Source organism: Pan troglodytes, chromosome 7, assembly GCF_028858775.2.
Source record: "Pan troglodytes isolate AG18354 chromosome 7, NHGRI_mPanTro3-v2.0_pri, whole genome shotgun sequence".
Lineage (NCBI taxonomy): Eukaryota > Metazoa > Chordata > Mammalia > Primates > Hominidae > Pan > Pan troglodytes.
In genome coordinates, this window is record NC_072405.2 from 113,154,150 (window position 1) to 113,275,813 (window position 121,664).

Sequence of the window (121,664 nt, forward strand, 5' to 3'; positions counted from 1 at the left end):
TAGCAATAACAACAAAGTGAACACTCCCGGTTTTGTTCTTTTCTTATTTTTTTTGTTTTGTGGCTCTCATGCACACATGGAAAAACAACACAAAACAAAACCAGATGAACTGAAACCATTTCTCTATCCAAGGCTCCCATATGTAAGAAAAGGAAAGATTTTTTCCTTCTTGGGCAGGGTTAGATGGTTTTGGTGGGGGGGGAGTTGGGAGGGAATGGTTCCACCATCCTGTTCCAAAGCTCCAATTCCCCTCCAGTACCAAAGCTGAGTTATCCAAGAGAAGCCCCAGGGAAATTTGCTCCCTGTATACCAAGGGGATTCGTGAATCTCTCCTCAAGGTAGAGATCATCAAGGATGTGCCCAGCCACTCCATGGAGAGAAGCTGCTGCTCGCAAAGAACATGCATGGTGGATTTCCAACTTGGAACTTACATGTGGGGAGGCTCTGGGACTCCTTCCTTTATTCCTTTTCCAGTCCTATTAGTCTCAGATGCATGTTTCCTGGTCACTGAGGGAGCTGCAGGCCCAAGGACCATATCTGCTTACACTTACCCACAGTGTTTTACCTGCTCTAGCCTGAATGTCAGCATTCCAGGACCACTGAGGGAGGGACAGAGCAGAGAGGGCTGGGTCAAGTGGGCAGCTTCCAGGAACACCCCGGGAGGCCTGTGGAGAGCTGGGTTGCACTAGAGTCTGGGCACAGCAGCTCTTCCGAACTGCAGACCCACTCCCTCCCTTTAGTATTGTCCTGTCTCTGTAGGCTTGAGGATTAAAGGCATGAAAAGAGTTCACAAGCCAGTGGCTTAAGACTTCTCTTGATGTTCCCAGACAGCTCTGTTCAGAGGCATTAGCTGTCAGAGAGAATACTCTGCAAGATTTGAAGCTGTGGCATGGTTTGCTTGTCCAACCTTCTTTACTCCCATATTTGGCCTTTGCAGTTGACAAGTAGAGCTGGTTTGCCTTCCTCCAAAAATGTCCATGGAGAGGAGCAAAGAAGACCTAGGAACAATGAAGGGAAAGGGAAATAAAAAAGGGGAAAGCCAATACCAAAGAAACGGGTTAGGAAGTTTTCCAAGGAAGGTTGATCTGAATGAAAAAAAAATCACAAGTTTTGTTTTTAGAGCAGATAATGTATCTCTGTGTGTGTATATATTACAGCCTCACTTAGAAATGCCACAGGGGGCTGGGTGCGGTGGCTCATGCCTGTAATCCCAGTACTTTGGGAGGCTGAGGAGGGTGGATCAACTGAGGTCAGGAGATCCAGACCAACCTGGCCTACATGGTGAAACCCCGTCTCTACTAAGAATACAAAAATTAGCCAGGCGTGGTGGTGTGTGCCTGTAGTCTCAGCTACTCGGGAGGCTGAGGCAGGAGAATCACTTGAACCCAAGAGGCGGAAGTTGCAGTGAGCTGAGATCGCACCATTGCGCTTAACCCTGGGCGACACATCAACTTTCATAAAGCCAGGCAGGTGGAACTTAACACTTCCTGGTGAAAAGGACTTTGTGGGGTGAGGTTCTTGGACAGCTGTCCCAGGGAACTCCTGGGAGAAAGATCTGGTTCACCCGAGACTGGTGGAAAGCAACCTGTGCTAAAAACTTGCTTTCAGCCAAGAAAGCCAGGATTTGGCTAAGAGATAAGCATGGGCACGTTTGACCCTTTTGTGTCTTTCATTTGATATTAACATAGCTAGACAAGAGGGAGAAGGGTGACCTCAAAGTGATAAGGTCTGTTTCCTTTAGAACTAGAGGACCCAAAGATCTCTTTGTTTTGTTTCTGCCTGGAAGACAAGTAGAGCTCATTCCAGTTCTGTAAAAGGTCACCAAATACCCTGCAGTCTTGTTGTAGTAACTGTTTCTGTGAACTTGCTTCAAAGGAAGCAAACATACTATTTAATACTGACCAAAGACACCTGGGGTTGTTTTCTGCTTCTTGTTGTTTGTTGTTTTATTTTGCAAGAGCAGATAATGATCAGTTTAGAGTCTGGTTTCCCTGGTGCCAAAAACAAACCCTAGTACCTCCTGTTTCTGGCTCAACTGTCCCCAGCCTTCTCAAGTGATCCAGTTGGAACACGGAGAACAGAGAACAACTGACTTCCCCTTCCCCTGGGTGGTGCGTTAGAGTTCTTTCCCAGATCACACACAGTATCTGAGACTCTGCCATGGAGGAATCCACTCTGTGGGGACCTTCTCCTTTCCAGTCCCCAACCCGAATTTCTTCACAAAGTAGCAATAATTAGTTCCTAGGGCACATGGTGCTTTGCAGTCTGCACAGCTGAAATGGCTAGTCACAAGATGGTTTGTAATTTTAAATATACCTGTGCCCCACCTAGATTTCAACACATTAGTAATTATTCCACTCCTACAACCTGGTGACTGGGAGGAAGGAGAGAAGAGGGGTCAGGATTCAAAAGAGCAGCTGCAGGGCTCAGATCTGCTGTCCCCTGCCTGCTAATAATAGCTCCCATTTTAGCCAGCGCTCACTCTGCCAGGTATGTGCTAAGCACTTCTTTGTTGCCTCTGATCCCCGAGACAGCTCTGGAAGATGCAGGTGATTCCTATTTCGATTATGGGGAAACTAAGGCTTTGAGAGATGGAGGAATTTGCCTAAACTCGCAAAGCCAGTAAAAACTGGAAGCGGGTCTGAACTTCCTTCTGGTTCTCAAGCACTGCGCTTTTCATTCTCACACTGTACTGCTGCTTCAAGCTGATGAATTTAGCAAGAGTGGGTACCAGGAAATGCCATTGAGACAGGAAGGGAACAACTGCCAAAATGCCAAACCAAAAGGGGTTTGAAACCTGAGAGTTTGCAGTTCACCACTGCAAAACCACGGGGCTGCGTGGAGATATTCATGGGACACCGAGTGGTATCACTAGCAGTGGACTCTGCATGCTTACTTAGAGCATAAAAGGATAGCACCCTTGGCCATTGCCTGACATGAACTCAGTTTGGAAATTGCAGAGGTGTGGAGAGCCATGGATGGGTTTTATAATTTATTCTAATGTAATCTCTGTGCTAAAGGCTGTTTGAAAAAAATGATGAAGTTGATGTTGCTTAAGTTATATGCAAATGTAAACTGGTCTTCCTTCAAGATGTTTGGAATGGAATGAATGCCCTTCCCCTGGGTACCTCCCAATACCTACCCTCAAAAGAGCTCCAGTAAGGCTTCCTTATCTTTCCTTGCCCTGCTTCCTACACTGCTGCTGCAGGTGTCTCTGGGTGATTGTGGGGGAAACCACTGTGGTTAAGCACCAACACCAAGACATGGCACCAAGCTATCTTCTCCCTCACCGTACAGCCAGGCGGGCGGCTTGGTGGATTTGGGGTCACCCTCTCCATCTGTCTCTCCCTGATAGTTACATTTCTCTTCCATCACTGTGTGTTTGGCAGTGGATGAACCTAGAGCATTACATACATTTTTTAAAATTTATTTTTTTCTCTTACTGATCTGAATGGGTAGATGAAAATTACATACATTTTTAAGAGAGCACTTACTATATGCCAGGCATTGTTCTAAGTCCTGTACACATCTTAACTCTTATCCTCATAAAATGGCACAAAGTGGGTAGCACTATTATCTCCATTTTATAGATGATAAAAATTGGGGCCCACAGAAATTAAGTAACTTGCCCATGTTACGCAGCTGATGAGTAGGAATCTGGGCTGCTTAATCCTTTGCTTCTCTTCCATAGTGGTTCTAGCGTGAGTCAGAGCGTTCATTCAGACATCTCTTCCTGGGCATGCTAGTCCCATCCATGGTTGGGTTGCTGCTGCTATAACTGGCTCTTGGTGGCAACACTGAAATTATATCAGGTTCCCAGGTGAGCGTGTTGCTATTTTAGGTGGTCAAGGATAATATCGCAGAGTGCTGTTGATATTCTCCACAGGGTGGCTCTGAACGATTCATCTTCCTCTGGGACACCCTCTTCACTTGCTTTGTATCTGGGCACTGTGACTCAGTTTCTAAGGTTATCAACTACGAGTGCTAGATACATTTGGTGGCGTCATTGCCTATTCGTAGAACATGCCGTCAGCCATCCTGGAAAGGCATACAGCAGAACACCATAAGAGGAGCAGTATTTGGGGTCACTCCCCAAATGACCCTGCAGGAACATGCCAATTCCAGAGCTTAAGAGGGAACTTGGAGGGAGTGAGGATAATAATAGCTAATGCTTATTAAGCCCTTACAATATGCCATCTCTGATCTAAGCACATTCTGGGAACTACCTCATTTAATCCTCACCTCAACCAGCTAATGCAGATCCTATTACTATCCCCCACTGGCAGATGAAGAAAATGAGGCACAAAGAGGGGACCTGATTTCCCACAATCACCAGGCTCATAAACAGAGGATCCAGGATTCCAACACAGCCAGCAGCTTCAAAGATTGGGCTCAAACATGGTGCTACAACTGGCCCCTGAACCCATGTCCTTCCCTGTGCTTTATTTTGGGGAGATGAGGACTTTCAGCTATCTTATTGCCATCTCATTTTCAGCCTTGAAGGAGCCCTTAGAAATAAAGTGAAAAGAAAACCTGGCCTGAAACAACTGCCAAATCCCAATTAGGGAACAAGGTTGGGAGGAGAGAGGAGGGGGCAGGATCTGACCAGGTTGTAATTCAGTAACTGATGTCTCTAATTGATCACTGAGAGGAAGAAGCAGGAATGGCCTTCTCAGTCAGCATTCATGGTGGCAGGAGAATCCGGGATCTGTTCCTTGACCTTCTTGTTCTGGAAATGAGACTTCAGCCCTGTTCATCCTTTGGCTCCCACACTACCTACTGGACTCTCCTTGCCACCTGTTGCTGCTGATTGCTCACCCCCATTTCTAAGACACTGACAGGAAGGAAGGGTGTCTCCCAGCTGGCAGCATAGGTTTCATTTTAGCATCCGAAAAGCTGAGCATCACCACTCCGATTGCTGTTAATTATAACATTAGTACTTTATTTTGGATGACGTTTAAAAAGTTATGCAAAGGCCAGGCATGGCCAGGCATGGTGGCTCATGCCTGTAATCTCAGCACTTTGGGAGGCCGAGGCAGGCAGATCACCTGAGGTCAGGAGTTAGATACCAGCCTGGCCAACGTGGCGAAACCCGTCTCTACTAAAAATACAAAAATTAGCTGGGTATGCTGGCACACACCTGTAATCCCAGCTACTTGGGAGGCTGAGGCAGGAGAATTGCTTGAACCTGGGAGGCGGAGGTTGCAGTGAGCCAAGATTATGCCACTGCACTCCAGCTTGGGCAACAGAGTGAGGCTCCATCTCAAAAAAACGTTATGCAAAGATATTTGCAAATATTATATCTGATAAGGGATTAATATCCATAATACATAAGGAACTACAACTCAACAACAACAAAAAATCGTATTAAAAAATGGGCAAAGTATCCTGCACATGTACCGCTGAACTTGAAGTAAAAGTTGGAAATTTTTCAAAAAAGGGCAAAGTAGTTGGGTGTGGTGGTGCATGCCTGTAGTCCCAGCTACTCGGGAGGCCAAGGTGGGAGGATCACTTGAGCCCAGGAATTCAAGGTTGTAGCGATCTATGATCATGCCATTGCACTCCAGCCTGGGTGACAGAGTAAGACCCCATCTCTGAAAAAAACAATGGGCAAATAATTTGAATAGACATTTCTTCAAAGAAGATATACAAATGGCCAATAAGCATATGAAAAGATGTTTAACTTCACTAGTCACCAGGGAAGTTCAAATCAAAACTACAAAACCCATTAGGATGACTGTTACCAAAAAATGAAAAATAACAAGTATTGGCAAGGATGTAGAGAAATCGAAAGCCTTGTACATTGCTGGTGAAAACGCCACCTGGTTACAGCCACTGTGGGAAACAGTTTGGCTATTCTTCAAAAAGGTAAACAGAATTACCATAAGATTCAGCAATTCCACTTCTAGATATATATCCAAAAGAATTGAAAGCAGGTATTCAGAAATTGTACATCCATGTTCATAGCAACATTATTCACAATAGCTTAAAGGTTATTGAGAAACAACCCAAATGTCCATCAATAGATAAATGGGTTGACCAAGTGTGCTATACACATAGAACAGAATATTACTTGGCCGTAAACAAGAATGAAGTCCTGATACATGCGACAACATGGATGAACATTGAAAACATGCTCAGTGAAATAAGACGGACACAGAAACACAAGTTTTGTATGATTCCACTTGTATGAGATACCTAGAATAGGCACATTCATAAAGAGAGAAAGTAGAACAGACACCCGGGACCAGAGGGAAAGGAGAAATGGGAAGGTATTGTTTAATGGGCATAGAGTCTGTCTGAGATAATGAACAAGTTTTGGAAATGGATAATGGTTGCACAACATTGTGATGTAGTTAATGCCAATGGATTGTACACTTTAAAATGGTTAAAGTGGTACATTATGAACATTTCACTATAGTTTTTAAAAATCAACAAAAAATTTTATGTAAAAAGTTCTGTGGGGTTTAATCTTTTAGCAGTTCATAAATCCATTAACATTTGCCACAGCTACCCTACAGAGAGGCATACTATGTGAACACCACACTTGGCTTTCTGAGCTGGAACTAAAAACACCATTACTCTACTCCTTGGAGTTTCCCCAGAGTGAGTCTGTCCACACGTGGTTGCTATTGGACCCTACCTGTTGCTACTGTATCACTGTGCTGTGTTACTAAGGAGTGTGACACGTTCTGACTTTCAAAGCATTTACACAGTGAATAATACCACTTTTGTGCTCCTTGGTATAAGGCCACATCTTCAAGTACTTCAGCATTTAAAAAAAAAAAAGTGAGCAAAGGATTTATCTGGCTAGAGTTTAAACTCCAATCATTATTTAGTCAGGGACAGAGCCAATTGTAGTGTTTAAACAGCATTATTATTTAGACAGGGACAGAGCCAAGTTTACGGAATTCTGGAAGGCAAGCTTAACCTCGGGGTACCTTAGCAGTGTTCTATGTGCTGGTCTGAGCATTTAATCCAGAGCAAACTGGTCATCCATTTATAACCCAAGTTTTCTCTGTAAACTGGAAATAAAAAGATGGATAAGGCATAACTCCTGCTGTCTGTCATGAGGCTGAAAGTCTAACAGAGGCGTAGAAATAATGCGACTAGGGTACAATAAGTGTTAATCAGCACATATTCAAAGTGTGTTGGGTGACTGGGGTCAGGGTCCAGGGCAAGGTCACAGAGATGAGATGGCATTTGAGCCACATCCTGAAGGAAGAATGGAGTTTTCCAGGATGACAAAACACAAAACGAAGGAATATGCATATTCCTTTTGCATATGCAGAAGGAACTGCATATGCAAAACCTCAAAGCATGGCAGGATGGGACACCCAGAAAACCACAAGCAGCCGTGTGTGGGTAGAGCAAAGGCGAGTAGGAGAGTGGCAGATCCTGAAAGGACATAGAAAGAACTGAGATTTTGTCGTAGCTCAATGGGCAACATGGGCAACTGTTGAAGGGTTTTAAGCGTGGAAGGGGCCTGGAGGGGCATGATCAGGTTTTCATTTCAAAAAAGAAATTGAAGTCTGGCGGATGGATTTGAAGCTTGGGACAAGGAGACTAGTTTGAAGATTGTCAGAGGAATCCAGGTGAGAGGTGAAGAAAGCCCAGGTTCCAGAGCTATTTCAGAGGCAGCAGAGACAAGAATTGTAACTATTTCACTAGATTGAAGTTCAAAATGAGGTCACCGTTCCTTTCATCTTGGAATTATAGCAAGGTGAAGCCCGCAGAGCTGAAGGGCAGCTGGTTCCTCCTGTACCCGCTTCTTGTGGCCAAGCCGCAGGAGCCTCAGCCTTGCCATGGGAATGGGGCCTGTAGCTGCTTTTTGTCTCTCCTTCCTCTTCTCTAGGGCACCCTTACTCAGCCTTCCTAAACTATTTGAAGACATGGCCTTTAAATTTCCTGTTGTCTTAATTTTTTTTTTTTTTTGACTCAGTTTTATGGATACTTCAAAAATCAAGAAAGAATAAGAAGATAGTAAAGAATGTTCCTCTCAGCCACCCTGCATCCATCCATTTCCCACCCCAACCTGCAAAAGGTAACCACTGGCTGGGCCCGGTGGCTCACACCTGTAATCCCAGCAACTTGGGAGGCCAAGGTGAGCAGATCACTTGAGCCCAGGAGTTCAAGACCAGCCTGGGTAACATGGGGAAACCCCATCTCTACAAAAACACCAAAATTAGCTGGATGTGGTGGCGCATGCCTGTAGTCTCAGCTACTCGGGAGGCCGCGGTGGGCGGATCTGTTACTAGTCTCTTATGTATCCTTCCAGGGATTTTTGTAAACCTATAGTCAAGCAAATATGATTTTATGTTCTTCCTTCCCCCTTTTATTTCCATTCTTTCTTGGGGGCAGGGGTCCTTCTTAGGATAAAGTTAGGAAGCCCCAGGGGAACTCATTCAGACCTAAGGAGTCAGTCCTAGTTGCCGTTGTCTATTAGTAAGCCCTTTTCCTCTGCAATACCTTACAGTATAAGGGCCCCAAACAAAAAGCCTTCCAGTGGGGCAAGGCCTGATTGCCTTAGGAGGCCCCACAATGGCCGAGGCCTCCATCTATCCCTGGACCTACTGAAGTAACTGAGGCACCCATGCTGGCCTGCACCAGACAGTGTGTGTGAGACCCTTGAACACAGTGGAAATGCAGGCATCACTGAGGCACCCAGCCTCAGGCTGAGGACAGAGTGCCTGTGCTGTAATTAGATGTGACTCCTCCACAGCCAAGAGGGCCTACACTCTCAGTGACGATTCTTCCATGACATTCAGGCACTTTCCCCAGGTACAGCCATGGCGGAAGATGGCTGGGCACAAGGGACCAGCTGCACGCTGCTCCTGGAGTCAGCTCTCCAGGACAGGCCTCAACCTTGGGCCTCTTCAGAAGCACTGCTCCTATTTCTTGCCAGCCGATCTCAGCCCAAGCCACCCAAGTCTGCACCCCCCTGAGTACAGTGGAGATATTACATTAACTTTGAAATAAAAGGAGAGACTCTAGGTCTCACTGCTCCCTTCCAGAAGCTTCTTTTGCCTCTTGCAAACATGGGTGGCTTTGGGAGGAGTGCCAGCACACTTCATATACCAGAAGCACCTCAGCCCTGAGGTCTTGGGGACATAGATAGGTTCTTCATCTCACATGATGGGGACTGAGCTCTTTTTGGTGGGTAAAGTGGATTGAAATAAAGGAGGAGGGCTGACAGGAATTTGAGACTAGTCTGGGCAACAAAGCAAGACCGCATCTCTACAAAAAATAAAATAAGGTTGGGTGTGGTGGCTCATGCCTGTAATCCCACCACTTTGGGAGGCCAAGGCAGGAGGATTGCTTGAGCCCAGGAGTTCAAGACTAGCCTGAGCAACATGGCAATACCCCATCTCTACAAAAAATACAAAAATTAGCCGGGCATGGTGGCGCGTGCCTGTAGTCTTAGCTACTCAGGAGACTGAGGCAGGAGGATCACCTGGACCTGGGAGGTCCAGGTTGCAGTGAGTAAAAGAAAAGAAAACTGAGACCCATGGAGGTTAAGTAACTTACTTTTAATCACTGTTACTTATTTTTTTCTCTTTTTTTGAGATGGAGTCTCACTCTGTCGCCAGGCTGGAATGCAGTGGCGCGATCTCTGCTCACTGCAACCTCAGCCTCCTGGGTTCCAGCGATTCTCCTGCCTCAGCTTCCCAAGTAGCTGGGACTACAGGCGTGCACCACCAAACCCAGCTATTTTTTGTATTCTTAGTAGAGACGGGGTTTCACCATGTTGGCCAGCATGGTCTCAATCTCTTGACCTCGTGATCTGCCCACCTCGGCCTCCCAAAGTGCTGGGATTACAGGCATGAGCCACTGCGCCCGGCCCAATCACTGTTACTTTTAAGGAAATCCATTTGACTACTAAGGCATAATATCACAATGGCTTAGACAAAATAGGAGTTTCTCTCTCATGTTAGTCTCATCATGAGCAGTCCAGGGCTGATAAGACAGCTGAGTCTTGTTGGGGACCCAGCTTTCTTCTTTCTTGTTGCTCTGCCTTCTCTAGGGAATACCCTATTCCACCTTGTCAAAGATGGAGCAATGCCACCTCTGCATTCCAATGGAAGAAATGGGAGGAAGTGGAAGACACAACCTTCCCTTTTAAGGGCATAACCTGGAAGTTGGGCTCATATTTCAATGGCCAGAATGTGGTCCAATGGCCATACCCAGTTGCAAAAGAATCTGGGAAATGTAGTCTGACTGGAAGGTGACTCATACAGCTAAAATTCAGGGACGAAGGCAAGAATGGATAATGGAAAACAAATAGGAATCTCTGTCACAGTCAGAAGTAGAACTGGGATTCAAACCCAACAGTTTGACTTCAAAGCCAGAACTCTTAACCATAATCTTCATTATGCTGTTGTTTTAGAAGAATTAAATGAGGTCCACAGTTTGTAAGGTCTTTCTCTACAGTTTGAGACTTTCTTTTAATAGTCTTTGAGTACATTAACACATGTATGCACATACATTTTTGCTAAATGGATAGATTATAGCTGCTCTTGCCATAATATTATAACGCTTACTGTGAAAGTTGTTCAACATTGATGGGGAATCAAGCAATGTTTCCTTTTTTTTTCTTTTTTTGTTTTTTTTGCCTTGAGACAGGTTTTTACTCTATCACCTAGGCTGGAGTGCAGTGGTGCAATCTTGGCTCATTGCAGCCTTGACCTGCTGGGCTCAAGGGATCCTCCCACCCCAGCCTCCCAAGTAGTTGGGACTACAGGTGTACGCCACTTGTAGTCAAAAAATAAAAATCAATTTTTAAAAACTGATTTGTAGAGGCAGGGTCTCTCACTGTGTTGCCCAGGCTGGTCTCAAACTCCTGAGCTCAGGTGATCCTCCTGCTTCCCTTCCCAAAATGCTAAGAATACAGACATAAGCCACTGCCTTTTATCCTCTTCTCATAGACTTTCAATTTTTAGTATTTTTTTGTGAGTCTTTCTTCTTTTTCTTCTCTTTTTTCTCCTCTCCCTCCTTTTCATGCCTCATACTTTATGATGCTTGGTATATGAGGCCATCATCAGTTTTATAATTTTTTTCTGCATCGGATTGTAGGATTGGGCTTGGAAATAACTGCCCCACCAATGAACTTTCTAACCTTTCACAAGCAAGTGGGGCAAACCAGGGTAACTTCTTTTTTTTTTTTTTTTTTTTTTTGGCACAGTCTCGCCTTGTTGCCCAGGCTGGAGTGCAGTGGTGTGATCTCGGCTCATTGCAACCCCTGCCTCCAGGGTTCAAGCAACTCTCCTGCCTTAGCCTCCTGAGTAGCTGGGATTACAGGAGTGCGCTACCATGCCTGGCTAATTTTTGTATTTTTAGTAAGACATGGTCTCTCCATGTTGGCCAGGCTGGTCCTGAACTCCTGACCTCGTGATCTACCTCTTTGGCCTCCCAAAGTGCTGGGATTACAGGTGTGAGCCACTGTGCCCGGCCAGATAACCTTTAAGAATTCTTAGAAGCCCAGAAATAAAGCCAAACCTATATGGTCAACTAATTTTTGGCAAGAGTAACAAGAAGACACCTGGGAAAAGAACAGTGTCTTCAATAAATGGTACTGAGAAAACTTGATTTCCACAGGTAAAAGAATAAAATTAGACTCTTATCTTACACCACATGCAAAAATCAACTCAAAATGCATGCAAGACCTAAGCATAAGACTGGAAACAATAAAACTCCTAGAAAAAAACACAGGAGAAAAGCTCCTTGACATTGGCCTTGGCAATGATTATTTTACATATCATAGCAAAAGCTGAGGCTACAAAAGTAAAAATAAGTGAGACTGCATCAAACTAAAAAGCTTCTGCACAGCAAAGGAAACAATCACCACAATGAAAAGGCAACCTACAGATTGGGAAAAAAATATTTGCAAACCATATATCTGGTAAGTTGTTAGTATCCAAAGCTTACAAAGAACTCATACAACTCAATAACAAGAAAACATATAACCCAATTTTTAAAATGGGCAAAGGACCTGAATAGATATTTCTTCAAAGAAGACATAAAAATGGCCAACAGGTATATAAAAATAAAACATCAAAACCACTATGAAATGTCACCTCACATCCATGGATAGCTATTATCAAAAAGACAAAAGATAAGTGTTGGCCAGAGTGTAGAGACAAGGGAACCCTTATGTGCTGTTGGTGGGAGTGTAGTTTGGTGCAGCCATTATGGAGAACAATATGGAGGTTCCCAAAGAAATTAAAAATAGAACCACCGTAGGATCCAGCAATCTCAGTTTATACCCAAAGGAAATGAAATCACCACCTTGTAGGCTGGGCGGAGTGGCTCACGCCTGTAATCCCAGCACTTTGGGAGGCCGAGGCAGACAGATCACCTGAGGTTGGGAGTTAGAGACCACCCTAACCAACATGGAGAAACCCCGTCTCTACTAAAAATACAAAATTAGCCGGGCATGGTGGGTAATCCCAGCTACTCTGGAGGCTGAGGCAGGAGAATTGCTTGAACCCGGGAGGCAGGCTGAGATGGTGCCATTGCACTCTAGCCTGGGCAACAAGAGTGAAACTCCATCTCAAAAAAACAAACAAACAAAAAAAAACACCTTGTAAAGATATCTGAACTCCTATGTTCTTTGTGACATTATTCACAATAGCCAAGATATGGAAGCTACCTAGGTGCCCATCAGTGGATGAATGGATAAAGAAACTGTGGTGCATCTATACAATAATATGTTATTCAGCCTCAAAAAAGGAGGAGATTCTGCCATTTGCTACAAAATGGATGAATCTGGGGGACATTATGCTAAGTGAAACTAGCCATACACAGAAAGAAAAATATTATAGGATCTCACTTATATGTGGACTCTAAAGAAAAAAGTCAAATTACAGTGAAAGAGAGTAAAACAGTGGTTACCAGGGACAGGTAGAGGGGAGAACAAGGGAGATGTAGGTCAAAGAATGCAAGTAGCAGACATGTAGGATGAACAAGTCTGGAAATCTAATGTGCAACATGAGTTAATAATAGTGTATGGCATTTGGGATTTTTGCTAAATGAATAGATTATAGCTGCTCTTGCCACAAAAAGGGGGGGTAACTTTGTGATGATGGATATGTTAATTTGCCTCACTATAGTAACCATTTTACTGTTTATATGTATCTCATAACATCATGCTGTATACCTTAAATACACAAAATAACATTTAAAAAAATACTTAGAAAATATGAGAATATTTAAAATTAGGATACATCAAACATCATGATTTTGCCACAATTTGATGATTTTCATTAAAAGAAAAATTCATGTAATTTGTAACCATTTTACTGTTTATATGTATCTCATAACATCATGCTGTATACTTTAAATACACAAAATAACATTTTTTAAAAAAATACTTAGAAAATATGAGAATATTTAAAATTAGGATACATCAAACATCATGATTTTGCCACAATTTGATGATTTTCATTAAAAGAAAAATTCATGTAATTTGTTCCCACGTGTTGTATTTTAGGGTTGACATAATAGAACGCTAACAAAATTAGGAAGTTTCATAATGATCCATGTATGTACAACTGCACTCGGATACCTCTGTCTTCTCTCACCTCTGTAAGAGCAATTTTGTTTGCATCTCTCAAGACTCTGGAGACATGTTTTACAAAAGCAGTTTGAAGTGAGTATTCATTCATTTGGGTTTTCCTGGTGTGGCCCTTTCAGCTCTGCAGAATGCCACAGCAATGAGGAAACTGTTTGTTTCCAAGCAGGAGATGCCAATGTGATGACAGACTTTTTGAAAGCATGTAGCTGGTGGCTGTTAAATCTGCATTTCCTGCCATGCATAATGGTCCATAAGCTGCTGGATGTGAGCAGAGAGTTGGTTAATAATCAAGCCTTCTTTTTCATAGTGTTTAACAATGCAAAGTGCTTTTAAATAATTATTTTAGCTAATCTTAACAATAACCCTATGAGATCGGTAGGGATATCCTGGCAACATAAGAACATATTAAACGTCATTCTCATAAGACAAAGGTCTATTTTCCCCAGTTTAGAACCTAGGTACTCTCTGATAAGTAGAATGCACACTTAAATTATATTATTTTCAACAAATGTCCATTGAGCCCCACCTATGGGCCAGTGGGCACTGCAAGATGTTGGAGAGCTACAGATGAACAAGACACAGCTGCTTTTCTCAACTCCGTCTCTCAGGAGAGAGACATGAACACCACTATCATCAGATACTAAAAGTGCCATAATCAATGTCTTCTGGGAAAATGAGGGAGAGGAGAGAAGGTTTCAGAGAGCTGCAGAGGATGTTTGTGCTGATAGGATTCTGTCTGGCAGTGAAGTGAAGGGAGGACATTCCAGGGAATGGGTGCAGCATATAAGGGGGCAGAGGCATGGACTACATGATTTCTTCAGAGAATGAGAGGGGAAGGAAGGATGCATTCGATTAGCAGATGGTGGAGAGCCTTGTTTGCTGTGCCAAAAGGCTTGAATTAGTCCCACAAACCACGGAGGCAGTAAAGAGCAGATCTAGTTAGGTGTGAATCCAAATTCCAAGAACTTGCTGACTTGGGGGAGTTGCTTAATCATCATCTGTAAAATAGGGGTTATACTCAACCTTCTGGGTTAGTTTTGATAAGCACTTTATAAGCTGGTGTATATAAAGTGCTTGGCACAGTGCCTAGCACACAGTAAGTGTTGACTATTAACTGCTATCCAGTAATATTTCCTAATCTTTTTTGAATCAGGTTCCTTTGAGAATGAATGAGTCCTCTCCTCATATACGGTATTTTGTATATAATTTAAGGGGATTCACATTATCTCCTGAAACTGGAGTCCAAGATAAGAGTCCTGCTGTGTCTTCTCAAAATTATTTTAACTTTATTTTTTTTTAGAGCAGATTTAGGTTCACAGCAAAATTAAGAAGATACAGAGATTTACCTTATATTCCCCACCCCTATGCATGTATAACTTCCCTGATGATATCAACATCCCTTACCAGAGTGGTACACTTGTTACAACTGATGAACCCACATTGATGCATCATAATAACCCCAAGTCCATGGTTTACCTTAGGGTTTGTCCTTGGTATTATATATTCTGTGGGTTTAGACAAATCCATAATGACACATACCCATCATTATAGTATCATACAGAGTAGTTTCACTGTCCTAAAACTCTGCGCTCTCATCTGAAGTTTTCTTTCTTTCTTTCTTTCTTTCTTTCTTTCTTTCTTTCTTTCTTTCTTTCTTTCTCTCTCGCTTTCTTTCTTTCTCTCTCTCTCTCTTTCTATCTTTCTTCCTCTCTTTTTTAGAGTCTCACTCTGTTGCCCAGGCTGGAGTGCAGTGGCATGATCTTGGCTCACTGTAACCTCCGTCTCCCAGGTTCAAGTGATTCTCCTGCCTCAGCCTCCTGAGTAGCTGGGATTACAGGAACGCACCATCATACCCAGCTAATTTTTGTATTTTTAGTAGAGACGGGATTTCGCCACGTTGGCCAGGCTGGTCTTGAACTCCTGACCTCAGGTGATCTGCCCACCTCGGCCTCCCAAAGTTCTGGGATTACAGGTGTGAGCCACCATGCCTGACCTGAAGCTTTCTTTTTCTTTTTTTCTTTCTTTTTTTTTTTTTTTTTGAGACAGAGTCTTGCTCTGTTGTCCAGGCTGGAGTGCAGTGGTGTGATCTCAACTCACTGCAACCTCCACCTCCAGGGCTCAAGCAATTCTACTGCCTCAGCCTCCTGAGTAGCTGGGATTACAGGCACCCACCACCACGCCCGGCTAATTTTTGTATTTTTCATAGAGACAGGGTTTCACTATATTGGCCAGGCTGGTCTTGAACTCCTGACCTCAGGTGATCTGCCTTCCTTGGCCTCCCAAAGGGTGGGGATTACAGGGGTAAGCCAATGCATTCGTCTTTGTGTGAAATTTTAAAGCAGGAGAGTGCTAATATCAGGTTTTATTTTTTATTTTTGTGGGGAGAAATACTGGGTATTGGAGAAGGACACCAACTTTGGTTCTCAAATTTTTTTTTTTTGAGATGGAGTTTCACACTTGTTGCCCAGGCTGGAGTGCAGTGGTGTGATCTCAGCTCACTGCAACCTCCCCTTCCTGGGTTCAAGTGATTCTCCTGCCTCAGCCTCCTAAGTAGCTGGGACTACAGGCGCCCACCACCATGGCCAGCTAATTTTTGTATTTTTAGTAGAGACGGGGTTTCATCATGTTGGCCAGGCTGGTCTTGAACTCCTGACTTCAGGCAATCCGCCTGCCTCGGACTCCCAAAGTGCTGGGATTACAGGCATGAGCCACCGCACCTGGCTGGTTCTCAAATCTGACTGTACATTATAATTACCTGTAGTGATTCTTAGAAACCTTGGTGCACCCAGCGTCACTCTTAGATATTCTGATTCAGTTGGTCGGGGTCAGGCAGAGCATCAGGATTTTTTACATCTTCCAGGGAATTCCAATGTATAGCCAGTTTTAAGAACCATTTGGCTGTCTCCAATGTTAGACAGCCAGAGAGAGGAGAAGAGCAGAAGAGGAATGGAAAGAAGAATAAAGGAGAGGAAAGATTCAGAACACTTTGGAGATGGAATCAATCAGACCAAGCACCCAATTACATGCAGTGAGGGAAAACGGTGTGAGGTGGTCCAAAAGGGGAGGAGGTATTTGTGTTTTGTTTATTGTTTACTACTTTTTCTTCACTATGTAAAAAGGAGGAGTGGGCAAGAAGAAAATAATTCATTCAACAAACATATACTTAAAATACATGTATTGGCCAGGCACGGTGGCTCACACCTGAAATCCCAGCACTTTGGGAGGCTGAGGTGGGCAGATCACCTGAGGTCAGGAGTTTGGGACCAGCCTGACCAACACGATGAAACGCCGTCTCTACTAAAAATACAAAAATTAGCCTGGTGTGGTGGTGCATGCCTGTAATCCCAGCTACCAGGAGGCTGAGGCAGGAGAATTGCTGGAACCTGGGAGGCGGAGGCTGCAGTGAGCTGAGATCGTGCCACTGCACTCCAGCCTGGGTGACAGGAGCAAGACCCCATCTCAAAAAATAAAAATAAAAATAAAAATAAATAAATAAAATAAAATACACATATTAAGGGCAAACTGTGGGTCGAGATTTTGTTTTGGGCATCTTTAACATGCCTGTGGAACATGGACACGGCACATAGGCACCTGAAAATACCAGAGCAATTGGAAGTCACCAATTCATAACTGGGTGATCGTGAAAGAGTGTGGATGAGATCACCAGGAGAGAGTCGAGGAGAGTCAAGAGGGTGATGAACATGGGGAATCATGGACCACGGACCCCGGGGGATTGGGGAGGAAAGCCTTTGTGTGGGATGGTGAGGGCGTGAGAGAAGGAGGCAAGAGTTTCCAGAAGGAGTGGGTGGCCAGTGTGTGAAATGCAGTAGAGAGATGGCCAGAGGTGAAGGCCAACAGGAGCAGGCCCCTCACTTGATGATTAGGAGAGGGCTGTGGCTTTTGAGACAGTGGCAGGGATGGAAGCCAAATTCCAGTGGCTGCAGATGAAAAAGAAAGTGAGGAAGCACAAGCATTGACATAGGAAGTTTGGGGAAAAAGCAATGAAAGCAGTAGCACAGGGAAGGAAGGGTGGAGGACAGAGCTTTATTTTAGACTGGAGTGGCATTATTGTAGTCTGAGGGGAAGGAGCCAGGCTAGAGGAAGCCATGAAAAATACAGAAGAGGGAGGAGACGGGCAGTGGAGCCAGGGCTCCGCTGCGGCAGGCGGCCCGGGGCTCACAAACACTGGGTGAGGAATTGCTCTTGGATGGGACTAGGGATGCTTGTTTCTTGGAGGCTAAAGTGAAGAAGTTTCCAGAATGATGCAGGCCTGTCCGAGAAGCCACCCAGAGTCATTTCTGATTCCCATGACAGCCTCCTGCCTATATTCTCCCACTTCCCAGGACTCAATCTATTTTGTGCTCCCCTTGAATGCTGCCTCCACCCCAGGACTTGAGGCTGGCTGGAGAGTGAGATGGGATAGCTGAGGTTTCCATCTCTTTCACTGTCCCAGAAGAAAAGCATGGGGCCTCTTTCTGTTTCTAGTTTATGGCTAATCACAATGCATGAAGAATCCAGCTGCAGCTACAAAGATTTGTGGATTCTCAAAAGGTCTTCAGTCATTCTTACTCATTCTTTCTTCCCCTTCTCAGAGGGTTCTCTCCTCTGCTCCCTGGCTCTCTTGTATTGACCTTGCTTCCAGTTATTATACATTGCTGGACATCCCCTCTTCCTGAAAGTCTTTCTCCTCTGAGCATTAGTGACATTCTTCTCCAGGTTGTCCTCTTGTCCACTGTCTCCCCTCCTGTTTCTGACCTCTAGATGTGGAATGCCAGGATTCTGTCCCATGCTCCTTCTCTTCCCCAGGTACACGCTCTCAGAAGGCCATTGTGTCTAGTCCATCACTTTAAATTTCATCTCTACACTGAGATGTCCTGACCTCCTGCTCCAATACCAGCACCCCCCACTGTGTGACTGAAATTTCCATTTGGATTTCTCACAGGGATCTCAAATTTAACATGCCCAAAACAGAACTCTTGATATTTTCCCCCCCTCAATCTGCACCTTCTTCTGGTTTTCCACTCTCAGTATATACTGGCATTTGTTCCCTCAGTTGCTGAACTGGAAACTCAAGATCAACTTTGATTCTTCTCCCTTGCAAATGCAATCTGTCAGTAAATCCTATTGACTCTACCTCCAAAATGATTTGAAATCAGTCCACTTCTTGCATCTCCAGTCTGGTCCAATGTTACTCAAAGTGGGGTTTACAGACCAGCCACATCAGCGTCACCAGGGAACTTGTTAGCAATGTAAAATGTTGAGGTCCTTTCCATCCAGAATCAGACACTCTGGGGATGGCACCTTTCAGAGAATTCTGATGCCTGCCCAGGTTTGAGAAGCACTACTCTGGTAGTGCCCTCATAATCTCCAGTCCAAGCCACTGCAATAGCCTCCAACTGCTCCCCTTACTCACTTACCCACTAGAATCTGCTCTCCCCCTACAGCCAGAGTGATTGTTTTTAAAAACAGTATCAGATTATATCACACGTACGCCCTCTATCCCCCAGTTTAAGATCTCCCATGGCCTCCCTTGGACATAACACAATCCAAGTTCTCTTTCCTGACCCATAGAGTCCTGAGGTGAGATCTGACTACACCTACCACTCCAGTGTCTGCCAAAACCTCCCTTCCCCCTTCCTCTGGGCTGCAGCTCAGCGGGCTTTCTCCCACAGTGCATCAGCTTGTTCCTGACTTGGGACTTCTGCACTGGCTGTTCCCTCTGCCTAAAATGCTCTTCCCTTGAACTTCAGTTGCTGGTTCCCTCATGTCATTTTCTGCTCAGTGTAACTGGCACCCCCTTTAGAGGGGCCTTATGCCAATGAACAAATCCAAAGCAGCTCCTTTTTACAAAATATGCAGTTTTAACCTGTATAGCACTTACTACTATCAATTTTTACAAATTTTCTTATTTATTATCTAATGTAACATTTTTGGTCTTAAGTTTTTTTTTTTTTTCTTTTTTTGAGACAGTGTCTCACTCTGTCGCTCAGGCTGAAGTGCAGTGCGTGATGATGGCTCATAGCAGCCTCAGCTTCTCTGATCCTCCCACCTTACCCTCCTGAGTAGCTGGGACCACAGGTGCACACTGCCACGCCTGGCTAATTTTTGTAATTTTTTTTGGTAGAGACGAGGTTTTGCCATGTTGCCCAGGCTGGTCTTGAACTCCTGGCCTCAAGCAATCTGTTCATGTCGGCCTCCTAAAGTGCTGGGATCATGTGCGTGAGCCACCACACCTGGCCATTAATGTACGTTTTATGAGACCTGATTTATCTTGCTCATTGCTGTGTCCAAGTGCCTGAACAGTGCCTAGCACATAGATGCTCCCTAAATATTTGTTGAATGAATGAACTTCACTTCTTCCTTACTTGTAGGCCTGAAGTTGCTATTAAGAAATAATAATTCAGGCTGGGCGCAGTGGCTCATGCCTGTAATCCTAGCACTTTCAGAGGCTGAGGAGGATGGATTGCCCGAGTTCAGGAGTTTGAGACCAGCCTGGGCAACATGGCAAAACCCCATCTCTACTAAAAATACAAAAAAATTAGCTGGGCGTGGTGGGGCGTGCCTGTAATCCCAGCTACTCAGGAGGCTGAGACATGAGAATTGCTTGAACCCAGGAGGCAGAGGTTGCAGTGAGCCGAGATCGTGCCATTGCACTCCAGCCTGGGTGACAGAGCAAGACCCTCAAAAAAAAATAATAATAATAATAATAATAATTCATAAACTAGTGTTTGCTCAAATGGTTACTCACTCCTCTCATGTGGCTGCACTTCTGGAAGCCTCCAGCCAGTGTCAGTCTCATCTCGGAGGCCGGGGTCCACATATTAGTGTAGTCCCCTTACAGCACATCTCGAAAGGAGGCAGGAACGTGAGAAGACATTACCCTGAAAAGATGGCAGGAGTGCGAAAGGACACTAGTGGGCTACTTTCTTAGAACTTTAGGGAGAAAATCCGTGAATGATACCTGAGGGCCTCTATTTTTGTTGTTGTTGAGTGGTAGGCAAAGTTGCCTAATTTTTTTTTTTTTTTTTTTTGAGATGGAGTTTCACTCTGTCGCCCAAGCTGGAGGGCAGTGGTGCAATCTCGGCTCACTACAACCTCTGCCTCCCAGGTTCAAATAATTCTCCTGCCTCAGCCTCCTGAGTAGCTGGGATTACTGGCGCTTGCCACCATGCCTGGCTAATTTTTGTATTTTTAGTAGAGGCAAGGTTTCACTATGTCGGCCAAGCTTGTCTTGAACTCCTGATCTCAAGTGATCCACCCACCGCAGCCTCCCAAAGGGATTACAGGTGTGAGCCATTGCGCCTGGCCAAAGTTGCCTAATTTTTAAGAAAATTGTCTTTATGGTCATAGAAGCCTGGGTTTAAGTCCTGGCTTTGCCACTTATTGCTGTGAAACCTTGGGCAAATCACTTAAACACCGTAAGTCTCAATGTCCTCATTTGTACACCAGGGGTGAGAATAGTACCTACAACACAGGACCGTTGACAGGCTAAATGAGACACCTACAACGTATCTGGCAATGGCAAGCCACCGCCTGAGTGTCAGCTATTATTGTTATTATTTTATAATGAGAGAGAGAGAAGGGTGACTAGCACCGAGGGCTCAAAAAAACAAAAAACGAAAAAAAGGCTGGGTGCGGTGGCTAACGCCTGTGATCCTAGCCTTTTTTGAGACCGTGGAGGCAGGTGAATTGCTTGAGCTCAGAAGTTCGAGACCAGCTGGGCGAGATAGTGAAATCCCATCTCTACAAAAAGCACAAAAATTAGCCAGGCATAGTGGTATGCACCTGTAGTCCCAGCTACTTGGAAGGCTGAGGTGAGGTGAGAGGATGGCTTGGGCCTGGGAGGCGGAGGTTACAATGAGCCAAGATCATGCCACTGCACTCTGGCCTGGGTGATAGAGCCAGACCTTATCTCGGGGGGTGGGGGGTGGGGAAGGCACAGCTATACACAATAATAACAGAAACACAAGCTAGAAGTGCATAAAAATGTCATTCTTCATCTTCCAAATTGGCAGAGCCTAGAAGTTGGCTGACACTGTTGGTGGAACACAGGGAAGCTGGTGGGAGGGTAAATTGGTACAACCAGCTCCACGGAGAGAACTTTGGCAACTGCTAAGAAAATTACAAATAAACATGTCCTTTGGCCCAGTCAGTCCACTTCCAGGAATTTATGCCACAGATATCCTGGCACATATGCAAAATAAGGTAGGTTCAGGTTATTTATTTCAGCACTGTTTGCTTAACAAAATATTGGAAGCAACCTAAATGTCCATGAGTAGGGAAAGGTTAAATAAATCATGGTCTATTTATACAATGCAACAAATAAAATGAAAAACTTCCTGTATATACTGATGTGGAACACTTTCCCAAATTGATTGTTACATGAAAAATGCAAGGTGCAGGATTGTATGTATAGCAGGATATAACAGAAAGCAGGTTGTGGAAAAAATATATATACCTGTATGCATGTGTCTTTTTTTTGTTTTGTTTTGTTTTGTTTTGTCTGAGATGGAGTCTTGCTATTGTCCGCCCAGGCTGGAGTGCAATGACGCGATCTCGGCTCATTGCAACCTCCACCTCCCAGGTTCCAGCAATTCTCCTGCCTCAGCCTCCCGAGTAGCTAGGATTACAGGCACCCCGCCACCACACCCAGCTAATTTTTGTATTTTTTAGTAGAGACGGGGTTTCACCATGTTGGCCAGGCTGGTCTCGAACTCCTGACCTTGTGATCCGCCCGCCTTGGCTGCCCAAAGTGCTGGGATTACAGGTGTGAGCCACCGCGCCCGGCCATGTATCTTTTTATATAACCAGAAGACCTCTGAAAGGGCAGAGTAGAGGAAAAGTTTTTTTGTACACTCTTTTGTAGTTCTTGAAATTTGAGCCATGTGAATGTATTATCTGTTTAAAAAAAAAAGGTGAAGATTTTAATTTTTTAAAACTTGTGAGTACTAATGCTCAATGCTTCTTACCTGTTAGGTGATGATTGGTTCTAGGAATGGTGGATGGTAAATCTCTCTCAATGACAGCAAATGTCAAATACAAAAGCAATGATAACAAAGGTACTAAAGACCCAGACATTCTTTGGGTTCTGTGCTTGATGATGTAATTGTTGGCTTGCAAGGGAATTGTTCACGAGGAGATAATAACCTGATTATGCCCAACAGAATCTATATCAATCGGCAGAGAATGTTCTGTATTTCTCCCAAGTTTTTGAAAACAATTATTTTCTTTTTCATTTCTTCCAGCATAAAAATGCATAGTTAACATGCATTTGGATGTTAACTGTGAGCCATATGGATTTAACTGTGCTTTTTTTGGAAAGAATCAAGAGGGAGAGTGGATATACATTTTCTTCACGTTTCTTCTGCCTTCTATTTAGCTAGCAATTTTGTGAGAGAACCTAAGCACAGCTTAGAGGAATGTGAAGTTGGCCTCCCAGTGGGCACTACTTCTCTGTTTTGAGAGTTTCTCTGCATGGCAAGCCCTCCTATACTCCTGCCAAACACTACCAGTCTCCAACTTCCTTACTACACATTGCAAAATTTTATGCAGGTTTTTTCCCCCTTCCTTCTGATTTGTTTCTAATCCCCTAACTCCCTGCAAGTCTAGTTGCCCTGGGTCCTTCTAAGACTCCATGGAAGTAAATGGGTATTAATATTATTAATTGAGTACTTCATTCCATAAACATTTACTAAGTCCCTAGTATGTGTCTGGCACCATGTCAATGCTGGAAACTTGAAAAAGAATAAGAAATGATTCTGAATTTAAGGCACTTACAGTTGTTTTGGAGAGACAGAAATACAGTACAGCGTGGGAAGTACGTGGGTGCTATGTGAGCACCAGAAAGGGGCACCTAACCCAGCTTTCGTGGGAGAGTGGGATAGGAAGGGATTCCTGGGGAAGCAAGGCGTGAGGAAAGGCTTAAAGGATAAGTGGAAGTTAACCAGGGAAGGTGGGGTGAGGAGGATGAGCGGGGTTGGATATTGGAGGTAAGGACTACCTGTGTGAGAGTGAGAAGGAGCCTTCTGTGTGATAGGAGGGGTACGGTTTCAGCAAGAGCGAAGGCTTAGAGGTGAGAAAACACCCCAGGGGTATGTGTGTTCACGCAGTTTAACTAGGACGTGATGTGTGCAGCAGGAAATGGCAGTAAATGAGGAAAGGAGGACGTTATTGAGAACATCAAGTGCAACAGAGGGGCAGAAACACAGGGCTGAAGATACTGACAAGTAATAGGTCATGGGTGACCTTGATGAAGTGGTTTCTCAGGAGTGGTAGGGCCTGAGACAGGATCTGGTATATTGAGGAGTGAAAGGGAGGTGAGCCTGCACTCAGATAATAGTTAACATTTACAAACCACTTTCTATATGACAAGGCTCTAATGCATTCATTTCTCACAACAGCCTGAGAGGTAGACATTATCCACAGCCTTATTTTACAGATGAGGAAACTGAGGCACAGAAAGGTTAAGCAACTTGCCAAAGGTCATGCAGGTAGAAGTGGCAGAACTGAGACCTTAAGGCTCCAGAAACCAAACTCCTGACCAGTAAGAAACTGGGATTCCAGAAATGCAGCCATTGCTAGAGAGTGACTCAAGGCTACTGGAGATTGTAGCACATTTATAGACACAAAGAAAGGTGCCTGGAGACATGCGGAGAGTGATGTCTGACAGAGCAAGGTCCAGGAGGATAAGGCTGAGCCCTGGATTTGACAACGAGAAAATCACTGGTGACTTCTCAGATAGCAGTTTCAGCAGCAGCTGGGGACAAGCCAGATGAACCAGAATGAGGGGGAAAAGGGCTTAAGAGCCACCATTCAAGCACAAGGGGTGTCAATGCCCGAGGGTCGGATGGAGACAGCCCCATCCAGAGGCAGCAGAAAGGGAGTGCATTAGTCAGGGTTCCCCAGAAAAAATATAGGAGTGTGTGTGTGTGTGTGTGTGTGTGTGTGTGTGTGTGTGTTTATGGAGAGAGGGAGAGACAGAGAGAGAGATTTATTATAAGGAATTGGCTCAAGTGGTTATAGAGGCTGACAAGTTCTAAGGTCTGCAGTTGGCAAGCTGGAGACCTGGGAGAACTGATGATGTAGCTCCAGTCTCAATGTTAGCAGGCTTGAGACCTAAGAAGAGTTGATGTTTCAGAATGAGTTCAAAGGCAGGAAAAAAATCCAGCATCCAAGTTGGAAGACAGGCAGGAGGAGTTCCCATTTACTTGCCGTAGGGAGTTCCATGCAGGCCTTCAATTGATTGGATGAGGCCAACCCATATTAGGGAGGACAATTGGCTGTACTCAGTCTACCAATTCCAAGACTATTTTCTTTTTTTCCCTTTTTTTCCTCTGCATTTTTGCTCTGCTTTATCAAATGTTGATTTCATCCAGAAACATACTCACAAACACACCCAGAATGATGTTTGATCAAATATCTTGTCGCCCTATGGCCCAGTTAAGTTTATATCTAAAATGAATCATCACAGGGAGATAAGGCCAAGTATGACTGCAGATAAATCTGTTTTGGAACACAGAAAGTTCAGAAGAGGACAGACTTTTGCCCTCTCCTAATAACATATATGCATCAAACTAGAAACGATCTTTCTTTTTTTCTTTCTTTCTTTTCCTTCCCTCCCTTCCTCCCTTCCTTCCCTCCCTCCCTCCCTCCTTCCTTCCTTCCTTCTTTCCTTCCTTCCTTCCTCCCTCCCTCCTTCCTTCCCTTCTTTTTGACAGGGTCTCATTCTGTTGCCCAGGCTGGAGTGCAGTGGCATGATCTCGGCTCACTGCCAACTCCACCTCCCAGGTTCAAGTGATTCTCCTGCCTCAGCCTCTTGAGTAGCTGGGATTACAGGCGTGCACCACCACGGCCAGTTAATTTGTGTATTTTTAGTAGAGACGGGGTTTCACCATGTTAGCCAGGCTGGTCTTGAACTCCTGACCTCAAGTGATCCACCCGTCTCAGCCTCCCAAAGAGCTGGGATTACAAGCATGAGCCACTGCACCCAGCCTAGAAACAATTTCTTAAACCAACTTCAGCTGGATCCCTGAGGTCAAGGTGACGTTTTCCATTTCTCAAATGTCTTTGAAAGGGTGGAGGCTGAGCTTTCAATAGTAATTATTATTTATAACTTTTATTATTATCCAAAAAAGTGCCAGTTTTGTGATTGGCATTTAAAAACACTGAGTTATGTTCTGATGATGACAGACTCTTGCTAACCATATGGTTACCTTGTATCAGTTACCGAGATACACATGTTCAGCCCTGCTAAATGTCCTGGCCCTTGAACCTTTTCACAGACAGTGCGTGAGTGAGGCTGGGCGGTTCAGTGACCTGGGCGGTTCAGGAGTCTGTCGCTCAGCCAGGAAGTTTCACAGCCAGAATTTAAACGTACATCTGTTAGACTCTAAAACCAATAGCCTCACCACTATGCAAGCACACTCGTAATCCAGTATGTCCACCAAATTTCATTCTAAACTATCTTAAAGGAGAAATTTTACTTTGAGACAGGGTCTCGCTCTGTTCCCCAGGCTAGAGTGCAGTGGCGGGATCTTGGCTCACTGCAACCTCCGCCTTCAGGGCTCAAGCAATACTCCCACCTCAGCCTCTCAAGTAGCTGGGACTATAGGTGCACACCACCATGACTAATTTTTTTTTCTTTTTCTTTTTTTTTTTTTTGAGACAGAGTCTCACTCTGTCGCCCAGGCTGAAGTACAATGGTGCGATCTCAGCTCACTGCAACCTCCGCCTCCCAGGTTCAAGCAATTCTCCTGCCTCAGCCTCCCGAGTAGCTGGAATTACAAGCATACGTCACCATGCCCAGCTAATTTTTTTTGTATTTTTAGTAGAGACAGGGTTTCACCATTTTGGCCAGGCTGGCCTCGAACTCCTGTGATCTGCCCACCTCGGCCTCCCAAAGTGCTGGGATTACAGGCATGAGCCACCGTGCCCGGCCCCTGACTCATTTTTTTATTTTTATTTTTGTAGAAACAAGGTCTCACTATATTGCCCAGGCTGAGATATTTATTTATTTATTTATTTATTTATTTATTTATTTATTGAGATAGAGTCTCACTCTGTCACCCAGGCTGGAGTGCAATGGCACAATCTCAGTTCACTGCAACCTCTACCTCCCGGGTTCAAGCGATTCTCCTGCCTCAGCCTCCTCAGTAGTTGGGACTACAGGCGCCTGCCACCACACCCAGGTTATTTTTATTTTTATTTTTATTTTTATTTTTTGTATTTTTAGTAGAGACTGGATTTCACTGTGTTAGCCAGGATGGAGAAATTTTAAATGAAGGGTTTGCAAGGCTCTCCAAGAAAACAGACAGGCATTATTTATTATTTCCCAAAGCTTTTGCTTCAAAATACAACATCTTATTTTTTTAATTTAGGAAACTTTTATTAACAAAATTCAAATTTGAGGGGGTTTTTGTTTTTTGCTGTCAATAAGTTTATTGTCTTTATCTGAAAAATCCTCACAGAAAGTTGTTTGATTTAGCTCTCAGCAGCCAACTCCTGAGCTCTGAGGAATCTTGCCCTCTTTTGAGCTACCCTTTCTTCCAAGCAAGGGACATTTTGGGACGGTTCCACCTCTTCTTTTTAACTTCTTTCTTGGGCTTCTTCTCATAGACCGGATTCTTTCGTATAGTAGCATGACCTTTCTTATACATCTCCTCCATCATGTCTGAAGTTACGCTGTTCTTTATGTATTGAGAGAGCTGTTTCTTGTAAGCATCTTCATCTTCCTCCATTAAGTAGCACATGTACTGCAACATTCTGGCCCTTGATGTACTTCCGGTGTATTTCTGCATTAAATTCCTTGCTTTCAGAATCATAACCAGGGAATCATTTGGTACTGTGAGGGACAGACAAGCCTCCATCCACAGCTCCCTTCAGGGTGCCGAAAACTTTATTGCCAGTGGTAGTTCTGGCAAGGCCTGCATCCAAATAGCAGGTTAAGGTGCCTGGCTGTCCATCAGTGCTTTCCACATTGTATTCATCTCCAGTCACCTCCACTTGGCCTTCATAGATCTTGTCCATGCCAAACCTATTGAGAAGCCTGCAGGCCAATAGCAGGCTAGTACAATATGCTGCAGCATCATTTGTCAGGCCAACCTTCACACCATATTTTGGCAGTTTGTGTACATATGCTCCAGACTATTATATCCCCTTCTATGCAGGCATAAGCAATCTGACAAATGATATATCTGTTACACGAACTATCATCGTGTATTTGGGTGTGTTGTATTTATTTTTATTCTGTATCACCAAGCGTTTGTGAGCATAGTAATCAGTTTTACCCTCTCGTTGTCTTCTGAATTTCACTTGGTATCTCTTAAAGTAGGCCTTATTCTTAACAACTTGAACAACAAACTCCATCCTGTGGAACAGAGACCCTCATCCGCTGCTCAACAGAGACCTTGCAGGCCCAGCAGTGCTGGGGGCAGAAAAGGCACAAAATTCAAATGTTTATTTCAAATAAATTTAAAGAGGGAAAGGAATATCCACCAAAATGTTACCTCCGGAATTAACTGTCACACTTCTCTGTTTCCCCTGAGACTGTCTATAGGCATATACAGTGTGTATGTGTATATATGTTTGTGCAGATATATTTCTTTACATAAAGAACATCACTGGGTACCTATGCACACATAAAAATATAATTTTAACACCATTTTGATGGCTACCTGAAATACTTTTATAACAGACTTGTCTATGCCATAAGTTCTTGGGAAAACAAATAATCATAAGAATAATATCAATTGATATAAGAATATTTGTCAGTTTACTTAATAAATGCTAGGAGGAAGTCTGTTAAACTTTTCTTGTAATTTGTATTGGAGTGCCTTCACTGTTTAATATAGACTGGAGGGTGGTAGAGCATACAGGTGAAGTGTACAGGCTGAGGCGTAAATCTCAGCTCCCAGTTCCCCATTTGCTGTGTGACCTTGAGCAAGTCGCTTATCCTCTCTGTGCCTTGGTTTTCTAATCTATATAAAGGGGAATAATAGAACTTAAATGAGTTAGTCCATGTAAAGTGCTTTAGATCAGTGCCTGGCTCCTGGTAACAATTAGTTTGTGTTACAAGATATATTCATCTGTACTCTATAAACATTCAAGTTGCTGAGTCACTTAGTCCAAGAAAACCCCAAGGCAGTTTGACACAGCTGAGGCGGTTGTAGGGGAATTTTTCAGGCTGATTTCTGGGGTGGGAACTTGGAGTCTGTATTTTTACAGAACTCTTCAGGTAAGTGACTCTTAAGGTCAGCTGGGCTTATGAACCACTGGGTGAGAACACTGGGCACAGTTAGACAGCAGTTGGGTGGTGGGCGAGACTGGAAAGATTCAGAACAGTGAGTTTGAGACGGCCCGCCCAGACACAGTGGCCCTTTGTAAGCAGCAAAGCAGGGTGATATGATATTTAAAACTGGAACTTTGTCAGCTGAGAGTCAGTTGAGATAAAGAAGGCCAAAGCAACAAAAAGGTGGAAGAAACCCACAGATAGAGTAGGTTTCTCTCTGAAGTTACCGAGTAGTTTGTGCGGGAATATTTTTTCTTCTTTTTGTTCCATTTGGTTTTGTGTATCTTATTTTTAAAAGCATGCAGAGATACATTTTTTCCTTCTTGTGATAACAGCTAATGTTTACTTAGTGTGTGTCATGGCTGTGCTAGCAGTTTTTAAGCTTTCTTCATGTAATCTTCCAGACAGCTGTATGAAGCATGTTCTATTGTTCCCACTTTAAAAGGAAAAAACTAAAATTTGGAGACGTTAAATAACTTATATAAGGCCCATATCCATTTTTCCTTTCTTCTTTTGTAATGGAATTTCAGCTTTATTTGGAGTGTTCACATCCAGCGAAAATAAATTTCCCAGTACCTCTGACAGCTATGTGTGGCCATGCAACTAAGTTGTAGCCAAAGAGATGCAAATAAAAGAACTATCTAGGGCCCCGTGGGAAGCTTTCTTATAGGGTATTGATTTGGCTGTGAGGTATGTCCCTATTTACCCTTCTCTCATCCTACTTTCTGGTGCCTACAATGCAGATGTGAGCTTTGGCAGCCATCTTGGACTTTGAGGATATAAAGCATGTATTCAGTGGTGGTAGAGGGGTGGAGGAAGACAGCGCTTCTGCCCCCAGTGACCAAGGAGCTGCTATACCAGCCCTGGGCTGCCTACCTCTGACTTTTTTTATTTGAAAGATATATGAACTTTTTTTTTTTTTTTTTTTTTTTTTTTTTTGAGACAGAGTTTCACTTTTTTGCCCAGGCTGGAGTGCAATGGCTTGATCTTGGCTCACTGCAACCTGTGCCTCCTGGGTTCAAGCGATTCTCCTGCCTCAGCCTTTCAAGTAGCTGGGATTACAGGCACTTGCCACCATGCCCAGCTAATTTTATACTTTTAATAGAGATGGGGTTTCACCATGTTGACCAGGCTGGTCTCTAACTCCTAACCTCAGGTGATCTGCCCATATCTGCCTCCAAAGTGCTGGGATTACAGTGAGCCACTGCACCTGGCCCCTGAAAGGTATATAAACTTTTATCTTGTTGAAGTTGCTCTTATCAACATACAAATATGATCCAAACCATAATACTGGCTTATGCTTATATTACTTATACTTTATCAAAGGTAACTATATGCTAGACACTTTTCTTGTGGTTTCTATATACTGACTCATTCAGTCCTCATAACAACCCTATGTGTACATGCGGTTATTATTCCCATTTTGCAAATGGGAAATTGAAGCAAAGAGAGGTTATGTGGCTTGCCCAAGGTCACACAGCTAGCAGTGACAGAGCCAACAACACACAGCTAATAAGACTTCAGGCCAGGTGCGGTGGCTTACACCTGTAATCCCAGCTTTTTGGGAGGCTGAGGTGGGCGGATCACATGAGGTCAGGAGTTCGAGACCAGCCTGGCCAACACAGCAAAACCCTGTCTCTACTAAAAAATAAACAAATTAGCCGGGCATCGTGGCGCACGCCTGTAATCTCAGCACTTTGGGAAGCTGGGGTGGGTGGATCACTTAAGGTCAGGAGTTCAAGATCAGCCTGGCTAACATAGTGAAACCCCATCTCTTTTTTAGTATTTTTTTGTAAAAAATACAAAGAAATTAGCCGGGTGTAGGGGTGCCTGCCTGTAATCCCAGCTACATGGGAGGCTGAGGCAGGAGAATCACTTGAATCTGGGAGGTGGAGGTTGCAGTGAGCCGAGATCACCCCACTGCACTCCAGCCTGGACTCGGTCTCAAAAAAAGCCAAAATACAAAAAACCAAAAAGTAAAAAATGAAAAATAAACCCATACTCAGTATGAATGTGGTATGTTTTGTGGCTTTCCTTACCTAAACCTTACCTTCTGCTTTAATTTATAAAATAGAGGACTCCTAGCTGGTTGCCATGAGAAGGAAACCATAGTCTCTCCCGAAGATTAAAACAGCCTCATTAGGGTCCACCTTAAAGCCCTAATTCCTTAGTGAAACCTCCAAAATAAATGTCATGGATGCGTTCTAAAGTTAATTATTTTAAAAAGCATCCATGGAATCTCACTTGCCATTGTTTTCATTAGAACATTGTTTTGCTTTTCTTTTATCAAGCAGGACTCTTTAATAAACAGAATTGAGCCATCTAGCTGTCTGTCCATTCAACAAACAGTAAGCACCTGCCAAAGCCAGCCACTCTCCCAGGTGCTGGGATGCAGCAGCAATGAATAGACATCACAGAATTGACATTCCAGACAGGGGAGGCAGGTAATTAACAAATCAACACACAAGAAAAGATCACGTGCAAACAAGTGCTACAAAGAGAAGAGGAATGTGGTAGAGGCTTCCTTAGGAAGGTTTCACTGAGGAGAAGATATCTGAGCTGATGCTTGGAGGCAAGAAGGAAGCATCTTCCAGAGTGAGGGAACGGTGATTCCCTGGGGTCAGAATAAGCATGGCATGCTTAAGGGACAGACAGAAACCCCATGTGACAGAAACATGAGCATGGAAGATTGGCATGAGATGAGGTCAGAAAGTTAGGTGGTGCCAGATCATACCATACATCAAGGCCAGTTTTGGGACTTTTACTCTGAGAGGGGAAGCTATTGGATGGTTTTAGGCAACATACTGGATAATTACCACCCTGGGCATTGAAAAGCCCTTTTCTTATTTTTGGGAATCACAAAACTTGTGGCACATCAGGCATCAGTTCCACTATTGAAGCTACAACTTAGAAATGAATAGAAAAGATGGTTCTCTCCCCCTCCCCCTGGCACTTAGAGCAACGTCAATCAGATGCTCCTACCTGGGACTTTGAATCATGAGGTCATCTTCCAAGACGTAAGGTCAGTTAGAAATTAATAGGGTGGCTCCCCATCCGGGAGGGAGGTGGGGGTCAGCCCCCCGCCAGGCCAGCCGCCCCGTCCGGGAGGGAGGTGGGGGGGTCAGCCCCCTGCCCGGCCAGCTGCCCCGCCCGGGAGGTGAGGGGCACCTCTGCCTGGCCGCCCCTACTGGGAAGTGAGGACCCCCTCTGCCCAGCCACCACCCCGTCTGGGAGGTGTACCCAACAGCTCATTGAGAACGGGCCATGATGACAATGGCGGTTTTGTGGAATAGAAAGGGGGGAAAGGTGGGGAAAAGATTGAGAAATCGGATGGTTGCCATGTCTGTGTAGAAAGAGGTAGACATGGGAGACTTTTCATTTTGTTCTGTACTAAGAAAAATTCTTATCCTGTTGATCTGTGACCTTACCCCCAACCCTGTGCTCTCTGAAACATGTGCTGTGTCCACTCAGGGTTAAATGGATTAAGGGCGGTGCAAGATGTGCTTTGTTAAACAGATGCTTGAAGGCAGCATGCTCCTTAAGAGTCATCACCACTCCCTAATCTCAAGTACCCAGGGACACAAACACTGTGGAAGGCCACAGGGTCCTCTGCCTAGGAAAACCAGAGACCTTTGTTCACTTGTTTATCTGCTGACCTTCCCTCCACTATTGTCCTATGACCCTGCCAAATCCCCCTCTGCGAGAAACACCCAAGAATGATCAATAAAAATAAATAAATAAATAAATAAAAAGAAATTAATAGGGTGGCTGTGGTGGGGTCAGGAGCGCCCAGGAATGAGTGTGCCGTGGCAGCAGAGTCCAGCATATGGCAACCAATGTCCACTGACACCTGGCTGCCCATATGTCTCCTGTGGTATGGTATCAGTGGCACAGCAAGCCGTGCTGGGAGCTTTGCTGTGACAGCCTTACTTGGTACCTTGTTCTCCAGTCTTCCTCTTGATTCTCTGAGCTCCCTAGTCACTTTCAATAAATCCCTCCTCTGTTTAAACATTAGCCAGAAGTTGTTGTTTGAAACCCAGCACCTTGACTAGTACAGCGGGGGAGTGAGCCACATTTTCAAAAGATAACTGGTAAATGGAAAATGGATTTCAAAAGTCTGCTAAATGGAAAATGGTTTAAAAGGGTTATCAGCCATTGGCCAGTCAGAAACAGAAGACACTGTAGGTATTTCAGTAAATATAAAGAATTGGTTTCCCAGGCATTAGAGGGCTGAAAGAGTAAAAGGAAAAAGGAAGAGGCTAGGTAGCCTAGGGATTAATAACTGCAGGAAGCAGCTCTCGCTCCCAAGGCTGACCAACAGGAGGGAACAGGTGGAGTTGCCTGTACTGAGGAGCTTGGAGGAGGGGCCCCACGGGGCTGGTGCTTGGATTTCTGAGGACAGCTCTGCCTGGCTCAGATCTCGGATGAGGGGGTTGCTGTCTGGCTGGTGTTTCCACCAAAGGGGAGTGGCTCTGCTGGTGCTCAGACGTCCCTGGGGTGCAGCCCAGCAGGTGAGGGGGTGTGGCATGGCTGCTGCTGGCACCTGGGGCTTGAGGGGAGGCACAGCAAGGTTGGTACTGAGAATACTCAGAAGCTGGAGCTAGGGCCAGTTATGTGCTGCTACTGAAGTAAAATTGAAAACAGGAAGTGGAAAACAAGGTAGAAGTCCCTTCTTTTCTTCTGCTTTGTGATCTCCTTCTAATGCCTCACATTGGAAAACCTAACAGGAAGCCAGCTAGCTGAGAGGTGGACAGATTTCGTTTGCATCATCCCAACCCCAGGATTACAGAGAAGAGCATAGAAAGATATCTTGGAGATCACAGATAAATCGCCAGCACAGACAGCATCATGTCCAGTTAGGAGGCCATGGCAGTAGCCCAGGAGAGAGAAGATGATGGCCCAGACATTTGGTCAGGTATTCTGGGGGTGCATGGGAGGGTGTTTTGGGTGGAAATTAACTTTTTTTTTTTTGAGACAAGGTCTGGCTCTGTCACCCAGACTAGACTGCAGTGGCGTGATCTTGGCTCACTGCAACCTTCGCCTGCTGGTTTCAAGTGATCCTCCTGCCTCAGCCTTCTGAATAGCTGGGATTACAGGTGCACATCACCATGCCTGGCTAATTTTTGTATTTTTTTGTAGAGACAGGGTTTCACCATGTTGACCAGGCTGGTGAAACTCCTGAGCTCAAGCAATCCTCCTGCCTTGGCCTCCCAAAGTGCTGGGATTACAGGAGTGAGCCACCACGCCCGGCCTGAGATGAACATTTGAATTGGTAGATGGAGTAAAGCAGACTCCCCCTTACCAATACGAATGGATGTTATCCAATCAGCTAAGGTCTGAATAGAACAAAAAGGCTGACCCTCCCACGAGCAAGAGAGAACTCCTCCTGCCTGTCTTCAAGCTGGGACATTGGCTTCTTTTTCTTGTTTTCAGACTGGAACTGAAATGCTGGTTTGTCCTGCGTCTCTAGCCTGCCAGTGTTCAGACTCAAACCACACTTTTGGCTCTCTTGGGTCTCCAGCTTGCTGACTACAGATTTGGGGATTCAACAACCTTCATAATCATGTGGGCCAACTCCTTATAACAAATAAATAAATATAGATATGAACATAGATCCTATTGGTTTTGATTCTCTGGAGAATCCTGACTAATATAAGTGCCTTATGAGACAGGCAGGGCAGGTTTATCTCCAGAAAGAAGCAAATACGGCAGTTTGGAAGCCTCCATAAGAGGACAAAAATGAAAATGTAGGACTTCACTCATTCCTTTGCGTCATCATCTGTTTAAACCACATTTTCCTCTGTTTATGTAACTCTCAATAGTGACAGGGTTTCCCATGCTCTTTTTTCTGCTTCTTTCCACAACAGCATCTACCCACTCACCCGGGTAAGACCTTGAAATGCCCTTTCTTTTCTCCCCCATCTAAGTTGTTGCCAAACTTCCAAAATAGCTCTTTAATCTGTTCTTTTCCATATTTCCCCACAATTTGGGCCTTACTCTTTTCTTCCCTGCAGTACACTCATAGTGCGTGATTACACATTTGTGGGACTGTTCATTAAGTTGGTCTCCCACACCAGACTTGAGGTTCCAAAACCTCACTATTGTGACTCCAGCTCTTGTCACACACAGAGGTCTCAAAAAGTCTGTTGTTGAATTAACCAGACTGCCTATCTCTAGTCTCTTACTCCCTCTAATCATACTGCCCAAGAGTGACTTTTAATATGCAAATCTGAACTTTCCATTTCTCTGCCTGAGAGCTCCCTTCAGTCCAGCAGAGGTGGTGAGCTGGAGGCCCTTGACTGCATCTAAAGGTGTTTTGTTTAGCCCCCTCAGTGGTTTTGTTTTTTGTTGTTGTTGTTGTTGTTGTTTTTGGAATAATTGCCAACTTAAAAAATCTGGGCCTGTCTTATAAATATTGGGAATTCCAGCTTTTCTTGACGATTTCGAAGATTTGCTAACCCTGGGTCTGTACCCTTCCATGGCAACAACTGGCAGAAGCTGGTTGACAGTTACTTCCTTTAGTTGGGAATAGACTCAGTTTGACAGATTTGCTTCAATCCCAGCAGGGCCTTCTTCATTCCCTTACTTATCCTTCAGTCCTGAACTCCAGGGTCATGGGAATCAAGTTTACATGTCTGATCATGGCTGCTAGGGCCTTCCATCATCTCATCCTGCTTACAGTGCCTCCTGGGCTCTAGAGCCATGTAGATTATTTACAGGAGACAGTGCTTCTTCTCACCTCTGTGCTTTGGTCCTGAAAAGTCTAGGATGCCCTTCTGATGAATGGCCACACCTCATAATCCCCCTGGGGACTCCTCTTAAGCCTACAGGACTTAGCTTGGTTCATAGCCTCTGGGAAGATTTCCTCCTTGGCAGTAGTCATGCTCTTCTTTTTTTTTTTTTTTTTTTTTTTTGAGAAAGGGTCTCACTATGTTGCTCAGGCTGGAGTGCAGTGGCACAATCATAGCTCGTTGCAGCCTCCAACTCCTGGGCTCAAGCAATCCTCCCATCTCAGCCTCCTGAGTAGCTGGGACCATAGGTATGCACCATTACACCCGGCTAATTTTTAAAAAATTTTTTAGAGACACAGTCTTGCTAGGTTGCCTAGTCTGGTCTTAAAGTCATAGCCTTAAGCAATCCACCTCCCTCAGCCTCCCAAATTGCTAGGATTATAGGCATGAGCCACCGTGCCCAGCCATTCCTCTTCCTAATGTACTATTCACTTTGTTTTGGAATTACTTGTAACCATATGACCCCCTTCACCAGATTAAAGTACCAATAAAATCACATTCTTTTTGAGTGTTAAATAAATTGGTAACAGCCTCCTTTCACCAATTTGTGGAAACTCTAGTGGCTCACATTAGAGAACTAGAACTGGAAATTCTCACCAGTTTCCAGTAGGCCCCTGTTTTCCACTGTGGTTGATTCTGTTACTACTCTACAGTGCTGGTATTAAAAGTTGGTTTTGTAGTCCAGTATGTGCTTGTCTGCTGCTGCTGAGATGACAGTCTTTCAAGTTAATATTCCTCACCGGCCAAGAGGTCCTCGGGGGGAAGGTGATCCCATGCCCTCAGTGTTGTCTTGTTAGAAATCTTTCCCTCTTTGGCTCTTTAACTTACAATCTTATGATCATTCTTTTCCCCAAAGCCCACTTTCACACCAGGATGACTGGGACGTGAGGGGCTTCCCAGGGACTTCTCCTTTGCTCCTAGTGAGTTCTTCTCTAGAGCCTTTTTCTCTTTTCTCACCAGGGGACCTCAGTTGGGACTGCCCCATTTATCAGAGGAGTTATATAAACCTCAAAAGGGAGAGGGTTCCAGGTCTCCATTCCTCCCCTCCCAGGAAGCTTCTTGTCCTCTATGCAAAATTATCCACATTCTCCCCAACAGACCAGCTCTGTACACTGGGACCAGGTTTTCTCACACTGCAAATACTCTGTCCCCTCTTTCTCCCAGGTAATGGGTGCCTCCTTCTCTATATTTATACAATGTAGAGAAGCCATCCTGGTGATTCTTCTCCAAAGACTTCTTCCAAGGTAACTAGTGTTTTCTATTTGGAAAGTAGGCTCTGGCAACTGTGAATAGGACAGCTTTTCCTAATAATAATTTTCTAAGCTGCATCTTGTCTTAGGTGGGGTTCCCTGTAAAATGGACTCAGAGATGGAGATTTATATGCAGACGGGATGTTTTGGAGTGTGTTCTCAGGAACAACACCTATAAGGGAGTGAGAGAAGCAGAACTGGGTAAAGGAAGAGTTGAACTATGGTGCAGTTGCAGCAGAGGCCTCAGCTGACTGGGTAACCTTTCAGTGTTTACTCCAGTTGAGACAAGGAGACTGGCCTTGGTACTCCCTCAATGGCCAGTCATTGGCCAGTCATTGGATGCAGACTGCCCCAATTCCAGGAAGGGGCATTAACCTTGGGGAAGACAGCTCCCTTCAGCCAAGGGCAATTCCTGGGGATGGACTCATCTGAGTCTTTAATGGGCAACTCTGCATAGGGAGGAAGAGTGTCTCCATCTTGAAGTGGTGATCTGGGCAGTGCACCACAGTGTCCACTATAGACCTATCTAGATATAATCTGTTCATAGCTCTGTCTCCTCCACTGTACTCTAAGCACCTTGCTATGGACTGAATGTTTGTATCCTCCCAAAATTCTTATATTGTAGTCCTAATCTCCGGTGTGATGGTATTTGGAGGTGGGGCCTTTGGGAGGTAATTAGGTCATGAGGGTTGTATTAGCCCATTTTCACTCTGCTATAAAGAATTACCTGAGACTGGATAATTTATTTTATTTATTTTTAATAAATAAATGAAATAAAATTTTATTTTCCCTCTATTGCCCAGGCTGGAGTGCAGTGGTATAATCTCGGCTCATTCCAACCTCCGCCTCCCAGGCTCAAGCAATTCTCATGCCTCAGCCTCCCGAGTAGCTGGGATTACAGGTGTGCACCACCATGCCTGGCTAATTTTTTGTGTTTTTAGTAGAGATGGGGTTTCACCATGTTGGCCAGGCTGGTCTTGAACTCCTGGCCTCAAGTTGATTTGCCCACCTCCACCTCCCAGAGTGCTGGGATTACAGGTGTGAGCCACCACCCCCGGCTGAGACTGGGTAATTTATAAAGGAAAGAGGTTTAATTGACTCACAGTTCTGCATGGCTGGGGAGGCATCAGGAAACTTACAATCATGGCAGAAGGAGAAGTAGGCACCTTCTTCACAAGGCAGCAGGAGAGAGAGCTTGCGTGTGAAGTGGGAGGAGCCCCTTATAAAACCATCAGATCTCATGAGAACTCACTCACTGTCACGAGAACAGCATGGGGGAAACCGTCCCCATTATCCAATCACTTCCCTTTCTCGACACGTGGAGATTACAGGTCTCTCCCTTGACATGTGGGGATTTCAATTCGAGATGAGATTTGGGTAGGGACACAGGACCAAACCATATCAAGTGTGGTATCCCCATGATGGGATCAGACACTGAATTTGCCATGATCTCATCCTGCCAGCACCTGGATCTTAGACTTTAGGAAGTGAGAAATGAATGTCTATTGTTTAAAACACCAAATCCATGGTATTTCATTATAGCAGCCTGAGCAAACTAAGACACATCATGAGGGCAGAAGCTAGGAATGTCCAACAGAGTGCCTGGAATAGAGTATCCACTCAGTTGGTAGACAAGAGATGAATGAATAAATGCATGTATGAAAGAGTAAATATAAGCCCAACAACACTGTCATTATTATCGTTTGCATTTATGCAGAGCTTTATATATGCAAATTACTCTGCTAAAATATGTTATAAATATGTAAGTGCTCTAAGCAATAATTCTTAATAAAACCTGCCATCAAAATGAATTAATATTTAGTAGGCACAAACTAGGAGCACGAACCCTGTATTAGTCAACTCTCCAAGAATGCATTTCTCTTCATAATAGAACTATTTGGAGGTTTCAGAGCCGGCATCCTAACTCATCTCTTAAATTGCTTTTTATGCCCCCTACATTGTTAAATAAATCTCCTTTCCTTGTGCCCAAATCCTGTTTTTGTGATATAGTGTTTCCAAAGTCTACAGAGCATTTTATTCTGCTACCAAACTGTTTGATCTTACCTCTTTTTGCATCTCTTCTGATGTTTGTAATTTTCTTGCTGGTAGTCCGATTTCTCATGGACACTTATAGTTTTGACTATTCAGAAGAGCAGCTCCCTTCTGAGAAAGGCTCCATCAAAACCCCATGTGACCCTAGTATGTGGGGAAGGTGACATCATAGAACCTCACCCCCAGGACCACAGTGATTGGCCCATGGTTGAGCACATGACCCAAGCTGGACCAATCATGGTTCTTCCCTCCAAAAGGTTTTACTTGGGAAAAACAGGAAAATAAGTTGAGAAAGAAGAGGGCTTTTTTCCCCCCTCTGTGAAGTTGCTTGCTTGGCTGGAAGTCCAGAGCTATCAGAGGCCATCCCTTACCCTGTGAAGGAGCCATCTTGCAATAGAAGAAGCAGCCCACCCAAGGAGAGAAACTGGGTGAGAAGTGGGAGGGTCCTGAGAGCTTTCAAATTCCTGATTTCAGGAGCTGAAATCTCAGAGATTCTCTGTTCCCTGACCTCCCAAGGCTCAGCTGTCAAATTCACCCTTCATTCTGGAAGCCACCTCAGCCTGCTGCCAAAAATCTCCCTTTTGAGCTGGGTGCAATGGTTCATGCCTGTAATCCCAGCTACATGGGAGACCAAGGTGGGAGGATCTCTTGAACTCAGGGGTTTGAGACCAGCCTGGGCAATATAGTGAGACCTCGATCTCAAAAAATAAAACCAAAAATTCCCTTTTAGCTTAAGTTTAAACTAATGTTTAAGTTGTGTTTCTGTTATTTCTTATCCAGAGAATCCTCCTGTACACCCCCCTCAACTCCACATACATTTGCTAGGATCACTGTAGAATTCATTGGATTTAAGCAGCAATCTGAATACTAAACATGTAAACTTTAAATCATTGAAGCAGGCAACTCTCCATGAGGTGATAAAAGATAGGGTTGAAGATTTTCAGCTCAAGAGCCTTGGGTTCAAATTCTGCCTTCATCACCGACTAGCTAAGCGACCTGCCTTAGCTTCTCATTTGTACAATTTGCAAAATGCTAAGAGGATCATTGTGCACATTTAATGGGATTATATCTTATATCTTTTCTTTTTTTTTGAGACAGAGTTTCGCTCTTGTTGCCCAGGCTGGAGGGCAGTGGTGCAATCTCAGCTCACTGCAACCTCCACCTCCCAGATTCAAGTGATTCTCCTGCCTCAGCCTCCCGAGTAGCTGAGATTACAGGCACGCACCACCACATCCAGCTAATTTTTGTATTTTTAGTAGAGATGGGGTTTCACCATATTGGCCATCCTGGTCTCGAATTCCTGATCTCATGATCCACCCGCCTTGGCCTCCCAAAGTGCTAGGATTACAGGGGTGAGCCACCACGCCTGGCCGGAATTATATCTTTGAAGTCACAGGACAGCACCTGGCACATAGCAAGAACTAATAAATGTAGCTATAATGACCACTACTTTCCTCTCTTGTCATTGGTGTCTCCCATGGCACAATCACCCCATGGGATTCAATGCACATTAATTTACTTAAGAGCCTCAAATTTCTTCATTTTTACTTTTGGATTGTTAAATAAATATTAATTTCTGAATTGAATGGGCTTTCCCTTGGACCACATTCTACTTCTTCTTTTTGCAAATGATTCCATCCTGATTGTTGCTCCTTCCCAATTTCTTATTAGTTATTTTTCATAATACTTTCTATTCCTATCCCCCAACACCATTTTCTTCCTTCCTTAGGAAATGCTTCTTCTTATGCCCATACTCTGGAACTTTCCTACGACAAGGAGCAATTTGCTGTATGTTTATTTTCTTTGGAATCATCTCTCCTTCATGGAAGCAGGGTTATTTATCAACCTGTGATGGAGCTCTTCCTGGTTTGGTTAGGGCATGCTGCATACTGCTCCTGTAATAATGCTTTCTTTGGCCAGGACACAAACCACTGTCAAAAAAGGTCTTCCTGAGTTCTGAAGGTCAAGCAATTAGAATTTTCTCAGGCTTGTAGAAGAGTGGAATTCTGGAAACCAGTCTTTGCCTCAGGGGAGCATCTGTTGGAAGTTCTTAGGTAAGTACTGGACTTAAAATTGGTGAAGTGTAGGTGAAGTTCTCGCTCTGCTACTTCCTGCCAGGTAGCTGCCAGGCTAGTCACCTTACCTCTCTGAGCCTCAATATCCTCATCTATCACATGGGTGTACAGTAGCATTATTCTGATGTTGTGTTGTAAGATCTCAGAAGAAGATACCCAAAAGGAAGGCCTCAGAAGCAAAAGTTTTTCTCTGACCTTATCCTGTTCTGTCCTTGGCACCTCATTCTGCCACTAGGCTAGCCACAGAAACTAGAGTCTCTGGCTAGGCATGGTGGCTCATGCATGCACTTTGGGAGGCCAAGGCTGATGGGTCACTTGAGGTCAGGAGCTTGAAAGCAGCCTGGCCAACATGGTGAAACCCCGTCTCTACTAAAAATGAAAAAATTAGCTGGGCATGGTGGCACATGCCTGTAATCCCAGCTACTCAGGAGCCTGAGGCACGAGAATCACTTGAACCAGGGAGGTGGATGTTGCAGTGAGCCGAGATCATGCCACTACACTCTACCCTGGGCAACAGACTAACAGACTGAGACTTGTCAAAAAAAAAAAAAGAAAGAAAAGAAGGAAGGAAGGAAAGAAGGAAGGGAGGGAGGGAAAGAGAAAAGAAAGAAAAGAGAGAAAGAGAAAGAAGAAAGAAAGAAAGAAAGAGAAAAAGAAAGAAAGAAAGAAAGAAAAAGTTAGAAGCTCTCATCTCCAAGAGAGATCATAGAAACCAGAACCCCTTTTCTCCCAAAGCCCACCATAAAACCTAAAAATATTACTCTAACCTTACCTCTCTACCCTCACCAGCCTTTTTGTGTAAAAACTGGCCTTAAAGAAGTTATCTGACCTGTCTTATTTAATTGTAGGTTATTGGATCCTCATTCCAGAGAGGGCCCTGCTCCATACCCAGAAGGAAGGAATGCTGCACAGAGAGGCCAATAAGAATCTAGACAGGGCTGGCTCAGTTTCCCCAGCCTGTGAGCATTAGATCACCCCTTTTTGTCCAATCACTTTTCTACACAGCTGTCCATACTTCGAACCTGATCATAAAAATGGGCAGCGTCTTCTGTATCTTTGGATCTTCATTCTGAAGTCTCCCATGTCACATACAACTCTGATCAAATACATTTGTATGCCTTTTCTCCTATCAATTTGCCTCTTGTCAGTGATTTTCAGTGACTCTTTAAAGGGCAGAGGGGAATTTCTTCCCCTGGTCCCTACAGTGTGAAAATTAAACTGAAACAATATGATAGTTTGTGAATTGTAAAGTACTACAAAAATGGGAGTTGCTACTAATGCAAACTTTAATAGGAAACCAGTGACAGACATAAAGCAGGAAATAGTTCTTCTTAGTTTGGATCACATAGTGTCATGTGCAGACACACAAGACTAATTCAGGATACTTTGGTGGAGAGCCACATTGAGGATTTTCATAAGTAAAGCAGACAAATGGAGCTAGTTATTCATGGCCACAGTCCCTCTTAATAGTTCCAGAGAATAGGCTCATCAAAGAATAATTTTATGCTGGGCGCAGTGGCTCACACCTGTAATCCTAGCACTTCAGGAGGCTGAGGTGGGTGGATTGCCTGAGTTCAGGAGTTCGAGAACACCCTGGGCCACATGGTGAAACCCTGTCTCTATTAAAATACAAAAAATTAGCCGGGCTTAGTGGCGTGTGCCTGTAGTCCCAGCTACTCGGGAGGCTGAGGCAGGAGAACTGCTTGAACCTAGGAGGCAGAGACTGCAGTGAGCTGAGATCACGCCATTGTACTCCAGCCTGGGCAACAAGAGCAAAACTCCATCTCAAAAAAAAAAAACAATTAATTTTAATTTGTGAATCTCAGTAGGAAAAGGTTTCAGAAGTAGAGTTAAATGACCTACGTAGCCTCTTAAATGGGCCTTCCCTTCTTCTGCCTTCACTGCCATCTTTCCTGGATCCCCTGTCCTCACGAAGTCGGGTCTGCATGGGTCATCAGGAACTCTCTTGCCCCATCTGGCTCTTATGATACAGAATTTTCTAGTGCTCACAGCCAGCCCTACAACTTTTTCTCAAAGTTCAGTTGCTGCTAGGCTCAGATTTTCCCCACCTGAAAAACAGGGGTAGTGAAGTCCTTAACACACGTCTAAACAGAACATTTTGGAAACACAGAAAGATGACTAATACTGCCTGGGAGAGGGGAAGACTTCACAAGGAAGCTAATTTTAGAGCTAAGTCCTAAAAGTGAAGGAGGTGTTGCCAGCAGGTAAAGGGTTGGAAGGAACCCTGCTCCCTGTCCCCCAGTAGAGGTAACAGCCTGTGCCTTGGACAAAGGCCTCAAAGAGCTTGCTGTGCTCATGAAACAGCAGGTAATGGTCCTGCTGGAGTGAGGGCTACGTGGGGGTTGGGGGAGGGGCCTGGTAGTGCTGAAGCAGAAGGGGTTCGGGGGAAAGGGTCCCCTGGAGTCTGGCCATGTGAGCCTGCGACCCCAACCACCTCCTACCCACCATTTCTCCCACAGCTGCAAAGAGGCATCACTTTTTTGTCCCAAATGGAAGGTAATTTTGTTAGATGCATTTTTCAGCCAACCTTTGATAAGAGTTAAAAATAACTTCCAAGGTGAACCCCCTGATCAGTCTCCTCTTTTATCTCCTCCTTTTCTTTAAACCTCGGCATCTATTATGAGCCCTCCCCCATCTTCCTCCCTGGGGACAGAGGGCCTCTCATGCAAATAAGACTCTGGTGGCCAGCTGTGACAGCCCAGAGTCACCAAGGTCAGTATTCCGATCAGGGTTTCAATTCTCCAATACTGTGTGTCGGTGGTAATCTGGAACCAGTTACTTCATTTCTCCTGCCTCAGTTTCCACATTGATTAAAGGTCTGTTAGGGATAAATTAGATGATGTATAGGCTTCTCTGTTCCTAAATCCTGGTTCTTTTTTTTTGAGATGGAGTCTCACTCTGTCGTTCAGGCTGGAGGCAGTGATGTGATCTCGGCTCACTGCAACCTCGGCCCCCCAGGTTCAAGCAATTCTCCTTCCTCAGCCTCCTGAGTATCTGGGATTACAGGTGTACACCACCATGCCTGGCTAATTTTTGTGTTTTTAGTACAGATGGGGTTTCACCATCTTGGCCAGGCTGGTTTTGAACTCCTGACCTCAAGTGATCCGCCCACCTTAGCCTCCCAAAGTGCTGGAATTACAGGCATGAGCCACCATGCAATGCCTGCTTCTTTCATGCCTCAAGACCTTTGCCCTTTCCATTCCCTCTGTCAGAAATACTCTTCTCCTGGCTTTTCATGTATCTGGCTCCTTCTTGGCTGAAATATCCCCTTTTTGGGTTGCCTTTCCTGTCTAATGTAGTTTCCTCCATCGTTCTCTATCACAACACTCCTTTCCTCTTAGACGAATTGCAGCTTATCATTATCTATTTGAGGACTTGCTGTCGTATATCAGGCTTTCTAAGAATGGATCCTGAGATGAGGATACATGGGCAAGTGATTTATTAAGGAGGAGCAGCCAGTAAGGGAGTGGGGGAGCAGGACAGGGGTAGGCAAGGAGGAAAGTGAGGGTGGGATTTGAGGCAGAGTCTCAGCTTAAACCTGATCCCACAGGGGAGCTCTGCAGTATAAATTCTGCCTTGGAGTTTATCCCAACTTGAAGCAAATAAACTGTGTTTTTATTCCTGTAGCAGTCAGTCAGTGGCTAAGGGCCACTGGGGTAGGGTTTAGAGTGGGATAGACTCCCATGCACTTCCATCTTCCTCCAGCTGCCCAAGAACATGTCTCTGGAAAGTTGCAGGTGCAGCCATCGCAGAAAACACACACAGGAGCTGGGGGAGAGGCAGAGAAACAGTGTAGGATCCGGTCAACAGGACCAGGACAGCACTGGCTACACTGGCTTATTGATTACATCCCACAATAGAAAGTAAGCTCCCCAGGGCAGATACCTTATCTTCCTGTTTACTGATATATCCCTAATGCCATTTGCATAGTACCTGCCCCATAGCTGGCAATCAATTACTTTCTTAAATGAATGAAGGAAGCTCTTAGTGCAGTGTGTGGCATATAGGAAGTGTTCAGTTAATGTTGTTGGAAACATGAGTCTGTATACTTTTTCACCCTTCTCATGCTTCTATCCATAACATAGGGATGCTCAGGCATATGGCCTCAGAAACATGGGCTATTGAGACAGAGAAAAAGACAACTCTGGAAGGAAAGAGCCTGGACTTACAGAAGACATCTGAACTATTAATCAACAGAAATCTCACGTATAGTTGAAGGCAAGTCATAAGAGTGGGGTGGGAGATGGATAAGTCAATCCTACAGTTAAAAGAGGGGATGTCTAACCACTAGACAATTGTCCAACTCAGGAAGTAACAGCTTCAGGGTCCTAGACAACATAGGATTTGACCTCATGTGGGAGAAGGCAGGATCTTAGGGCCTCAGAGGAAAGGGCTGGGATTCAGGACAAAGATTTGGTCCTGGCAGGGCTGAGGAGTCCTGAACAAAGATAACATGGCAAAAGCCTAGGCCGATGGAGTGGCTAGCCTACAGTGAGCATTAGGCACTAAAGAAAAACTCTTTTGCCCTTCTCATACAACACTTCTGATACCAAATGTGTGGAGTTTTTCCACACAAGCAATTCTCCAATTCACTGCTGTCACCAACTGGGTGTCCAACAATCCAATCCAATCCCATCCCATCCCATCCCATCCCATCCCATCCCATCCCATCCCATCCCATCCCATCCCGTCCCGTCCCATCCCATCCAATCCCATCCAGACACTATCTACCTGGAGTTAGTGTCAGATCCCAGAAGGTAAAGGGCTCAATCCCACAAGACTGCCCTACTTCAGATGCCCAAATCAAAAGTCTGGGCCACCTGTACTTACTTCTTTTTTTTTTTTTTTTTTGAGATGGAGTCTCCCTCTATCGCCCAGGCTGGAGTTAAGTAGCACAATCTTGGCTCACTGCAACTTCCATCTCCCAGGTTCAAGCCTCAGCCTCCTGAGTAGCTGGGACTACAGGTGTGTGCCACCACACCCAGCTAATTTTTTGTTATTTTTTAGTAGAGACAGGGTTTTACTCTATGTTGGTCAGGCTGGTCTCAAACTCCTGACCTCAGGTTGGCCACCTGTACTTCTAACCAACTAGCTTACAAATTGGGGGCTCCCATGCCTCCCTCCTCAGGTTTGACAATTTGCTAGAATGGCTCACAGAACTCAGGAAGGCACTTTACTTACATTTACTGGTTTATTATAAAGGCTACCAATCAGGAACAGTCAATGGAAGGGATGCACAGGGCAAGACATGGGATGGGGAGGGGACGGGTATTCAGAGCTCCCATGGCCTTCCAGGCACACCATCCTCCCTGCACCTCAATGTGTTCACCAAGCTGGAAGCTCATCACATCTCATGCAGAACTTTTGTAGAGCTCTATCTCCAGCCCCTCTACTCCTTCCAGGAGGTCAGAGGGTAGGGTTGAAAATGACAACCCTCCCTTGGCCAGGCGCTGTGGCTCACGCCTGTAATGCCAGCACTTTGGGAGGCCGAGGAGGGGGAATCACAAGGTCAGAAGTTCGAGACCAGCCTGACCAACATGGTGAAACCCATCTCTACTAAAAATACAAAAAATTAGCTGGGCATAGTGGTGCGTGCCTGTAATCCCAGCTACTCAGGAGGCTGAGGCAGGAGAATCGCTTGAGCCTAAGAGGCAGAGATTGCAGTGAGCAGAGATCATGCCACTGCACTCCAGCCTGGGCGACAGAGTGAGACTCCGTCTCAGAAAAAAAAGAAAATGACAACCCTCCCAACACTTGGTCTTTTTGGTAACCAGCCCCCATCCTGATGCTATCTAGAGGCCCCACCCTAAGTTACCTTGCTAGCATAAACTCAGGTGTTATCAAAAGGAGCTTGTGGCCGGGCACGGTGGCTCACACCTGTAATCCCAGCACTTTGGGAGGCCGAGGCGGGTGGATCACCTGAGGTCAGGGGTTCTAGACCAGCCTGGCCAACATGGTGAAACCCCATCTCTACTAAAAATACAAAAATTAGCTGGGCATGGTGGCAAGTGCCTGTAATCCCAGCTACTCGGGGGGCCAAGGCAGGAGAATTGCTTGAACCCGGGAGGCGGAGGTTGCAATGAGCCAAGATCGTGCCATCGCACTCCAGCCTGGGGAACAAGAGTGAGACTTCATCTCAAAAAAAAAGGAGCTTGTCATGGGTAACAAAAGACATTCCCATCATTCAGGAAATGCCAAAAGTTTTAAAAGCTCTGTGCCAGGCAGTAGGGCAAAGACCAAATATATTTTTATTTATATCACAGACTCCTCAAAGGGTGATAAACAGTGACACTTTTTGGTCACCCAAGCTATTGAGAGTTATATCTCTTAGAATTCTTGGTTGCAAGGTGGGCGATCATCTTATCTCAAAAACTCCCTCAGTCCTGGGCATACCAGGACAGTTGATCACCCTTTTGCAAGGAAGAGAAACTGTCACAGTTTGGATTGCTTGGGAACCAGGCTCTAAAATGGAGAACAGGCCGGGTGTGGTGGCTCATGCCTGTAATCCTAGCACTTTGGGAGGCTGAGGCAGGCAAATCACTTGAGGTCAGGAGTTCTGGACCAACCTGGCCAACATAGTGAGACCCCGTCTCTACTAAAAATACAAATATTAGCCAGGTGTGGTGGCAGGTGCCTGTAATCCCAGCTAGTTGGGAGGCTGAGGCAGGAGAATCGCTTGAACCTGGGAGGTGGAGGTTGCAGTGACCTGAGATGCCGCCACTACACTACAGCCTGGGCGACAGAGTGAGACTCTGTCTCGGGGGAAAAAAAAAGACATAAGAGCTAAGCAGCAGGAATAAAGTCAAACCACAGTCACAATCTGGCTGAGTTGCTGCTGCAGGTACTAGAACCTCTGCTCACCACCCAGTAGACCCTCAGCCTGCTGCTGCCCTATTGAAAAATACCCCTCCCTCCACTATTGCATCAAGAGGCCAAGTCCTGCTGTGAGTATCTGATTGATTGATTTAGCATGACCATCCTCCAGCTTCCGTGGTGGCAGGAAGTGTCCTGCCTCTCATCTAGTCTTCCAAAATGAGAATTCCCCTCAAAGATTAAAAGGGCCTTGTGCTAGGGACAACGTTAGAAACTTGTGATGTCTTTAAAAGCACCTCACTGCACGCTGAATCATGGTCTGATTAATCTTCTTCAACTGGCCTCAAGGAGTGGGATCATGAGACTTGGGAGAGAAAATCATGTGTGATTACAGATCTGATTCTCTTAAATATAGTATAAAAATACCAGTGGGTAACTCCAGGAGCAGGAATGAGTCTAATTATGTAGGTATTTTACCCAAACACAAATGTTACTTTCCAATGCAGAGAAAAGTGACTTTGTCTTGTGGAATTTGATTTCTGTGGTTATAGTGACTAGCATTGCTGTATTTTACATCTGAATCTCTACAGAGAAGGAAGAGTAGGCAGACCACTCCTCCAAATGATAGATGATACCCATCCCACATATAAGAAATGTTCTTAGGTTTGTAGGCTAATATTGTATATCAATAAGAAATATAGATGTTTACTACAATTGTTTAAACAAATTTGAAAACATATCATAGCAAAGGTATATTGGAACTGTTTCACGATAGGTCTCAGTGGGTAGATGTGACATAGTGGAATCACCAGTCTTCATAGATCTTCAGTTCTGTAGGTTCAGAAACTTTTTTTTTTCTCCCTGAGATGAGTCTTGTTCTGTCACCAGGCTGGAGTGCAGTGGTGCAATCTCAGCTCACTGCAACCTCCACCTCCCAGGTTCAAGCAATTCTCCTGCCTCAGCCTCCCAAGTAGCTGGGATTACAGGCACCTGCCACCACACCCGGCTAATTTTTGTATTTTTAGTAGAGATGAGGTTTCACCATGTTGGCCAGGCTGGTCTCGAACTCCTGACCTCGTGATCTGCCTGCCTCTGCCTCCCAAAGTGCTGGAATTACAGGCATGAGCCACTGCTCTCAGCCCAGAAACCTTATTTTTTATCACTTTTCCATCTATTCATCCTTCCATCCATCCATCCTTACATTATCTATGCATCCATCCCACCATCTAGTCAACAAATATTTATTAAGCATCTAATATGTGCTGTGTACTGAGTGTGGGTACTGGGTATACAATGGTGAATAGGAGAGTCATGGCTGTACTTGTATAGCCAATATTCACTGGAGAAACAGACAAAACACAAGTAAACAGACAAATTAATTATAAGTTTCTATCAGCAAAGAAGGAAATAAATAAGAGACTGAAGTAGGAAATAAAGGGTGAGAGAGAAGATACTTGTATTAGTTCTCACACTGCTATAAAGAAATATCTGAAACTGGGTAATTTATAAAGAAAGGAGGTTTAATTGGCTCATGGTTCCACTGGCTGTACAGGAAAAATGGCTTGGGAGGCCTCAGGAAACTTACAACCATGGTGGAAGGCAAAGGGGAGGCAGACATGTCTTACATGGCTGGAGCAGGAGGAAGAGAGTGAGGAGGAGGTGCTACACACTTTTAAATAACCAGTTCTCACAATAATTCACTCACTATCACAAGAACTGCACCAAAGGGAAAATCCCACCCCTCATGACCCAATCACCTCCCAACAGGCCCACCTCCAACTTTGGGGATTACAATTTGACATGAGATTTGGGCAGAGACACAGATCCAAACCATATCAATACTTATTTTAGATAGGATGGTAGAAACTAGTTCTCACTAAATAAAACCAGTTTGTAAACCAATGTGTCTCTCTCCAAGGATAGAGGGGCTTAATTTAAAAAACAAAACGAAACCAAAATCCAGCTTTCAGAAAGGCAAGCCTTCATCATTCTGCATCTTGATAGCCTTATAAACATTTGTGTTACACCTGTCCCATAAAGGCATTTGAATTTTAAATCCTGGACTAGAGTCTTCCAACCAGGCTGCTCCCTTCCTGACTTAGTAAACAGAAGGTTGCTAGATTGGCTGGAAATTAGAACATAAATTGGACATTCCTATAGGATAATATTCTTTAAATTTTGAGTCTCAGTCTACTCATGGATATGAAACCACCCCCAAATTGTTATTTACTATTATTTAAAAAAAATAGAATAGACATATCAGAGTATATGGCACATGGATTGGGTGCTACTACTGCTTTGTGAAAATTTTGCTTGTTTTATTTATATGAGAACATATACTAGGCTGGAATTCAAATCTATTTCTTACTGTGGGACATATAAATTTCTAGAACTCTAATATTTTTTAGAAAAAGAAGATGGAAATATGCAAGAAATATACGAGTGTTATTAAAAGTGCAGCATGTCTATGCATCAGAAATATACATGATTCTGAAAGCCAGAGTGTCATAGAGAGCAAGACATAGAAGTTAAATATACCCATGTTCAAATCCTAGCTCCTTATGAGCTTAGTGGCAAAGTTGGACAAGTTACTAGTAATGATTATAGCTAACATTTATGAACATTTACTCTGTTTCAAGCACTGGGTTGAATGATTTGCAGTATTAAGATATTTAATTCTCAAAATCACCTTTCTGAGTTAGGTATTATCAGGTCCATTTTTTACACGAAGACACTTTGGCCCAGACAGGACAAGAACCTTACCTAAAACCACACTGTTGGGTGTTGAGCTGGGATTGGAACCAGGTAGACTGGCTTTTGCACACACACACTTAACTACTATGCCACACCACTTCTTATACAAAACCTCTCTATGTCGGATTCCTTGTCCATGAAGGAAGACCAGCATTTGCCTCATAGGTTGCTGGTTCTTTCTGCCCCTCTCTTTCCTGCTAGTTGATGACACCCAACTGATCAACAGAATTTGTCCTGAGTTAATGCCCACCTCCACCACACTTCCTGGGCATCACATCTCCATGCCTTTGCTCATGCTTTTCCTTCTACCTGGAATGTTCTCCACATTCCCTCCTTTCCAGCTGCCACCTGCTTTCTCTAGCTAACACCTACTCAAACGTAAAGGTTCAGTTCAGATGTTACTACCTCCATAAAACCCTTGGATTCTCTCATCCCTTTTCCCCTTCCCTGTCTGGCCTGGCACAGGGCCCCATCTGCATGCTACCCTAGCACCAAGGCATATACCTACCACAACATTAGCTACAAGACAGTGAACCCAACTGTTCACCCATCAGTCTCCCCTGAAAGGTACTAATGAAATTCACATCGGCTAGGCCATGTCCTTGTGTCAGTAGCCTAAGCCTTAGCACAAGCAGAACCTGGTACAGAGTAGGAACTCAGTAAGGGCTGGTAAAGTGAATTTAATCAGAGTCACGCATAACCCTGTTTCTTGTGTCTGTAGAATCACCCTAAAATGCTTTAAGCTTCTCTACAGAAAATAACTTCCTGGCTGGGCGCGGTGGCTCACATCCGTAATCCCAGCACTTTGAGAGGCCAACGCAGGCAGATCACCTGAGGTCAGGAGTTTAAGACCAGCCTGACCAACATGGACAAAGTCTGTCTTCTAAAAATACAAAATTAGCTCGGCGTGGTGGTGCATGCCTGTAATCCCAGCTACTCAGGAGGCTGAGGCAGGAGAATTGCTTGAACCTGGGAGGCGGAGGTTGTGGTGAGCCGAGGTTGCACCGTTGCACTCCAGCCTGGGTGACAAGAGAGAAACTCCATCTCAAAAAAAAAAAAAAAAGAAAGAAAGAAAATAACTTCCCTATAAACATAACAAGAAAAAGTCTGTCCCTAATACATGGAATCAAATTTATTCATTCAATGACTTTTTATTGAATAACTACTATGTCGCAAACACTGTTGTAGGCAGTAAAACAAACAAACAAAAAAATCCACGTCCTCAGGGAGCATACATTTTTATAATTGCATGGAGAAGACAGACAAAATAAATAAGCAAACTGTAAACTACACAGTGTATTAGTGTGTATGTGTATATATATGTATATATGTTTGTGTGTGTGTGTGTGTGTGTGTGTGTGTATATATATATACACTTTTTTGTGTGTGTGTGTGACAGAGTCTCACTCTGCTGCCCAGGCTGAAGTGCAGTGGCACGATCTCGGCTCACTGCAACCTCTGCCTCCCAGGTTTAAGCGATTCTCCTGCCTCAGCCCCTCGAGTAGCTGGGACTACAGGTGTGCATCACCACGCCCCGCTAATTTTTGTATTTTTATCAGCGATGGGGTTTCACTGTGTTGGCCAGGCTGGTCTTGAACTCCTGACCTGAAGCGATCTGCCTGCTCCAGCCTACCAAAGTGTTGGCATTACAGGTGTGAGCTACCAAGCTCAGCCTATTGTTTTTTTTTTTTTTTTTTGCCAGTCAAATTTAACATTGTGGGGGTGTTGTATACCAACTTTAGTGACACTAATGTTAATAAGCTGTGATAACCCACCACCATTGGACCAGCCTGTTTTTTTTTTTTTTTTTTGAGACAGGGTCTTGCTATGTTGCTCAGGCTGGAGTGCAGTGGCGCAGTCATAGCTCACTGTAGCCTTGACCTCCTAGGCACAAGCAATCCTCTTGTCTCAGCCTCCTGAGTAACTGGGACTACAGGCACATGCCACAGTGCCAGGCTGATTTTTAATTTTTTTGTAGAGATAGGGTCTTGCTACATTGCCCAGGCTGGTCTTAAAGTCCTGGGTTCAAGCAACCCTCTTGCCTCAGCTTCCCAAGGAACCGGGATCACAGGTATGAGCCACTGCATCTAGCCTGTATTAGTATTTTTGATGGTGTTAAGTGATATAGACAAAAATCAATGAGGGAAAGGGAATAGACTATGCCAGCAATAGGTGGGTCACCATTTAAATAGTACGGTCAGAGAAAGTCTTTCTGAAAAGATGATAGTTGAACAAACACCCCCCCAGAAGTGAAACAGCCACAGTGGGAGCTGGGAGGAAGACCTTCTGAGCAGAAGAACAGCAAGTACAGAAGCCCCAAGTTGAGAGTATGCCCAGCATCCTTACAGAACAGCAAGTGGGCCATTGGGCTGGATAGAAGAGGCTAAAGGTAAAATTAGCTGGGCATGGTTGTGAGCACCTGTAGTCCTAGCTACTCAGGAAACTGAGGCCGGAGGATCACTCGAGCCCAAGATTATGAGGCTGCAGTGAGCTATGATTAACCCACTGAACTTCAGCCTAAGCAACAGAACAAGACACTGTCTCAAAAAAAAAAAAGGTGAGAGTTATAGGTGGCCAGGTTAGAGAGGTAATGGAAATGGAGGCTGAGAGGGGGAGTAAATTGAGGAGGGCCTTGTAGGCCATTAAGGATTTTGGTTTTCAAAATTGAACAGATTAAGAGTTTAGGATAAGGATTAACAATACTTGAGTTTCAAGACAAAACGTTTGGGCATCTAAGTCCTAAAAGGTTATTGCAGTTATTTTTACAAAATCAAACGAGACTCCATTATTTAAAAGACAAGCATAGAAACCTGTCTAGTTTCAATATTAAATATATTAAAGGAGACCTAAGCACATTTTTTTTCTAGAAACATACCCTACATGTATTTCTCTGCTACACTTAATAAACTATCAAGCCTGGCTGTATCCGCATATCAAACAGTGGCAAGTGTTCATCTAGCCAGGATGCTTGGCATGACATGAAGTGAATTAAATACACACAGTCCCCGGCCCTCTCCCTTCCCCTTCCCAATTTAAATTCCAACAGAAAATTCTGATAGGAATCTTGTAGTGACTAAACTGGAAGCACAGCAGTAGTACCTGAACACCACAGGGTGCTCCTGCTTAAGCTTCCAGTTTCTTCTCAATGCCAATGAACTCTGCTAATCATGCACTTCTAGGGTTTCTATCAGTTGGCCACCTTTCTATCCCCTCAAACCTGAATCAGTCATTAAAACCACGCTTGGGCCAGGTGCAGTGGCTCACGCTTATAATCCCAGCACTTTTGGATGCCAAAGTGCTGAGTGGATCACTTGATCCCAGGAGCTCGAGACCAGCCTGGGCAATGTAGTGAGACTTCATCTCTATTTTTATAAAGAAGTTAAAATATATATTTTTTAAAAAACCAGGCTTGGGCTTGGTGCAGTGGCTCTGGCCTGTAATCCCAACATTTTGGGAGGCCAAGGCAGGAGGATCACTTGAGCCCAGGAGTTCAAGACCAGCTTGGGCAACATAGAGGGACTCTGTCTCTTAAAAATAAAATAAATAAAAATTTTAAAATTAACAAGGTGGCACATACCAGTGGTCCTAGCTACTTAGGAGGCTGAGGCAAGAGGATTGCTTGAGTCTGGGAGGTCGAGGCTGCAGTAAGCCATGATTGTGTTATTGCCCTCCAGCCTGAGCAACAGAGCAAGACTCTGTCTCAAAACACAAAGCAAAAGAAAACAAAAACAGGCTTGTATTCGGCCTCCAGGCAAGAAAACCTACTCATCCCTTATCCCACCATTCTCTGGTTTTCGAGTTGCTGTAGAAGTCATCTCTGCTCTTCATCAAGCATCACGTACTTTTACTCTTGCCTTCTGTTCTTCTCTACATGTACTCTGTTCTTGAAGAATCCATCAATTCCTTCTGCTTTTTATAGATAACTCCAAAATCTATACCCTTATCTTGTGTGAGCCAATCCTTCCTTTCCAATGTTCTGATAAACATTTCTGAGTAGATATGGGCTATTAAACTTCGCATTTACTAGTGCTCTTTCTGTTCCTATATTCTATGTATCATGTTCTTCCATTCAACAAAGTTTCAGAAAAGAAATACCGTTTCTTCCTCCCTTCCCTCATATTTCATCAGTCACTAAATTCTAACATGAAGTTACCACTTTTTATTTTCATGGCCCCCACACTCCCTCAGACCCTTATCCCCTTATGCTTGGAGTAACTCAGCGGCCCCCAGTCTCTCCTTCAACCCAGTTGGAGAAACCAGGCTAAAACGTCCCTTTGTTTTGTCACCATCTTTTAAGGAGTACTAAATTAAGACATACCTCATTTTGGATAACCCCACACATTGATCGGATCCTCAAGAGACAAAAGACAATCCAAGTTACCCAAGCCGTTTACTCCCTATTAAATGCTAGGGTTAGAACACCTCGCCTGGCCTCTGATCCTTTTCTTTCTTTCCCTGGAGCAAAAAGTTGATGAAATTTAATTACAAACTTTGCCTGATACAGTTATGACCTCCACACTTAAAATTCCATTATGAACGTCCTGTACAGAATTTCAAATAATTTATATAAATACTCCACCCTAAAGGAAGACTGTACATCATGACTTCCTTCTAATGAGTACAATGTAGAAAGGAGAGGAAAGTAACTGTACAGTGAAGAAACTTGACAAACACTACTTCAGCCAGGTGATCAATATCAACAGTCAGAAATCATGTTGATGGTATGTACCCTTGATATGATGTGATAAAGATGGTGATTTGCCTCTGTGACCTTCCTCCCAAAAATCCATATCCCCAGTATATATGTAAGAATAACATCAAACAAGTTCCAATAGAGGAGTGTCTTACAACCTACCTGACCAGAACTCCTCAAAATTGTCAAGGTCATCAAAAATAAGAAAAGACTGAGAAACTGCCACAGAGGAGCCTGAGGACACATGATGATTAAATGTGAGATCCAGGATGGGATCCTGGAACAGAAAAAAGAAATTGGGTAAAACTAAGGAAATCTGAATAAACTAGGACATACATTAATAATATATATGTATTTCTTTTTTTCTCAGACAGGGTCTTACTCTGTCGCCTAGGCTAGAGTGCAGTGGAGCAATCTTGGCTCACTGCAACCACCACCTCCCAGGCAAGCGATCCTCCCACCTCAGCCTCCCGAGTAGCTGGGACTACAGGCATGTAGCCACTACACCCAGCTAATTTTTGTATTTTTAGTAGAGACGGGGCTTTGCCATGTTGGCAAGGCTGGTCTTGAACTCCTGACCTCAGGTGATCCACCTGCCTCAGCCTCCCAAATTGCTGGGATTACAGGCATGAGCCACCGTGCCCAGCCTCATTTTTTTTTTTTAAGACCAAGTCTTGCTGTGACGTCCAGGCTGGAGTACAACGGCATGATCTTGCCTCACTGCAACCTCCTCTTCCTGGGTTCAAGTGATTCTCCTGCTTCAGCCTCCCGAGTAGCTAGGAAAGACTACAGGCATGCACCACCACACCTGGCTAATTTTTGTATATTTAGGAGAGACAGGGTTTCACCATGTTGGCCAGGCTGGTCTCGAACTCCTGACCTCAAGTGATCTGCCCACCTCGTCCTCCCAAAGTGCTGGGATTACAGGTGTGAGCCACCATGCCCGGCCTCATTTTGGTTTTAATTACACTTCCCTGATGATTAGTGATGTTGAGTGTTTTTTTCATATACCTGTTGGCCATTTGTATGTCTTCTTTTGAGAAATCTCTTTTCAGGTCCTCTGTTCATTTTTAATCAGGTTGTGTTCATGCATTTGAGTTGTTCGAGTTCCTTATATATTTAAGAGATGTTATTAATCTCTTAATATGTACTTAATTAATTATAAAAATTACAAGTTATGGCCAGCCGCAGTGGCTCATGTCTGTAACCTCAGCCCTTTGAGAGGCCGAAGTGGGCGGATCACCTGCGGTCAGGAGTTTGAGACCAGCCTGGCAAACATGGTGAAACCCCATCTCTGCTAATAATACAGCTTTCTCTTTTCACATTCCCATTTCTTGGAGACAGTTTTTGAGGAGCATGTACAAAGAAATCTTCTGTTGGTTAACGGCCTTGAAATTGTGCGTGGATTAACAATTAGTCTGAGTCCAGAGATGGAGGAAATGCTCTCCTGATTGGCTAGCGTTGCACTCCAGGAATTAACTAGAAGAGATAGACTGTCCCTCCAGGTGGACAAGGAATGCTCTGGAATCTGTCAGCCTGAGTCTTTTGAAACCCCTTTTGGGTAAAACTGAAAAGGGAGACACACAACCAGATACTATGCTGACATTTTATCCCTAACTTCACCATTTTTTTTTTTTTTTGAGACGGAGTTTCACTCTGTCACCCAGGCTGGAGTGTAGTAGTGTGATCTCAGCTCACTACAACCTCTGCCTCCAACCTCTGCCTTTTGGGTTCAAGTGATTCTCCTGCCTCAGCCTCCCAAGTAGCTTGGATTACAGGTGTGCGCCACCACACCTGGCTAATTTTTGTATTTTTAGTAGAGACAGGGTTTTGCTATGTTGGCCAGGCTGGTCTTGAACTCCTGACCTCTAGAGATCTGCTCACCTTGGCCTCCCAAAGTGCTGGGATTACAGCTGTGAGCCACTGCACCCAGCCACTTCTCCATCTTTTGCTATAAGATTAAGAATGTCTTCACCTATTTCAGTTAGGATGAAAGATTAAAAATACACTTTACTTTTAAATACTTTTGTCTGCCTGTTACCGGCAGATTGCCAAGTGTTTATCACCCTAAACCTATCTAAGATTTTATATAAGATTAGGAAGATCCCAATAATAAATATAAGATTTATATTGATATATTATGTAATATATTACATAATATATAAGATTGATTATATTCAATCTTATATTGAATACAAATATGCATGAACCTTAAATATGTTAAAATGAGGGGCTGGGCACAGTGGCTCATGGCTGTAATACCAGCACTTTGGAAGGTTGAGGGGGGTGGATCACAAGATCAGGAGCTCAAGACCAGCCTGGCCAACATAGTGAAACCCTGTCTCTACTAAAACTACAAAAATTAGCCAGACATAGTGGTGCACGCCTGTAGTCCCAGCTACTCGGGAGGCTGAGGCAGGAGAATTGCTTGAACCCGGGAGGCGGAGGTTGTGGTGAGCCAAGATTGTGCCACTGCACTCCAGCCTGGGCAACGGAGCGAGACTCCGTCTTAAAAAACAAGAAAAAAAAAAAAAGGCTGGGCGCTGTGGCTCATGCCTGTAATCCCAGCACTTTGGGAGGCTGAGGCGGGTGGATCACGAGGTCAGGAGATTGAGACCATCCTGGCTAACATGGTGAAACCCCGTCTCTACTAAAAACACAAAAAATTAGCCAGGCGTGGTGGGGGGCGCCTGTAGTCCCAGCTACTCGGGAGGCTGAGGCAGGAGAATGGGGTGAACCAGGAAGGCAGAGCTTGCAGTGAGCTGAGATTGAGCCACTGCACTCCAGCCTGGGTGATAGAGCAAGACTCTGTCTCAACAAAAAAAAAAAAAAATGATACTAGTGGGTTCTATGGGGAAAAGTTTTACTTCCTATTTCCTTGTCCCCAGAAATAGAAGGTGAAAAGTCATCTCAAGGAAATTATCTTATTGTAGCCCTAATTTCCATAGGAGAAAAGTCTTCTTCCCCTAAATGTAGGGTGTCTACCTTTGAGATTCGAGTAATCTGACAGTGACTGAAAGCTAATAACTCTACCCCAAATTTCACCCTGCAGCTGAAAGCCCATACAGAATGGAGGTCCCAGGAGGTCATAAAACGATAGTAGTTAATAGTGTATGGAGAGTGGGGTGGCTTTTAAGGGCTAAGGAAACTCAGCTGGAAACACTCCTAGATTAGTCCATATCCAATCAGGTATCAGCCTCTTTTTTCTTTTTTTGAGATGGAGTCTTGCTCTGTCACCCAGGCTGGAGTGCAATGGCATGATCTTCGCTCACTGCAGCCTCTGCCTCCTGGGTTCATGCTTTATGTCTCTATAGAATTGAGGAAGAAGGTTTTTGTGGCCAGAAGCTTGGGTGCTGGTTTCAAAACATGGGACCCTCCCACCCCAGCTAGCCCTTTTACTCTTTCACCTCTCTGAGTCTTGGTTTCCTCATCTGCCAGATGGGTGTTCTCAGTCTTGGCTGCACATAAGAATCAGTCAGGGAACTTTGAACACTGATGCTCAGGCCCTACTTCCAGAGATTCCAATTCACTTGATCTGGGTGGGGCTTAGGCATTGCAAATTTTATTTTATTTTATTTTATTTTTTCGAATTATGAAACAATTTTTATTATTATTATTATACTTTAAGTTCTAGGGTACCGGTGCACAACATGCAGGTTTGTTACATATGTACACATGTGCCATGTTGGTGTGCTGCACCCATTAACTCGTCATTTACATTAGGTATATTTCCTAATGGTTTCCCTCCCCCCACCCCCCACCCCATGACAGGCCCCAGTGTGTGATGTTCCCCATCCTGTGTCCAAGTGTTCTCATTGTTCAATTCCCACCTATGAGTGAGAACATGCAGTGTTTGGTTTTCTGTCCTTGTAATAGTTTGCCCAGAATGTTTCCAGCTTCATCCATTTCCCTACAAAGGACATGAACTCATCCTTTTTTATGGCTGCATAGTATTCCATAGTGTGTATGTGCCACATTTTCTTAATCCAGTCTATCACTGATGGACATTTGGGTTGGTTCCAAGTCTTTGCTATTGTGAATAGTGCCGCAATAAACATACATGTGCATGTGTCTTTATAGCATCATGATTTATAATCCTTTGGGTACATCCCCAGTAATGGGATGGCTGGGTCAAATGGTGTTTCTAGTTCTAGATCCCTGAGGAATCACCACACTGTCTTCCACAATGGTTGAACTAGTTTACAGTCCCACCAACAGTGTAAAAGTGTTCCTGTTTCTCCACATCCTCTCCAGCACCTGTTGTTTCCTGACTTTTTAATGATCGCCATTCTAACTGGTCTAAGATGGTATCTCATTGTGGTTTTGATTTGCATTTCTCTGATGGCCAGTGATGATGAGCATTTTTTCATGTGTCTGTTGGCTGCATATTGTCTTCTTTTGGGAAGTGTCTGTTCACATCCTTTGCCCACTTTAATGGGGTTGTTTGATTTTTTTCTTGTAAATTTGTTTAAGTTCTTTGTAGATTCTGGATATTAGCCCTTTGTCAGATAAGTAGATTGCAAAAATTTTCTCCCATTCTGTAGGTTGCCTGTTCACTCTGATGGTAGTTTCTTTTGCTGTGCAGAAGCTCTTTAGTTTAATTAGATCCCATTTGTCAATTTTGGCTTTTGTTGCCATTGCTTTTGTTGTTTTAGACATGAAGTCCTTGCCTAAGGCATTGCAAATTTTAAAAAGCTGTGTAAGCCAGATTTCTCCAAGGCTTTGCTATCCCAATGTGGTCCCTGGACTGGCAGAATTGGCTCCACCTGGGAGGTTGTTAAAACTGCAGACTCGACCGGGCACGGTGGCTCATGCCTGTGATCCCAGCACTTTGGGAGGCCAAGGCAGGCAGATCACAAGGTCAGGAGTTCGAGACCAGCCTGGCCAATATGGTGAAACCCCTGTCTCTACTAAAAATACAAAAAAAATTAGCTAGGTGTGGTGGCGGGCACCTGTAGTCCCAGCTACTCGGGAGACTGAGGCAGGAGAATTGCTTGAACCCGGGAGGCGGAGGTTGCAGTGAGCCGAGATCGCACCACTGCACTCCAGCCTGGGTGACAGAGCGAGACTCCATCTCAAAACAAACAAACAAACAAACAAAAACAAAATGCAGACTCTCAGGCCCTTCCCCAGACCTACCGAATCAGCATCTGGGTATTAACAAGACCCCTGCCCACCACCACCAGGTGATTCATGTGCACGTTAAAATTTGGAAAGCTCTGCTCCAAGCCTCCCACCATCTCTAACAGACTAGTTTTGTGACCTCTGTTCTTTCCTTCCTGGGCCACCAGGTGATTGAAGTAATCTGTGTCCATGAACCAGGGTTTACCCCACACTGGAAAACTGGCTCTCAGTTTGTGGCTGAACAGGATATTGGAAAATACCGTTGCAAAGTCTTACAAGAAGTTTGTTCAGCGATAATTAATTACACAGTAATTTGGAAGAACGTCAAGTCATTTTAGAGTTGTTTTACCTACTGTCCAGAAGCAAAAAAAAAAAAAAGGTATTTAGGTCTTAACCTACAGCCAAGTCTGAAACATTCTGTACTTTGCAAAAACCACGTCAGGCAAGCCATGCAGTTTACATTTAAAGCAGTCATACTGCAGAGAAGCTGCTCATGAGAATCACCTGGGAAGGTTTTAAAACTCCTGATATGCAGGCCCCCAACACAGGCCAAATCAATCAGCATCTTGGTAGCTTTTTAAGCTCCCCAGGTGATTCTAATAGCCAAAGTTGAGTGTCACTGGTATAGCGATTTTACTATTGTTATCGTGTTTCAGATGTACCAAAAAAAATCCTGTTTTTGGGCCAGGCACGGTGGCTCACGCCTGTAATCCCAACACTTTGGGAGACCAAGGCAGGTGGATCACAAGGTCAGGAGATCAAGACCATCCTGGCTAACACTGAGAAACCCCGTCTATACTAAAAATACAAAAAATTAGCCGGGCTTGGTGGCACGTGCCTGTAGTCCCAGCTACTTGGGAGGCTGAGGCAGGAGAATGGCATGAACCCAGGAGGCGGAGGTTGTAGTGAGTCGAGATTGCACCACTGCACTCCAGCCTGGGCGACAGAGTGAGACTCTGTCTCCTCAAAAAAAAAAAAAAAAAAAAAAAATCCTGTTTTTGTATCTTGTTAAAGTCAGGCAATGTTTCCTATGCATTGTCATTGATAGAGTAGCCCTGTGCTGAGTATCTTAATGTTTCAAGCACCAATAGCAGGATTCAAGAGAAGGTGCCTACCCATGAAAGAAACCTAGACACAGGCCAGGGACAGCATGCCCCTTAATGCTGTGCTTGGCTATGCTCAGGACAGTGGCAAACTTGACACTTGGTATTATTTCTCCAGGGTTCTACATGCGCAGGAAAGCTTACACTGACATTTTATTTTATTATTTATTTATTTTTTCGAGACGGAGTCTTGCTCTGTCACCCAGGCTGGAGTGTAGTGGAGCGATCTCGGCTCACTGCAACCTCAGCCTCCTGGGTTCAAGCAATTCTCCTGCCTCAGCCTCCCAAGTAGCTGGGATTACAGGCACCTCCACCACGCCTGGCTAATTTTTGTATTTTTAGTAGAGATGGGGTGTTGCCATGTTGGCCAGTCTGGTCTCAAACTCCTGACCTCAGGTGATCCACCGGCCTCAGCCTCCCAAAGTGCTGGGATTACAGGCATGAGCCACCACACCCAGCCTACACTAACATTTTAAACAGGACCTTTTTTTCCTGCCGGTAGATTTCAAGAAGTAGGTCATTGGATAGGTAGGTTTGACTTTTTCTCTTGGCCCACAAATCCATGACAATGGCACTAATAAGTTAGGCAACAGATATCTACTGATAGTGGTGCCCAGCAGTTAAGGGAGGAGCTGGAGAAGAAGCCCAAGGCCTCCAGGCTTTGACCAATGAGAAAAGGCATCCATAAATGGGATAGTTAACAAACAGTGCAGGGCAGAGTATAATCAAGGTTCCTGTGGTGGTAAGATCAGCAAGGACTGCAGAAATTCAGAGGAAGGAAAAATCAGTGCCCGCTGGAATAGGACAGAGAAGCTTTGCAACAAAGATGGTGGATGGAGGGGGTAAGGTGGATCTTGGAGGAGGTAAACAATTTATATAATGTTCTTATCACTATTTAATACGTAGAATACTATTTATTACATTTACCAGGCATTGTGCTGATTTCCATGTATTGTCTTATTTACTCCACTCAACAACATAAGGTAAAGACTACAATTATCCCCATTCTGTAGAAGATGATTACTGAGGCACAGAGAAGTTAAATAACTTGCCCAAGGTCACAATGCAGGCAAGTGACAGAGGAGGGGTTTGAACCTGGTCTGTGTGCCTCCCAAGGCCATGCATATACTATACTATACTATACTGTACTGTACTGTGCTGTGCTGTGCTGTGCTGTGCTGTGCTATACTATACTATGCTATGCTGTGCTGTGCTGTGCTGTGCTGTGCTGTGCTGTGCTATACTATACTATACTATACTGTGCTGTGCTGTGCTGTGCTGTACTATACTATACTATACTATACTATACTATACTATACTATACTATACTATACTGAATATCCACCATACTATGTTGAATATCCACTTAACACTTATCAAATGTGTGCCTGCAGGCACTTCCCTAACATTCTACATTATCCCATTTAATCCTCAAGACAACACTTTCAGGTAGGCAGTGCAATTATTTTCAAGTTCTGGATAAGGAAATGTGGGCCTAGAGGGGTAAAGTAAATTGCCTGAGGTCTAGGTTGCCAGATAAAATACTAGACACCCAGATAAATGTAATAAATAATAAATAATCTCTTAGTAGAAATATTGCATGGGATGTACTCATACTAAATTTCATTGTTTATCTGCCATTCAGATTTAAATAGGTATCCAGTTTGCATTTGTTTGTTCTTGCTAAATTTGGCAATCTTACCAAGGTCACCCTGCAAAGCGAGGTTTGAATCAGGTGGTCTGACTGAGGGCCCACACTCATAACCACCGCATTCCAGATTGGCTGGAGAAGAAGGGTCAGCGCTAATACCAGCATGTGTGGGAGGAAGTGAGTGGACCTTTCCTCCTAGGATTTGCGCTTAGATTGAGGAAGCCTGAGAAGGAGCAATGGATTCCTTCCCTCCCCTCCCCTGCTCTCCCCAGCTCCCTTGATACTGTGGCTACACCCACCTGCTGGTGGTGATAGAGTTAAAGGCCCTGGGCTATGCAGTCCCAGCCTTTAGTAACAAGTGCTTGGTTCTGACACCAAGAACAGAAGGAAGAGGAAAACAGGAAAAAATGAGTCAGTATGGGATCTGCAGACACTATCACATGCACATCTTCCTGTATAAATCGCAGGACCTCCCACAGGGGTAGATGCCTGTACCTACAAAACCTGCAGCACAGAAACCTGCAGCAAAACCACAGCAGCTGCACTTATGTGACCATCTTGTGGGCTGCTGTTAGCAAGGGAACTAGAACGAGGTCAGGGAGCCTTTAGACCAGTCAGCTAATGTAGACCCAGGGCCCATCAACCACGTGGCCATGCCGCCAGTGTCAAATACAGAAGCAGGAGACCTGAGAAACTGTGGCACCTCCAAGGTAAATGTTGCACTCAGTTTCAGTGCTTCGGCCATGGAAATCTGGCTTGGCATGTAAGCAGCAGGGCACTGCAGCTGCAGAAACAAACGTTCCTGTGGTTAAAGGGAGTGAGCACTTACATAATTGAACATCAAGCAAATACAGAACAGATCTGAGAGCTTAATAGGACCAGTGTTACACTCAGGAACAAGCAAGAAGAATTAGCAATAAGAAGCAGAAGCGGAGAAATATTCCCTGTTGTGGAGGAACAGGGATTCATAAAAGAATTCACCATATAAAAAGGTACACATACACATTTATGCTTGGTAAAGCTATGCAGTACATTGTATAGTTTATATTTACTGGTATTTTTTAGTTATTTTTATTGTTTCCTTTCTTTGTTTTCTAAAGGCCCGAGTGAAAGAACCCCTTGAGGTGGGATATACACACCCTGTGAAATGCTGAGCTGTGTCCCAAAGATGCCAAACATTGTCAGCCTAGATCTTTATTTTGAAAATTTGTTTATTTATTTTTGAGACAGAGTCTCACTCTGTCACCTAGGCTAGAGTGCAGTGGTGTGATCGCAGTCTCCTGAGTTCAAGCGATTCCCCTTCCTCTGCCTCCGGAGTAGCTGGGATCAGAGCCTACTGATCCACCACGCCTGGCTAATTTTGTAGTTTTTTTTAGTGGAGATGGGGTTTCTCCATGTTGGCTAGGCTGGTCTCGTACTCCTGACCTCAAGTGATCCACCTGCCTCGGCCTCCCAAAGTGTTGGGATTACTGGCATAAGCCACTGTGCCCAGCCTGAAAATTTATTAACTAGTCATTTTACTCCCAGTCTTTCTGCCCTCTGGTTAATCCTCTATACTGCCACTAGAATTATTTCTTATCTTTTGAGAGACAAGGTCTCACTCTGTCACCCAGGCTGGAGTGGAGTGGCAAAACCTTGGCTTACTGCAGCATCAACCTCCCTGGCTCAGGTGATCCACCCGCTTCAGTCTCCCCAGTAGCCGGGACTACAGGTGCGCACCACCATGTCAGGCTAATTTTATATATATATATTTTTCTTTTGTAGAGATAGGGGTTTCACCATGTTGCCTAGGCTGGTCTCAAACTCCTGGGCTCAGGTGATCCTCCCACCTCGGACTCCCAACGTGCTGAGATTACAGGCGTGAGCCACTATGCCTGGCCTAGAGTTATTTCTTTTCGTTTTTCTTTCTTTCTTTCTTTTTTTGGAAACGGAGTCTTGCTCTGTTGCCCAGGCTGGAGTACAGTGGCGTGATCTCAGCTCACTGCAACCTCTGCCTCCTGGGTTCAAGGGATTCTCCTGCCTCAGCCTCCCGAGTAGCTGGGATTACAGGCTCCCACCACCGCGCCTGGCTAATTTTTGTACTTTTAGTAGAGATGGGGTTTCGCCATGTTGCCCAGGCTGGTCTTGAACTCTTGACCTCAAGTGATCCACTCGCCTCAGCCTCCCAAAGTGCTGGGATTACAGGCACATGCCACCATGCCCGGCTAATTTTTGTATTTTTAGTAGAGACAAGGCTTCACCATGTTGGCCAGGCTGGTCTTGAACTCCTGTTCTCGTGATGCCCCCGCCTCGGCCTCCCAAAGTGCTGGGATTACAGGCGTGAGCCACCGTGCCTGGCTGAGTTATTTCTTTAAAACATGGATTGTTTAGATCATGATTAGTTGCATAGAACATAAAATTACAAAAGTTCACTGCGTTTTGTGATCTATTTCTGAACTGTTTTCCAAATTCTTCTTTCATGACCTGTTTCTCCCATCACAGGCTACACCTGCTTTTCTCTTTGCGGATTCTGGTTTAGACTCTGCATGCTTCTCTATTTTCATCTCTCTCCCAGCCCCTCTCTCACACTATGTGGGACAATAGCCAACTCATCACCAGATGTTTTCAGTTCACGGGCTGTTTCTTTCATCTGGTCTCCCTATGGTGTGCTGGAGCTGCTCTAACTAGCTCACACACATCTAGTCCCAACTCAGTGTTCAGTGACATCATGTTGGTAGCTTGAGATTTGCTGCAGGAGGAGTATTTACACCATGGAAATTGGCAAATGATACACATCACGGCTTTTGTCCCCCTCCTGGAATGCCAGTTGAACATTCACCAGCACACCATTGTCATCTCCAGCTCTTTGCTTGGAAGATTTCTACTTATCCTCCAAGACAGAGTGCTTCTCTCTGAAGCTTTCTTGGACTCCCACAGAGGAACAGGGAGAAGAAAGCAATTCCTCTGTGCTAAGCATCTGGGCTGGGTGCTTTACATACATAATTCTCATGCTTCTATTAGAGCAGTTGCATCATATTACAAGTATTTGTGATTGTCTCTCTGCTAAGTTCTAAGGGCAAATATTGCAATCTATATTCACCTTTAAAACCCTATGTGCCTTCAAGATATCTTGTAAATTGTGGGTTCTTAGTGAATGTCACAGTGTTTAAGCAGGAACTAGGAGGAAAAGCTGCATTGCTTTGTTTCATCTGTCTCTAGCCTCCCAGAGAGTACCCCTTACACCATGAGCAATGCTAAATATTTTCCCAAGGTCTTCTGATAGGTGATTTTTAAAAAAATCTACAACAAACCCATTCATACGAGGGTATTACCAGTATAATACTTCTGGAGTTTTTACAGATGTTAAAGGGGCTGTAGGAACAGATGTATAAAGATGGAAATTTTAGGTCTCTGAAAGCCATGGGAGAAAGACATGTTGGTAAAAGGGGCTTTTCAGTGACCACGTTTTTTTTTCCTTTTTTTGAGACAGGGTCTCGCTCTGTCACCCAGGCTGGTATGCAGTGGCATGATCGCGGCTCACTGCAGGCTTGATCTCCCAGCCTCAAGCGATCCTTCCACCTCAGCTACCAAGTAGCTCGAATGACAGGCATGCGCCACGGCATCTAGCTGATTTTTTTTTTACTTTTAGTAGAGATGAGGTCTTGCTATGATGCCCGGACTAGGTGGCCATTCTTAAACCTATGAAGTAGGTGAGGTACTTAACATAGTACTGGTCCTGAAATCTGGAATTTACGTATTTATTTATTTATTTATTTTTGAGGCGGAATCTCCCTCTGTCACCCAGGTTGAAGTGCAGTGGCACGGTCTTGGCTCACTGCAGCCTCCGCCTCCCGGGTTCAAGTGATTCTCCTGCTTCAGCCTCCTGAGTAGCTGGGACTACAGGCGTGCACCACCATGCCTGGCTAATTTTTGTATTTTTAGTAGAGACGGGGTTTCACCATGTTGGCCAGGCTTGTCTTGAACTCCTGGCCTCAGGTGATCCACCTGCCTCAGCCTCCCAAAGTGCTGGTATTACAGGTGTGAGCCACTGCGCCTGGCCTGGAATTTATAAAGGTAGTTGCCTCCTCCTTGTTGTTCTTCTCCTTCATCTCCCTCACCCTCCTTGTTGTTCATCATCATCATCATCATTGAATCCTGGTGTAGAGCAGGGCTAGGCAAAGCTAAGAAACCATTCAACTGACTTAAAGCTGTTTTGGGAAGCGTATAATTGTCCTTGTTTCACCTTCTCACTTTTCCTTAAATGTATTAAAGCATCAAAACATTATGAAAAAAGCTGTTTTCTGTTGTTTGGGATGCTTTGTAAATATGACTCTTTCACCCTCACCTCAGACAGTATTAATTTAACCTGATTTGAATAGATGCTGTGAAATGATTGGCTGAAAGGTCCTTCCATGTAATTTATTCAAGTCAACATCACCAAAAGTTAAGGTAGAGATAAAAAACTGTGTCACACTCATCCTTAAGAAAGCAATAGCAGATACAGAAGCAACAGTAGAGTATGTCTGCTGTATTCTGAACCTCCTGCTGCACTAATACATTTCTGCAGCAACAGTAAAATACTCTGATCTTACTGCTTATTGGCCAAAGAGTTGCAGCAATAAGATGAGAATAGAGATGATTATGGGCTGCAGAGGGGGTTTCCTGGAAGAGAGGAGACCTGGAGGACAGGTGGAATGGAGTACTGAGGCTGTCTTGAGAGAAGAAAGTAACTGGGGTAAATGGTGAGGGCAGCATTTCCCAATCTGTGTTTTGCAAAACAGCATTTGCCAAAAATAGTTCCAAGGCCAAAGAAGTTTGGGAAATACTGTGTATACCCATCATAAATTAGACTGTTACAGACTCTGAGGAGATCTGAAGTGAAGAAACTTGTTTAACTTTGTTTAACCTAAGTTTCCCTAATGTACAGGATCATGGAATCTGCTTTTTGGTAACACGCATTAACATCTTTCAGAATGTTCATGCTCTATGACTGGAACACTGCTGGGAAGCACTAATTTATGATTTTTTTTTTTGAGACAAGGTCTTGCTCTGTCACTCAGGCTGGAGTGTGGTGGTGCCATCACGGCTCACTGAAGCCTTGACTTTGCAGGCTCAGGTGATCCTCCCACCTCAGCCTCCCGAGTAGCTGGGACTAGAGACATGCCACTACGCCTGGCTAATTTTTGTATTTTTTGTAGAGACAATTTTAACCATGTTGTCCAGGCTTATTTGTGCAGTTTTTGAGACTTCAAAAGAGTTAATCATACTACTCAGTTCATGCTACCTTATCATCACATTTTTGGGAAGGTTTCTCTTATTTTATTTTATTTCATCCCTAACCCCTACCCCTGACCATAAGTTACTACTTTCACATGTTTCATATATTTTCTTAAATATGCCTTTGTCTTATAAAGTGTATTGTGTTAGTGTATGTGCTATAAATGTTGTTTCTTGCTATTTTTTCTCAGTACTATATTTTAAAGAACTAAAATTATTGCCATGCATGCATTTCATTTGTTGTTTTTATCACTGCACAAGACTCCATGATATGCAATCCACCCATTTTATTCATCCTTTCCTCCACTACTGGAAACCGAGGTTGATAGCAAATAGTCACATGTACTAGATAATCATTTGAATATTTTACCTCTAGCCAATAAATAATAAACCTGGCCAATTGTGGCAAGCTGACCTGATCAAGTCCTAGCAATGATGAAGAGTGAATTTCAAAAGAAGCAGCCTTCGGATAATTTGCTAGAGCAGAAGCTGAAAATCACTTAGCTCAACCCAAATCTGCCTCTGAAACTGTCATCTTTACGCAGTTTTCAAAATTGTGCTCTTGACATTAAAGTATGACTGTTAAAACATTTTCTTTAAAATGCAGAAAGGAATAGAAATGATTTATTACTGACCTATGGCAAGTGGCCTTGAGCTAAGACTCAGGCAGTCTGTCCAGTTGAGCAGGTCAGGGAAGGAGGTGGGATGGAAATAAGGCCAGATGAGTCTCCTGAGAGGCTCCTAAGGAGACAGGTTGACCTTCTCCCAGTTACCCACCCCCAGGACCATATACTTCCTGTTTATAGGGCTAACCAAAGTATTTAATGCTAGGAATCTCGGACTTCAGGTAGTAACTAGGGAAGAGAATTATGTCAATTTGGAGGAGTCAAGAGGAATGCCAAACTCAGAGGAAACAGCTAATGATGTTGAGCAGGAAGTTTCATAGAGTCCAAGAACTTCTGAGCAAAGAGGAAACTCCTCCAGGTAATGAAAGTACCTGGAACTTGTTCTCAACTTGGAAGTTCTTCACTTCCTTAAGAGTGTGTGATTGTCAAAACCCTCCTAATACTATCCTGCGGTTCAGGTGGATGGTGGTGAGCTGTGTTTCCAGGCAAAGGGGAGGACAGGACGCCTTGTGGCAGCCCGAGCTGTGAAAAATAGGTATTGAAAAAGAAGACATTTTTTACTTTTTTTTTTTTTTTTTTTTTTTTGAGACAGCATCTTGCTTTGTCGCCCAGGCTAGAATGCAATGGCACGATCATGGCTCACTGCAGCCATAACTTCCTGAGCTCAAGCGATCCTCCCATTTCAGCCTCCTGAGTAGCTTGGACTACAGGCCTGTGCCACCACACCATGCTAATTTTTTCTATTTTTCGTAGAGATGAGGTCTCACTATATTGCCCAGGCTGGTCTTGAACTCCTGGGCTCAAGTGATTCTCCCATCTCAGCTTCCCAAAGTGCTGGGATTACAGGCCTGAGCCACCATGCCCAGCTCTTTTCTTATATTCTAGCATTATATGAATTCCCACCATAACCAACATACATGAATATTGACAAAGAGACAGCTGAACTTAGAGAATGAACTTGGTGTATGTATAAATGGAGAGACTTTGAATTTTCTGTAATTGGGGTGGAAAACCAGACAGCACAAACACTTGAGAGGATGAAAAGGGTTGCTGGACAACAGAAGAAAAGCAGCTGAGTTGAACAACAGACAGCCCTCTGGATAACAATGTCTAAGGGTTTTTACCAGTTCACTGGTGACGATTGCATAGAGTTCATTTTATTACTTACATCTAGAAAGCTCTAAGTCAAAAAACCTCTTTAGATACCCATAATGTAGAAGTCACTACACCTACAAATTGTAGCCCAGACTAAAGACCAGAGTGAAAAGGTCAGGTGAGCAGCCAACTTACAGATGGAGGTCTTAACAAAGCTTATTTTTGGTGGGGTCTGTTGCATGTTGGATTATTCTAGGAAGAAAAAGCTAAATGTTGGGCCTAGTACAAATGTTTATTGGATTAGATTTCATTTGGTGTTGCTTAAATCAGAGAAAAAAACATCCCTCTGTCTCAAGTGTGAGATTTCTGTGTTCATGCCTTTGGTTCTGGGTCTTTAGCTCTGTCCCAGAATGATATAGTCAAATGAAGCTGTGCTGAGGCGGGCCTCTGGTATAATGCAGCACCCAGCCACACACATGAATCTAGCCAAACACATCCAGGCTTGCCAGATGTTTCAGCAGAACACACAATCCATCTGTTCATTTGGCACTTTGCTGATGCATGTGGGAAAGCTCACAGATGCCAGGGCCTGGCTTCCAGCACTAGCGACAATAGTAATGACTTAAGAGAGATATTTATTTTGTGTATTTACTCAGATGTTTGGAAATGAGCTTTGGAAAAATCAATAAAGATAACAAACTGCGGGGAAACTTCAAGATAATCAGTTCCTTCTCCTTGGTGTTGAACAATAATTATCCTGTAGTTCTCCCATTTTGAAGGAAAAAAAGTTTTTTCTTAAGCGTTTCTAGTCAGACCTGAGTCTAAAATGCAATCAACCCCTCTCTCTCCTTTCTCACTATATATCTACAAATATGTATCTATATGCATATACCTATATCTATATACATACCTATATACACATACATATATATTAATATACGACACATATGTGCGTGAGTGTATACACATCTTATTGGTTATATGGGGAGGTAGAGAAAATATAAGTTATGATCTTTGTCTATTTCTGAGAAAGATTTTTTTGATCTAAGTTCTTAGGAAGTTCTACTAATTACCCCTTCCTACTAGGGTTTCTTTTTGTTGTTGTTTTTTTGGTTTTTTTTTTTTTTTTTTGAGATGGAGCCTCACTCTGTTGCCCAGGCTGGAGTGAAGTGGCATGATCTCAGCTCACTGCAACCTTCGCCCCTTGGGTTCAAGTGATTCTCCTGCCTCAGCCTCCCGAGTAGCTGGGACTACAGGTGCACGCCACCACGCCCAGCTAATTTTTGTATTTTTAATAGAGACAGGGTTTCACCATGTTGGCCAGGATGGTCTCCATCTCTTGATCTCTTGATCTGCCTACCTCGACCTCCCAAAGTGCTGGGATTACAGGCATGAGCCATGAGCCACTGTGCCCCACCCCTACTAGGGTTTCTTAGTGGAGTGGTCTGCAATGAGGGATCAGGATGCCTGAATCTTTCTCCCCATAGTGCTAGAAAGAAGCTGTAACCTTGCAGAAGTGATTAATTTCTCTGGATTCAGTTTCTTCAGTTACACAATGGACTAGAGGACACTCAAGGATGTGGCTACTGCAGACTTTCTGGGGCTCTGACTCCCTTCTTGATCAATCTCTCTTTTCCCCCCAACCCCCACCGCCTTTCCACTTAGAGCCCTCTGAGTGAAAAATGTGTGAACATTGGTGGTCTTCTTCCCATCTGTCATTCTGTGTGAGGAAGGAGTATAGAGACCACCCAGCAGCCATGCCCCCTTCTAGTGTAGCGGCACTCTGCATTCCTTTAGGGGAATGTACTCTCTGTCCATGTGCTTGGGGTGGGGGAGCTCTGACTCAGACTCCAGGCCAGGACAATCAGTGACCCAAACACCCAGGACCCATAACTGGCCCAATCAAAGTGAATCCCAAAACTTCTGCTCTCCCAAGAAGAGACTGCCTTTCCACCTGCAGCTGGGGGGCTGTGGAGCTAGTGGTGCTATAGTCAGTTTATCACCAAAGGAGAGGGAATGTCTGTCTCAGAAAGGAGCCAACAAAGACAAGAGCTGGAGAAACATAAACAGATTTGATGACATAATTTGAGTGCCTGAAGTCTTGGACTTTTCAGGCTTTTTGGTTTGTTTGTTTTTGAGACAGGGTCCCACTCTGTCGCCCAGGCTGGAGTACAGTGGCTCGATCATGGCTCACTGCAGCATCCTCCTCCCTGGGCTCAGAAGATCCTCCTGCCTCAGCCTCCCGAGTAGCTGGGACTACAAGGTGCACCACCACGCATGGCAAATTTTTAAGTTGTTTGCAGAGACAGGGTTTCATGATGTTGCCCAGGCTGATCTTGAACTCCTGGGCTCAAGCAATCCTCCTGCCTTGACCTCCCAAAGTACTGGGATTACAGGTGTGATACAGGTGTGAGCTACTGCACCTGGCCCAGACTTTTCAGTTATTAAACCATCAGGCTTTCTTCTTGGCTTAACTTAGGTTGGGTTTTCTGTCACATGCAGAAAGAGCCCTAATTTTCCAGATTTTGTTTTAATAGCACCTAATTTTATTAAAAAGGATACAATAATCTCAAATGTTCATATTAATTGTTATATCCTGATGTAACAAGCCAGTTTCTCTTCATTCACTGAGGGTCTATCTGAGCTTCTTCAGGTATTTTGAATCTTTTATCAATGTATGTGTAAGAAGATGGTAAAAAAATACAAAAACGGTAACTCAAAAATCTGTCAAACATCACAATAAAACCTGAAGAAATGAATTAAATCAGTGTTGGCATTGCCCTACAGAACCACTGTAAGGAACAAGCAACCCAGGAGCCCACTGAAAGAACTAGGGAAGTCTTGAAAGCCAAAGAGGAACCAATGATGGCTGCTGTCTTGTGACACTCAGTCGCTTAAGAAGCGTTTCCAAATATTCTTAAGTAAGCAGCATCTCATCTTAATCTTGTTTTGCAGTCATTATTGTAATAAAGGCTAAGTCAAAGAACCTGGGGGAAAAAACCAGTGTTCCTTGGCTGGGCATGGTGGCTTACACCTATAATCTCAACACTTTGGAAAGAGGCCGAGGCAGGCTATCACTTGAGGTCAGGAGTTTGAGACCAGCCTGGCCGACATGGTGAAACCCTGTTTCCACTACAAATCCAAAAATTAGCTGGGCATGGTGGCATGCGCCTATAATCCCACCTGCTTGGGTGGCTGAGGCACGAGAATTGCTTGAACCCAGGAGGCAGAGGTTATAGTGAGCCAAGATCATGCCACTGCACTGCAGCCTGAGCTACAGAGCTGGACTCTGTCTCAAAAACAAAATAAAACAGTGTTCCTCTATTGCTTCTTATTGTTTACTTTTATGTTTAATTGTTTTTTGTAGTGTACTATTTTGATTCTTTTCTTATTTCCTTTTCTGTATTTTGTTAGTTACATTATTATTGGTTATCCTGGAGGTTACAATTCAACTCTTAAACATACAACAATCAATTTTGAATTCACATCACTTAGCTTCAAACATATACAAAAACTCTGCTCCTATAGCTCCATCCCCTTTTTAGGTTATTAGTATTGTCACAATTTTTTTTTTTTTTTTTTTTGAGACAGAGTGTCGCTCTATCCCCCAGGCTGGAGTGCAGTGGCACGATCTTGGCTCACTGCAAGCTCCGCCTCCCGGGTTTATGTCATTCTCCTGCCTCAGCCTCCCAGGTAGCTGGGACTACAGGCGCCCACCACCTCGCCCGGCTAATTTTTTGTATTTTTATTAGAGATGGGGTTTCACCGTGTTAGCCAGAATAGTCTTGATCTCCTGACCTCGTGATCCGCCTGCCTCGGCTTCCCAAAGTGCTGGGATTACAGGCGTGAACCACTACGCCCGGCTATATTGTCACAAATTACATCTTTAGACATTATGTGGCTATTAATATAGACCTATAATTATTATTTATGCACTTGTGTTTGAAATCATACAGGGAAGAAAAGGAATTACAAACTAAAAGTATAATAACACTGGCTTTGTTTTTACCTAGGTAGTTACATTTACCAGTGCTCTTTATTTCCTCACGTGGTTTCAAGTTACTGTCTAGTGCCCTTTCATTTCCACTTAAAGGGCTCCCTTTAGAGTTTCTTGTAGGGTAGGTCTACCAGCTGCACATGTCAGGACAAGGAGGTGGAACCAACTTACGGGTGTCTGGGGAAGACACTTGGCAGCCCTTTCCTAGAAGCCAAAATCAGAGCCAAACTCCACCAAGCACCCCAGTTTGAACTGGACTCACAGGGAAGCTGTCATCTCTTCTGCCTCATTCGGCCTTTGAACTGGGAGTCAAGGCATCTAAAGCAGGCCAGTGTGACTCTAAAACCTTTGCTATGTTTTCTCCATCTCACATCATATATATATATATATATATTTTTTTTTTGAGATGGGATCTTGCTCTGTTGCCCAGGCTGGAGTGCAATGGCACAATCTTGGCTCACTGCAACCTCCACCTCCTTGTTTCAAGCAATTATCCTGCCTCAGCCTCCTGAGTAGCTGGGATCACAGGCACCCACCACCACACCTGGCTAATTTTTGTATTTTTAGTAGAGACAGGGTTTCACCATGTTGGCCAGGCTGGTCTGGAACTGCTGACCTCAGGTGATCCACTCGCCTCCGCCTCCCAAAGTGCTGGGATAACAGGTGTGAGCCACCGTGCCTGGCCTGATTAAAGAATTTTTTAAAAGCACAGTAGAGAATCCAATTGTCTTGACAGGGAGAAAATCAAACCTTAAATACACTAAAGATTAAGTGACAAAAATTCTACACCAAACTTTTTTTTTTTTTTTTTTTTTTTTGAGATGAGGGGCTTACTATGTTTCCTAGGGTAGAGTCAAACTCCTGGGTGTAACAAACTTTCCTCCTCAGTCTCCTGAGGAGCTGGGACTACAAGTACTCCAGGCAGATGCCTGGCTCCGCACAGACTATTTTTAAATTATAAATACCTCAAGTGATTAGTTGCCCTCTTAAAAATGCTATCTTTCAAAATGCAAAGTCAGCAAAAGAACCTGTTGATGCTCTCAAAGAACTTGCCATCTGTTTGGCAAGACATATGTAATAACTAGTGAACAAAAATACAGTCCCAGAGTAATTGCAGAAGTGCTTTTCAATTACCCTTCACTTACTCCAGCTGCCAGACAGATGAACACGTTCCCTCAGTACCACACTGCACTCTGAGTGCCTCTTGAGAACAGGACATTTGGGTACTGTATTAAGTTTCCTTTGGCTGCTGTGGCAAATTATCACAAACATAATAGCTTAAAACATGGATTTATCACATTACAGTTCTGGAGCTCAGAAGTCAAAAATCAGGTTTAGCAGGCTAAAGTCAGGGTCTTGGACAGGCTGTTTCTTTCTAGAGGTCTGAGGGAAAAATTGGTTTCCTTGCCTTTTTCAGCTTCAAGAGGCTGCCAGCATTCCTTGGCTCATGGCTCTTTCTTGGTGTCACTCCAACCTCTTGCTTCTATCATCATTGCTATGGTTTGGATATTTGTCCCATCCAAACCTCATGTTAAATTTAATCCCCAATGTTGGAGGTGAGGCCTAATAGGAGGTGTCTGGGTCATGAAGGTGGATCCCTCATGAATACATTAATGGCCTCCCTCAGAGGCAAGTGAATTCTTACTCTATTAATTCCCATCAGAGCTGGTTGTTTAAAAAGAGGCTGGATACCAGGCATGGTGGCATGCACCTGTAGTCCCAGCTACTTGGGAGGCTGAGGCAGGAGGATCACTTGAGTCCAGGCGTTTGAGATTGCAGTGAGCTGTGATGGCACCGCTGCACTCCAGCCTAGGCAACAGAGCAACACCCTGTCTCCAAAAAAAAAAAAAAGGTCCTGGCACCTCCCCCACCTTTCCACTTCCTCTCTCACCATGGGATCTCTGCATAGGCCAGCTCCCCTTTTCTTCCCACTGTGAATAGAAGCAGCCTGAGACCCTCACCAGGTGCAGATGTCCAGTCGTTAACTTTCCAGCCATCTGAATTGTAAGCCAAATAAATCTCTTTAAAAAAATGATTTCAATAGTTTTTGGGGAACAGGTGGTTTTTGGTTCCATAGATAAGTTCTTTAGCGGTGATTTCTGAGATTTTGGTGCACGTGTCACCCAAACAGTATACACTGTATGCAATGTGTAGTCTTTTATTCTTCACCTCCTTCCCACCCTTCCTCCCAAGTCCCCAAAGTCCATTATTATCATTCTTATGCATTTGCATCCTCAGAGCTTAGCACCCACTCATAAGTGAGAACATATGATATTTGGTTTTCCATTCCTGAGTTACTTCACTTAGAATAATTAAACTTCTTTTTCTTCATAAATTACCCAGCCCTGAGTATATACCTTTATAGCAACACAAAAAGGTTAAGATAGTCACCTCTACTACTTACTGACCCTCCTGCCTGCCTCTTACAAAGACTCTTGGAAGTACATTGGGCCCATCCAGATAATTCAGGAAAGATTCTTAACTTAATCACACCCTGAAAAATCCCTTTTGCCATATAAGAAACATTTGTAAGTTTCTGGAATTAGGACATGAACATCTTTGAGGTGCCATTATTCAGCCCACCACAGATACTGTCCCCCATCTTCTCCTCCCACAGTTGAGCTGTATGCCTAAGAATAGTTGGCTGCGTTTGTTTTTGGACTTGATTTGTGTTCGCTTTTGTAACTAATTTTAAAAATTAAGAAACCAGTGAAATCTGAGGGCAAAAAGAAAGACTTGCAGTGTGTATGAAAACAAGTAAAATGAACTAAGGTAAGTCACTAAAGAAATACGGTCACATAGGGTATGTAGCATGTGCCTGTAGTTCCAGCTACTCAGGAGACTGAGGAGGAAGGATCGCTTGATCCCAGGCATTCAAGTGCAGCCTGAACAACATAGCAAGGAACTCTCTCAAAAAAAAAGTGGTCAAATTAGGTGTGGCCAGGAAATCTATGAAAGTTTTAGACAATAATTCACAACTCAAGAAGGATTAATCAATATATATAGGGATGGCTTGTGTAAGAAAGAAGAGGCAGAATATTTCTCAAGGGAGGTCTACTCAAACAAAAGGACTAGGCCCCATGTCAAAAAACTGGCCAACAAATGCACATTTAAACACTGTTAAACGTTTAAAGTAGGTATGTTTAAATTATGATTTGCCTGCCTCAACCAACTTTTCAGGTTAACTAACCAACCTCTTACCAATCCTGATAAGAGGAATCCAATTAAATTTGATTCAGGGTTTTAGAGATAATACTAATCTATTAAGATAATAATTTGGCAGAAAGGTTTAATCAAGAGAGTGGAGCATAAACTGTATCGTGGATGTTATGTGGGATCTGAATGGATGGTTGGGGGTCAAAGCAAGGCACACGAGATGAAACAAACAGCGTACAACTGTAGGGTTAGAAATGAGTGGGAACAGTCATTTCAACCTATGAGGTAGAACCCTGATAACTCCGAGTGTGGATCTCATTCCAGCAGTATCAGCAACACCTGGGAGCTTGTTAGAACTGCATATAGGGTGAGAGGAAGGAGAGGATCAGAAAAAATAATGAATAGGTACTAGGCTTAATGCTTGGGTGATGAAATAATCTGTACAACAAACCCTCATGACACAAGTTTACTTATGTAACAAACCTGCACATGTACCTGTGAGCTTAAAAGTCAAAAAAAAAAAAAAAAAAAGGAAAAAAAGAAAAAAGAAAGAAATGCATCTTTCTGAGTGCTGTGGCTCACTCCTGTAATCCCAGCACTTTGGGAGGCTGAGGCAGAAGGATTGCTTGAGCCCAGGAGTTCAAGACCCGCCTGGGCAACATAATGAGACCCTGTCTTTACAAAAAATACAAAAACTTAGCCAGGTCTGGTGGCACATACCTGTAGTCCCAGCTGCTTGGGAGGCTGAGGCGGCAGGATCAATTGAGCCTGGGAGGTTGAGGCTTCAGTGAGCTATGATTGTGCCACTGCACTCCAGCCTGGGCAACAGAATGAGACCCTGTCTCAAAAAAAAAAAAAAAAAAACAGAAATGCATCTTTCAGGCCTCAGCCCAGACCCACTGAATCAGAATCTGCAATTTAACAAAACTCCAGATAATTTAATTTCACATTAACCTGTGAGAAGGGCTGGTTTAGAGAGAGTGAGAGTCTTCCTAAACTGCACTGTAGAGTGAATATGGTACATATAAAACATAATGACAACTGAGTTATTAAGCACCTTCTATATGCCAGGCAAACTACCAGGTGCTTTGCAAACCTTGTCTTACTTATCTGAAAGATCCCAGTTTTGTAAAATAGAATTGATCTTTATTCTCAATGATGAAACTATCTTTTCTGCTTTCTGCCATCCCTTTGGTTGAAGTTGGTATAAAGAATACATTAGTGTCTCAAAAATCTCAAATAATTGCCTTTTGAAATTCAGTATGTAAAATATTTTGACATAATTTTTTTTACTCCCTTCATTGGCTGGGTTGCAAACTCTTACAGGTAGGAAGATCTCAAACTCCTTGATAATTTCAACCTATGAGAGAGAGGAAAAAAAAAACACAAGGGGAAACTCAAAAGCATTCTGGTTAGGACAGGGTAAAAAATAAATAAAATAAAATCAGCAAGAAATACACTCTATTAAGTGGAATTTGGAAATGATAAATCAGATTGAACCAAATCTTAGAGAGTTTGCAATAAAGTCTGGGTATTCTTACAGTGCTGCGTGTCTAAGCAGTTTATGCAAAAAGGGAGGGCCAAACCCTCTCTTTCCAAAGAAGGCAGTAAGACAGTCTGCCCTTTCCTTGCCCGGACTGGAAAACATGAAGTCCTTGTACCTTCTTGCTCCTCCCTGAGCTCAGCGCACAGCCCATACCGAACAGGGTAGAAGGAGTACCAGCAGCAACCCCGATGTTGGGATGTTGGGCAATAGTGGAGCACGATTAGTATGCCCATGCCTCACTCACTAGGGTGGTTTGCAGTAGACCTCCAGTTCTGACTAAGCTCCTCTCAACAAGATTCAGCCAGGCACTGTGGCACACGCCTGTAGTCCCAGCTACTTAGGAGGCTGCTGCAAGAGGATCGCCTGAACCCAGGAATTCGAGGCTGCAGTGAGCTGTGAGTGTGCCACTCCAGCCTGAAGGAATTGCAAGACACCAGCCTCTAAAAAAAAAAAAAAAAAAAAAAAAAAAAAAAAAAAATTTAAAAAACAAGAAAGATTCAGTGGTTCTTCACCCACTTGCAGACAGAGGGTCCCTAAAACGGTCAAGTGTGGGGTCCTAGTGCTCATTGCCATTGTGCTTAATTGTGACAGGAGTGGGGGCTGAGGGGATAGGAGGGCTGGGGTAGGGGTGGGAGGGCATTCCTTTCCCTCAGGCTTTCACAGTGTACGTTTTGTATTCCAGAATCAGAAATCTGAGCGTAGGAAGAAGTGGGTTAGCCCTGGAGAAAGGAAAAGGAGGATCATAGTTCTCTGCAAAGAGCTGGAAGCTAAAAAGCAGGCTGTGTTTACTTACCAACCAGGACACAGTGGGATCTTTGCCAGCTTCCAATATGGCCTTAAAAGTATATGAAATCCAAGAAATATTTCTGCAAAGCAAGAGATCTTCACTGCTTTATTTTCCACCACCTGAATCCTTGCAGTGAGTGTAGTGTGTATCTAATCAATCTATTAAAAAATACTTCAAAAGTTCTATATATGTATCAATATTTAATATTGTTTTTACATTATTTAAATGTTTTTCTAAATAATATTATAGTATATATATTCTGAAGCATTCTATTCAGTGACAAAGAATTATGTTTAGACATTTACATTTATATAGGAAAACTCATAACCTGAATATGTCCTGTGGGATCAAACCACTGACCCTTCCAGGGTGGAAGAGACCTAAGGTAGTCAGCTTCCATCAAGCGGCCAGTTGGTCTCATTGAGGAATGGTGTCACATCAAGGGCTTAGTGTTGGTCTCTGTTGCGATATATCAGACATTTGATAATGGCAGCAGCTGGATCAGTCTTGGTAAGGGTTGGAAGTATAGTTAGTCTTCACTTTGCATGGTCCCAATATGCACAAATCCTAGTTACCACCATTTAGTTAAATCACACCAGAACCCCAACAACATGGTTCAAATTTCAGCTACAACGTTATTAACTGTGCACAATTACACAAAGTACAAACCTCACTGTCAGTTCTTTAGTCCACAAATCACCGTGTAAATAACAGATGCATAGCATGATCAATAACCAATCACACCTCTCCTTTCAAAGTCCACTAATGATTGGCCACTGCACATATGTTCAGTTCTTACACAGCAAAGCGTGTAGTTGTGTTGCTGATTTTCCTGTGAATGAAGCCACATGATGGTTTACAATAATGGATACTCAAAAGAGGAAATTGGCCAACAAAGATGAAAGCGCAGAAAACAGTCCAAAAAGTAGTAATGCTAGAAATGAACTCCAAATTGAATGAGTTACAGAAAAACAGTTCACTGTGAGAATGTGGCCACTGCATCATTCAAGAGGATATGCAGCCAGAGGAACTTAGCAAAGGCAAACTTAACATAAATGAGGAAGGAAGTGTGGCAAAAAGCATGCTGTCTCAGAGGAAGCGGTCCTGGCAGAAACTTCACATTGAAGCAACTCTGGGAAATTTTTCATGACGCTGAAAACACAAAGGATAAAATGTTGGGAGCTGATCCAGTCTTAGAAAGGAGAACAATTCATCACGTCAGAGAAAAGATGCTCTCTCCATGTCGTAAGTTACACAAGAAGGTAAGCACTATCCAAATGATTCTTGTTGTTTCATTTACAATTTATTTACTCTTGCTATTTGTTTTCTTTTTCTTTTTTTGAGAGGGAGTCTCACTCTGTAGCCCAGGCTGGAGTGCAGTGGCGCAATCTCGACTCACTGCAAACTCTGCCTCCAGGTTCAAGCAATTCTCCTGCCTCAGCCTCTCAAGTAGCTGGGATTACAGGTGTACACCACCATGCCCAGCTAATTTTTGTATTTTTAGTGGAGACGAGGTTTCACCATGTTGGCCAGGCTGGTCTCAAACTCCTGACCTCAGGTGATCCACCTGCCTTGGCCTCCCAAATTGCTGGGATTGCAGCCGTGAGCCACCGTGCCCGGTCTACTCTTGCTATTTATTTTCTATGTTGTTTATTTACGTAGAAATTTAATATTTCTAATGTTTAAATTACTAACATTTAAAAACCTTAGATAATATACATTTAATAGTTTATTTTGAGCAAAGAACAATTCATGAATTGGTAGCTCTCAGAATCAAAAGAAATTCAGAATGCTTTGTTGCAGCAGCATGGGCAGTGAGCTTTTACACAAAGGGAAGATGAAAGTGTACTTCATTGGATTAGGTGGAAAGACCCTAGTTAGAGGTTAGCTGGTGTTTTCTTATTGGTAGTCTTTAGTTTTGTTTTACTCTTTACACTGGGCTCCAGTCTGCTTACATATAGGAACCTAAAGTGGTAGGGTTGCCTCCGTCTTGTTAAAAGAAAAACTTCAGCTGAATTAAATTTAAAGGAGTTTAATTGAGCAATGAATGATTCACGAATTGGGCAGTCCCCAGAATCACAGCAGATTCGGAGACTCCAGAGAAGGCTTGTGGTTAGAACAAATTTATAAACAAAAAAAGGGAAGTGATGTACAGAAATCAGCAGTGAGGTACAGAAACAGCTGGATTGGTTACAGGCTGGCATTTGCCTTATTTGAACATGGTTTCGACACTTAGCAGTCTATGAGTGGCTGAAATATGGCTGCTGGGATTGGCCAAAATGCAGCTATTGTTACAGGTGCATGCTTCTAAATTAGGATTTCAATTTTGTATGCCTATTAAGCTAAGTTACAGTTTGTCCACAAGGACTCAAATATAGAAGCACGAAGTCCTTCTCAGGCCATATTTAGTTTGCTTTAACAGTCTAATGCCCTCCCTGTTAGAATTTTTGTTAAAAACAATTATTCTCTGCTTTTGGTCAGCCTCTTATGAGAGACTGAACAATACTTAGGCATAGGCACCCCTCCCTGTCACCATCACAGGTAAGTTGTCTTTGTCTCTGTGGAACTCACAAGTCATGATGTTAGGCTCATTGAAGAAAGATTCCCTTTGTTGTTCACATCATTATTGTCACTCTGATCAAGGTGAGAGCATCTAATGTACCGCTGATGGCTGAGAGCATGCATTTAAGACTCTTGACAGAATACAGCAAACAGGGTGATTACAATGATGACCATCAGGAGGATAATACCAAGAGACTAGAGTATGCTCCTTAGCCAAGGTCCTCATGAATCAAACCAGCTAAAATTGAATAAATCAAGGAATGAACCAGAGGGGGATTCAACTTGTTTTAACCAGGTGGCCTGTTTGTTAATTTCTTGTGATTGAGTTTCTAATACAAGAGGTATTTATCCAGGCACAACAGGAGGAATAGGATAAAATGAGCATATTGCATAGACTCTTCCTTGTTCAGCCAATAGTCCAATGCAAGCCTATTATCTAAAACTACTCAAGTAAGGGAATTTAGAGATTTTTGTTGGATAGCTATAGCCTTAGCTGTAGAACCCGCAATAGTAACTAATGTCAAATAAAAATTTTTGACCTTTATTTCATTTGTAGTCATCCCAAGCCATGGAAAAATGGACCTAACATATGATGCCCCCTTGGCAGGGTTGTCATCTGCTGGTCAGTTTCTTTTTAATCTATGATGCAGGTTTAGAGGGGTGTACTAATGTTTAGCTTCTGACTGGTTATGTAGTGACAATGGCACCATTAAAATCCCTAGTCCCCATTGGTCTTTCATTCTCCATCTGTCAAGGTATGGGGTGGTCCAAGCATATGGCTGATAGTTAAATTCTCTGCTTATAAAGATGTACCTAGGACATTCCTGAAAGCCTGGTTGTGGGGTGGCGGAGGGCAGTGGTAGGAAGGATGTACCTAGGGTGAACAAGCCTGCTCCTTGGGAGACTTCAGTTATGGAGTAATTAGTTGGCATCAGCAGTTTCTAACCAAGAGACTGATACTGAGTTATTACGTCCTAGAAGGCTACCAAAATACGTATGTAGATAGGCATTCTTGTAAATAGCTCTGTTAATGTTCTCCTTTTTTGTGCATAGCCTCCTTGCAATATGGTCAGCAGACCTGGCCATCGTATTCCATGGTTGGGTTAAACAAGAAGTAAGAATAAAGGGGTCTAGAAGTTTAACTCTATAAAGGGACCAACGGTATAATCTAAACAGATTGTTGCATTTGAGATTCTGGCAAATTGAGTCACAAGATATACTAATGGGTCTCTAAAAAGCCATGCAAGTATTTTGACTTAGCATGGAAAATCCAGAATTTAGCTAAATTTTCTGCAGAAGCTATAGACTGTGAGATTCTAATTATGGCATTATCATGCCATACACAGAAAGGAAGAGTAAGAAACAGGAGATAAAAAGAACAGGGGTTCCATGATAGGAAGAGGAGGTACTTTTTTTTTTTTTTTTTGAGATGGAGTCTTGCTCTGTCACCCAGGCTGGAGTGCAGTGGCACTATCTCGGCTCACTGCAAGCTCCACCTCCCAGGTTCACGCCACTCACCTGCCTCAGCCTCCCGAGTAGCTGGGACTACAGGCACCCGCCACCATGCCCGACTAATTTTTTGTATTTTTAGTAGAGACGGGGTTTCACTGTGTTAGCCAGGATGGTCTTGATCTTCTGACCTCGTGATCTGCCCTCCTCGGCCTCCCAAAGTGCTGGGATTACAGGCGTGAGCCACTGCACCCACCCCAGGAAGAGGAGGTTCTTGATCTCTGATCTTGGGAAAGCTGTCTACATTCAAGATGCCATCTGCTTTGGGGAGAGATGTTCCTGGGCAACTTTACCTTGAGATCCTTAACTGGTGGTCAGTTCTGAGAGTCTGGAAGGGCCCTCTTGAGTTGAGAAACATTGGTCCAAAACTCAAGGCTTTACTGTAGTGTAAGTGGTGAGAAGTTGGTGTGGTCCCTTCCAGTGAGACTCAAGGGCAGACTTTCTTGGATATAAATTCCAAAAGACCCAGTTTCCGAGTTCTAGACCATGAGGATTCTGATAATCAATCAGTGGGTCACAGAAAGCTACTATTACCAGATAGAAATACAGTAAGTCCTCAATTGATGTCGTCGTTGATAGTTTTATGGAAACAATGATTTTAAGCAAAACAGTGTTCCTTGAATAATGTATTTCATTCAATGTTGTTTCATTTTAACGTTGATGAGAAAAATTAAATTTGTTTTATTATACATTGTTTTGCTTAAAATCACAGTTTCCAAGACCTGATCAATGATGTTGTGAGAACTTATTGTATGCTTCAGCATAATTTATCAAGGTCTGGCAATATTGAGTCATACCACAGGTTACAAATATGGGAGGTACATGAAGCTGTATTATTAAGGGCATAGGTCTTTCAGTACTATTTCATGAGGTGTCATCTTGTGCTTTCCAGCATGGGTAGATATAATTGCCATTAAGCCCAGTGTTCAAACTTTTGGCCAGGCAATCCAGAAGATTCCATCATTTTGGCCAATTTTAGTTTTAGGTTGCCATTTGCCTATTCAACCTTTCCAGAAGACTAGGGATAAGGACAATGGTCATGCTATTTTGTTTGTAAACCTTTAAAAAAATTGTTTAATAATTTGTCCAGTAGGCCAGGCGTGGTGGCTAATGCCTGTAATTCCAGCACTTTGGGAGGCTAAGGCAGGTGGATCACCTGAGGTCAGGAGTTTGAGATCAGCCTGGCCAACATGGTGAAACTTTGTCTCTACTAAAAGTACAAAAATTAGCCAGATGGTGGTACATGCCTGTAATCCCAGCTACTTGGGAGCCTGAGGCAGGAGAATCACTTGAACACAGGAGGCGAAGGTTGCAGTGAGCCGAGACCATGCCACTGCACCCCAGCCTGGATAACAGAGCAAGATTCTGCCTCAAAAATAACAATAACAATAATAATAATAATAAATTTGTCCAGTAAAATGAGTTCCTCTATCACTGGAAATCTTTCTAGGGATATCCCATAAAGGAAACATATGCTCTGTTTTTTGTATTTTTTTGTGTTTTTTTTTTTTTTTGCTACTGTTGTGGCATCAGCCTTCCTGCATGGCAAGGCCTCAATCCACCCTGAGAACAGGCATACAGTTACAGGAACATACTGGTAGCCCATTGAGGGTAGCAACTAAATGAAGTTCTTTTGTAGGTGTTCACATGGTCCAGCAGGTGGTAGAAATGTACCGTTTGAAACCTTAATGGTTTTCACAGAATTATGAATCTGATAAATCAGACTTGGGTTATGAACCATTTTTGCAACTTTAGAACAATTACTCCACCAATACTTTTTCATAATTTGAACCATTTTGTCTACACTCTGGTGAGCTGTGGAGTGCAGAGCCTTTAATACTGGTAGTTTTAAGGACTTAGGGAGGACTAGGTGGCTGTCAGGGCCCTCAGTGAGTTCACGTTTGGTATTAAATTTGCATCCTTTTAAGTGCCAATTTTGGTTTTCTAATTCAGGTGCATAGAATCGTTTATTTAACAAATTATCATAGGTGATTTGATCTGAATTAATGTTATAGAGTTCAACCAAATTGTATATCCTAACATGTTTAGTGACAGCTACCTTAGCATGGAAGTTCACTAAGGCATTGTCTTGATATTTAGGTTCAGTTTTACAAGTGAGCTTCAATTTTAATAATAGCAACTTGTGAGGGCAGCAAAATAGCAGAAAGAAGTTCATTTGCCTGGGGCTCATTTTCGGTGGTGGACCCACTTGAAATGAGGAACCCTCTTTGCTTCTAATACATGCCAAAATCATGGACTACCCCCAAAGGCTTATCTACTGTCTGTATAAATGTTGTCTGATTTGCCCTGAGATATTTGACAGGCCTGAGTGAGAGCATGTACCTCTGCTGGTTGGGCTGACTTCAACTGGGGAAGAGCTCCCTTTTCTGTTAATTCATTCTGGGTAGTCCAGGCATGCCCTCCTTGGTATTTTACTTCCGCATTTTTAGCAGAAAATCCATCAGCAAAATGTATTATCTCAAGGTGTTTAATGGGGCATCTTATAAATCAGTTGATCAATCAATAGCTGTGATATGAGATTTACATAGTTGTGGTCCTCACCTTTGTCAAGTCAGGGTAGTAGGGTAGAAGGGTTAAGTAGATTGCAGCATTATTTTATTTATTTATTTATTTATTTATTTATTTTATTTTATTTTATTTTGAGACGGAGCCTCTGTCACTCAAGCTGGAGTGCAGTGGCACAATCTCGGGTCGCTGCAACCTCCGCCTCCCAGATTCAAGCAGTTCTCCTGCCTCAGCCTCCCAAATAGCTGGGATTACAGGCACCTGCCACCATGTCTGGCTAAATTTTTGTATTTTTTTAGTAGAGATGGGGTTTCACCATGTTGGCCAGGCTGGTCTCAAACTCCTGACCTCAACTGATCCGTCCACCTCAGGCTCCCAAAGTGCTGGGATTACAGGTGTGAGCCACCATGCCCAGCCAAGATTGCAGCATTTTATATGAGATTAGAAGGAGACAGGAGAAGAATTTCAAAAGATGTTAGTCTACTTGCTGAGAAATGTTGAGTTTGACTGGAATTTAATAGACTTTCCAAAGCGTGTAGAGCTTGCGAATAAAATTCATTTCCTAAAATCAGCTCAGATGAGACCTCAACCAATCTGGATGCTTCTGCTACTACCTTTAAACAATTGGGATCCACCTTAGCTACTGGGTCTAATTGCAGCCTATTAAGTGATGGGCCTGTGTTTTCCTCTGTGTTCTTAAGTAAGAATTTCTAAAACCTCGTTGTTATGTTCATGAATGAATGAAGTGAAAGTGATACAGGTTTGCTATAATTTCAGAGTCCTAAGGCTGGAGGTTGTGGTAGGGCCAGTTGTGGTTGGCTGAAGCCTGTTCATGATTATCCTCCCACGCTAAAGGCTCTGGGTCAGAGTTTTGTGCAAGTTCATACAAGCGAGATGCCAACAAGGAAAAATTTGGGACCTAAGACCTACAATATCCTGCAAATTCAAAGGAACCTCTTAGTTGTCTTTTAGATATGGATCAAGAGAAACTTTGAATAATTTTCATTCTTTCAGGTGACAGGAAAGTTTCTTCTGCAGGCAGCAGTGGACATTTCCTCTAGAAAATTGGAGTCTTTCCATGGAAGCCTATGGCTTTTGTAAGCTAATTGTTGTAAGACGTAGATTGAGGCCAGGTGCGGTGGCTCACGCCTGTAATCCCAGCAATTTGGAAGGCCGAGGTGGGCGGACCACGAGGTCAGGAGATCGAGACCATCCTGGCTAACATGGTGAAACCCCGTCTCTACTAAAAATACAAAAAAATTAGTCCGGCATGGTGGCGGGCGCCTGTGGTCCCAGCTGCTCGGGAGGCTGAGGCAGGAGAATAGCGTGAACCTGGGAGGCGGAGCTTGCAGTGAGCTGAGGTCGCGCCACTGCACTCCAGCCTGGGCGACAGAGCGAGACTCCGTCTAAAAAACACACACACACACACACAAAATAATAATAATAATAATAAAAAGAAGTAGATTGGGGACCAGGGGCCATAGCTCGTGCCTGTAATCCCAGCAATTTGGGAGGCCGAGGCAGGTGGATCACTAGAGGTCAGGAGTTTGAAATCAGCCTGGCCAATGTGGTGAAACCCCATTTCTACTAAAACTACAAAAAATTAGCTGGGTGTGATGGCATGCTCCTGTAGTCCCAGCTACTTGGGAGGCTGAGGCATGAGAATCGCTTGAGCTTGGGAGGTGGAGGTTGCAGTGAACCAAGATCATACCATCACACCCCAGCCTGGGCAACAGAGCAAGTCTCCATCACAAAAAAAAAAAAAGAAGTAAGTTGAATCTATTTCTGACTCTGCCTTAGTATGAGAAAGAACATAGCAGTAGGTTATCAACATATTGAATAAGAGCAGAATTCCTAGGAAATTGCAAATTTGGCAAATCGTGATGCAAAGTCTGAGAAAAATAAGATGGGCCTTGGTAAATCCCTTTGGCATTACAGTCCAATTATATTGTTGATTTTTTTCCAAGTAAAAGCAAATAAGTAGTGACTCTATCAGCTGGAATACTGTGTTTCATCCCTGTGAACCATTTTAAATTTGGGGGTACCTTATACAACAAGGTATTAGAATTTGGAACTACTGGTAACGTCAGTATTACAATCTAATTTACTGCATGTAGGTCTTGAACAAATCTCCAGCCTTGTCCACTGGGTTTTTAAAGTGGTAGACTGGGGTGTTACAAGGACTAGTGTAAAACATTAGAAGTCCTTGTATAATTAATTCCTCTACAACTGGTGACAGCCCCTGAATACATCTGGTTTTAGTGGGTATTGAGGTAAATTAGGTAGCAGCTTAGAATGATTTATTTGGTTTTTTTCCTGTTTTGATTTTTGTGGGTTCAGCACTTTAAATATTTCCTATGTCATTTAAGGAGGAAGCCCACAAATATCTAGATTCTTCAGAAAGAACAGGTTTTTATAGATTTGAGTTTCAGTGTTATCAGCTTCTACTAGTATGTAACAGAGCAGTTCAGGTTCAGGAGAGTTAGGAAATTATAAGATTATCTCTCCTTCTGAAGATAATTTTCTGTACATTCTTAGCAAGTCTTGTCCCCATAGATTCACTGGGGCAGCATCACAAAGTAAGAAGGCATGTTTTTCTGAAAATGGTCCAAGTATCATTTGAACAGGTTCAGACATGGAGACATTTGGACTTGATTTGAAACCTCCACCATGAAACTATTCTTTTTACTGCAAGGGAGTTGTTGATTTACGAAGGTGGGGTTTTAAAGTATATAAGGTGGGCCAGGCGTGGTGGCTCACGCCTGTAATCCCAGCACTTTGGGAGGCCAAAGCAGGTGGATCACTTTGAGGTCAAGAGATTGAGACCAGCCTGGCCAACATGGTGAAACCCCATCTCTACTAAAAATACAAAAATTAGCTGGTATGGTGGCACATGCCTGTAGTCCCAGCTACTCAGAGGTTTAAGGAGGAGAATCGCTTGAACCTGGGAGGCAGAGGTTGCAGTGAGCCGAGATTGTGCCACTGCACTCCAGCCTGGGCAACAGAGAGAGACTGCATCTCAAAAAAAATGAAAATAAAAAAATTAAAGGAGTACATAACGTGGCCGGGCACAGTGGCTCATACCTGTAATCATTACACTTGGGAGAGGCCAGGGAAGGGAAGATCACTTGAGGCCAGGAGTTTGAGATCATCCTGGGCAATCTAGCAGGACTCCATCTCTACAAAAAAGTTTTTAAAAAATTATCCAGGCACAATGGCATGCACCTGTAGTCCTAGCTACTCGAGAGGCTGAGGTGGGAGGATCCCTTGAGCCCAGGAGGTCAAGATTGCAGTGAGCTGTGATCACGCCACTACACTCCAGCCTGGGTGACAGTGTGAGACCCTGCCTCTTAAAAAAAAAAAGGAGTAATGGGAAGTCTTATACAGTTTTGGTAAATACGGGAGCCACTTTATCTATTTTTTTTTTTTTTCCTTTTGAGACAGGGTCTCCCTCTGTCACCCAGGCTCAAGTGCAGTGATGCAATCATAGCTTACTGCAGCCTCGAACTCCTGGGTTTGAGTGATCTTCCCACCTCAGCTTCCCAAATAGCTGGGATTACAGGCATGAATCACCCTGCCTGTTTCCCATTAATCTTAATTTTAGTTTCCCTTTGTTCATTTAAAGGTATTATGGAAAAAATCCCTGGGAGCCTCATTAGTGTTATTATTCCAGGAGTCAAACCCTCAGGGGCTTCATCTGGAGGGGAAAATGTCTGGGTCAAAAGAAATGGGTTCCTCACTTGCCTAGTGCGAGACTGGATGATTTTGGCCAGGCACGGTGGCTCATGCCTGTAATCCCAGCACTTCGGGAGGCCGAGGCGGGTGGATCACCTGAGGTCAGGAGTTCGAGACCACCATGGCCAACATGGAGAAACCCCGTCTCTACTAAAAATACAAAAATTAGACGGGCATGGTGGTGTGTGCCTGCAGTCCCAGCTACTCAGGAGGCTGAGGCAGGAGAATCACTTGAACCCAGGTGGTGGAGATTGCAGTGAGCTAAGATTGCACCACTGCACTCCAGCCTGGGTGACAGAGTGATACTCTGTCTCAAAAAAAAAAAAAAGACTGGACAATTTTGATTCCAGTGGCCTGGCTGTTTACAGTAAAGAAGGACATCTTGAGGCAGAAGTTTCTTTGGTCCTCCTCCAGTATATTCATGTATTTGAAATCAATACTAAGAGGTCCAAACTAAAGAAACTTGTGCCTCGAGATGTCTGCCTTTATTGTAGTTGCTGTGACTATTACTTAAACCAGCCCAATCATCCCATATAAATGATGTTTATAGTTTCTTTTGAATAAACATAGAAATTAACCCTCGCAGGCCAGGCATGGTGGCTCATGCTTGTAATCTCAGCACTGTGGGAGGCCGAGGTGAGTGGATCACTTGAGGCCAGGAGTTTGAGACCAGCCTGGCCAACATGGCAAAACCCTGTCTCTACTAAACACACACACACACACACACACACACAAATTAGCTGGGCATGGTGGCGTGCACCTGTAATCCCAGCTTCTCGGGTGGCTGAGGCAAGAGAATCGCTTGAACCTGGGAGGTGGAGGTTGCAGTGAGCCAAGATCATGCCACTGCACTCCAGCCTGGGCAACAGAGTGAGACTCTGTCTCAAAAAAAAAAAAAAAAAAAAAAAAAAGGAAGAAAGAAAAAAAAAGAAAAAGAAATTGACCCTCCAGTCTTGAAACTTGAGAAAGTTTCATTTGTCTTATCTGAGTTCTTTTTTCAGGAAATCAAACATCAGGCCTCCCCAATAGTATTAAGGAGCTGAAACTTACCAGATTACCACATCTGGACAATGAAATGCCAGATCCTTTGCTCATGATGATTGCCTACTAAGGGGTCCCCAATTCCCAGACCATGGACTGGGATCCATGGCCTGTTAAGAACTGGGCTGCACAGCAGGGAGTGAGTGGAGGGTGAGTGAGCATTACCAACTGAGCTGCATCAGCAACACCATTAGATTCTCACAGGATCAGGAACGCTGTTGTGAATGTGCATGCAAGGGATCCAGATTGTGCACTTGTTATGGGAATCCAACTAATGCCTAATCATCTGAGGTGGAACAGCTTCATCCCGAAACCATCCCCCATCTCACACCCCTACCACCATGTGTGGAAGAATTGTCTTCCACAAAACTTGTCCTTGGTGCCAAAAAGGTTGGGGACTGCTGGCTTAACTGACCACCTGCTTCCTATTGACCAACTCCTCCTCCTTACCCTTTCTAAATTCCTGTTTTTCCACACATGGCTACGTTGCTTCCCTGCTATATAAACTTCCAATTTTATTTGGTCAGGGAGATGGATTTGAGACTAATCTCCCATCTTCTCCGCTGTGGCACCTGATGAAGGCCTTCTTCTCTGGCAATACTCACTGTCTCAGTGATTGGCTTTCTGTGCAGCGAGCAGCAAGACCTAAACCAAACCCCTGGCATTTTGGTAACATAAAGACATGAGCCTATTTGCCTCTGTTGTTGTTGTTGTTGTTGTTGTTGTTTCTGAGACAAGGTCTTGCTCTATCGCCCAGCTTGGAGTGCAGTGGCACAATCACGGCCCATTGCAGCCTCAACCTCCTGGACTGAAGTGATCCTCCCACCTCAGTCTCCTGAGTAGCTGGGACTACAGGCACATGTCACAATGCCTGGCTAATTTTTTCATTTATTTTTGTAGAGATGGGGTCTCTCTGTGTTGCCCTTTATTTGTCTTTTGATTTTTCTCTTGCTTTAGAATCCTCTCAGAATTTTCAACTAGGGCCACCAATTCAATCATATCTATAACTTTCCGTCCTGGCGTATGTTTTCTAATTAAATCACTAAATTTAGGATGAAGTCCATTTACAAATACAGAAGCTAATGCCATTTCAGTCTCTGCAGGAAGCGCCCCTTATGGTATTTCAAGTCCAGCATGTTTTATAAATAGTGTTTCTAAATGGGCTCTGTAATTTGAAATTGGTTCATCTTTTTTTGTCTATAAGATTGTATGATGGACCAATCAACTTTTTGTGGAAAAATCTTAGGAACTGAATTTGAAAGGTCTTGGCAATTCTTCCAGCTTCTTTCTGCCTTTCTTTTAAGGAGGTTTTGGAGGGTCTTTCACATCCTCCCCAGGTTGGTCCCATTCCACTCCTGCTATCCATCTTCAAGCATCACCAGGTCCCAATAGCATATGAATAAATTGGTAAAGATCAGGGAGTACTGGATCAAATGCTCCAATAAGGTTTCTGAATTCCTTAGTACATTTCCAGGAGGTTTTCTTGGGGCTAGGGAAGTCATTTACAATGGCCCTAAGCTCAATTTTAGACCATGGAGTAAAGGTGATTATGGCAGGCATGCCTGCCTGATCAGAGGGTCTCATTTTGCAAGCATTTGTCTAACTTCCCTTTTTTCATTGTCTTCAGGGTGAAAGGGTAGCTGGGCAAAAGGGTTAGAGAACTCAGAACGTTGAGGTAAGGACAGATAAAGAGAAGGAGCAGTCAGAGTTAATTCAGTCAAGGTACAGTCCTTTTTTTTTAATGTCCTGAGTTTGTTGCTTAAGATTTTCCTTTGCCTCCTGTAAGGAATTTTTTAGGGAGGCAATTTTTAATTCATTTTATCTTCTAGATGTTTCTTTGTACCAATTAAAAAATGCATCCCATTGCATTTTGGATTCTTCCTTTTCCAATGTGCCTCACAGGCGAATGATTTTATTTAGGTTGAAAGTTCCCCATAGTGACCACTCTAAGTTATCTTTGTAAGATTAACCCATTTTTCTAAAAATGTGCAAGTCCTGAGACTATAGTTCTTATACATAAAATCTGCTGGAGTTCCAGAAGATAGAGTGCCAGACTCATTTGATTCAGATGAACCTATCGTCAACAGGTACCTAGCCAAGGCCTGTATCTGGATCTGATCTGGTTAATCATCAAATCCAATTTGATCCTGGACCCTGTTTGCTCAAATGAAGTCTGGAGAGCTCAAAATATAATTCATGAAGCTCAGTCTGAGAGGGAATTAATCACGGCCTCCAGTTACAAACAAGAGAACAGTGAGGACAGTGTGGTCTGTGGGTACCTCCCCTGGTAGCTCTGTGTTCCCGGGGCTGCCATAGAATGCCTTGGATCCCATTTCTGACACCAAATCTGTTAAAAATAACACCTTTAGACAAAATAAAAGTAATAGAGTTTATTTTAAACAAAGAACAATTCATGATTTAGGTAGCACTCAAAATCAAAAGAGATTGGGAGTGCTTGGCTGCAGCAGCATGAGCTGTGAGCTTTTACAAGGAGGGAAGACAATGAAAATGTACCTGATTGGTTTAGTGTGGGAAGGCCCTAGTTAGAGGTCAGTTTTATTGTTTTATATTGGGCTCTGTTTACCTAGAAGCTAAAATACTGGCCTGTCTCTGTTTAATGCCCTCCCTATTATGATTTTTTTAAACAATTAATAAGAGTGTACTAAGTAGGCCAGGCATGGTGGCTCGCGCCTGAAATCTCAGCAATTTGGGAGGCCAAGGTGAGCGGATCACTTGAGGTCAGGAGTTCGAGACCAGCCTGGCCAACATGGTGAAAATCCATCTCTACTAAAGATACAAAAATTAGTGAGGCATGATGGCGGGCACCTGTAATCCCTGATACTTGGGAGGCTGAGACAGGAGAATCACTTGAACCCAGGAGGCGGAAGTTGCAGTGAGCTGAGATCATCCCACTGCACACCAGCCTTGGTGACAGGGTAAGACTCCATCTCAAAAAAGAAAAAAATATATATATATACTAAGCAAATATTAGTTTTAGTATGATTTTTTCATTTCTTCTTTCATAACTGACAGAGAGTTTTTAATATTTTGACAAAACTTCTTAAAAGTTGCAGAATAATCATAATTCTTCCCACTGAGTATTAAGATTGCTTTGCACTATTCACGATAGACAAGATATGGAATCAATCTGTAACCATCAACAAATGAATAAAGACGCTGTGATGTATACACAGAATGGCATACTCTACAGCAGTCCATTGTGAAAGAGAAGGAATTCCTGTCATTTATCACAACATGGGTGAATCTATAGGACACGCAAGTGAAATAAGCCAGGCACAGAAACGGAAATTCTTTCAAACGTGGAAAAAGAAAAAAAAAGAAAAAAGACAAATTCTGCATGATTTCACTTGTATGTGGAATGTATAACAGAGTTAAACTCATAAAGAGTAGAGTGGTGGTTACTGGAGTCTGGGGGATAAGGGTTGGATTGGGGAGATGTTGGTTAAAGAGTACGACATTTTAGTCAGGGCTGAGCACAGTGGCTCACGCCTGTAATCCCAACACTTTGGGAGGCTGAGGCAGTAGGATTGCTTGAGTCCAGGAGTTCGAGACTAGCCTGGGCAACATAGGGAGACCCAGTCTCTACAAAAAATAAATAAATAAGCCAGCATGGTGGCGCGTGCCTGTGGTCCCAGGTATTGGCTTGGTGCAAAAGTTATTGCAGTTTTTGCCATTATTACTTTTAAGGGCAAACCTGCAATAACTTTTGCATCAACATAATACTTGAGAGGCTTAGATGGGAGGATCACCTGAGCCTAGGAGGTTGAGGCTGCAGTGAGCCATGATCGTGCCAGTGCACTTCAGCCTGGGCGACAGAGTGAGACTGTGTCTCAAAAAAAATAAAAAAATAAGATTTTAGCCAGACAGGAGGAAAAAGTTCAGGAGATCTATTGTACAACATTGTGACTATAGTCAATACCAATGTATCATAGCTTAAAAATTGCTAAGATAGTAGATTTTAAATCTTTTCACCACAAAGTGAGATAGTAGGTATGGTAGCTTGATTTAGACATTCCACAAGATATACATATATCAGATCATCATGTTGTATGCCATAGATCAAGAATCCCCAAGTCCATGGCCTGTTAGGAACCAGGCTGCACAGCAGGAGGTGAGCAGCAGGCAAACAAGCAAAGCTTCATCTGTACTTACAGCTGTTCCCCATCGCTTGCATTACCACGGGAGTTCTGTTGCCTGTCAGATCAACAGCCGCATTAGATTCTCATGGGACCATGAACCCTATTGTGAACTGTGCATGTGAGGGATCTAGGTTGTGTGCTCTTTATGAGAATCTAATGCCTGATGATCTGACACTGTCTCCCATCACCCCCACATAGCACCATCTAGTTGCAGGAAAACAAGCTTAGGGCTCCTGCTGATTCTACATTATGGTGAGTTGTATAATTATTTCATTATATATTACAATATAATAATAATAGAAATAAAGTGCACAATAAATGTAATGCACTTGAATCATCCCAAAACCATCCCCTCCCTGGTCCATGGAAAAATCGTCTTCCATGAAATTGGTCACTGGTGCCAAAAAGGTTGGGGACCACTGCCATAGATACATCTAATTTTTATTTGTCAGTTAAAAATAAATTTTTTTAATTTGCATTAAAAAGAGATTTCTGCATAGTTTCAGGTTGAACAGTTATTTTTACCATCCTACACTACTATGCAAGGTGAGGACTGCTTTTTTTTTTTTTTTTTTTTTTTTGAGATGGAGTGTCGCTCTGTCTTCCAGGTTGGAGTGCAGTGGCGCGATCTCAGCTCACTGCAAGCTCCGCCTCCTGGGTTCACACCATTCTCCTGCCTCAGTCTCCCGAGTAGCTGGGACTACAGGAGTCTCATTCTGTTGCCCAGGCTGGAATGCAGTGGCGCGATCTCGGCTCACTGCAAGCTCCGCCTCCCAGGTTCACGCCATTCTGCCTCAGCCTCTCGAGTAGCTGGGACTACAGGCACCCGCCACCACGCCCGGCTAATTTTTTGTATTTTTAGTAGAGACGGGGTTTCACCATGTTAGCCAGGATGGTCTCGATCTCCTGACCTCGTGATCCACCCGCCTCGGCCTCCCAAAGTGCTGGGATTACAGGCGTGAGCCACAGCGCCTGGCCGAGGAGTGCTTTTATATGCTCTTGGAAGTATATGGGGACTCCATTTCTGTCACTGTGGCGATTCCACTTATGCATTCACCATGCCAATCCAAGGCAGCTGATGGCTTAGGAAAGTCAGAGACTGAGATGTTAAAATCCCTGGAGCTATCTGCCAACATGTCTCCATTCCACCTGTTAGGGTTAAAGGTTTTTCTAACCTGGGCCCTGACCTTAGCACAGATCTGCCTATATTTTTTTTGAAGTTCAGCCACTTGGACTATTAGACCTAAACTTTTTCTGTACTGCCACTGCAGGGCTGAAGGAGCTTTGCATGCATCCACCAAGTCTGGCTTTCACACCTGAATTTCACACCTCGCTTTCACCCTTAGCTATTCCATCTTTCTGTGGAACATCAGTGTCACTTAGCAATAGCCATACAATCCCATTATCCTTATACCTACCTTTCCCTTCAAAGTCTCGGATGCCTGATACATTGCACCTGCTAGTTCATTCACTCCCATTAGTACACTCCCAAGTCATTCCAGTGAAAGATTTAACAATTGAATGGCCACTGTGCCAAAGGTGCCTGGGCTCTACCTGCCACCAGTGATGGGGTCCTCACAGCCAACCCAGTGGTGTATAATCCATTTCCAAAACCATCTCACTGCCTGTTTTCTTGGACCACTCCTGGCATCAACTGTTTCAGGTTAGAGTGACTGAAAATTTGGGTTATAAGATATTTATTAGAGATCAATATCTATTAAAAATGTGAAAGGAAGCAGGATTGTGCTGAGGAAGAAGATAAACAACAAAGATAACCACAATGTCAGCCCATCAAAGCCTTTGGCCAACCCAGCAGAAAAATCTGGAGCAGGTGTATCTTTTCAGTCTCCCCAGTTAGGTCAAAATGGCTGCGCCTTTACACCCGCACTTCCCTCAATCACGGGCTTCAGGCTGTCCTGGGCATGACCTCAGATGAAGCGGCTCACACAGCTGAGGCTAACGTTGTCGGAGCTGACAGCTGAAAGCCGTTTGCTGACCACACTCCCACAGCTGAGCAGCATGCCCTTGCTTGAAGGAGGATTTGGATGACACAGCTCTATGTCTGCCATATTTTGGGGGTCACATTCCTCACACCCAGCTCTGCCTCAAATGGCAACATTGACAAAAATTCATTCCAGTTGCAAACCAATTGTAGAATACTATAAAACCAGAGTACAAGTCTAATAGCATAAATCTCATCCTAAGTGGAAAAGAAAGGGTCATTTATTCACACATTTTTGGGAAAAAAAAAAAAACCTTTGCTCTGTCTTTATTACAACATGGATACTCACAAAAAATAGTCATATATATTTTCCTCTTTTAAATCTTCCAGGAAAAAAGGCTGGGCGTGGTGGATCACTTCTGTAATCCTAGCACTTTGGGAGGCTGAGGCAAGTAGATTACCTGAGTTCAGGAGTTTGAGACCAGGCTGGGCAACAGGACAAAACCCTGTCCCTACTAAAAATAAAAAATAAAAAAAATTTAAAAAGCCAGGCGTTGTGGCGGGCACCTGCAATCCCAGCTACTCAGGAGGCTGAGGCAGGAGAATTACTTGAACCCGGTTGGCAGAGGTTGCAGTGAGCTGAGATCGCACCACTGCACTCCAGCCTGGGCAACAGAGAAAGACTCTGTCTCCAAAAATAAAAAAGTTAAATTTAAAATAAAATAAATCTTCTAGAAAAAAAGGAATAATTTTTCCTTTTCAGTATCACTGGAAAAGCAGAGTCATCTAGTAAACCCTGTTACTAACACGCAGTTACACTGTACAAAATTAAACACATCTCACATGACTGTCATGGGTTCCCTCTGCAGAGCTGAATCACATCTACAAAAGTAAACTCCCCTAGGAGAATAATAGAAACATGGAAAATGGGAGGAAGGCCCACCATTACAGATGCAGCGGGAAAGGAGCTCAGAGGTTAACCACAGCATGAATTCCTAACATGCTGAAATAATAAAATGATTTCAGTCCACCAACAAGTTGGCTTAGTGTCTTCAGCATTGCCTCTGAAGCTCCAGAGGTCCTGAGTGGATGCCGAGGACCACAGGCACTAAATGACTTCCCCAAGGTCATGTTGCTCATTTCTGGCAAAATTGGGACCAAAACCCAGCCCTCCTGACACAGGATGGTGCTTGTTTCTCTCTTCAGGTTTCTCTTCAGCGCGGAATGATATGTGTGGTATACGTAAGGTTATAAAACAAAGCGAGGTAACAGCTTTGCTTCTTTTTATATATATATACTTTTAAGTTCTAGGGTACATGTGCACAACGTGCAGGTTTGTTACATATGTATACATGTGCCATGTTGGTGTGCTGCACCCATTAAACTCGTCATTTATATTAGATACATCTCCTAATGCTATCCCTCTGCCCAGCTTTGCTTCTTTTCATGATGCTACTCCAGTTTCAAGATCACTGTAGCAGATGCCATCAGTGTGCACTGGCTCTGGGCATGCCTTCCTCTCACCCTGAACCTTCTCTGCCAGAGCCCACATTACCTATCATCATAATAGAGCCCTGTGTGCCTGGAGATTATCCCTCTCCCCATCCCCTAAAGCAGCCCTTAATCAATGACTGACAGGTATGAAATAGAAATATTTCCATTCCTGGACCAGGCACTGTGGCTCACGCATGCAATCCCAGCACTTTGGGAGGCCGAGGCGGGCAGATCACCTGAGGTCAGGAGTTGAAGACCAGCCTGGCCAACATGGTGAAACCCTGTCTCTACTAAAAATACAAAAATTAGCTGGGCATGATAGTGGGTACCTGTAATCCCAGCTACTCGGGAGGCTGAGGCGGGAGAATCGCTTGAACCTGGGAGGCGGGAGTTGCAGTGAGCTGAGACCTCACCATTGTACTCCAGCCTGGGTGGTAGAGGGAGACTCCGTCTCAAAAAAAAAAAAAAAAAAAGTTTCCATTCTTTTTCCTCTGAGGGGACAACTCTGAGATGAGCCCTACCCCATCCCTGAGATAACTCTGCTTGCTTATTTGGCCTCTTCCCTTTCCTGCTCCCTTTTCTTATTTACTTAATGATTTTTCCTGAGAATGCTCTCTATTTAAAACATTTTCATATGGATTATCCTCGTCTCAGAATGTGCTTCTGAGGAATCCAAATGAAAAATACTACCAACTCTGGAATTATTATTACTATTACTATTACAACCACATTTTCTTTTAAATTTTATTTTGGTTTTTTATTGCAATATCATGGTTGTACATATTTGTGGGGTACAGGTGCTATTTTGATACAGACATACAATGTGTCATGATAAAAGCAGGGTAAATGGGATATCCATCACCTCCAACATTTATCATTTCTTTGTGTTGGGAACATTCTAAACCTTCTAGCTATTTTGAAATGTATAATAAATGACAGTTAACTATGATTACCCTGCTGTACTATCAAATACTAGTACTTATTCTATTTAACTGTATGTGTGTACCCCTTAACCAACTTCTCTTCATCCTCCACCCCCTTCCCTTCTCAGCCTCTTGTAACTACCATTCTACTCTCTGTCTCCATGAGATCCACTTTTTTAGCTCCCACATGTGAGTGAGAACATACAATATTAGTCTTTCTGTGCCTGGCTTATTTCACTTAACATAATGACCTCCAGTTTTATCCATGTTGCTGCAAATGGTAGGATTTCATTTTTTAATGACTGAATACTATTCCATTGTGTATATATACCACATTTTCTTTCTCTTCTTTTTTTTTTTTTTTTTTTTTTTCTGGTGATGGAGTTTTGCTCTTGTTGTCCAGGCTGGAGTCCAGTGGTGTGATCTCGGCTCACTGCAAACTCTACCTCCTGGGTTCAAGCGATTCTCCTGCCTCAGCCTCCTGCGTAGCTGGGATTACAGGCATGCACCACCATACCCGGCTAATTTTGTATTTTTAGTAGAGACAGGGTTTCTCCATGTTGGTCAGGCTGGTCTCGAACTCCCAACCTCAGGTGATCTGCCCGCCTCGGCCTCCCAAAGTGCTGGGATTACAGGCATGAGCCACCGTGCCCGGCCACACATTTTCTTCATTCATGCATCAGTGGGCATTTAGGTTGATTCCCTATCTTGGCTATTGTGCCTACTGCTGCAATAAACCTGGGAGTGCAGAGATCTCTTTGACATACTGATTTCCTTTCCTTCAGATATATACCCAGCAATGGGATTGCTGGATCATATGGTGGTTCTATTTTTAATTTTTTGAGGAACCTCCATACTGTTTTCCATAGTGGCTGTACTACTTTACATTCCCACCGACAGTGTATGAGCATTTCCCTTTCTGACAACCACCCCTTCTTGAGCACTTACCGTATGGATCTGGGTATCAGAGAACCTTGGTTAAAATCCTGGATCTGTTACTGACTCATTGTTTGACTTTGGACACGTTATTGAGTCTCTTATATCTAAATTCCTTTGTAAAACATGGAAAATAATCTGTCTAAAGGATAGTAAGGACCTGTTTTATGTGGGTGTGTGTTGAGGGTACTCAATTAGACAGCGGGCTGGGCTGCAGCCTTGGCACACAGTGAGGCTGCAGCTAAATAACTTTCCAAAGTGTCTGTCACTGACATCTGTGGCCATGGAGTAAGTAAATTATTTCCAAGTTTTCTGATCACTGGGGCAAGAGAAATAGTGGTTTTTCTGTATCCCATGGGATTAGACCACTGAAGAGTTTTTTTATTGTTGTTGTTTGTTATTTTGAGATGGAGTTTTGCTCTTGTTGCCCAGGCTGGAGTGCAATGGTGTGATCTCGACTCACTGCAACCTCCGCCTCCCGGGTGCAAGCAATTCTCCTGCCTCAGCCTCCCAAGGAGCTGGGATTATAGGCATGCACCGCCACGTCAGGCTAACTTTATATTTTTAGTAGAGACGGGGTTTCTCCATGTTGGTTGGGCTGGTCTCGAACTCCCGACCTCAGGTGATCCGCCCACCTCGGCCTCCTAAAGTGCTGGGATTACAGGCATGAGCCACCGCGCCCAGCCACTGAAGGGTTTTGTAAGCATTTATTGACAGACTGGTGACCGTAGCCAGATAAGCTCCCCAAGGGGATAAGAGTATTCTTGGGACACAGGGAGAAGAAGAAACTGAAGGGGAGGGAGTGGACCAGGCACGAACTGGAGCATCAAGCTTGTATATCAATATCAAAGGGAAAGTGGGGCCTGGTCCATGGAGGTCCCTCCGGAGCAGCTGAAGATTTCAAAACAAGATAATGGTGATGGGGGTGGGATGGCCTGGGGGCACAAAAGGAATAGGTGAAACTGGATGTAAAGTGTGGGAATCTGTATTTTAAACAAGCACCCAGGTGATTTGGGGATAAAGCCTAAGTAGAAGATCTTGCTTATATGAGAATATTGGGATAGAAAAAAATGCTGTAGTTTTCCAGTGAAAACCTCAGCTGCCCTTGACATGCTAATTTGTATCTGAATTTCCAAGAAATGATTATTGCAACCCCTGTGGGGTTATAATCCAGTCCCCTACCGGGGCAGGTGGACCTTTCACCTCCAGGAATTTTAATTCCTGTGTCACTCTTGAATGTATGCTGCCATATTTTTCAAAGCCCTAGGATGGGGCTTTCCTTGGACTAGATGAATCTTTTAAAATAGGTCTGAGCTCTTACTACACTTCCCATCCCTGTTTTATAAAAGTAAGGTATTTACTTATTAATTAATACTTATGTAAATCACAACATTCTAACATTAGTTTAACTGAATACAGTTTTATTTTATTTTATTTTTTAGAAGCTCTGAGGAGTGAATCCACAATACAGTTCAAAGAGAGATTTAAATTGCTAATTTCCCGGCACTGGAATGTGGGGAAAGATTGTCACAGATTTAGCATGAAAGCCATGTATTTAACATTCCTATGTAATAACCCTCTCTTAAATTGCATTTTGGTTTGAGAAACAGCAAGAACAAATTCAGCACTAGGGGGAAACTTTGCTGTTGATTTCAAAGGGAATGAGAATTTAGGGAGCACCTCTGCCCACCAGGAAGGAGCTTTCTCTTGAGTCTCCCACATGACTGTGTACTATGGATCACATTGGAAGAACTTCTCTTTTTCCTAATGCTGTCTGAGTTTTGCATTTTGGTGCCAGAACAGGGAAGTGAAGGGATACATAAGAGACACACATAATAGAAATGTAAAAGACAAGCAATACCACCAGACGATAGATGTAATTTGGAACAAAGATATTTTTATTTGCCTAAGGCTCAGAAAGTCGTGCCAGGCAATGCTGGAAGGAATTGGTTGGCTTCCTCTCCCAAACCACTTCCTCAGTGCTCATTCTCTTTCAGGTGGACAAGATATGGCATTTTGACTGCTAGCAAATGTCACTGTGACATTTCAATGGCACAATTGGTGACAATTCAGCCAATTTTTGTTGGGCACCCTCCACATGCCCCAGGGTCTGGGCTCAGCCCTTTACGTACATGGGCTCATTGATTCTTCCATATTTTCTAGAATGTGATTTTACCCTGGCTGGCACAGAGTAAATGCCCAAAGAATGGTAGCTATTGTTTTTAATCATCATTATTAATTTTATAAATAACTTCCATATCAGGTGATGGGAAAATTTCAGACTTTGATTTGGGCCTGGGAAAACAGGTTCAGTTTCAGTAGATGGAGGTAAAAGGAGGCAAAGAGCGACCTTATTTAAATCCAAGGCCGAAGGAAGGAGGCGCTAAGTGGTGTGTGGGTGATTAGGAGTAAAGTATCTTGTCTGAAATGAAGAGTTCCTATACAGCATGCTTATTTGGAGTCATGCCTAACAAGATTACTTTGGGTCTAATTTTGGAAGCTTGGTACTCCAGGGAGCTTGGATGTGAATTTAAAGACAATGGGAACTCACATTTAAGTTTCTGAAACAGCCAGGTGCGGTGGCTCATGCCTGTAATCCCAGCACTTCGGGAGGCCGAGGCGGGTGGATCACCTGAGATCAGGAGTTCGAGACCAGTCTAACCAACATGGAGAAACCCCATCTCTACTTAAAAAAAAACAAAACAAAACAAAATTAGCTGGGTATGGTGGTGCATGCCTGCAAGGGAGGAGACCACCCCTCATATTGTCTTATGCCCAATTTCTGCCTCCAAAGAAAGAAGAAGTAAAAACTAAAAGTCAGAAATGGAATTCACAAGCAGACAGCCTGGTGCCACACTCTGGGTCTGGTAGTTAAAGATCAACCCCTGACCTAATTGTTTATTTGCATAAGAAAAAGCACTGTGAAGATCCCTGTCCTGTTCTGTTCCATTCTAATTACCGGTACATGCAGCCCCCAGTCATGTACCCCCTGCTTGCTCAATCGATCACGACCCTCTCACGTGGACCCCGTTAGAGTTGTGAGCCCTTAAAAGGGACAGGAATTGCTTACTCAGGGAGCTTGGTTGTTGGAGACATGAGTCTTGCCGAAGCTCCTGGCCGAATAAAGCCCTTCCTTCTTTAACTCGGTGTCTGAGGGGTTTTGTCTGTAGCTTGTCCTGCTACACCTGTAATCCCAGCTACTCGGGAGGCTGAGGTGGGAGAATTGCTTGAACCCAGGAGGCAGAGGTTACAGTGAGCTGAGATTATGCCATTGCACTCCAGTCTGGGTAACAAGAGCAAAACTCCATCTCGAAAAAAAAAAAAGTTTCTGAATGGGGAGCTGTTCTGGAGTATGCAGGAAGGATTGGGGTGGGAGGAGAACAAGAAGAGGAATACGTTTTAGCGATATTGCAGTTATTTCAGGTTAAAAGTGATAGAGTCAGGGGCTGAACCAGGATATCGGCCATAGAAGCAGAAAGGAAGGGGTATGTGTGAAAGAAATTAAGAAAGAAGATGTCAGGCCTCTGAGCCCAAGCTAAGCCATCATATCCCCTGTGACCTGCACATATACATCCAGATGGCCTGAAGCAACTGAAGAATCACAAAAGAAGTGAAAATGGCTGATTCCTGCCTTAACTGATGACATTACCTTGTGAAATTCCTTCTCCTGGCTCAGAAGCTCCCCTACTGAGCACCTTGTGACACCCCACCCCTGCCTGCCAGAGAACAACCCCCTTTGACTGTAATTTTCCACTACCTACCCAAATTCTATAAAATGGCCTCACCCCTATTTCCCTTTGCTGACTCTCTTTTCAGACTCAGCCCACCTGCACCCAGATGATTAAAAATTTTTATTGCTCACATAAAGCCTGTTTGGTGGTCTCTTCACATGGACACGTGTGACATTTGGTGCCAAAACCCGGGATTATCCCTGATACCACACCTGACCCCTATGACTGTATATCTCTAATCCACCTGGCATTCATTCGATTTCCCCATATTTCCTTCTTTACTGTTCCTCACCCTGATCATACTTGGTTTATTGATGGCAGTTCCACCATGCCTAATCACCATTCACCAGCAAAGGCAGGCTATGCTATAGTATCTTCCACACCTATCATTGAGGTTACTGCTCTGCCCCCCTTCACTACTGCTCAACAAGCCAAACTCATTTCCTTAACTTGAGCCCTCACTCTTGTAAAAGGACTACGCGTCAATATTTATACTGACTTTAAATATGCCTTCCATATCCTGCACCACCATGCTGTTATATGGGCAAAAAGAAGTTTCCTCACTACACAAGGGTCCTCTATCGTTAATGCCTCTTCAATAAAAACTCTTCTCAAGGTCGCTTTACTTCCAAAAAAAACTAGAGTCATTCACTGCAAGGGCCATCAAAAGGCATCAGATCCCATTGCTCAGGGCAGCACTTATGCTGATAAGGTAGCTAAAAAAGAAGCTAGTGTTCCAACTTCTAGCCCTCATGGCAGTTTTTCTCCTCATCAGTCACTCCCACTTACTTCCCCACTGAAACTTCCACCTATCAATCTCTTCCCACACAAGGCAAATGGTTCTTGGACCAAGGAAAATATCTTCTTCCAGCCTCACAGGCCCATTCTATTCCATCGTCATTTCATAACCTCTTCCATGTAGGTTACAAGCCGCTAGCCTGCCTCTTAGAACCTCTCAATTCCTTTCCATTGTGGAAATCTATCCTCAAGAAAATCACTTCTCAGTGTTCCATCTGCTATTCTACTACTCCTCAGGGATTGTTCAGGCCCCCTCCCTTCCCTACACATCAAGCTCGGGGATTTGCCCCCACCCAGGACTGGCAAATTGGCTTACTCACATGCCCCAAGTCAGGAAACTAAAATACCTCATGGTCTAGGTAGACACTTTCACTGGCTGGGTAGAGGCCTTTCCCAAAGGGTCTGAAAAGGCCACCCTGGTCATTTCTTCCCTTCTGTAAGACATAATCCCTCGGTTTGGCCTTCCCACCGCTATACAGTCCCAGCTGTATACAATAACGGACCAGCCTTTATTAGTCAAATCACCCAAGCAGTTTCTCAGGCTCTTGGTATTCAGTGGAACCTTCATACCCCTTACTGTCCTCAATCTTCAGGAAAGGTAGAATGGACCAATGGTCTTTTAAAAACACACCTCACCAAGCTCAGCCTCCAACTTAAAAACGAGGACTCTGTCAAGGATAGAGACCAAAAACTCACCAATCAAGGAAGTAATTATGCTGAACCCCCTTGGGCACTCTCTAATTGGATGTTCTGGGTTCTCCCAATTCTTAGTCCTTTAATACCTGTTTTTCTCCTTCTCTTATTCAGACCTTGTGTCTTCTGTTTAGTTTCTTAATTCATACAAAACGGCATCCAGGCCATCACCAATCATTCTATATGACAAATGCTCCTTTTAACAACCCCACAATATTGCCCCTTACCACAAAATCTTCCTTCAGCTAAATCTCTCCCACTCTAGGTTCCCACACTGCCCCTAATCCCGCTCGAAGCAGCCCTGAGAAACATCACCCATTATCTCTCCATACCACCCCCCAAAATTTTCACCACCCCAACACTTCAACACTATTTTGTTTTATTTTTCTTATTAATATAAGAAGACAGGAATGTCAGGCCTCTGAGCCCAAGCCAAGCCATCATATCCCCTGTGACCTGCATGTATACATCCAGATGGCCTGAAGCAACTGAAGAATCACGAAAGAAGTGAAAATGGCTGGTTCCCGCCTTAACTGATGACATTACCTTGTGAAATTCCTTCTCCTGGCTCAGAAGTTCCCCCACTGAGCACCTTGTGAGCCCCACAACTGCCTGCCAGAGAACGACCCCCTTTGACTGTAATTTTTCTTTACTTACCCAAATCCTATAAAATAGCCCCATCCCTATCTCCCTTCGCTGACTCTCTTTTCGGATTCAGCCCGCCTGCACCCAGGTGATTCAAAAGCTTTATTGCTCACATAAAGCCTGTTTGGTGGTCTCTTCACATGGACACGCATGACAGAGAACTTGTTAGGACTTAACATCAGGTGAAAATTATGAGGAAGATGGAAAAATTAAAGAGGGTATAAAGGTCTTAATCTGGAAAGTATGGTAGTATCATTTCCAGAAAAGGGAGATGATTTTTAGATATAAATTGGTAACCTGACTTTGAACACATTGATTTCGATTAGAGTGGACCATCTCAGTGAAACTGTCTACTAAGCAGTTGCAAGTGGAGGATGGGTAAATAGTGTAAACTCTAGGGGAACAGAAGAATGCGGAATCTTTTGTGTGGAAAGACTCATCTTTTGTGGGTAGAGGAGGAAGGGAGCCATTGAAGGAGAAGGAGGAGAGGTTTGATATGTGGGAAGAGAAGTGACATAGAAAGTAGCATCACATAAGTCAGGAGAGGAGATAGATTCAAGCCAGGGGATGGGAAGTGGTCAAAAATGAAGAGAAAAGCTTGAGGCAGTAGATATCTGTGGGGGGCACTCCTGCTCTCCTGACCTCCCTGCTTCTGGATGATATATCAGAAGGTACTACTTCTATGATTCTGTGATATGTTTTTATAACACCACACTAATTCTGACACCAAATGTGTTTGTGGTTTATTCCCCAAACACCAACCAATTCTTCAACTCTCCAGATGCAAACTGGATGTCCTACCATTTAATTCAATTCTGATACTAATTACCAGGAGTTAGTACAGGCCCCACAGGTTAAGGACTCATTCCCAAAAGACTGCCCTCACTTTAGATTCCAGTCAAAAGCCTGGGTAACCTGTACTTCTGTCAATGAAAAGAGTCAAACTCTGTAAAATATTGGAAGAGATTTATTCTGAGCCAAATGTGAGTGACCAATGGCCTGTGACACAGCCCCAGGAGACCTTGAGAACATGTGCCCAAGGTGATCGGGCTACAGCTTGGTTTTATACATTTTAGGGAGATGTAAGACATCCCTCAGTACATGCAAGATGTACATTGGTTCAGTCTGGAAAGGCAGGGCAACTTGAAGTCGGGGGGAAGTGGGGAGGGGATTCCAGGTTATAGGTAGATTCAAAGATTTCCTGATTGGCAATTGGTTGAAAGAGTTAAATTATTGTCTAAACACCTAGAATCAATAGAAGGGAATGTCTGGGTTAGGATAGGGGTTATGGAGACTGATATTTCCACTATGCAGAGGAAGCCTCTAGGTAGCAGGCTTCAGAGAGAATAGATCATAAATGTTTCTTATCAGAGTTGATTCTTTCCTGGATCAGGAAAAAGAAGGAATGGGGATTCTCTACAAAATGTAGATTTTTCCTCACAAGAGACAGCTTTACAGGGCCATTTCAAAATACGTCAAAAAATATAATTTTGGGGGTAAAATACTTCAATTTCTTTGAGGCTGCTATTTGTCATGTGATGCTATACTACAGTCAGGCTGAAATTTGGTGTCTTATTGCTACAAAGAGTCTGTTTTGTCTGTCTTGTCTGTCTTAAGATCTGTTTTAATGTTAATGCTGGTCAGCTGTGCCTGAATTCCAAAAGGGAGGATGGTATAATGAGGCAAGTCCAATTCCCTCTTTGCATCATGGCCTGAACTAGTTTTTCAGGTTAACTTTGGAATGCCCTTGGCTGAGAGGAGGGGTCCATTCAGATGGTTGAGGGGCTTTGAATTTTATTTTTGGTTTGCATAACCAACCACTTATAAAGTCAGGGGGTTCCCACAATTCCCCTTTGGATTGTATAATTTGCTAGAAAGTCTCACAGAACTCAGGAAGACATGTTACTACTACTGGTTTGTTATAAAGGATATTATAAAAAATACACATGAACAACCACATGAAGAGGTACATAGGGTAAGGTTGGGAAGGGTTCTGAGCATAGATGCTTCTGTCCCCGTGGAGTTTGGGGTGTGCCACCCTCCCAGCACATGGATATATTTACCAACCCAGAAGCTTTCTGGATCCACAAACCCCACTTATGGTTTTTATGGAGGTTTATTAGGGCATGATTGATTAAAGCATTGGACATTGGTGATAAACTTAATCTCTAGCCCCTCTGCCTCCCCATAGGTTGGGACTAAGGGTGGGGCTGAAAGCTGCAACCCTCTAATCACTTGGTCTTTCTGCTGATTCGCCCCCAACCTGAAGTTATCTAAGAGCCCCAGCCACCAGTCATCTCATTGGCATAAACTCAGGTATGATTGAAAGGAGCTTATTATGAATGATGAAGATGCTCTTCTTATACCTATCCTTCAGGAATTTACAAGAGTTTTAAGAGCTCAATGCCAGGAACCAGAGATGAAGACCAAATATGTATTTCTTAGTGTATCATCATATCACAAAGTGTTCTAGGGGCTTAGAGAAAGAGGGTAGCTCTGTGGAGTCAAGATTGTAGGTCTTGGATCGATAACTTTACTCAAAACCTCACAAATAAATCTTAATCATGGTCAGTAGCAACATCCTTGAAGATGGCAATTCTGTCATTTTATTTTTCACATCATTGTCAGCATCATCTGGAACCGATATTTACTGACCCTCAGTTGGGTGCAAATACAGAAACACAGTCTTGGCCAGGTGCTGTGGCTCATTTCTGTAATCTCAGCACTTTGGGAGGCCAAGGCAAGAAGATCACTTGAGGGCAGGAGTTCAAGACCAGCCTGGGCAATATAGTGAGATCTCATCTCTATAACAAATTTACAAATTAACTGGGCATAGTGGTGAGCACCTGTAGTCCCAGCTACTCAGGAGGCTGAGGTGGGAGGATCACTTGAGTCCTGGGGGAGGAGGTTGCAGTGAGCTGAGATCATGCCACTGCACTCCAGCCTGAGCAACAGAGCGAGACCCTGTCTCAAAAAAAAAAAAAAAAAAAGAAAAAGAAAAAAAGGAGGGGGGTAATTAAGGACTCACTTTTTTTCCCATTTCTCCAGTGGAAGCCATCCCCAGTGGAAGCTTCATTCTCAGGGAGGTAGCAAGATGGCTGTAGCACTTCCAGATCGCAACAGAAGCCTGACTATCTTGAGGAAAAAGAGAGACCACCTCGTCCTGTAGGTCTCTCCTAAGAGCAAGAGAACTTCATGGAAGCTTTCCAGCACATTTCCCCTCATGCCTCATCTGCCAGAATTAGGTCACATGTAAATACCTGAAGCAATCATTTAGAACCATTCCTGACAGTTTCCTCCAACATACTTGGCTAAACAGATGGGTCCCTGAACAAAACTGTGGTTCTGTTAGGAAGGAAAAAGAGGGAATTGGACTCTGGGTGGGACCCTGGGTGGAGGGTACATTGCTTATCAGTTTCTAGGACTACAAAGACATGTTTACTTAGGATCCCTATTTGAATGAGGCTTTTAATCTAGTTGTGGGTAGACACACCAAAAAATGACAAAAGAATGTTTAGTAAGGTTCTAAACACACAGTAGGCACCTAAAAATATTCACTGAATGAATGAACACATAGTAATATTACACCTTGGGTGCTAAGTGAATAACACAGCTATGCCACAGAGGCTCAGAAGAATGACTGCTCAAGAAGTTCTAGTGCAATGATTCATCAAATTTCACGAGGTCTTGTGACAATGCAGATATCCAGGCCACAACCTCCAAAACTTGGATTCAGTGTTTTCATGGACTGCAGATTTAACAAGAATTTCAGTACAACCTCCATTAGTGTTAGGGAAGGTAGCTGCAGGGTGTGGTTAGGGTAAATAGGTATTGTTTCCCCACTCCCAAAATCATTTAATACATCATCAAATTAAAGACCTACGAGTTTACCTTCTGATATTTGTAAAGTGATTGCTAAGATCCAAAAAATAGTGTTTGGCTGGGTGCGGTGGCTCACGCCTATAATCCCAGCACTTTGGAAGGCTGAGGCGGGCGGATCACAAGGTCAGGAGCTCGAGACCAGCCTGACCAACATGGTGAAACCCCGTCTCTACTAAAAATATAAAAATTAGCTGGGCGTGGTGGTGCGCACCTGTAATCCCAGCTACTCAGGAGGCTGAAGTAGGAGAATCGCTTGAACCCGGGAGGGGGAGGTTACAGTGAGCTGAGATCATACCACTCTGTCGCCCAAGCTGGAGTGCAGTGGCTCAATCTTGGCTCACTGCAACCTCCATCTCCTGGGTTCAAGTGATTCTCCCACCTCAGCCTCTTGAGTAGCTGGGATTACTGGTGCCCGCTACCACGCCCAGCTAATTGTTGTATTTTTAGTAGAGACGAGATTTCACTGTGTTGGCCAGGCCGGTCTTGAACTCCTGACTTCAGGTGATCCACCTGCTTTGGCCTCCCAAAGTGTTGGGATTACATGGGTGAGCCACCACGCCCAGCCTGTATTTAGTAGTTCTTATCAAAGAACCATATGTACAAAGGATTGTACAACTTTTCCCTTCTGGGCCTAAATAGTTATTGACTGATGAAAAGGTGAATTATATCTGAATAATGAAACAATATTTTCAGGTTTGAAGGTATTTGCTTTATTTTAGAATACAATCCCTTAAAATTGTCAAGTTGCTCTTTGATAACAAATGGAAAACATTTTCTCATATTTATTTTTCCCTAACACCAATTTATTCCATTGGATTTCTTCACAGTTTATAGTACCCAGCAACCTTACAGCTGTAGAGAGAGACTATTCTTTCCTCCTGGATTGCCAAATTTTTGTTTATTGACAGAAAACTGGCCAGGCACAGTGGCTCACCCTCCTTTTTACACTGTCTTGCTTCTGGTGAAGTTTCCCATAGATATGCCACTGGCATTCTCCAATTAACCTAGCTGACAAAGACTGGGACCAAGTCTGTTTAATTTGTCAAATATGGCCTTATTAAGGTGACTATAAACAAGAATCCACAAAGCAGGAGGACGCTATTTGTGGCACTGACCTCAAATATGCCTGTCAGAGTCTCAGAATCAACTCCTTGAACAAATTCAATAAGCCACCAAGGCTTCATTTAAGAAGAGTCAGGGAGTGGGATCTTTCCTTAAGTTTCTGTGCTGACCTTTTCCCTCAGCCCAAGACATTAATGTAGGCACGACAGAATGTATTAATAATTGTACAGACCCCTCTGCCTTGACCCACAAGGAAGAAGTTTAAAGCAATTGTATTATGTATAACACACCTGGCTACTCAGTTGAGGCAAATGCGAATACTTCAAGGGCAAAGCTGGTATCACTGATCACTTCAGCTAAAGTCAGGGACAAATTTTGTTCTGCTTTTTCTAATGGGATGACTTCCACTGCAGCAACAAGTGGCCACTGATAGTGGATAAATAATAAGCCTGTTATCACTTTGGGGAGTTCCTCCAGGTAATCAAAGGAAGCTTCATGTTGGAGAAATCTCCACAATCATCTGAGGGCTATGTGACCTACTAGTGGTGTACACTTGAAGGTTTTTTATGATGACTTACAAGGTATAAGTCACTATATTTTGGGGAGAGAGTCAAGATAATGCCTGCCTTCCATACTGTCCTGGGATGCACAGGGCAGCTCTGGGAACAAAGTGTTGTTTAAAGGTCCGGGCACGGTGGCTTGTGCCTGTAATTCCAGCATTTTGGGAAGCCAAGGCGGGAGGATTGCTTGAGGTCAGGAGTTTGAGACCAGCCTGGGCAACATAGTGAGACTCCATCTCTACCAAAAAAATAAAAATAAAAATCAGCCGGGTGTGGTGGTGCATGTTATAGCTACTCAGGTGGCTCAGGGGAGAGGACCCCTTGAGCACAGGAGTTTGAGGCTACAGTGAACTATGATGGCACCAGTGCACTCCAGCCTGGCTGACAGAGTGAGACCCCATCTCTAAAACAATTTAAAATTAAAATAAAAAAAAAGAAAGTGTTGTTTACAATTGTTAGCATCCCCCAAATGAGACTTATACCATTCGGTGGGCACAGATCGACAGTAACACCAACATGACCTCTGGGTCAGCTGTTAAATCAAAAGTTCTAAGGTCACTTTAAATAACTGAATCTAATCCTTATTTATGGAGGAACTGCCTGAGGGCAGTCAGCCCAGACTCTCCTGTTTGTTCATGTCACCAACAGGGTGACATTGTCAACCCCATGGAATGACTGAGCAATAGCGATAGGAATAAGGCTGAGGAAGACATCTGGAGGTATTGACAGGGATTTGCATGGGAGGTGCAGGAGCTGGGGCTATCCCCTGCTGTTTTGGATAGGCTTCTTGGTAAGATTAAGAGGAGTGATGATCAAACTGTGGTCACAGCCATCTGGCAAGAGATGGCTGACCCAGCAGTGAGTTAAATTTAAGGTGCTTCTCCTAAGGTGCAAGTTTAGGAGAATCACACTAAGATGTTTTCCTTCCTGAAGAAAGCTCTGGTGATGATTTCAAAAGACAATGATCATTAAGGTCTCCCTCCCCAGTCCTGGCTGAGGTCTAAGGTGTTGTTTTCCAGATGCTGGGGTTGTTGTTCTCAAACTGTGCTTAAGATGAGTATTCATTATTTCTGTTGGTAATTTTTTTTTTTCAAGATAGGCTCTCACTTTGTCACCCAGGCTGGAGTGCACTGCCAGGAACACGGCTCACTGCAGCCTCAACCTCCTGGGCTCCAATGATGCTCCCACCTCAGTCCCCAAGTTGCTGGGACTATAGGTGCCTACCACCACACAAGGTTTATTTTATTTTATTTTATTTTAGTTTAGTTTAGTTTAGTTTGGTTTTTTGAGATGGAGTCTCACTCAGTCACCCAGGCTGGAGTGCAGCGGTGCAATCTCGGCTCACTGCAAGCTCCACCTCCCAGGTTCACATCATTCTCCTGCCTCAGCCTCTCGAGTAGCTGGGACTACAGGCACCCGCCACCATGCCCGGCTAATTTTTTGTATTTTTTTTTTTTTTTAGTAGAGATGGGGTTTCACCATGTTAGCCAGGATGGTCTCCATCTCCTGACCTCGTGATCCGCCCACCTCAGCCTCCCAAAGTGCTGGGATTACAGGCGTGAGCCACCACGCCAGCTAAAGGTTAGTTTTTATATTTTTTTGTAGACACATTGTTTCACCATGTTGCCCAGGCTGATCTTGAACTCCTGAGCTCAAGTGATCAGCCTGCCTCAGCCTCCCAAAGTGCTGGGATTACAGGCATGAGCCATCAAGCCTGGCCTCCTGTTGATAATTTTTTAACCACATAATTTAAACCTCCCCTTTAGTAAATCAGTTGCCCTATGTATCGTTAACTATTTTGAAAGACATATGTTTGTACATTCAGGAATTAGGTGTAACAACACATGGGGGACTAAAGGGATGCTGCTTATAATCATTAAATACAGTGCATCAGTGTTTTGTGTTTTTTTTTTCTAGAGACAAGTTCTCACTCTGTCACCCAGGGTGGAGTGCAGTGATACAGTCATAGCTCACTGCCGCCCCCACCTCCTGGGCTCAAGTGATCCTCCTGCCTCAGCCTCTGTAATAGCTGAAACTATAGGTGTGCACCACTATGTCTGGCTAATTTTTTAATTTTTAGTAGAGACAAGGTCTTGCTATGTTTTCCAGACTGGTCTCAAACTCCTGGGCTCAATCTTCCCATTTTGTTCTCCCAAAGTGCTGGGATTACAGGCGTGAACCATCTTGCCCTGTCAGTTTTTTTCTTTTCATTTCTTTTTTCTAATCAGATTGGTACATTATAACTACTAAATACTAACTTCCAGTTCTGTCACTTTTAGACTATTTGGTGTAAATAAGATGAAATTTAGATTTAGTCCAGAGGCAACTACTTCTTAGTATAGCACAGTACTAAGAATTGTTCAAAATCTTTCTCACTGTGTCATTTAAGCAAAGTAAAAAGTAGTAATAAAGGGAACAAAATCCTGAAATGAAGGCGGGAGAGCAGAACTAATTTTTTAAGAAAATAACTTCCTATTTCTATGAACATTTGCTGCTCCTAAGATTTCATACCATTTCTAAGGATGTAATGACAAAAAATGATGATTTCTATTAGTTCAAGGACCGACACTATGAGAACCAGAGGAAAGGAACTGACAGGTTTAACTACTCAGACAACACAGTACCTCTTCCCTTCCTCATCCTCTGTCATAAAATGTTTGAAATCTGGTCTTTCATTTGGTTGTGAAATCTATTCAGCTACCCTTACTGAATGCTTACCAGGTACAATGCATATTCAGGACTCTCTGGTACAAGGTGGTCTTGATGAGGCTGATAAAATATAATGCAAGTGGAATTAGCTAAATGCCAAAAAGTGCCATGAGAATTCAGAGTATAAAAGGAGTATGTCTGAGAGACAATAAAATAAATAAATGAATAAATAAGAAAAAGAAAAAGAAAAAAAAGGAGGCCGGGCACGGTGGCTCATGCCTGTAATCCCAGCACTTTTGGAGGCCAAGGTGGGTGAATCACTTGAGGCCAGGAGCTTGAGACCAGCCTGGCCAACATGGTGAAACCCCGTATCTACTAAAAATACAAAAAAAAAAAAAAAAAGAAAGAAGTGAGAAGAGGCTTTACATCACAGAGGACATGGGGTCATGCTAAAGCATGGCCCAAGGGACCAGACAGCCTTGGTTTAGAATTCATACCTGCCACTTACTAACTTACTGAGCCCATAGCACAGGTTGCATAAGTGCATGAACATGAATAGAAATATTCTAGAAGAGGCCGGGCGCGGTGGCTCACACCTGTAATCCCAGCACCTTGGGAGGCCGAGGTGGGTGGATCACCTGAGGTCAGGAGTTTGAGACCAGCCTGACCAATATGGTGAAACCCTGTCTCTACTAAAAATGCAAAAATTAGCCGGGTGTGGTGGCGTGTGCCTATAATCTCAGCTACTCGGGAGGTTGAGACAGGAGAACTGCTTGAACCCGGGAGGTGGAGGTTGTAGTGAGCTGAGATCGTGCCACTGCACTCCACTCTGGGCCACAGAACGAGACTCCGTCCCAAAAAAAAAAAAAAAAAAATTCTAGAAGGATGTGCCCAAGTGATTTTTCCTGAGTGGTGGAATAATGAGTGATGTTTATATCTTCTTTTTGCTTGTCTATACTTTCCAATTATTAAACAGTTAATAAGTATTAATTGTTAAAACAAGAATAAAGAAAAACATTGTTTAAAAAGCTGGTATTCACTGCTTGAACCAGGCAGGCGGAAGTCGCAGTGAGCCAAGATCTCGCCACCACACTCCAGCCTGGGCGACAGAGCGAGACTCCATTTCCAAAACAAAACAACACAAAACAAGACAAAACAAAAAAAGCTGGTATTCACTAAATACTTGACATTTATTGATATAACAATTTCTGTTTCTAGTCTTCTCGGCAAGGGACTCAATCTGTAGAAACGTGTGACCATGTCAAGTCAGAAATTCACTATGAGGCTGGCATATAGGAGCGGATCTCCTAGCTAGTGAGTGAACCTGAGGTGGGAAGCGGGACTCGACTCCAGAGGCAGGGCTCCGAATCGGATGGAGGACTACCTAAACCAGGGCAGGGGCAAAAGCAGCTTTCAGTCAGACACACCTACCAGTGTGCCATGTCAATTTACCACTGCCATGGGAACAGCCGGGAGTTACCACCTCTTTCCACGGCAATGACCTAATGACCTAACAGTTACTACCCTTTCCCTAGAAATTTCCTCAAAAACCGTTCCTTAATCTGAATGCCATTAAAAGTGGGTATAAATATGACCAAAACTGCCCTACTCTGTCTACTGGGTAGCCTCACTCTGCAGGAGTAGTCACCAAACTGTAACAATGCCTCTTCAATAAAGCTGTTTTCTTCTACCTCTGGCTTGCCCTTGAATTCTTCCTGGGAAAAGCCAAGAACCCTCATGGGCTAAGCAACACTTTGGGGCTTGCCTGCCCTGCATCAAACCTAGCTGACATCTCAAAGTGGCAATGTGACTACAATTTATTATATGATTCAATTTTATTCTCATAACAATAGAGGTAGATATTATTGTCTCACCTTACAGATTAAAAAACTGAGGGTATTATACATTATGCAGTAAGTCATGAATTTGGGAATCTGAGAGTGTTATAAGTCAAGTACCAGGTTTCTCAGCATGAGCACGGTTGACATTTTGGATCAGATAATTCTGTTTGGGGTCTGTCCTGTGCATTTTAAGATGTTTAGCATCATCCCTGGCCTTTACCCACTAGGTACTAGTGGCATCCCTACCCTTAGGCTGTGACAACCAAAAATGTCTCAGACATTGCCAAATGTCCTCAGGTTGAGAATCATGAGTCTAGTATATTCTATTCATTACCCTTGAGCAATGAACTCCAAAAATTCAAGATATAAACCTCAATACCATTTTCAACACTTCACCTTCACAGGGGCTTAGTTCTTAATGAAATCTTTAATAAATGTTGTTGATGATGAAAACAAACATAAATAATGATGTAATAAACATATTTTGCATAAATACTTTTCTATCTTTTGCATTATTTCCATTCTAATGACAGTCAAATGGAACAAACATTTTAAAGGCCTCTCATTCATACTGTTAATTGCTGAAGAAAGAGTTGTACCAATTTACATTTCTACTAGTAGTGTAAGAGTCTATCTTACCACACCCTCACCAGCACTGGCTATTATGTGTATATTTCTATCTTTGCTAATATGAGTTATTTCTATTTATTTTAATATTTGTGTTTATAAAATTTTGTATTGTTCTTATTTATATTTTTGAGCACTAGTAAGAGTGAATATTCCCCGTATGTTATAACCAATAGCACTTCTTTTTTTCTCAACTGTTTTGTGCTTTTTGCTCATTTGTCTTTTGGATGGTCTTAGTATTGTTCTTTTTTTTTTGAGACAGAGTCTTGCTCTGTCACCCAGGCTGGAGTGCAGTGTCGCTATCTTGGCTCATTGCAACCTCTGCCTCCCAGATTCAAGCAATTCTCATCCCTCAGCCTCCTGAGTAGCTGGGATTACAGGCATACACCACCACACCTGAATAATTTTTGTATTTTTTAGTAGAGCCAAGGTTTTGCAACGTTGGCCTGGCTGGTCTTAAACTCCCGGCCTCAAGTGATCCATCTTCCTTGGCCTCCCAAAGTGCTGGGATTACAGGCATGAGCCACCGTGCTCAGCCCTTAGTATTGCTTTTATCAATTTGTTCAAGCTCTCTGTATATTGTAACCTGGATAGCATATATGTCTACAAAAAAATTTTGCATAAAGGCATTTGAGCGTAGACTTTATTAAAGCTCTGGGAAGATGGCAAAGGATTTAAATCACAGCAACTGAAGTAAGCTCAAATTGAGTTCTAAATATTCCTCTTTTTATAAGTCCCTTGTCATTTGTCTTTCTCTTTTCTCTTTCTTTCCTTCTCTTCCCTATGCCTCTCTCCCATCTCTTCATTCTCCAATTTCTGTTGCTTGTCAGTGGAAACTAGCTCAAGTTATTTCTTTGGTCTTTGCCTCCATTTAACCATACTCTCAGTTTTTCTTCCACCCTAGTGGAAGATATTAGTTTATCAAGGTATTTTCTTAAACAAGGACACTTAGTTTCCTAAGGGAAATGCCAGTAACAACTTTCAAGATATCTTGACTATTATACCAGAGTGAAAAAGAGTTCTGAATCCTGTTGCCCTATTTGCTTCAAATACTTTCTCCACTTTGTTTAACTAATGGATACTAGGCTTAATACCTGGGTGATGAAATAATCTGTACAACAAACCTCCTTGACACAAGTTTACCTATGTAACAAACCTGCACACGTACCCCTGAACTTAAAAGTTAAAAAATATTTAAAAAATTAAAAAAGGAAAACAGTAATCAAAAAACAAAATAATTGGTTGCTGGTATGATTCCATCCTGCACAGCTGTTCTCTGGAGCGTGGTTGTTTACCTCTGCCTGGCTTCTCTCCTACCTAAGTGCTTGCCGCCACCCATGGAAGATTTGACGGACATGGACATCAGCCTCCTGAGGCCCCAGAACTATCTTTTTGGTTGTGACTAGAGGCCAACAAAGATTATCACTTTAAGGTGGATAATGATGAAAATGAGCACAAGTTATCTTTAAGAATGGTCAGTTTAGGGGCTGGTAGAAAGGATGGATTTTATATTGTTGAAGCAGAAGTAATGAACTATGAAGGCAGTCCAATTAAAGTAATACTAGCAACTTTAAAAAGGTATGTACAGTCAATGGTTTATCTTGGGGGCTTTGAAATAACATTGCCTGTGGCCTTACACTCAGTGTGTTTCAGGGCCTGGGCATATGAGTACACAGCACTTAACAGGTATGAAGGAAGATACAAAGCAGGACATGAAGAGGAGGGAGATGTGAGACTTTTCAGTATATCTGGAAAGTGATCTGCCCCTGGAAGTGGGTACATTTCTACAAGAAAAAAATAAAACTTCTTGCTGATGAAAATCATGATGATAATGAAGAGGAAGAAGATTTTGATGAAGGGAAAATTGAAGAAAAAGCTCTAGTGATGAAATTTATACAGGATACTCCATCCAAAAAATGCACAAAGATCAAACCAAAATAAAAAAGACTCAGAACTATCAAGATTAAGACCAAAAGGTCAAGAATCCTTCAAAAACAGGGGGAAAAAACCTCTTAAAACACCAAAAGGACCTAGTTTTGTAGAAGATATTAAAAGCAAAAATGCAAGCAAGTATAGAAAAAGTTGGTTCTCTTCCCAAAGCTAAGTGCATCAATTATGTGAAGAATTACTTCTGGATGACCAACTAGGAGGCTATTCACCATCTCTGGCAGTGGAAGAAGTCTCTTTAAGAACACAGTTTAGGCCAAGCGTGGTGGCTCACGCCTGTAACCCTAGCACTTTGGGAGGCCAAAGTGGGCAGATCACTTGAGGTCAGGAGTTCAAAACCAGCCTGGCCAACATGGTGAAATCTTGTCTCTCCAAAAATAAATAAATAAATAAAAATACAAAAAATTTGCCAGGCGTGGTGGTGGATGCCTATATTCCCAGCTACTTGGGAGGCTGAGACAGGAGAATCGCTTGAACCTGGGAGGCAGAGGTTGCAGTGAGCAGAGATCGTGCCATTGCATTCCAGCATGGGCAACAGAGTGAGACTCTGTCTCAAAAAAAAAAAAATAGTTTAAACAGCTTGTTAAAATTTTCTTTTTTCTTTTTTTTTAAAATCTTTTAACCCAATAGTTCTTTTAGAGAAAAAAATTACCTGTCATTTCATTTCTGTAACAGTTGATATCTAACTGTCCTTTTTACAATTCAGAGGGAGAAGTTCCCTAGCATGTTGGATAAATATTGTCCAGGTTCCATTGCCAAAAATGTGTTGTCCAAAATGCCCCTGTAGTTTTTAAAGATGAAACTCCATCCTTTGCTTGTTTTTTTTTTGAGACAGAGTCTCGCTCTGTCACTCAGGCTGGAGGGCAGTGGCACTATCTTGGCTCACTGCAGCCTCTGGCTCCCAGGCTCAAGCAATTCTCCTGCCTCAGCCTCCCAAGCAGCTGGGATTACAGGCATGCACCACCACACCCAGCTAATTTTTGTATTTTTAGTAGAGATGGCATTTTGCCATGTTGGTCAGGAAGGTGTCAAACTCCTGGCCTCAAGTGATCTGCCCACCTCAGCCTCCCAAAGTGCTGGGATTACAGGTGTGAGCCACCACGCCTGGCTCTTTGCTTGGTTTTCAGTATATATGTATGGACGGAATATTATGATAGGACGTAGTAGCTGTGGTCAGACAAATGGAAATGGTGGGAAGACAAAAATATATAACTGAAATAAGCTCAATATTTTAATAAAGGAAAAAATAAATTTTTTCCCCGGAAAAAGTTGTAAGAAAAAAATAAATCTTCTCCCATGCATCTTAGGAGTGCTTTAAACTTAGATGTTTGGAGATGTGTAGTCTTTAGATAGGTGGAAATGGAGGAAAAGGTGTGACATGCCCATGGCTACCTAGTATGCTTCTATGCATAGTACAGTTTTTAAAAAGTGAGTTGCTTCTCTGTAAAAACATATTACTTTACTATTAGAAACCACTGGAGAGCAATCATGCCCTGCTTGTATTAAACATCTTTGCTAGATTTTTATTTGATTTTTTGAGATGGGGTCTTGCTCTGTTGCCCAGGCTGGAGTGTATGGTGCAATTTTAGCTCACTGCAGCCTCGAACTCCTGGGCTCAAGGGGTCCTCCCACCTCAGCCTCCCGAGTAGCTGGGACTATAGGCATGCACCACCATGCCCAGCTATGTTTGCTAAATTTTTAAGTGAGATACATTAAACCTCATAAAAATTAGAGCTAACATTTACTGAACACTCTGTTATACTGCCTCCCAAGTATAACATGGTAATTAAAACACTGGAGGCCAGGCACGATGGCTCACCCCTGTAATCCCAGCACTTTGGGAGGGCCAAGTGGGTGGATCACTTGACCTCAGGACTTGGAGACCAGCTTGGCCAACATGAGGAAAACCCGTCTCTACTAAAAATACAAAAATTAGTTGGGTGTGATGGTGCACGCCTGTAGTCCCAGCTACTTAGGAGGGCAAGGCACAAGAATCGCTTGAACCCGGGAGGTGGAGTTTGCAGTGAGCTGAGATCGCACCACTGCTCTCCAACCTGGGCGACAGGGCGAGACTCCATCTCAAAAAAACCCCCAAAACTAAAAAAAAACCCCAAAACATTGGAAAGTTGCGCGAGGTATAATTCAGTTTAGAAATTAAGAATCCAAGACAAAAAGTCTGCCTCAGGACCACACACAAGCACGAAGAAACCAAGATAGTTCAAGCATAGACCTTAAAACTGCACTGTCTAAAGCTGTTGTCACTGGTCTCGTGTGGCTATTTAAATTTTAATTAAAGTGAAATAAATTTTAAAATTCAGTTACTAAGTCACACTAACCATATTTCAAGTGCTCAATGGCTCCATGTAGCTAGTGGGTACTGTACAGACAGCACAGGATAACATTTGCATCATGGCAGAAAGTTTTAGTGGACCTAACCAAAAAAAAAAAAATGCCTTTAGGCTCATTTCGTGATGGCAGATAAAAGCCTCTGGAATTCTGATAAGTTGCTGAAGCCATGTTATAGAACTGGTTATTGTAATTGCGTGAACTTCATCCAAAACTGGTGAAAGCGTCAGGTTGGGGATAGTCTGGTGGTTGTTACTTTCTGTCCAACCTAATACTGAGGCTCTGAGAAATTCTGTGGTGAATTTCTGTAGGGGGACACAGCAGAAAAGGCATAGTATAGGTCAGAAAACCTGGGTCCTATAATACATAGTAATAATGACGACCATTTACTGGTTGTTTCCTATGT

The 121,664-nt window shown here is 43.5% G+C and overlaps 1 long non-coding RNA gene across 1 annotated transcript; it reads left to right on the top strand.

Annotated features, from left to right (window-relative positions):
* Positions 1-41,016: 41,016 nt before the first annotated feature.
* On the top strand, positions 41,017-103,619 carry LOC134810689 (uncharacterized). Its single transcript, XR_010159321.1, has 4 exons — positions 41,017-43,760; positions 45,134-45,266; positions 79,545-80,911; positions 103,048-103,619. It is a non-coding gene; the product is annotated as an uncharacterized LOC134810689 (long non-coding RNA).
* Positions 103,620-121,664: the final 18,045 nt, after the last annotated feature.